Genomic DNA, 132,078 nt, shown 5'->3' on the forward strand with positions numbered 1-132,078 from the left:
AACAATGAAGAGGAACCAGACAGGGAGGGTAGGGGTGCTGGCAAAAGGGAAGCAGGGCTTGTCAGGTCACAGAGGACAAAGTCACAGCACAATACTGGGTTCTCCCCCACTTTAATAATAGTAATCTAAGAAATTGGGGTGGTGCTGGCTCCCCACCTTCCTTAAGGGGAGGATTTTTTTAGTTTTATTTTGATGAAAAGCTCTTTTGATTTAAACACAACATACAAAGCAATAGGAATTAAATAAATAATATAGATGGCCAATAGTTGAAAACATGTCTCCTCCCACTGTGTACCAGAGCTCCAGAACAGTTGATGGGGTCCTTTTGCATCTCAGAGACTGTCTTGACAAAGTCTAAAACATACCAGGTTACTTGTGTGTTCCATTGTAAGGCAGGGTTTTTTTAATTAAAAAAAAATATTTTTTATTTATTTATTTTTTTGTACCAGGAATTGAACCCAGGGGCATTTAACCACTGAGCCACATCCCTAACCCTTTTTAATTTAAAAAAAAATTTTAAAAACATATAGTTTTTAGGGGCTGGGGTTGTGGTTCAGTGGTAGAAAGTGCTTGCCTCACATGTGTGAGGCCCTGGGTTCAATTCTCAGCACCGCATATAAATAAATGAATAAAATAATGGTCTGTCAACACTAAAAAATATTTAAAAAAACATATATTTTTTAGTTGTAAGTAGACAAAATACCTTTATTTTATTTTTATATGGTGCTGAGGATTGAACCTAGTGCCTCAGGCATGCTAGACAGGCACTCTACCTCTGAGCCACAACCTCAGCACCCCCCCTTTTTTTTAAATTTTGAGACAGGGTTTTGCTAAGTTACTTAGGGCCTCACTAAATTACCGAGTCTGGCTTTGAACTTGCAATCCTCCTGCCTCAGCTTCCTGAGCTCTGGGATTACAGGCTTACACTACTGTGCCTGGCATTAAGCAGGGTTTTAAAAATGCAGTCTGAAGGCTAGTTTCAGGACTCATAAAACCTGGAAATCTGGGGCTGGGGTTGTGGCTCAGTGGTAGAGTGTTTGCCTAGCACATGTGAGGCCCTGGGTTCAATCCTCAGCACCATGTAAAAATAAAATAAAGGAATTGTATCCATCTACAACTAAAAAATGTATTTAAGAAAACCTGGAATTTTTTTTTTTTAAAAACTGTGTGTACATAAATAGTTTTGGCGGGGGAGAGTTGGGGATTTCTAGCAAGGCTGGTATGACCCACAGTATCATGCTCAGTACATGGTACCCATTATTGAAGTTATCTTATGATTCCAGGTGACTGCTAGAGTCTTAGCTGAGATACATTCTGGGTAAGAAGCAGGAAAATATGGGGAATGGAAGAAGGGAAATAAGTCTCCCTATAATGAGTTTCCCCAGAAACTCATTTCCTTCTTTTTGTCCATAACTACCTGCAAGAGAGACTGGGAAATATGATATTTTAGCTGACTATGTTGTAGATCCATATAAACCATTGTTTTTGTCAATTAGAAAAATGAGAAAAGAATGGTAGAGACTAGGAACTTCTGTTGTAATCTTTGTCTCAAGACAAAGAATCTCTGATATGAGGGAGGGAGATCTTGGGAGGGTTCCTAGCCCACCTCCCAGAAAAAGCTGACAGCAGGAAGAAGACTAGCATTGGAAAGCCTGCTTTGGGTTTGGGTTGCATCAGTCACTCCTAAGCTGATAGTTGATCTTCAGAAGTTGGTCATCCTAAGTGAGGTTGGGAGGGTTAGCCTCACACTAAGGACTGGCTGTTTGAAAGGAGGCTAAAAAGAGGTGACAGTTGTATTGAGGAATGAGGCCCTGTAGGGGGCTTTGCAGTATGTGTCTAGGAACAGCTTTGGTCTCTGATCATCTTCCTAGAAGCATTTTGCTTCCTATAGCCTCCTAGAAGAAGTGGCTAAGGAAAGGGCAGACATTTTTTTTCCTTTTTCAGGAACAATGCAAATAGGGAAGGGCATGGGTGTAGGTATGGAGGGGTGAACTAGCCAGTTTTCCTGGTTAGGGCTCCAGGTGTGTATGTTGAAGGATGTATTCAATTCAGTCCGTTCTTAGGTCTTTGTGCTTGAGACAAACTGTTATATCTAATTGGAGTGAACATCCCATGGTAGACTCTCAGTTCTTCTTCAAGAGTACATTCCATGAAACTATTCCTGATTTCTCTTGTACATCCTCTCTATTCCTTGACACTACCCCAGGAACCTTTTTGTGATTCTGTGATCCTTTGTATCTTCATTGCAACACTTACCACATGGTTTAAAACTATCTGTGTCTTCTTCCACAGGGCTGAGAGCTCTCTAGTGATAGAGTAGGTTTTATGACCACCTATGGCCTACAACTCTTAGTTGGGCTTAATATGTGTTTGATGGAAATGTACAAATTTTAAAGTGGTAATGAGCATCTATGTTGAGCAAGAGTAGATATATAGGGAGTTAACACTAGAGGTGACCTAGACACTGGCTTCTAGGAATTCACTGTCTAGTGGAGGAGACAGAAGATTAGATTACTGATTTGACAAAAAGGTAAATGTGAGAAGGTTGAGGGATTGTTAGAGCAGGGGAGGGATAGATTAATACAACACAGAAGGGAATCTAGGAAGGCAACACCGATTGTACGAGGCCTTTGTAGAAAAGTTACCCATTTGTTTTTAGGGAAGTGCCTGGAGAGAAGGAAAAAGGAAAAAGAAGAAAGTAGGAATCATCTTTGGACATCAGGTGTTTTGGGATTGGACCATCCACATGGGATCTGAAGTATTTTTTTTTTTTAAAACGGGAAAACCTGTGCCGTGTATGCATTAGATTGATTTTAAGCGTGATCTTTGCTTTTTCCTGGAAGAAGACTGCTGTTGTGCTCCTGTGTGGCTTGGGAGTGATTGTGAATGTGCCAGGAGTGTCAGTACCAGGAGATGGTGCTGCTCATGGAAGCAGAGGTGAGAGGCCTGGGTGGGGATAGGGTCTGGGATGATTGTCACTTCAGCCTGAGTGTTAAGGATGCCCACAGGGAAGGAGGACCCATGTTAGGTTCTTCCCTCACCCTTTCCCTTTCTGTCTCTCTTAAAATACCCTGTGTTCCTGCAGCAGTGCGGCTGCTAATCTAAAATAAAAACAGCAGGAAATGCAAATGGTCAGGTTCTCCTAGCAACAGGAGCCAACCCACGCAGGGCGTGTGGAGCAGAGCAGAACTGTCCCGAGGCTGAACATGGGTGGCTAGGGTGAGATACCAGTCTCCTCTTCCAGCTGGGCCTCTACAGCTTCTGAGAAGGACTGGCTGGTGAGCAGCCTCTTGCTGTGCAGAAGAAACCCTCTGTGAGCTGGACTGGGCAGAGGACCCCATGCCAGGAAAAGGTGTAGCAGCGAGAGGGAGAGGAGAGAGCAGTTTGAGATAACCTGATGCAGAAACTGGGTTGTACCTTTCAGAGAACCAATAGGGTGTCTTGCTGACTTGGTGTGAGGCTGGAAAGGGATTGCATCTGTATGAATGTTTCTGTGAGTCCACTTCAGTAATAAAGCTTTGTCATCCTAAGGTTATGAAATGAAAGGAGGTAGAAGATGGCTCAGATTCCTAGGTGAGGGAGACAAAATCCGGAGACTATAAAGACTCTCTGAGACTTCTGGTTCAATTCCCTTGTTACAAATGAAGAAACTGAGGTCAAGAGAGGTAAGTGAATTTCCAAGGACACAAACCTAATTAGTGGTGGAGGTGGAATTGGAAAACAGGTATCCAGGCAGAGACACTTCATTTTAAGTAGAAGCTGCTGACATTCCTCCTCTGCTCACAGCTAGATAATTAGAAGCCATGATAACCTTGCTGGGCCTGGGCAGGGAGGCGGGGGAACAGTCATCTTAGCACTTCCAGTAAAACTGAAGACATTTGAGAGACAAATGGGAACCACAGCCCGCATAGAGTGTGATGCAAAATTAAGCACCTAAAAGTGACAGGAGCATTGGCTATGGGTAGAAATAATTGCCGCATGGCCCCTGCCTGTTATTATGCACAGGCATTCCTTGGGGGTCTTTTCATGGGAAAGGGGAAGAATATCACAATATCAAGGTTAGCAGGGAACTGGAGAAGGTGGCAGGACTTGCTCAAGATGACAGAGCCAAGTGTGGTTGAACTTGGAAGAGTATTTGGAAAAGATCCGATTCCTTGGATCCCAGTGAAGTCCCTGCACCCTCCATGGTGTGGATCCCTATTACATAAGCAACTCTTTCATTACTCACACTCTGGCTTCCTCCTGCAAGACTCCTACATCTCCCTAGAAAACACAGTGAAGAGAAGGGTTCTTAGTTCCAACTGAGTACTGGGGACTTGAGTACATGGCTGCTCCTGAGGATTCCAGGGTAGTAAGGAGGGTGGATGATAGCAACGGATCATGTCAGGAAAACTGATGGACTCAGAGTCTGATTTCAGAATGATTGGCCTGTGTGTAATCTATATACATATATCTGCATGCTTCACTTCCCCATGGCCACGTGATTCCCCAGAGCACTTAAGAATGTCCTAACTCTCAGTCTTTCCATGCTGTCCCACCCTTCCTGGACAAAGTCCCAACAGAGGCAGTCAGTTGATGAATAGCCGGAAGGAATATGGGCTTTGGTATTTGCTGCCTGGGTTCAGTTTCTGGCTTAGGAACTATACGACCTTAGAAAACTTTGCTGCTGAGTACTGGATTCTTTATCTGTAAAATGAGAGCAATTATGTCTATTGCCTAAATGTATGTGAATTGCTAGCACAGCCAGACATACAGTAGGCACTAAACAAATATTGGTTTCTACACTTTTTACTTGTGGTTGCAGTTGCTCAAGGACCAGGTGGGAATTTTCACTGTTATTGCCAAGTTAGGGAATGCTATTTTCCAGGTAGCCCAAGATGGAGTGCAGAATGCAATTCTCCCACACTCAAAAATTACTTTACCTTTATTATTGATTAAATAGTTTTCATGGGTTGATATGGGAATGTCACCTCCGTGTCTGTTTTTTACTGTCACCTCCCTAGCACCTGGTATGGTTAGAACTCAATAGACAATTGTCGAGTGTTGTTTATATGAGAAAAGGCATTTTAAATTATAAATAACCAGTGGAAAAAAAGAGTATCTGAAATATATAATGAGTTCCTAAGTCCAGTTCACTTATAAGATCTCTTTGGTCAGGAGGGCCAGGATAGGTTCCTGATGTGCTAGTGAGTTTACCAACCCATGACCTGTAGCACAGACCCTGGACAGCTCCTTGGATCAGTCAAGACAATAAGGCTGCAGGAATTTCTGTGAATGGATTGTGTGTGTGCATGTGTGTGTGTGTGTGTGTGTGTGTGTGTGTATGTGTTATTTTCAAAAGATCTCTGAGGGGCTGTTGGGGCCAGTAAAGTGGGTAATCAGTCTTGGCCTTGGCAACTCCACTCTCTATCCCAATCTTCCAGCAGCACAGATAAAGGGCGTGTTCAATTCAAGTCTCTTCCAAGGCATTTGTTTTTTCCTCTTAGTTGTGAACATCCACCCACATCTCTGTTTGTCTCTCTTGAACATGTGCGCACACGCGTGAGTTTGGGAATTGATTCTGCCGTTTTAACTTCAAATTCTGTTTCTCAAATGTGGATAGGGCCAGTTCATTTTTTTGCTGTAAATATCAATGTTCCACTGCTGAAACGGTAGCTCCTTGTGTGTTTAGGGGCTCAGCAGGAGTGATGGCCTCCACATTGGACTGCTGGGAAATCCCAGAGGCCTCATAGCTGTGCGCTCAGCAGGTGAGGTCCCAAGGAGATCATAGCTCACTCTTCAGAAGAGTTCACCTGCAGAACTCATTTGCCATCTCCTGGAGCCCCAGACTCTCCAGTGTTTAGATCGTTTTCTTTTTTTTCTCACCTTGAACACATTATAAACTCGCAAAAGGGATCAAAATTTTTGACTTCTTAATGAGAAATTGAGTGTTTGACTTTACCATTTTCCTTTCTAAAATAAGGGTCTTTTGCTCCCTGGAATCAGGCTATCTGGTATCATTCTCTGTAAAACTGGTGGAGAGTAAGAAAATCGTATTTTTCTTCATGGGTGGGAAATCAGGTCAAGCTCTGCAAAGGTATAGAAAACTCCCCTGGGATGTGGGGAGTGTATGTTCTGGTTTCTACCCAGAAAAACTATAGAGGAAAACTGTGGCTGCCTACTACTGAGTATCAGGGGGGAAAGCAGAGATATTTTTAACATACGGAATATCAGTGAACAGAATGCTAAGGAACTAGAAAACTTATTCCAATAAATATGAAGCATATGCTGTGCCCAAAGCAAACCCAGCTTTTGCTATATACAAATTTCACAAAGGAAAAAAAATGTCGGAAATTGCAAAAATATCTGACCGTAAATGGGCTACTACCGCCGGCTGTAGGACACCTGGAAAGCTGCACAGATGGACTGGGAAGAGTGACTGGTGGCCCAGAGTGTGTGGGATCCTTGGCCATCTTATGTGGCATGTCCAGGGCTCCCTAGCATCTTAGGGGCCACAGGTTCCAGATCGATGTACCCCCCACACCCCCAATTTGTTATGTTGGTGTGTGTGTGTCACTGACGATCAGAACATCATCTCTAGTTTCACTACCCTGAATCCTCAAACACATGAAATGCCTGTTTCAGTGGCACAGATTCCTGGGCTTAGCGAAAAATGGCACTTTGGGTTTTATGCGACAGGTTCTTCCTCTTCCAACTAGGAAAGGCAATTTGTATTCGTCTCATTAGCAAGACTCTAGTAATTGGGAATATTAATTTTATTGCTAAACCTGACAAATATTTGACTCTCTCCTGTAGTGGGTAATTGCATCCCCAACAGCCTCTGCTTTTGTGCAGCCAGATGGAAAGGATGTGTGTTTGCCATTTTCATTAATACAATTAGTACCTTAGCATCTCGCCTGCCCCCTCCCTAGCTGCCGCACTCCCTGGGACAGGGAGGAGGGAGGGGAGACGCATCAGGAGGCCTGCCGGGCCAGGAGCTGGGGAGGCTGTGCAGAAGGGCGGTGGGAGAGCTGCCGGGAACCTCTGCAGAGAGCCAGTGAGCACAGCGCAGGAGGCGCAGCGCTGCCAAACGCTAAGCCACAACAACAACAGCGCTGTCACTGACAACTGTGGGGTTCGAGGTTCGGGAGCAACAAATCATTATGCTGCCTAAAACTCCCCCTGCATCATCTCGGTCCCAGAACCGCTCCCCACACAAAGGGCACCACGCGCGCGTGGGCGCGACTGCCACCCTGCCTCTCCTGCAACCTGACTGCTGCCACCCTGCTGTCGCGGCCACTCCCACCCAGCTGTCCCCACCCTCTGACTCTTTTCGGCTCTGGCTCTGCGGCTCCGCTGGGAGGTGCTGGAAGCCTCCTCAGGCTTGTTCCCTTTTACTTGGGAATAGGCACAAAAATCATGTGCTGGCTGCTCGGTCTCCATATTGCTCTGGAATCACTCCCTTCCCCATTCCCACTCTGAAGGCTGCTAACTTTGCCCAGTATTTACTATGCTCTTCACCCAGGTTCCTCAGCCATCACAGGACTCCCATGGCAGATGCTCATTTCTGATACCATTCCTCTCTTGGAGAGAGGGAGGCAGTGGCAGAAGCCATGTGGTAGATGGGCTTCACTTCAACCTGTGTCTCAAGATTCCTTTCTGAAAGTCTGAGAAGGGATGTCCACCTCTCACTGGCTGTTTGTTGAGACTTCCCTGGCTCCTGTCTTACCCAGCTCTGGCTCTGGTAATAAATATACTACAGACTGGTTGCCTTAAATGATAAACATTTATTTCTTGTAGTTCTGGAGGCTGGGAGGTCCAAGAGCCAGGTGCTGGCCGATTCTGTGCCTGATTAGAGGACCCTCTCTTGATTTGCAGACAACAATCTTTTGGTTGTATCCTCCCATGGTAAGCGGTGTGTGTGTGGGAGAGTGAAAGCAAGCTGTACTTCATCTTCTTAAAAGGGCACCAACCTCATCATGAGGGCCCCACCTTTATGACCTAATCATTTCCAAAGGCCTTATTTTGAAATACCATTCCATTGGGGATTAGGGGTTAATATGAAATGTTGGGGGACAAAATCATTTGGTCCATAGGAGCTCCCATCTTTTCATAGCTGTCAGGAAGAGGGGTATATGGTACCACTTGTATTCAACCTTGCCATAGCCTGAGGTAAGGCAAAAGTAGACAGGACACCTTTTCCCACTCTTTGCCTTCCTCCGGCTCTCAGTGCTGCTTTGGGGACTGTTAGGGAGGAGTCCCAGAGACAAGCTACCTCTAGGACAGCCACAGCCTGCGCCAAAGCAGGAGTTTGTGCTTCAAAGAACTGTGATTGTTTTGGAATAAAACCAGTTTTTTAAAAATCATCCTTGGTTCTGGATGTTTTCACTATAAAGAAATGATAAATGTTTTGAGGAGATGGATATGATCACCTTGATTTAAACATTTAAAATGTTTACACGTATCAAAACAATACATGGGCTGGGAACAGTGGGGCATGCCTTTATGTAATCCCAGTGGCTCTGGAGGCTGAGGCAGGAGAATTGAAAGTTCAAAGCCAGATTCAACGAAAGTTCAAAGCCAGATTCAACAACTTAGCAAGGCCCTAAACAACTTTGGGAGATCCTGTCTCAAAATTAAAATAAAAATACAAAGGGGGATGTAGTTCAGTGGTTAAGCGCCTTTGAGTTCAATCCCTGGTACCAAACAAAACAACACAACAACAAAAAAAAAAACCAACACATGGTACCCAATAAATAAGTATTAGTTTACATTCCTATGTGGAACTTAAAAAATAAAATCAAACCAAAAAATCATTCTTGGATATCCAGGGAAGAGTGGCAATATCCATTATGCTGTGTAGACATTTGACATATGATATGTTCTTTTTCAGGGGGGTCACTTCTCAATATTATCTCAGCCATGGATGACATTGGCAGTAAAGACTTACTTTAAGGCAGTTAGACTCTCTGGGCATGGTAGCGCACGCCTATAATCCCAGTGACTCGGAGGCTGAGTCAGGACTGCAAGTTTAAGACCAACCTCAGCAACTTAGTGAGGATCTAAGGACTTAGTGGAGACTTTGCCTCAAAATAGAACATTTTTAAAAAGGTCTGGGGATGTGGCTCAGTGGTTAAGCAACCTTGGGTTCTAGCCTCAGTACCAAACAAACAACAACAACAACAACAAAAATATTCAGACTATTGAGTTTGGAGGGATGTTGTAGAAAAGCAAGTCCGTGTTACATTAGAAAACTGTCCTTTGGGTGATTTTTCTAATTTAGGAATGGTACTTCTGAGACCAGGATTTCTGAAATAAGGTTATATGGAAATCTGTGAGCTGCTTATCTGATTTTGCTGACTGGATGCACTCACCTTTCTTTCTAGCATCCATCTTGTACCTCTTCTTTCAGCAAGATGCTTTCCTTGACCATAGCTGATCAAAATAATCCTTGTAGAGAATCTTGACTTGTCCCAGTCACTTTCTATTTAGTCAGTGCTGTCTGGTACAGTTAAAGGTGGCAGGAGAACTTGCCAGGAGCTGTGGGAAAGTCTTTTTCTGTTCTGCACACCCCTCAAAAATGACAGTGTTATTATAAGTTTCCTCATCAATGGGTAGAAGCAACGCATTACCATGTGGTATGTGTTGCTTCTAAAATCCAAATAGGCTGGCCAAGAATTATAGCTTTGTTTTTCTTTTTGTGGGTAGATGCAACTAATTGTCTTTTACTTTAAAAACATATTATGACATGAGCTAGACCACTAGACCCTTAGGACCTTCTCCGTGGTGGTAAGCCTTTGAACTTTCTATCATGTTACCGATGAATGAACTAGTGTGAAGTTCCAAAGAATAACAACAATCAAGGTCTCTCTGGACTATGTTAGGACAAAGATCAGGAACATCGAGATAGGTTGAGGTATGAGAGTGAAGATATATTGTTGTCCCTCCCACAAGTAGTCAATTTACTTTTGATTATCTTCACAGATAGGAATGGGACTAGTGGGGAATTCCTTTTTTCAAATATCTATGCACCACCTTTCAAGGGCTACATTGTACATCTGGTATCAACGATGAATAGCACCCATGATTAAGTGTGTGATAATTTTCAGCTATTCTCCAAGACCATTCAGATTTTTCTGAAGTCAAGAAGGAATCCAAATGGGGATGTGGATAGAATTATACCTCTGCCTCTATCAAGTCATTCATAGTAGCAATGAGTCTGCAGTTCCTCTGGGGCTGTGGGTTTGCTTTTGGGTTACTGGCTTGGCAAGAGAAAGTGGGTTGGAATGGGTGGTTCTAGGGGCTTCTACTTGCTACTTAGTATTCCCTTCTGGCCACAGACCTCACTGTGTGGGTCAGGGAACCAACATAAGGATTCTCCCAGTTACTAAGTATATATATTCCAAATTTATACCTTCTGAAGCTGGGAATCACAAAATGGATCTATCATTCTATGGGACTCAGACCTAAACTTAATTATTTGCCTGAGTTTCATATGCATACTCTAATTAGTGAACCTAAGTGGCATTTTGGGTTTTATCATTAGGGCCAGTTCAATTCATTTCTTAATGCTTGAAGAAGGGAGTATCCTCCTACCCTCCAAAAAGATATGTCTAGAGAATTCTTGTTTAAGGTGCATATTTTAGATCCATCCTTATGTCCTTTAGCATTTAGACTTCTTTGTCATATGCCAGGAAAGTTCTGGCATCGCAACTTTACTGACTTGTAGCTTAGTGCTGAGGTTGACTGTTAATGCCAATTGTCAAGTATCCAAACCATGACAGCAAACCCTGATTCCCCATTGTGCATCCATTTCACTAAATTTAGTTTAACTAAGTCTTAAGTTATATTCTTCTTAGTCTAACAACCTTAGAAACCATATAAGTAATGCTCCCCAGATGACTGCTATAAGTTAAATGAAATTTTGCAACTCTTTTGTCATAAAGTCTATCTCTTCTATCTAGCCTAGGTCTTGTACTTTACAATTTGGACTATGCTGACATTTAGTTCTCACGGGTCTGGAAGCAATGAGGGGTAGTGGAGGTAGTCCAGAAGAAAATCACAGCTCCTTGTAAGGCAAATTCCCAAAGTGCCATCACAAAAACTTTTTATTCAGTGGAGATGGGATTGTAGGATATAAACCTTCCCCTGGAGGTTTAGGAGGACTTATGCATACAAATTCTTAGTCTCATCAATGTCTGCACAACTGTCTCCATATCTCAGTGATCTGCTACTTTCCCATCAGTACCCTTACGTTATTGTAGGAGACAGAAACTAAAAGTTTGGTTTTTTAATTGAATTTGCAGTCCTGCAACCGTTATAAGAATTCTTTAGACTTGGTCCTCATTGATGTGAGTTCAGTGAATAAAGGAGGACTCCTTTAGAGCTACCAGAGGGACTTTCTGTTTTCACATCAGATTTTGAGTTGGGTATTCAAGGCATTAAATATCTCCTTTTCCCTGTTTATTCTTTTTAGAGCCATCAAAGATAGTCAGCTGACTCTGCAATCTTTATAATCACTATTGTCACCATGGTGACTAAGTACCACCCTCACTTTATTTCTCTTGCCCTCCACCTGAATTTGTTTCTTGCTACCACCAATGATAAGTTGAGTTACTGTTATTACACTGAATGCAATGAATTACCAATATTCCATTTTGTTCTGGTAAGGAGATTAATTGCATGCTTCTTAAATATATGAGAGCAGGATATATTTTGGGGGTCTGTTTTCTTGGGTTCCTCCTGGTATCTATTTTTGCATCTATCTGCAGTATGGAATGCAATCTGTGGCACACTCAAATAGGGTAATTGGGGTGGATTTAATAAAGGAAATTTTTAAAAACAATTTCTTTTTAAAAATTTTTTTTTTAGTTTTAGGTGGATACAATATCTTTATTTTTATGTGGTGTTGAGGATAGAACCCAGTGCCCCACGCATGCCAGGCGAGCACACTACCACTTGAGCCACATCTCCAGCCCCTAATAAAGGAAATTTGTATAAAGATGTAATCAGGGCCAGAAGGCTGAATAATTGTCTTCAGTCCTTCATCCTTATACGTGTCCATCACCTTTTCATGCCCACATTATGGTGGTGTGTACTTCCTGACTCATGTCTCTCTCTGGGCATGAGTGTAGGACTTGTTTAGGCCCCTGGGTTATGGAGAGAAGTGAATGCATCAGTTCCAAACTTAGCTCTTAAGAGACATCTCATACAGATCCTGACTTGTGATAGGTTGACTTAGGATTTTTAAACTTTATGGTGGTGCATAAGTGATGCACCTTTGGTAGAAATCATACTTTCATACTTCAAAATTTGAACTTTGATCTTTTTTTCATATTTATGTTTTTGGTTCTAGACAGACTCAATAACTTTATTTTATTTGTCTTTATGTGGTGCTGAACTTTGATCTTTTCCCAGGCTAGCACAATGTGGTATAAAACTGTCTTGTGATGCTGAGCAGTGGCAATGAGCTGCAGTCCCCAGTTGGCCACATGATCATGTTGGTTGACAACTGATACTCTATATCAATACTGTGTTGCCAGCATTTTTAAAATACAGGTTTTCAAAAAGTTACATGAGATATTCAACGCTTATTTAAAATTGGCTTTGTGTTAGATGGTTCTGCCCAACCATAGGCCACTGTATGTATTCTGTGTATATTTAAGGCAGAATACATACAGTGTATATACATTCTGTGTATATTTATTGGGCAGTGACATCTGCTAAGTTTATTAAATGCACTTTCAACTTATGAACATTTCAACTTATGAAGTTGGATGTATAGAGTGTAATTTCATTGCAAGATAAGGAGTGTTTTTATTTGCTCTTACAGGTTCTACCACTCCAGGACAGAAACACACTTGCCAGTCTAAGGAGGTTGAGAGATAGGAAGAGAGTTGCTCCAACCACTTGGAGGCTCTTCAGTGGGAAGCATAGCTGTTTGAGCTACTAAAGCATGAAGTAAAGATGTCCAACTGAGTCTAACCTAAGCCAGCCAAGCTCTAGCTGAACCATACTTCTATGAGAAAAAGATGGTTGCTCTTCAACATTGATGTTTCCATAGTTAACCAATTATGTTGGAACAGATAAAAACTCCAAGGAAATGTTGATGAGAGGCCTAAAGGATCAAGGGGAGGAAGAAGTCAATGGAACGTGAAGAGAGTAGATGAATTTAGACATTTCATATAAATGTTATCATATTATATGTGGCCTTTTATGTCTTCTTCCACTTAGCAGAATGTATTTAAGGTTCATCCATATGCTTGCAGGTAATGATACTTCATTACTTTTTATGATTGAATAATATTCCATTATATACATATTCTACATTTGTTTATTCATCAATTGATGAAAATTGGATTCCTTCCACTTCTTGGCTATTTTAAATAATGCTAGTATATTGTCCAGACTTGCCTTGAGCTCCAGACTCAAGTGATCCTTCTGCCTCAGCCTCACAAGTAGCTGGGATTATAGGGGTGTATCTCCACACCCATCTTCTCCTGTTTTCTATATCATTTTACTTTTTTTTTCTGGGGATTTTTTCAATATTTTCCTAAAATCCTTTTATTGAGTTTTATTTTAATGGCATATTTAAATTGAGACATGCTTCACATAATATAAAATTCACCAGTGGTATTCAGTATATTTATTTTCAAACTTTAATTTTTATTAATACATTATTTATCTGTTTTAAAGCACTTTTCATACTCTTTTAATAGCATATCATTAGAAAATCATTTTTCTACTATATCTAGATGAATAAGCAATTCTAGGCAAAAATTCTATCCATTGACTTTTTAAAAAAATTTGTTTTTTTTTTTTAGATATACATGACAGTAGAGGGTATTTGACATATTGCACATACATGGAGTATAACTTATTCTAATTAGGGTTTTTCAGTATATTTATTTATTTATTTTGGAGGCCCTGCTGGGATTTCAGCATATTTATAATCAACATTCATATACAGTGTTTTTATGTCAGCATTATGTTTTCAGTTCTTTTGGGGTATACCTTGAAATGGAATTGCTGGGTCATATGGTAATTCCTTGTTTAACTGTGTGAAGACTGCCAAACTCTAGTTTTGTTTTTTATTTTTTTGTACTGGGGATTGAATTCAGGGTGCTTTAACCACTGACTATATCCCCAGCACTTTTTATTTTTAATTTTGAGTCAAGGTCTTACTAAGTTGTTTAGGGGGGACTTGAACTCATCCTCCTGAGTTGCTGGGATTACATGCATGTGTCACTATACCTGGACAAACTCTAGTTTTAAAATTCTGTTGGCAGGTTTTTCTATTTCTGAGAAGTCTTTAAAAATATTTTCTGCAGTTATATGAAAAAAACTGAATATAATATCTCTCCTCTGATAATATTAACAATACTTTTTTTTGGGGGGGGAGTACTAGGGATTGAACTCAGGAGGACTTGACCACTGAGCCACATCCCCAGCCCTAGTTTGTATTTTATTTAGAGAGAGGATCTCACTGAGTTGATCAGTGCCTCACTTTTGCTGAGGCTGGCTTTGAGCTCATGATCCTCCTGCCTCAGCCTCCTGAGCTCCTGAAGTATGTGCCACCATGCCCAGCCTAGCAATACTTTTTGTTAAAATTTTTTTCTTCTTTGTATAGTCTGTCTCACAGAGTTAACTTATCAAAACAATTCTGTTGCTGTTTTTGTCAGTTTTTTCCCCCTGCGGTGACGAAAAGACCTGACAAGAACAATTTTAGAGGAGGAAAAGATTATTTGGAGGTTCATGGCCTCAGAGTTCTCAGTCCATAGATGGCTGTTTCCATTATTCTGGGCTTGAGGCAAGACACAACATCATGGCTCCGTTAATTTCTGTCAGGGGATTAACCCATTGATTAGGTTAAGACTTTCATAACCCAGTCATTTCATCACCAAATCTTCTGGCATTGTCTCACACATGAGTTTTGAGGGGACACCTAATATCTAGACCATAATACTTGCCTTTTGGCCAGAAATAGCATCTTCCATAATTTGCCAAAATATGAACACAGGGCTGAAGATATGGCTCAATGATGGAACACTTGCCTAGCATGCCGGGGGGCTCTGGGTTCAATCCCCAGTAACCCCTCCTGCCCCATGCACAATGAAGAACACAAAGGGAAAGAAGAGAGACACTATGTTCTCCGGGCCTTTTAGAAAACATGGAGTTGTTCCTTTGGCCACATGCATGTGAATCTACAAGGAAAATGATATTGTAGACATCAAAAGAGTGTGTGCTGTTCAAAAAGGGATTCCCATTCTGTTCAAAGAGGGATTCCCCATGAGAGTTACTAGGGCAAAACTAGAGGAGCAAGACTGGGGTGTGGCTCAGTGGTAAAGAGCATGCATGAAGCACTGGGTTCGATCCTTAGCACCACATAAAAATAAAGATATTATGTCCACCTAAAACTAAAAAATAATTATTTAAGAACAACAACAACGACAACAACAAAACAAAACAAAACAAACTCCCCCCCCCAAAACTGGAAACCCCTGCAATGTTACCAAACATCTGTTGGCACCATTGTAACAAAGTAAGGACAAGATTCTTGTCAATATTGTGTGCATTTTGAGAGAAGTGCACTATATGAGCTCAGCAGCCTGAACTGCTGGACCCTATTCCCTGTGAATTTAGGGCATAATAGGTGCTAACAACAACAACAACAACAACAACAACATAACTCAGGGCTGTAAGAAAACAAAACAACCAACAAAAAAACCAAGAATCAGACACCTTCCCTACCCCTGGGTTTTCTGTTGGTTTAGGCTTTCTGTTGGATTAGGTTTAGAGGATTAGGCTTTCCCCTAATCCTCTCCCTATCAAGAGTGATTTTATGCCAGGTGTGCTGCTGCACACCTGTAATCCCAACACCTCAGGAGGCTGAGACAGGAGGATCATGAGTTTAAAGCCAGCCTCAGCAACAGTGAGGTGCTAAGCAACTCAGTGAGATCCTGTCTCTAAATAAAATACAGGAAAAGGGCTGCGGATGTGGCTCAGTGGTTGAGTGGCCTGGATTTCAATCCCCGGTACCAAACAAACAAACAAACAAACAAACAAACAAAAAATAGTGAGGAACAGAAAGCCAGTCAGATCATGGTCTTGACCCTGTGTGTGGTCTCTATGGCTCTGAGTTTCAAAGTGAATTGCTGGAATATTTGTTGAGAACTCCTAATGTCAATTATTATCTTTAGTAAAGAACAGAATTTCAGAGGTGGACTTTCCAGTCTCTCATCTGGAAAGTGAGGATCTTTCTACCAGTGCTCTGGGCATGTCTGAGAAAGGGTTGGGAGTCTCCTATGATTCAGTATGTACTTGGGTCACTCTATCCTCTTCTTTGTGCATGGTATTTCTGTCTCCATCAGGGCCTGATATTACCTGGTGTAGAGATTATTCTATTCCCTCTGGACTATAGCCCTCCAGATTTCTGCTAGGGTGAAAGAGTGACATGGGGGCTGGGGATGTGGCTCAAGCGGTAGCGCGCTCGCCTGGCATGCGTGCGGCCCAGGTTCAATCCTCAGCACCACATACCAACAAAGATGTTGTGTCCGCCGAGAACTAAAAAATAAATATTAAAAATTCTCTCTCTCTCTCTCTCCTCTCTCACTCTCTCTTAAAAAAAAAAAAAAAAGTCAGCAATGCTATTCTTCTTTAAAAAAAAAAAAAAAAAAGAGTGACATGGAGTGGGAAAAGGAATCTAGGAATCTTACTGCTTCCCAGACAGCTTTTACTGTTTTATCCCCACCCCTCTTTTATGTCTAGTTCTGGTGGTACCTGGTACTTTCGAATTCTGCAAGTACCAGGTACCACCATATATTTTGTGAATTTTGTGGTGCAGTTGTGTCAATTTCCAACCTTCCCTACTGTGGTTTTGGAAACTGCCTCTCTTTGTTCTGCTAGATAAATCTGTTTTCCAGCTTCACAATGTGTTGATGTTGTCTCATTTCCTGTTGCCCTAACCACATTGATTTTTTTAAAAAATAAAATCATTTGCTGTTGTTTTAATGGGGCTTAGTTTTCCATATTAATCTAGAAGTTTCTAAGTAAAAAATATAATTTTTTGACTCTCATTTAAATCAATCACAGTCTAATAAGGACTCAGAAACTTATTTAATATAAATACTTATTTTAATATAGAGAACTGTTAATCAGGTAAAAAGAATTTTTAACATAGTGACTGAAAATGCTGAGAGAGAAAACTTAGCTATTATTGACATATAAACACCGGAAGCAACAACTACTCTGAGTCTGAAGAGACAAAGGAAAGTTGGAATTACTAAAACTTGGTCTGCTGGAGCTGAAACTCAGACCTCTGAGTACAAGCACTGACGGGCCCTGTGTGGCTGCCTTGGATGGAGTCTAATGGGGCTGGCTTTGAGTGTTAGAAAACTGGAAGGACAGCAGAATAAAAAAGACATTATTATTGCTGTGGGTATATACGTGACTGCACGACCAATGTAATTCTGTAACCTGTACACTCAGAAAAATGAGAAATTATATCCCATCTGATTCAAATGTATGATATGTCAAGATCATTGTACTGTCATGTGTAACTAATTAAAACAAATTAAAAAAAAAAGAGAAAAAAGAAAGCTGGATTCAAACTTGAATGTTTGGGGCTGGATCAATCCTGTGGGGTGAGGAAAAAGCAATGTTGGGTGACACTGATAGGCCTAAGGAGCTAACAGAAAGGAAACAGAAAGGAACATGTGCCTCCTGCCCCCTCCTTACTCCCTGAGGTCTTTTCTAAGGGGATCTATTGCCAGAGCCTAGAAGGGATTCAGCTAGCAAAGGAGAAATGTGTTTTTCAGAGCCCAGCATCACAAAGCTGACTAGAAGGTGTCCTCGAATCTGAGAGATAATAGTTTACTACCTGGAAGGGTCCACCCTTTTGGCTATTCAGGATCCATAGGCAACCTACACATGTATTTGAATTTCCACAAAAATCACAACATTAGCTCTGATTCTATGAACAGAGTTATTCTCACTCTCTCTTCAAAATGAGAATACCCAAATCCCAAGCCCAATTGTGGGCAGGCAATGTCACTATTTCTGGGCTGTGTTAATTACCTGTCAAATTCCATCATAGCCCCATTTCCAAAGATAACGTTTAAGAAACAGAATATTTTTTTCCATCTTAGTTTTCCTCATCTGGTTCAGAATTTGGGTTGGATGGAAAAGGGTGTTATATATCAACTCTCCTGTGCCCCCCAAATATGCTTATGGTTAGATTTATTAACTATTGTGCCCATTTATATTCCTAAGAGGAATATGAATAGGTTCCACTTGTTTCACATCATCTACTTAGTTTTTGGCAGACTTTTTAATTTTGCCAGTATATGAATGAGAAATCATATCTCACTGTTGTGAATTTATCTTTTCTTTATCAATGAGACTGAACATCATTTTTCCATATGTTTATTGGACTCAGGTTTTCTCTTCTGCTCGTGTTTTTGTCCAATTTTCCATTTTTTTCTTATTGATCTTCAAGAATTCTTATTTTTTTCTGAAACATACAAATAAGAATAGAGAATAATATGAAAACTGTCATGTTCCCACCACCTGATTTCCTTAAATCCCAACATTGTTTTATTTGCCTCATTCTTTTTTTTTTTTTTTTTTTTTTTTTGGTAATACTGGACATCAACCCAGGGCTGTATCATGCTAGGCAATTGACCAAAACTTAACTACATCTTTTTTAAAGAAACAAAACATATATATATATATATATATATATATATATATATATATATATATATACAACACACAAATTTTTTGTCCTCCTTCCAACATTTTAGTCTTCTCTAGTGTTCCATAATAATCACTATTGTGAATTTAGTATTTACAATTTCTATGAAAAGTTTTTATACTGAGGGACCTGGGGTTGTGGCTCAGTGGTAGAGTGCTTGCCTAGCATGCACAAGACACTGGGTTTGATCCTCAGCACCACATAAATGTAAAATAAAGATGTTGTATCCACCTAAAAAGAATAAATATTTTTTAAAAAGTTTTTATACTGAGTGGGAGTTTATATTTTGGATAGTAATCATTTGTTAATTTTATGCATTTTGAATCACAATATCTCCTCTGATACTGTGCTGTGTTTGTTACTTTGCTTCTGGTGTTTTTAATATACGAAAATTTTAAATTTTAATGTAATCAGATGTTTCTTTTGTGGTTTGTACTTTTTGTGGTGTATTTTAGAAACCCCTTTTTCTATCTTTTCTGTGTACCTTTTTTGAACATGTGTCTTCTCTCCTAGGGAAAGTCTGAGCTCTTCCAGCAGGCCCACATGCGGGCAGTATTTGCTGTGATTCTCTGCATATCCATTCTAGATGCTGCTCCTTCTAGCTGATGTCTTGTATCTTTTCTTCCTTTTCCTTTTTCTTCATATCTGATTTCCCTTTTTATTCTTTTGCTCAGGATTTGCAGATTTAGAAGAAAATGAATTATCACATTTTCCTTCAGGTTAAACTATTAAAAATAAAAAGGATTAATTGGCTCATACAAGTGAAAGTCCAAGGACATCAGCTTTGATTCAGTGGATCACTAATGTAATCACTACAGAAACAGATGCGGTGTATTTCTTTTTGCCCTACTTCTGGCTAAGTCAGCCCTCTCCAGAAACTTGCTGTCCCTTGGAGATAAATAAAAATTTTATCGCTAATTCAGATTTTTTAATCTTGGTACTAGAGGCATTTGGGATAGGTAGTTCCTTGTGGTGGTGGTAGTGGTATGTCCTGAGCACTGTAGGATGTTAAGTAGCATTCTGAGTCTATCCGTAGTAGATATAGAACTACCCCTCCCCACCCTGAGCTGTGACAATCAAAAATATCCCCAGACATTGCCAAATGTCTCCTGAGGTGTGAAACTCCCCTGGTTGAGAGTTTCTATCTTAGTTCATTTTCTGTTGCTATAACAGAATACACGAGACTAGGTAATTTTCAAAGAAAAGAGGTTTATTTAGTTTTGGACATCTTCTTAACTTCTAGTAAGGGCTTTCTGTCATGCATGACAGAAAAGCAGAGAAGCAAATGGGCAACATGTGTGGAAGAGACAAAATACAAGGGTAAGCTTGCTTTATAACAACCCTCTTTTGAGGTAACTAATCCAGAGCTGCAACATCAATCTGTTCATGAGGGGTCCATTGCATGACCCAAGAACCTCCCACTGGGCCCACCTCTCAATACTGCCACACTGAGGAATTAAGCTTAAACTTGAGCTTTGGTGGGGACAAATGATATTCAAACTATAGCAGTTATTATCCTAATTAGATGGACCTAAATTACACATCTAGTTCTGAAATCACGAGAGCCTGCTGCAGGATGGAAAGTGCTGATTGGCTTAAACCAATCTGGATTGATGTCCAGATTTGTCTAACTTTTGTTCTATGTCCCTGAAGGGTAAAAACCAAAGAGAAAAGCTAGGTACTGTAGAAAGGAGGATGGCTTAAACCAATCTGGATTGATGTCCAGATTTGTCTAACTTTTGTTCTATGTCCCTGAAGGGTAAAAACCAAAGAGAAAAGCTAGGTACTGTAGAAAGGAGGATGGTGGAATTTATGCTGGATCTCTTGGTCACCCTGGAGAAGTCTAATCTGAGGCTCAAAGTGGCAGCTAATGGAATATTGTCACCCTTCTCTCATATTAATACCCAATAATCAACTGTAAGCCTTAACTATAAGCTCTTTAAACAATAAGAGAACAAATAACCCAATTAACAAATGGGCCAAGGACCTGAACAGACACTTCTCAGAGGAGGACATACAATCAATCAACAAGTACATGAAAAAATGCTCACCATCTCTAGCAATCAGAGAAATGCAAATCAAAACCACCCTAAGATACCATCTCACTCCAGTAAGATTGGCAGCCATTATGAAGTCAAACAACAATAAGTGTTGGCGGGGATGTGGGGAAAAGGGTACACTTGTACACTGCTGGTGGGGCTGCAAAATGGTGAGGCCAATTTGGAAAGCAGTATTGAGATTCCTGGGAAAGCTGGGAATGGATCCACCATTTGACCCAGCTATCGCACTTCTAGGACTATTCCCTGAGGACCTTAAAAAAGCGCTCTATAGGGATACGGCACATCAATGATTATAGCGGCACAATTCACAATAGCTAGACTGTGGAACCAATCTAGATGCCCCTCAATAGATGAATGGATAAAAAAAATGTGGCATCTATACACAATGGAGTATTATGCAGCACTAAGAAATGACAAAATCATAGAATTTGCAGGGAAATGGATGGCATTAGAGCAGATTATGCTAAGCGAAGCTAGCCAAGCCCTAAAAAACAAATGCCAAATGTCTGCTTTGATATAAAGAGAACAACTAAGAACAGAACAGGAAGGAAGAGCATGAGGAAAAGACTACAGTAAACAAAGACGAATGGGGGGAGAGAAACGGAGAGAGAAGGGAAAGCATATGGAAATGGTAGGAGACCTTCAATGATACATAAAATTATAAGAGGTTATGAGGGGCAAGGGGGAGGGAAAAAAAGGGAGAGAATTGAACAACAGCAGGGGAGGTAGAGAGGGAAGATGGGAGGGGAGGGGAGGGGAGGGGGGATAGTAGGGGATAGGAAAGGTAGCAGAATACAACAGTCACTAATATGGCAGTATGTAAAAATGTGAATATGTAACAGATGTGATTCTGCAATCTGTATTTGGGGTGAAAATGGGAGTTCAAAACACAATTTGAGTCAAATGTATGAAAGATGATATATCATGAGCTATGTAATGCTTTAAATAATCAATAAAAAAAAAGAAAAAAAAACTATAAGCTCTTAACATTCTCAAGCTGGGAGCTGGGATGAGTCTGCCCCGTTGTTTCAATCTGAGGCAAATCAAGCCCTTGTAAGTAGCACTGAGTAGATGAGGCTACCCATAAGAAAGGTGCAACTTAAGGTACAGGAGCCCCTCCCGTTGAGAGCAGTTTCTAGAAAGGAAGCCATCTTCAGGCTCAAAAGAGGAGAGTGACGAAGGCAGAGCTGGGTAGCACAACATAGCATTCTCTATATTGCACAAACAATCTGGAAGTCAGTGATTCTAAACTCATTACCTGGGAGTCACCACAGTGACCTTGCTTTTCTACCAGTGGTTTGTTAGTCTTTAGGCAAGCATATTTTCTATTGTCTCAAACAGTTCAAAAACAAGCTTTTCGGATAGTTTCCAAAACTAGGTTTAATGTCTGATTTATCAAACAAGGCTCTACTTCTTAGTAATCTAATTTCAACATAACAAGATGCTTTAGTTCTTGGTTGGAAGGCTTCTGAGACAGGAGTATATCTTTAGGGGGAGAATGATGACAGATTATCATACTTCACCATTACATCTTGACTCCCTTGGCATAGTGTATTTGTACCCTTCCTGAGGTGATGTGCTGTTCTTGGGGTATTGATAATCTTTCTTAAGGTGTATGGTAATGAGTGGTGGCTCTGGAGATTTTAGTTAGAATAACGTTATTGCCCAGCAGTCTTTAATTTTTTGGCTCTACATAACAGAGGCTGTTTGCTTCCAAGCATATTTCATTAACAAACACAATTTCACATTCTGAAATATTGTATTCTGAATGTACAGTCTTCTTCTAAGAGCCTCACAGACATCAGTAATTGCCAATCCCAGCAGCTATAGTTGTACAAAGCACTTCAGCACTTGGAAATGAGTTTATCAACATCATGAAACGACACAAAATGGGTAACCATTATATGTTCATCACAAATATATAGGAGAGAAAAATTAGGACTAAAAATGAAGTGATAAAAATCAGTCTATATTTATAATCTACTCTATAGAAATAGTCTCAAGCCAAAAGAAGGGTATATAGGCAATTAGTACCTGGTTTCTATACATTCTTGAACCCACAAAACAAAAAACAAAAGACAAGGACATGGGAAAATTTCATGGGAGAAAAACAAAATTTACATGAAATATGGAAACTGCTAAAATGTTTCCAGATGTTAAGAAGCTCAAGTTATTTTAAAGTATAAAGAGAAACTGCTGGGTTAATTTTGAGACATTAGACAAATCACTGTTTAGTTTGCTTTAGAACAATAGTGCATGATATCACATGTTTAAGAGGCAGAATGACAGTGACAATTTAGGACCTTAACCTGGGTTCACTCCTGAATCACAGATACTGATTGAGTTCTATATCACAGAGCAATAAAGCAGGTCCTTTCAGGTTATTCTGTATTAAAATGGACTGATTATAATCATGACAGAAGACTCCATTTTTATAGGTACAGTGTTCATAATGTTTTACAAAAAAATTCATGTTTACAAACTCTCACACTTAGCTTCCCACAGAACAAATTTTGCATGTATTTCTAAAACAGTTTAAATCACATGATTTTTAATTTTCTCCTAATTGGCAAAGCTGTTCTTTTGGGATTTTCTCGTTTGCATTGCCCAACTCCAAAAAACACCCTTTAGCAATGCAATTTATATGAAAGGCTACCCAAATTTTCATATTGCCATGGCTTGTTAACCCCTCGTATAGTATTTTACATTTTTCCTTTCTTAAAAAATATTTTATAATTGTAGATGGACACAATACCTTTATGTTATTTATTTATTTTTACATGGTGCTGAGGATCAAACCCAATGCCTCACACATGCCAGACAAGTACACGACCACTGAGCCACAATCCCAGCCCCTTTCCTTTCATTCCTGTCACTAATCTTTGGTTTCAATGACCATTTAATAAACCATGTGGTATAGCAGGAAGCCATGTGGTGGTTACTGTGGGGTGTGTTTGTTTTAGGCCTGCCCAGCATCTGCTATCCCTTCTTCCTAAAAACACAACTCTATTTTCTTTAGAAGCTTTTAAACTTGTTACACTTTAGCTAGGTTTTGGGGGCAGAACTGACCTCCTATTGGCAGGGGCGTGTTCTGGTGGTGACAGGCATAAGACAACTTGCATATTCCTTTCTCAGAAGCTCAGCGATTGATTCAGAGATACATGTATAACTCAATAGAAGCCAATTAGATGAAAGGAGATACTTTGGCTCTTCCCATTTCTATAGATGGGGCATGAATTCTACTAGGGGAAGTAGGCAGTAAATAAGATACATTACATGGTGTTCAGAATTAAGAAGAAAAATTAAGAAGGGAAGGGGAAAGAGGAGCGCTTTTTTTGCATGGGTGCTGTTTTAGATAGGGTGTCCTAGGCAAGATCTCACTGACTTTTGTTCATTGGGTTAAGAGCAGAAGAATGAGACAATGTCTGTTAAGAACCCTTCCAGGCAGGGACGCAGGGAATGACACATACAGAATCTCACCTGAAAGCTTGGTGGGAATGAATAAGGAAGAACTTCAAGATCAGTGTGCTTGGAGCCCTTGAACAAGCAAGATTAGGTCAGAGATAATAGGATAAAGATCTGCAGAGAGCTGTGTAGACCATTCCGAAGACTTTAGCTCTTACTCTTAGAGAAATGAGATGATATTGGGGGATGATAGGGATGATTATAATGGCATCCTTTGTCTGCTATATTGAAAGGGGGAAAGTGTGTGTGCTGGTTAATTTTATGTGATAATCTGACTGGGTTAAGGAATGCCCAGAGAGCCACAAAAACATATTTATGGGTATTTCTGCAAGAGATTAGCATTTGAATCAGTATGCTGAGTAAAGATCATACTGGGTGGGCAGAACTGAGGGTCTCAATAGAACAAAAAGGCAGAGGAAGGGTGAGTTCTCTCTTTTGGAACCTGGACAAGTCATCTTCTCCTGACTTCAGACATGAGAGACTTCTGAGATGCTAGGACTTACATCAAAGAATCTCATCTAGCCTTGGCCTGAGCTATAGTTTTGGCTCCCCTCATTCCTAGACCTTCAGACTTGAATCAAATTATGTCACTAGTTCTTGGTTCTTTTACTCACTGATGACCTATTGTGGACTTCTCAGTCTCTGTAATTGCATAAGCCAATTCCCTTGTTTTATATCTCTGTAGCCCATTGGCTTGTTCCTTTAAAGAACCCCGACTAAGACAGGGTAGAAGCAGGGATACTAGTTATGACTGTTAGTATATTGAAATAGTGATTTAAATTTTTCACTGCTCTTAATTGGGGGGTGGATAGAGATCTTGAAAGAAATTGTAGGTACAGCTCCAGCTCTTGTCACATGGAGTTGACTAAAGCCAAACACATAGAAAATCCATAGTTTTAAAAAGAACTTTATTAGGAGAAGCACTGCCATCAACCAAGAGGGACTTAGGCTGTGGAAGATATAGACACTTGGATTCTCAATTTTCCACAGATAGGAAATAGTCTGAGAAACCCATTTATCCACCCAAAAGGGTATATCTCTAATGTCCATTGCAAAGGACTAAGAAAGATGATGGAAAAATAATGACCTCCTAGAGTATAGAACCAAAAGTTTTATGGATGATAGACTCAAAACTCTTTTTTTTTTCAGTGCTAGAAACTGAAGGATCAAACCCAGGACTTATTATGGAACATTATTCCTCACCCCAGCATATAAAGGAACCTGACACCCTTCACTCGGTGGGATTTCATTATTATTTCAGATCAGTAACTGCTATTTGCTTCCATTATTTTTTGAATCAGATAACTTTTTAATGATTATATTATCTGTATTCCATTATTTGTTGTATGTTGGGTATATGAGAAGAAGACATTTGTTCTTTTGATTCATAGGTTTTATAATATAGGAGCTATATTTGGACCTGAGGTAAATCATGAGATAATATACTTCAAATATTTGATGCAACTTTTAGGAGTTTTGAGATATGAGTATATTTTACATGTGGGAAGGATATGAATAATTATAACCAGGAGAGCACAATATGGTAGATTATTGGTCCCAATTCTTCACTACCCTGTAGTAGTATTAAGCATACAAGAGGTCTTTCCTATGGTTGCTTGAGGAGCAGTCAATTTCCTCACCTTCTTGACTTTGGGCTTAGTCAGACAACTTTCTTTGGTCAATGGGATGAAAGAGTAAGTGATAAGAGCAAAAGCTTGAAATATTCTTGCATGTTGGGTTTTCCTGTTTTTACTTCTGTGAGCACCATGAAAAGAGTTTGTCCTGGGCTTCAGCATGGGCTTTAAATAGGACACATGAAGCACAGGCACTATTAGTTGACTACTAGTTGACCCTTGGGCCCATAGCCTGAAGCATAACTCCCCTAGTCAACCCACAAACCCTCAGTTTAGAGGCAGATCTGAACCTAAGTCTTGGATCCAGCTTAGCGCAGCTAAATTGTTGCTTTCACAATTATCCATGGGAAAAGACAACTTTGGGATGGATTATGCAACAGTAATGTGGCAATGATGGCCAATGTAAACGTTCATGAGAGAGTTGATGGGAACTAGGACCAAGGTGGTAGCAACAGAAGTGATGAGAGGTGTTTGGTTTCTGGTGTATAGGTAGACCCCATAGGCTTTGCTAACATTGTATATTGGTTGGGGAGAAACAGAGAAGTTAAGGATGAATCCAAGGTTTTTGGTTTGGACAATGGAAAAATGGAGTGGCTATTTTCTGAGATGGGAAATACTCCAGAGAATTGGGATTTGGGAGGCAATATCAGGAGGTGTTTTGGACATTTTTCTTTTGAGGGGGAATAAATATCCAAATAGGGATTTTAAGTAGGCAGATGAACATTCAAACTTGGAGGAGGAGGGAGAAAGGTCTGGGAGTGATGAGTATGGAGATGGCTTATAAAGTCATGAGATTGGATGAAATCAACTGGTAAATGTAGTGGTTAGTGGATGGGGAACTGAAGAGTTATGCAAAGGATTGAGAAGGAACAGCAGTTAGATAAGTGCTAACAAAATGTTATTGATATGTGTTGTTATTAAGACTACATCCATTGCTCCCCATCTTTTTCTTTTCCTCCTTCATAAATATAACTCCCACTAAATGTGCGTCTGTGTATGTGTGTGAACTGACTAGATGGAAAACTCAGTATTAATTTTTTTCATATATAATAACAGAGAATTATTAAAAAAAACTAAATGGTATCTTTTCCTCACCTGTTATATATTCACTAAAGAAAATCTTTTCTCTTTTGATCTCCTCTCTAGAACAGGGAAGCTAAGTCTTTGCATTAATTCTGGGTTCCCTTGATAATTCTTTGAGCAGGATGACTTTGTTCAAGAAGGAAAGGTGTTGCAGGTTGATGTCAAAAACAAAAAGTGCATAGTGGAATGAATAGCTGAAACCCTGGGGAACTAATTTTTTCCCCCATCTCTAAGCCTGGAGGAGAGGGGGGTAGGAATGGGAGGAAGGGTACAGTGGATATTAGGAGGTTAGCTCGCAGGAAGCTCTCCAGTGGCAGAAGGGAACTGAACTCTTTCATCTCATTCATGAATCCCAAGTTTTTTGGATATTCAAGAAAAGGGAGCCCTCAAAAAGGAGAAACTGAACTTTCTAAAAATAAGGTACTTGGGACTTGAATGGTTCACTGAAAAAATAACAGATAAAAAGGATTCTTAGACTGTGAAACAAGTATCATCATTTATACATTAAAGATACTTGGGAAGTTTTACTTGAAGAAGGGAGTATGACAAAATGATAGCTTTTGTCTTTTCAAATATGATACTATTAGTCTTATTCTGTTTGGTTTTAGAGAGCAAACAATAATAAGTTGTAAGATGCATGAAGGAAAGAACATTTCACTGTGAAGTCTCAATGCATAAATAGGGCTCAATACATTTTGATAAATGATTGAAAGCATGTATGACAAATGAAAACCAATGTAACACTTACAAGTAGGCAGATTTTTTAACTTTTCTAATAATTCAAGCTATTCAAAAATTAGAGGCTTGGGCCCAATAGTAAGTAGAGCACTTGTCTGGCAAAATCAAGGTCCTGGGTTTGATTCTCATTTTCTCTCTCTCTCTCTCTCTCTCTCTCTCTCTCTCTCTCTCTCTCTCTCTCACACACACACACACACACTCTGAAGAGGATTTGAAGGGCAGTAGTATTCTTCATTGCTAGAAGTGAAGCAGGGGATAAAGAACCTTTTTTTTTTTTTATCAGCGATGTGATAGAGATGATTTATTCAGTAGGTAATGGTTAGACCACACAACTTCTGACATCTCTGAAAACTCAGATATTCCAGTATTATAGCTGAATCCAAAGGGATCTATGTGTAGACTTAGGGCAAGTATAAACAGTTCCCATGATCTTGGAGAAGTCTTCAAGTGGTATGTTTCAATGGCGTGTTTATTAAACAAATGCTCATGACAGATTTTTCACAACAGCAACAAATGTTATTTCACAACATCAAATTTCCCTTACTAAGGGGAAAAAAAACCCGACAATCCCAACAAGGTTGATGGATTTGGATTATTTTTTCAAGTGTTCTGGGGGGAAACCAGTGTCCTTACTCCTTTTCCTCTTCTGTCTCATCTTTAACTTTATCTGATTTCATTTTCTTTACCTCTTCTCTGGCTACATGTCCCCGGAAGGCTGCCTGGATTTTGACAGCAGCAGATTCCTCTTTTTCTTTTTCTTCTTCCTCCAACTCCTTCATGGAAAGAAAAAGAGATTTTTAAAACATCCAATGTGTTTCTGATGCCATAGAAATAAGGGTATAAATTTAATCAATTTAAGAATATACTTTCAGAGATCTGCTGCTTCCTGAGAAAATTTTTATATATTGTCACATTGTAGATGTACTAAACAGCAAATGCCAAAATAGCAGGCATTTTGTTTTGTCGCTCTTTAATATGCTTCTGCAATAAAAGATCATTGCCAACTTTTCGTTTTCTTTTTTTTCCAAAATAGCTCCTATTTAACAGTTTTCCTGAGCAATAACATTTTTTTTGGGGGGTGGGGAATAAGTAGGAATTCTTGAAACATGGTAAAAATGTTAAGAAGATTAGTAAAAGAACTTTTAAAAAATAATCATGATTACATAAGATGATTAAAATGTTAACTTTAAAATTTCTAAATAATTAGATATTAAAATCAGATACTTTTTTTTTTGGGTACTGGGGATTGAACTCAGGGGCACTCGACTACTGAGCCATGTCCCCAGCCCTTTTTTATATTTTACTTAGAGACAGGGTCTCACTGAGTTGCCTAGTGCCTCACCTGTTGCTGAAGTTGGCTTTGAACTTGCGATCCTCCTGCCTCAGCCTCCTGAGCCACTAGGATTACATGCATGTGTCACTGTGCCTGGCTAAAATCAGATACTTAAGAGTGGAGTACCAAAGATAAATTAATTTACTCCAGTAATGTTAGTTCTATCATTGTTGGTTGCACTTTGACATATTAAAAAAAATTAGGTATAATTTACAGACAGCAAAATGCATGGGATCCTAAGTGTAAGTTGAATAGCCCTTAATATACTTTTATTTTTTAAAATATTTTTTTAGTTGTAGTTGGACATAATATCTTTATTCATTATTTATGTGGTGCTGAGGATTAAACCCAGTGCCTCACATGTGTGAGGTGGGTGCTGTATCACTGAGCTACAGTCCCAGCCCTACATTTTTAAATCATAAAAATTACATATGCATATTTAAAAAAATCTAAATATCACTTTCAGTGAAAAGTTTTCTCCATTTTCCCAAACTCTTTCCTAATAGGTTAAGCATTATAATGGATTAAGTGTGTGTCTCCTTCCAAAATTTCTCCGTTTGCAAAAATGTTTATATGAAGATGTGTGTATGTGTGTGTGTGTGTGTGTATATACCCACCTTTTTATTTTAAAAATGTATACATACATTTTTATTTTAAAAATGAGATCATGCTAATCATGGTATTCTGCATCTAGTTTTTCCATGTAACAATATACCTTAGTTCTCTTTTTCTATGGTATAATTTATTATATAACTCTGATCATTCTCCTATTGATGGACCTATGGGTTGTTCATCCTTCCCTGACTACCTCCATGGTCAAACAATGAGACAAATAGCAATTAAATACAAAAAAAGGTATAAAATCCTCTGAGATGCCCAATATATGCAAACAAATTACTCTCAAGTTGGAAATCAATGAAATTCTAACTTAAAATCCATGAAAACCTATTTATAAGGGCATCTGTGAAAGATATAAGGAAAGAATAGTCCCTCCTTTCCTTCTTCCCTGAATTCCCACTACACTGCTACCAATATTAGGCTTATTGGATTGTACTAATATAATTCTGGAATAATTTTGTAAATATTATAGGGAAAATCTGCTCCTCATTGCGTGAGAAACAAGGGGCACGTCCATTTTTAGGTGTCAATTACTGGATAACTAACTGGGACATTTGGACATGAAAAACAACTCAGAGGTTTGGCCTTTGACATTATATAGAGTGCACTCTTTCTCATGAGGCTTGGTCCTCCTGATTCTGAACTATAAAGAATATAGACAGTGATATGCTGGTAAATGTTTAACAACTGCCTGCCACCCCCACTCCAACCCCTGATCCCAGGCAAAAAAAAAAAGAGCCCTGATTTCTAGTTTTTTTCCATAGCCTTAGTATGCTCAAGTGGCTATTAAAATGATATTACTACTGGGCATGGTGAAGCATACCTGTAATTCCAGCAACTCCGGAGGCTGAGAGAGGAGGATTGCAAGTTGGAGGCCAGTCTTAGCAATTTAGTAAGACCCTAAGCAACTTAATGAGACCCTGTCTCAAAATAAAAATTGAAAAAAGGGGCTGGGGCTGTAGCTGAGTGGTAAAGTACCTCTGGGTTAAATCTCCAGTACCACAAAAAAAAAACAAAAAACATATTACTGAACTTGAAGTGAGTAGAGATGTGTATAATTGTCTCTTGAGTGCTGGCTTTATCATATAACTGAGTTATAGATTGGTATCCAGGGCAAACTTCCTTTTGTCTCTGCTCCTTGGATGTAGGCTGTCAGGAGGAAGGCATTATTGTAGAGGTCTATGCATGGAAGATGAGTCAGTCACATTGTGTGAAGTCATTTTATTTCCCTGTATGTAATTCTCTATGATTTTTCCTTTTGTAATCTCTGAACCTCTGCCATTGTGACGTGGTGACAGTAACAATTAGTGAAAAATTCCCAGAGTGGAAGATGAATCTGAGAGATTGAGACTGGGGCTCTAAGTTCTGTTAGCATTTCCTCAAGGGAAGATTTTCTGTCACTGACAATCTTGGAAAATAAGATTATATTTTTAATAGGTAGAATGAGTTTTCCTTTATAAAAGGCATGGGTGAAAATAACACACCAATTTATCACTGACATTAATTATCTATAAAGCAAAATTATAATTTTAACAATATAGATAATAGACTGATTCATATTTGGAGCATAATTTTAAAGTGAGCAATATCATTCTTTGTAGAAATCTGATAATAAATGGAAAAATTACATACTTCTGCGTTGCCTGGTATGTCTTCTATGTCTTCCCCTTTCACAGATGTCTGTGACTTTTCTTGAGCAGATTGTTCTTGCTCCTAGAGAGATGGGAAAGGGAAACGGTCAATATATATCTTTTATTAAGTAAAACATGTTGGAACAAGAAGAAATAAATGAAAGCTCTCAAGGGAATATGTATAAACACATTTCAAAGACCAAGGATTTGGCAAAAATGCTTGCTGTTCTGCTTTTGAAATGAATTCGTCACTGATTTACATTAAAAACAAACCATTGTCTCATAGTAAAAGTCAATAATGTGAGGTAATGAATCCTGAGGAAAGCCCAAAAAAGGGGTATCAATAATTTCTAAAATAGTCATAAAATAAATGCCATTGTGATGCATAGTGTGAGGTCAAATTGACTTAATGAAATTCATAGATTAAAAACAAGTCAAGGAAATATGTTTCCCTGTAGAGAGTGATTTAAATATAAAAAGAGAAGCCAGCTCCACCAATTTTGATATGGTTATTGAGTGTTCCTTCAAAATATAGGTTTAAGGGCTGGGGTTGTGGCTCATCTGTAGAGCACTTGCCTAGTACATGCGAGGCCCTGGGTTTGATCTTCAGCACCACATAAAAATAAATAAAGATATTGTGTCCAACTAGAATAATTAAAACTATCTCAAAGTGTTTAAAAAATACAGGTTTTAAAAAAATAAACAAAACAAAAAAATATAGGTTTTGCTAATTCACCATCTGTAGGAAGGGCCTCTTTCATTTTAACCATAAAACAGAAAATTGAGAATATACAAGGAAATCAAATAAAGCCTTAAGAATTCAAAAGGAAAGGAAAAAAAACCAACCTGAAATTACTGTTTGACCCAAGGAAAAATATTTTTCAAAATTATCCCTTTTATTTCACAAAAGAGAATTTAGTAAAATAGAAATAAATAGATCATCTCCATATATGTAGGCACAAATGAATGGAACTTCACTTTTGAACTCACTGGAATAAATGACAGCTACTGCTGCAGGACCTTCCCCAAATCTACTGAAGAACATCATCAAAACCTGAACTTTGTTAATTCCTTTTAATTCTAATTACTCAAAAGATGGTATTATCTCAGTTGTACAAAGTAGTGTTCCCAAATCATTATTGTTATTGTTGTTATTATTATTATTTTAATCTTCCACATCATTTATTATCCTATGATAATGTGTGTGTGTTTTAAATGATTATGGAGTTTTGACTAGAGCAATGTATCATGAATTTATCTAGGCTGTTGTTGGACGTTTTGGTTGTTTTTTTTTTTTTAATTAGTTGCTCAAGACAATACAATGATCTTGACATATCATACATTTGATTCAAATGGGATATGAATTCTTATTTTTCCACATGTACAGATTGCAGGATCACATTGGTTATACAGCCACGTTTATACATACAGCAATACTAGTGTCTGTTGTATTCTGCTGCCCTTCCTATCCCCCACTCCCCTCCCCTCCCCTCCCATCCCATCACCTCTCTCTACCCAATCTTCTGTGACACATTTCTCTCTCTCTCTCTCTCTCTTTTTTCTCTTCTCCCTCACACCATCATATATGTAATTTTGTATAACAATGAGGGTCTCCTTCCATTATTTTGAGGCAGGGTCTTCACTATGTTGTCCAGGGCTGGCTCTGAACTTCTGGATTCATGTGATCCTCCTGCTTTGACTTCCTGAGTGGCTAGGACAATAAGCATGCAATACCATACCCAGCTAGTATTCTCAAATTTTAATATATCTACAAATTACTTTGGGGATCACGTTAAAATATAACTTCTGATTTGTAGAACTGGGGTAGAAACTGAGACTATAAATTTCTGTTAAATTCCCAGTTGATCCCAATGATGATGATCCCAATAATCTTTCTCAACCATCCTTCCTTATCTGAACCACAGAACACAGAGAATGTTTTGAGTGGTGGTTTTTTTCTTAGTTTTCCCAAGGATGCTACAAAACTAGAATTATATTAGCTAAAAAGGCAAGACATGTAATGGGTGCTTTAATTTAGGGCCTAAGTTTTTTGAGGAACCTTGTTAAGAAAAGCTATCTTTGAGAATACTACTGAGATAGATAGGTTCAGATTCTGAAGAGATTACCTTTATAGAGAAAACTTTATATGATTACCATCTTTAATTCTAATTAGTCTTTTGTAACATAAGTGACAATGAAATATTTGAACTAATGTTGTTTTATTTTATGAAATGTCATCCATTCATTTAACAATGTCATCCATTTATTTGTTGAGTATCTGCTCTTTCTAAGCATTGTAATGTTCAATGAAATTTGAAGAATTTCAGGCAGGATAATTTTTCTATAACTTTCAAGCAACTTCTGTCTATTGATAATCTTTAAATTTAACCTAAAAATCTATACTTGATTCAAATACTTCAGAAAAGAATTTTATTAGAAAAAACAGTGTAATTAAAAAGTTTTCATGTTAATTCTCACAATTCTGGGGAGAATCTAATAATATTTGTTTTCTAGATAGAAGAAATAGCCAAATTCAATGGTTTCATAGAACTATACCTTGAATGCATGGTTGTTATAGAAGCGGTCCTCTACCTTAGCTCCCCATTCTGCTGGATCAAAGTTGGTTTCTAAATAATAAAAAAGAATAATTTCACTTATTTTGAGTTCATTAAAGTAAATCCTGAATAGCAGCACACAAAAATTTCTTGTTCCAAGTTACAGTTTCTTTATTGACAGTCAAAAATCTTATTGACAATTCATATGGTCTAGTACTATAGACACAACCAGTGATCATTAAATATAAGATGATCAATTAAACATTAGATGAGCCCTTGGGGATATTTACATTAGCACTAAAAAACATTCCTTCTGCTTTCACAGAATTTATAACAAAATGAGAGAACAAATGTCAATATTTAAATATGAATATAGGCACATATAAATATGTATTAGTAAATACAGAAAAGTATTTAAAAATAAATGCTAAATAGTCAAGAAGTTTGGAAAAGTGAAGTATGGGAGTTTTTTTTTTTAAATATAAGGCATGTTATAGAGATAGTTGATGTGATAGGATGAGGTATTTAAACAGAAATTTTCTTTAACATTTCACTATTTAAAATTTCAAACTTACAAAGTAGAGAGAATAATATAACAAAGTCCCATATGTGTATGACCTAGATTCAACAATTATCAACTCATGATTTATTTAACCTATAATCTTTTCTTCTGATTATTTTCAAGCCAACTCTAAGAACCTTATTATTTTATTTACAAACATTTGAATGTGTTATCTCTAAAAGATAAAGGATCTTTATCTTTAAAATATAACCATAACATTATCATACCTAAATAGGAACAGTAATTTATTAATATAATCAACTATCCAAATTTCTCTCATTGTCTAGTATATTTTGTTGTTGATCAAATTAACACCACCCCATCCCCGCCAAAATGGGCATGTACAGCCTTTTGTTGTTATATCTTTTAAATTGCTTTAATGGAACCCCACCCACCCATTATTTTCCTTGCAGCAATTTATTTGTTGATGGAATTGGGTCATTTTTCCTCTGGAATTTTCCACAGTTTGGATATTTATGACTATCTCCATGGTGGCTTTTAACAATTTCCTTTGCTTTTGAATGTCCTGCAGACCTATAGACTGTATCTGATTGAGGTTTGACTTTTTGGGGTAAGAATACTTGATCAGTAGAGTTGTGTAATTAGGAGATAAATAATATCTATTTGTCTCTTTTTTTATAATATTTGTGGGTCCCATGTTGATAAATCACTTAAGATCATTTCTTTAGGGGTTGAAAAATGGTAATGCTCTAATTTGATCATTACCTCTTTATTTTTTGAAGAAACTCAACAACAACAACAAAAAAAAGTGGTTGTTTTCTTCAACTATTTGGTTACCCTGAAATACAGCTCTTACAGAAAAGAAAATTTTTCTTCCCCTCTGCCAGTTTTCAAAATAATCAGTTGGTTTCCTAAGATCCTCTCAAGATGTCCAATGAATGGTGGTTTTGTTTTAATTATGAAGTCATGAATATTTAACCAACTGGATGAATTCCAGTACTAATGTTGTAATTGTTAAAAATTTGGCCAGAGGGAGCTTAATTCAGGTGCTCAGATTCTCCTAAGTCCTTTGCAAACTACTTTAGTAATCCTTGAGAGAGTTTTTTTTTTCTTGGTATGACAAGATGGTCAGCCTCATCTTCTGTATTTGTGACCAGTGCATAGAATTAGCTAGTTTCCCAAGAAGCCAGGGGTCGTCGGAAACGATATTCAGAGATGAAAATCTAGGGGCTAGGTGCCCACTGGTACTGAATTGGTCATTGTTCTAAGGTTTTTTGGAGTATAAAGCTGAAAACTACTTCCATTTCTCAAAAGAGAAAACGTATCATGAAATCACATTGATATTTTTCAATTACAATTTAGGATTATATGGGGCCCTTCATGCCTATAATCCCAGTGACTTGGGAGGCTGAGGCAGGAGGATCATAAGTTTGAGGTCAGCCTCAGTATCTTAGGAAGACACTCAGCAACTTAGTGAGAACTTTTTCAATATAAAAAATAAAAAATAAAGGACTGGGGATGTAGCTAAGTAGCAACACACTCCAGGGTTCAATCCCTAGTACCAACAAATATATAAAATAAGTAAAATAAAATTTAGAACTACAAAATTTTATAAACTTTTCATTTTTAAAATTTTATGTCAATATTCCTACAATAATACTGATTCCTCATAGCACTAGCATAGTTGCTTACCTGCTTTATTCTATACTATATAAATAAATAGTGTTCAGAATAACCCTCTGTTAGTCACTTTTCCATTATTGTAACAAATATCCAAGATAAATAAACTTAAAAAGAGGAAAAGGTTTATTTTGGCTCATGGTTTTGGAGGTTTCAGTCCATGAATGATTGGCTCCAGTGTTTGGGCCTATGGCCATTATCAAAGCAGGAGTATGGAGAAAGCTTATTTACCTCTTGACCAAGTAAGAGAGACAGAGTGCCCACAATTCCCTTTAAGGCCACGCTCCCAGTGATCTAAAGTCTCCCTCTAAGCCCCATCTCCTAAAGGTTCCACCACCTCTTAACAGTGCCACAAACTGGGGGACAGCCTTTAACACATGAACCTGTGGGGGACATTCTGATTCAATTATAACATTCTACTACAATATTATTAGCAATGATTACTGAAAACATTTTAAGGTTTTTATGTTGTTGTTTATTTTGATTTTAGGCTATACCTACCAGGTTTGTACAGTAAAATTACTGTGTGATGTACTTACTTGAAATAATTCTCTTCCTTGTGTTTGTGTCAGCTACTTACTATTAGTTCATTTGTTTAACTTCATTTTTAAATGTTAGGAATTGCTTAATTTTTAAATTTAATCTTATTATATGCTAAATATTAATAAACCCAAACAAACTATATTTTATCTTGTTACCTCTATCCTGTTTTCTTTTGCTAGAGGAAAATGTTAATTTTAAAAGATTTATTCTTACATTAAAATAAAGTTATATATTCGTGTAAATCTTTTGTTAGGTAATAGGATACTAAGCACACCTTCTCTCATCTTGTTTTTTTTCCCACTGATTCCTAAAGATCATTCAATATCTAGAGATCTTCCTTATTCTTTTTTAAGTTATATATTATTACATTGAGTAGACATACTCTTACTATTATGGGGGTTGAGTGTGCAGTTCAGTGGTACAAAATTTGTCTAGTGTGCATGAGGTCCTGGAGATTGATTCCCAGTACCTAAAGAAAAAAAAATCTCCACTATGGATATTTAAGTTGTTTCCATAAATGTTGAGGTAGAACTTCTGGGCCAACGATTAAATACATATATAATGTTGGTAGGTACTACTGAGTTTCTGTCCTTCGTGTTGTACCATTTTGCTTCTCCACTGTGTGAGTGTATGTTCCCTTAGCCTTGCTTAGAGTGTACTGGCAAACAGCATTTTGCAAGTTTGATGGAGGGGTGATTGTTGGTAACAGTGTAGTTTTGATTTGGACTTCTGTTACTTGCAGCATTTAAAAAAATATTTTTTAGGTGTAGTTGGACACAATGCCTTTATTTAATCAATTAATTAATTAATTTTCATGTGGTGCTGAGGATTGAACCCAGGGCTTTGCACATGCTAGGTGAGCACTCTACCACTGAGCTACAATCCCAACCTCTACTTGCAGCATTTGAGTAGATTTTCAAGTTAAGGGCCATTTGCATTTATTTTTGTCTGAATTATTCGTATCTATTTCTTTTTTCAATATGGTTGTCATTAGAAGTGGGTCATAAGACACTGTTTTTACAAGCTCTTTATTAGGATTATTAACCCACTGGGATAATAATTACAAGTATTTTTTTTTCCTGTCACTTGTAGTTTTATTTTCTTTTTGGTACTTTTTGTTATGTAAAAGTTTACTTTTATGACATCAATTTTATCAATCTGTTCATAATTGTATCTGGAATTTGAAGCCATTAAAGCAACTTAGTTAGCAATTTTTTTATGTTATTAAGAAACTCATTCATATTTTTTTCTTAGTATTTGTATGGTTTCTTTTTTTAAAAAAATATTTTAATACCTTTATTTCACTTATTTATTTTTATGTGGTGCTGAGGATTGAACCCAAGGTCTCGCATGTGCGAGGTGAGCGCTCTACCAGTGAGACATAGACCCAGACCCTGGTTTCTTTTTTTAATATTTAAATTTCCAACCAATTTAGAATTTATTCTGAATCGGTCTACTTTTATTCTTAACTTCTTTAATTCATTATCAATTCATAAAAAGCCCACTGTTTCTCTAGTGATTTGAGATACCACTTATATACTGATATGTTTTTTGTCACAAAAACAAACATTAAAACAAAATCACCTGTGATGAATGATAGTAAGGGAATTCTTGCATTGTATGGGATACTGAGAAGAAATTCCATGATTTCTTTTGCCTTTTTCGAGATACTAAATTCTGATACTTATGTCAGTTGGATAAGTCACCTTTGGTTAACATGGATGGAAGTGGGTATGGTGCTTAAAATTTTTTCAAATGGTTTTACTGGTTGTTTATTACTGAGCTAGTATTCCCAGGCCATTAATCTGAATAATGAAATTGCTTTTGTTACTGGGATCTGGTAATGATGACTCAAACGTTTCTGTAATGTTATGTTTCTGAGTTTTAAAATTAAACAAATGACTAAAGGCATTTTACTGTGTGAATTTGTAAAATTAATGTTATGATAACAAAATTAGTGTTCATAATAATTTACCTCTTTCCCCAAAGCATTTTTCTTACTAACCTTTTCTCCCTAAATATAGTTTGTCAGATATTTTTAGTGCAACTTAAAAGTATAAATAAGATTGTGCAACAGGGCTGGGGATGTGGCTCAAGCGGTAATGCGCTCGGCTGGCATGCGCGGGGTGCTGGGTTCCATCTTCAGCACCACATAAAATAAAGATGTTGTATCCTCTGAAAACTGAAAAAAAAATATTAAAAAAGATTGTGCAACAAATATTCATCTTGACTGGACATGGAAAAGACTAGCAATGGCCAGGAAATTGGCAGAGATTCTGAGCTTTATAAGGGCAGAATAAAGAGGACAAGGGGTGGAGCTGTGCCATGCATGTGAGTTGTTTGAATTCGAGCCTTGGGCTAAGATTCTTCCCTCTGTAAAATGATTTGCAATGGAATATCTGTCTTCTTGTGGCAATTTCTAGTCACCTTTACCATTCTGTTGGAATACTATCATTGAAAGTAACAATAACAACAGTTTATACAAAATGAATTTTATAGTCAAGAATAGGTTTTTAGTATAAACTTATGTAACTACTAGTTCCCAATTTTGATTCTGGGTCAGGTCATGATAGTCACAAACCTTTAAGACTGGGGATTTGGAAGTTTTATTCATGGTAGTGAAGGAGCTTTGCTTTGGTTCTCAATCAGAGAGTTACCTTTAGATCTTTGTCTCTGAGCAGGATGAGAGTTTTAGAGTATAAAGAATATAAATTACCTTCCCATGTTGGCAGTTCACTTTTCAAAATAGTTTATTTCTGTGCCTTTATTGAAGAATGGTTTCATACCCCAGTGAAGACCGTTTTATTTAATCTAAGGCAAGTTGAATTATTTTTGTATTACTTATAATACCTTCAAATGAGAAGAATCAAAAATTAAAGAAAATTGCAAATTACCCTCTCAGGAAGAACAGAAAGTCAACTATTGGGGATGCACAAGAGCAGTCTCTTAGATAGTGGAGAGGAACACTTGTCTGATCTTTAGAGGTCCCCTTCCACACTGTGTGTCCATGAGAAACACAGTGAAGAAAGTCTGGAGAATAAACAGGTAATCTTGAATAAGAGAATCAAGAGAAGCTGTCAAAGAGGCATATATTGTTTCCAATAGCAAGAAACTGTTATGTGAAGTCACCTGCTTAAAGGCTTGTTGTAGAATAAAGATGGTCTTAAATAAGTTTTACCATAACCCAAATGCTTAAGTCTTTTATTTTAAAAATGTCTATTTAAAAAAAAGCTTACTCTCTCTTTTCTCTAGAAGGTTCTCAAAATATGCTGCTGCAAAAGCTGGTATGTTTTCTGGTTGTTCCCTCAGAATCTCACGTGTCAGGCCTTCAAGAAGATTCCCAAATCCTTGTGGAATTCGATAATGGGTGTTGGAGAATGGAATCGACATCTCCTTGGGAAGAATTGCCTAGAGTACCTAGAGATTCATTAAAGAGCACTTATCTTTAAATTTTTCTGATGTTAATTATTAATTACATAATCACAATTATGACAACAAAATATTTCTGAGACCCAAATTTCCTGGACTTCAACTTTTGTTTCTCTAAAGATACCCCAAATCCATATATTTCCACTCCCGCAGAGAATTTCAAATTCTGAGCTTTATAAGGGCAGAATAAAGAGGACAAATTCTTCATTTTGAATTAGAATATTACAAATATAGACTCATTCAATTGACTAAATAATTTTGTAAAAATTAAACCCCACAGTATTTACTATGCCACTAAGTACTTTCTTCTGCCTCTGTCTTCCTGTATTAAAAGATGTGGGTAATTTTTGCTATTCCACAGTATTTAGACAGAACGATTATTAAGAAAGGTAGTTTAACTGAATTCATTATTGATCGCTGAGAAGACAGTTTAAGGTCTAAAAAAAAATTACTTCAACTTGTTAAATTAAATTTCACACTTATTTTTTTTTTCTTAGCTGCCACTTCTGAAGCCTGATCTATATGTCTTGAAACACCTTTGCACTCTTGAATGGCATTGAAGAGAGGAAAAAAGAAGGTCATGGTTTTGAAATCCTAGGTTGCGAAGTTTTGGGATTCTTTTATTGTCTGGTTTTGTTTCGACCAGGCCTTCTCTTTCTGTCCTAGAATACAAGGCTAGATTAAGGTAGCTGCCAAGCAATGGGCTGTACTACTGAGTATGCAAAGAATACCCAGGGACCTGGCCTGTTTTGTGAGTCAGCGCTGAATAGGGGTCCAGGTTGGGAGACAAGAGGGTTTAACGACGCCCAAGTCCTCCCCGCGCCCACCCTTTGTAGAGGAAACAGGAGATGAGACCTTCCTCCAGACGTTGTGAAAGGACAGGTGAGACCCTGAACCAGGCTGGGGAGGGAGGGCGGATGGTGTGATTCCGTCGAGGACCTGGGATTTCAGACTCTCGAAGGATGGGCTGCCTTGGCTCCCAATCTGCTCCCGGATCCCCAGAGTGTGTAGGGGATGCTGAGAGAATACGAGAGACGAAGGTAAAAGGCGAGGTCTTTGTGTTGGAGAGCGAGTGGGGGAAACCGCCTCACCTCTGCTTTCTCTCCGAGCTGGTGCTGGTGGTTCCGGTTGTTTTTTTCTCGTTGCTGGGTAACCGTTTTTCCTCCCTCCCCCTAAACTACGGCGGCCCGGAGGGAGAGAGAAGCTCCTCGCTCCGAGGCCGCGTCGGTTTCGCGGACTGAAGGTCCCGGGGAGGGTGGAGTCGGCCTCACAAGCCCCGCCCCGCCCCTGCCCCCGCCCCGCCCCCGCTGTGGTGCACTTCCCAAGTCCAGCGGGTTGCAGACAGACCGTCGCAAGCATGGTGGCCCCAGGGTCTGCACTCCAGATGGTTCTGCCATTAATCCTTTTGGCCGACAGAAGTGCAGGTGAGGCGGCCCGGCTCGTTCGGACCCCTCAGGGGCCTCAGGCTCCGAGGTCCCGATCCTCTTCGGGATCCGGATCCGCGCCGGCCTTCTAGGTCTGGGACCAAGCCCATAGCCTGGGGCGGTTTTCTGCGACCCTGGCTGGCTTGCAGACGTTTGCTGCGCCGGAGACCAAGCCCTTTCGCTTTCTCCGCTCCCACCCGCTGTCCTTAACTTGTGTGGAGGAGGGGAAAGAGTTAGGTTTATCAGAGTGAGGAAGCTCAAATGTGCCCAGACGGAGGCCCTCAGGGGAGCTAGGAGGAAAGGGGGCGAAGCTAGTTAAAAACTATTGGGAAACAGGTGACTGAGTCATCCAAAACATTTCAGCAGCTTCCCCCTCAGTGGTGCCTTTGGGGAGGCTGTGCATCAGCCTGGGTTCCTTGGGGGAATTAAATTTTACTCGTTTAAGTGGTTATTAGGGCTAAGAAATACAACCCCCTCACTAGCTCAGAATAATTTAAGGCTCAGCTTTGATTTCTGGTGCAGCTTAGAAACATGGATGGTGAGATGATATGCGTTGGGAAGGGGAGTAACTCAAATTGGCCACTGTGCAGGTCAGAGCCTGCTGTTTGAATACCTTGGGCTGAACCCTGGGTCACAGCATGGAGATACCGGAAAAGGGGGTTCTGTCTGCTAATACAAAGTAAAGTGATAGTGCTGAATTATTTTTCCTTCTTCAAACCACTCAAAGACCGAGTCCCAGAGATCTCTGTTAAATGTAAGTTGAGATGGGAGAATGATATGACTGCTGCTCTACTGAAGCACCTACAAAATACCCACATTCACACAGGCAGCATAGTGAATAGTTTTTAGAGTTCAATTAGTAGCACTCTGCCTGTCATTCCCTGACTCATCACCACTCAGTGACCATTGGGAACCATCATACAAGTTGAGCAGAAGGTAAAGAGAATAGAGCCATTATTTTATTAATTTTTCTATTAAGGGTTATCTTTAATATCAGTATCAACTCCTTTGGGTCATATCATTACATAACCTTCACTAATAAGGACTATATTTTTCATTCATTCATTCATGTTATAAATTTCCCATCTTTCTTACTTGGTTTCATATCCTGAGGTCTTTCCTTTAAACCACTCAACCCCCTTTGCCAGTGTTTATCATGTGATATTTGAGGTGTAACAATGAAGTGACCCATGAACTCACCACCCAATTTGAGAACTAAAATTCTGAGTTTTATTGAGCCAATGTTTTCCTCCATAGTGCATCTGCCAGGTCCCCCATGAGAGGTAATCACTATCCTAATTTTGTTAGTCTACTTGTAATGATGGTCTGTCTGTTCCCTGAAGCACTCATTCCTTTTTTTTTTCCTTCAATTCTGCTCCTAAATAAAGGGAGAAATTAAAGAAAAAATCAAATGTTAAATGTGTATTGTGTTTGACTCAAAAGCAATTGCCAGTCTTGTTCTCTTAATCTTCCTTAGTCCACTGCTCAATTCCTTGGTCTTCATGTTCCACTGTGTAATCAGGTTGGAATTTAAACCTTATAAGCACAGGGAATTTGCTTTTTCCATGATGAACCATCATTACCTGACAGTGGCAGAGTAATAATAACTTTGGACTCAGGTAACTCAGTTTCTAGTAGTCCTCTCATAAACTACCTTGTGATTTAAGTCCATTGTCAAAGTTTAATATTTAGTGTCTTTAGCATTGTGCTTGCCACAGTAAGCTCCCTACTAGAATGTCAGCTGCTTGCTGATAAGGATTTTTATCTATTGTTTTCTTCACTGTTCTATCCCTGATACTTAAAATGGTGCCTGGCACATGGTAAGCATCAATCAATAAGTATTGTTGAATTAACAAATATGCAAAAGTTATTTTAAAAATTGCTTAATTTATTTAGGTCTTAGTCTCTTGGTCAGTACCTTTTGATCAGTAACAAACATGATTCTAAGAGGCTTTCACCTCTAAAATTCTTTAGCTCAGCATAATATAGCCATGAACAAAGATATTCAGTACGTATGTATTGGCCAACACAGACTGCCTTGAAAAGGTACTTCCCCAGTCTATGGGCTATTGGCTGCACATTCAGATATGCAAATAGCAGCCAGTTTTCTTCACTCCATTCCTCCACTCCTACCCTCTCTCTACTTAGCTCTTATTTATGCTTTTGATTTTTGGTTTTTGTTCCATGTGAAGTACCTACTCAAGACAGGGCCCTCCCACACTTGTGCCTCCCCCTTCCCTCAGCAGGCTGCCAACCTGCTTATGCAATTCTGGGGTGTTGTGGTCTCTTAGAGTGTTTTGTTCATGGCTGCTGTTATTTGCAGCCTGTTAGGCCTTCTGGGTGATCTCTGATTGTCACTGTAGGTATCATGATCAAACTAGCTCATGAGGGTAGGGGTGAGGTACATGAGCACTAGCTAAGGACTTTTAGGGACTGGGCTTCCAAGAGCAGTATAGGCCACCAAGTTTGTGTAGGAGACCCATTAGCTGTACTGCTGTTAAGTGTAGCCTAAGGGGCCTGTCATCATTTATAGCTTCCAGGGAGGAAAATGTCAGCTTTGTTAATTCTGATTCTTTCTCTGCCTATTATTTTTGGTTAAAACCCTTAAACTTAATTTTGTAAATTATTTTAGGGACTTTTTTTTGGTCCGTTTTGTTCAGACAAGTTGGGGCATAGTTTTATTATTTTCCGTGCTAAAATTTTGATGAGGAACTCAATGAGATCATTTGGATTTTATTAAAAAAATACTTCGATATAGGCTGGAAGTTAAAAATAGGAGTGATCTTGTTAAAGTGAATTCTTATTCAGTCTTGTTATCGACTATAGAATAGAATCCAGTTTCAGTTGTGCTTTCTCTTTTCTTTTTGTAGAATTAAGGTTGTGAAATAGGCAAAATTGTAACAAAAGACCTTTCTTTAGACACTTTGACCTTTTGTCTCTTACTGACCATATTTTTGTGTCTTGATTTATCTGAATTTACCTGAGAAAGAAGCAGACTTTTCAAAAATATTCATAAATGCAGTACTGGGGGTGGTCAAAAAACCATAATAAGGGGGATTTATTTGAAGGAAATTAACATTGGTAAGAGATAAAGGGTGGGGGATATTAGAGAAGCTGTGATGGAGACAGGATGGCTTCGTTATTCCCAGCTACTGTGGATAGGTGTAGTAATGGAAAGTCAGGGAAGGAAATGGTTTAGTTTTCTTATAAACACCATTTGTGGCGTGCATGAAAGGAACATTTTAGGGATTTGTGGGGAGAAGTATTAGGGCCTAGTCTGAGAGCAAAGGAAGATCAAGAACTCTGAAGGGGAGAGAAGGAAAAGAGGCACTGGTTTCCTTAGAGGTCATATTGTACTATGATATGTATTGTTTGGAATTGTTCTTGTTATATTGCTTACTTAATTAGGAGGAATAAGATCTAGTTTTAAAAGATTAAAAGGTTTGAATTTACTTGAATTCCTTGGTATAGACTGTATTTTTCTATTTCATTTGATCCAGTTGGTGCTGAAACTCCTTGATAATGTACCAGTTTGCTGAATTTTTTAGGTGTTGGTTTTCGCTTTGCTTCGTACATCGATAATTACATGGTGCTGCAGAAGGAGCCTGCAGGAGCAGTGATCTGGGGCTTTGGTATACCTGGAGCCATAGTGACAGTGACTTTGTACCAAGGTCAAGAAATCAATATGAAGAAAGTGACCCATGTGAAAGGTAAGGCAGCCCATCCTCTGTTCAGCTTTTGTCTTCTTCTGCCACCTGCTGGATTATCTGAAAATGAATGCTTATGCTCCAGCCCAGGTCATCCATCCATCCATCCATCCATCCATCCATCCATCCATCCTTTCATCAGTGTTATTTGAGTACTTACTAAGTGGTAGAAACCTAGAATATAGAGAAAAATAAGGCTCAAAGTCCCTGATATCACAGAGCTCGTGGAACAATACAAATTGATAGCAAGTCATATAGTGCTGTGATGAATGTTTTGATGAAGATGTATATAGGGCTGTCATGGAATAGAGAAGAGAAACATTTAACTCTGGCACTATAGAGGTATGGTTAAGAAGCTTGGCTCTGGAATTCCTGTCTGGGATTGGGTCTGACTCTTGTCATTTAATGACTTTATAGTCCTCAGACATGCTATTAAAAATCTGTGTCATAGTTTCTATGTGAAATGGAGATAGTCATAATACTTATTGGATTATTTTAAGGATGAAATGAATTAACACATGTACCAGATACTGTGCTGAGTACTGGTGATATAGTGATGAGCAAAAAAGATATGCCTTCTCCCTTAATGAAGCCCCCTGTAATGTATTTAGGGGAGGAGACAGGAAAAGAATGTGTGATAAGTGCCACAATGAGGAAGGACATAATGTATGGAAATGCTTAGGGAAGCAGGGATAAAGAACTTGTTATGAGGCTGGTCTTGAAAGATGAGTAGGGCAGACCAGAGAGAGGGAGCAGCTGGGGCAAAGGCATGGAGGTATGAGTGGAGGTGAGTCACTGAAGAAGTGCCAGGCAGGTGGGTAAGTGAGAGGTGGAGGATAAGAGGAGCTGAGATTGGGAAGGTGAGGTGGGGAGGCAGGGAGGCTTGTCTGTCTTTGCTAATTTGTAGATTCTCTACTTTGGATCAATTGATTTTAAGTGCAAAATAACCTGATCAAATTGGTATTTTAGAAAGATCCCTTTGGCAATACTGTGGAAGGTGGATTGGCTATCAAATAATGCTCCAGTTGCTTCAATTCAAGCATTGGTGGGACTTGTTAGCATGTTATTATGTTATCCAGCCAATACAAAATGAGGGCTTGACCCAAAAGAGTAGCCATGAGGATTGATGGTCAAAAAGATGAGAATTAGCAGCTTTCATGAGCAGGGAGATATTATAAATGGGTCTCTTTCTAGAAGAGATACGAGATATAAAAGACAGTATGGATGAGGCAAAGCTAGAAGTTGCTGGATGCAGGATGGTGTGCTCAGGGCTGGGTCTTAGGAGCTTTAGAATGTGGAAGTGACAGCGAGGTAGGTAAGAGACTACTGGGGAAGGGGGTGTTGGAGTTAACATATGAATTGGTGGTTTGAGCAATTAAAATAGACATGTGACAGGGAAGCTGGTGGAAACTTTCCTGGCCCTTATAAACAAGGATGGCCTTGTTAGTTTTATCAGTTATCAGAACTGATGATCTAATCTAGAGTATTCCAGACCCAGTGCTGTTGTCTTCATCTTCCAGAAAATTTTCATTCAGCACACATTTGAAAATGCATACCAGGCATAGATGCAAGGTAAGAACTTCTAGCAGATTTTTAAGATGTTTTAAGGTAAAACTGTTGTTGGGTGAAACTAAGAGACCTGAAAGGGAAACTTCAGCTGATTGAGACATGGTTGTCTCTTGAGCTAAACGCTACTGGTAACACAGGATATGCTGAAAATGAAGAATTCCAGAACTAGTGCTTTCTGTTTGTGCTGTGTTCCTCTTAGAAATGAGCAGCATTGTGTGCAAATAGTGGCCATCTCAGTAAATGACATTGATTTTGGTTTAAAAATAAGATATGGGGTTTCTTTGGTGCTAATAATGTTACCAGTAAATAGGAGACAGAGACTACATAATACTGTAGAGATAGATATACAGAATACATTATATTATATAGCATTTCAGTTTTAAAGATTGTTCTTCTGTGTTATTTTTAGAGGTTTTACCCCCTTCATGCCTGTTTCAGGACTAATATCTGAGGTGGGCACAGATAAAGCTGGCGGGTAGGTGGTGATGGGAAGGCATCAGATGTAATCATTCAGAGATGAACTTCCTTTTTTCTTTACAGTGATTGCAAACCTGCTAATTTATCTTAATTTCAATTCTATAATCATCTATCAAGGGCGTAGTGCATATAGAACACTGTCATAGAAACCATAGGAAAATACAAAGAAGGATGCAAACAGTGCCCATCCCTCTGAAGCTCATTCTCTCATGTTTTCCTTTCATATTTTAGTGATTTAGGCTCAAATACTGCTCCAGTTGCTTCACTGTAAAGTGATATATATTTTTTTGGAGTTAAAATAACCAGCAGTACTTAAGGGAATCAAGTGATTCATGGACTCTTGATGATAATTTCACAGGAAAAGGGGTTGGTAATATTGGTGATGATAATGGTAGATCAATTTATCAGCATTCCCACATTTACTTGTAGAGAATAAAGGTATTTTAATTTATAGATGTCAGAAAACCTACTTCAATGGGCATCTTGCTCTTTTCTGCCCACGAAGCAAAATGCATAAAGTGTTATTTGGAATAAGGAAGGCAGACATGAAAGAAGATTTATAGTGCAGACAAAAAAACTGCTCAAAAGAGACACTACAGGGGATATTAAACAGCTAGATTCTATTTAAAAAAACTATTTTTTTAAACTATGGCTTGAACTCAGGGGCACTCAACCACTGAGCCACATCCCAACCCTATTTTTTGTATTTTATTTAGAGACAGGGTCTCACTGAGTTGCTTAGTGCACCTTGCTTTTGCTGAGGCTGGCATTGAACTCACAATCCTCCTGCCTCAGCCTCTTGAGCCACTGGGATTACAGGCATGCGCCACTGTGCCTGGCTTTTATTTAAAATTCTGATGAGGACTCTGGGATTTTCTGTCAGACTACTTCAATTTCCCACTTGGTCTGCCTCTTAAATTTTACCTGTCCTTATTACCTGCTATTCCTTAGGGACCCAGAACAAAGTGGAGTTTTAACAACGTGTAGGTTTTTGTCTAGCACACTGACACTTTAAGCATTGGGATAATAAAAACCTAAAGGATGATCCAAATATGGTCACTTACTGGGTCTGTTCAAATCATGTTGTCAAGTAATGCAGACACAAGGAATAAAGCCAGGGAGAATAGGTATATCATCTCACTTTAACAAACATAGCAGGGTGTGTGTGTGTGTGTGTGTGTGTGTGTGTGTGTGTGTGTATGCAGGTGATAAAATGAGGGTGTTTCTGTATTTGTCATCACGATTGAGGAAAACAGATTAATTTTGTCTTAGAAAAACACACAAAAAAAGCCAACACCCTTCCCCACTCCTGCTTGCAGTGGTGACATGCATACTAATTTTTTTATATTGCATAATAAATTACCACAAACTTAGGTGCTTAAAATAATACACCTTCACTATCTCACAATCTCTGTATGTCTATGATCTGGCCATGGTCTAACTATGTTTTCAGCTCAGGTTTCACTAGGCTGAAGTCAAGACCAGGCTGTGTTCTCAGCTGGAGGGGTGACTATTGAGTGATCCAGGTCCAAGCTCCTCTAGGTTTTTGGAAGAATTAATTTCTTGAGGGGCAGACTTCATGGCAGCATCCTTGTTGCTTCAAATCTCTGACCTCTGAACCCTTTAGTAATGGCCTTGGTGAGTCAGGCCTACCCAGGACAATTTACCCTTTTATTCATTGAAAGTCAGCTGATTAGGGACTTATAATCACATCTGCAAAATCCCTTCACCTTTTCTATATAACATAATCACAATAGTGACATCTCATCTTTGCTGTTTTCTGTTGATTGAAAGTAAATCACAGGCTCTCTTTTCTCTTGAAGGGAGGGGATGATATAAGTCTGTGACTTTGGAGGTCACCCTAAGGGGTGTCTGCCATGGCATGTGTAGTCTAAGTAACTTGCATGAGCAGTTTTATTGAAAGAAAAGTATTTAAATTTGGCTTATTTTGTATTCATATTTGGTTGTATTGGATTTGAAATTCAGGTTGTAGAGTAAATGTAGGTAAATAAGGGATGGTTTAGGCAGTAAACCACTTTCTCCTTCAAGCCACTTCCAAAAACCACTGAACCACTTTTCAGTTGGTGAAGATCCAGGGTTCCATGAGGAGCAGTGAATAGGGCTGCTTCTTTCAGCTCTAGGTTTTTCTCTCTTGGGAAGGCAAAGGTCATGGATAATTTTTCCTTTTCTCTTTCTTGGCTTCTAAGATTTTGGCACAATAACCTTCAAAACAACATCTGATGTGAATAGCAAAAAGAAAAAGCAAGAAAGCACTTTTATGACTAATCATGTCTCTGGGCAAATTATGATCATTTTTTCCCTTTGATTGTTTGCTCTTCTCATTTTGAAGTTGCAATTAATTGGAGAGATGGAGAGAAAGTGCAGATTACATAGTTCTTTACTTATGTCTTTGGCTGGAATATGAAGAGCAACTATAAGAAATAGGCCACCAAATATGCTGTTATGCATGAAGCATAAAGCCCTAGTCAAATTGCTTGGCTTTCTCATCAGTGTAACCTGGGACTGGGGTTTATTTTCTGACATTTACTTGATGGAGTGCCAGGCTCATGGTAAGCACTCTTAAGTAGCTATATAATGAAGAAAGGAAATTAGTCTTCCTAGATGGTAGAAGAAAAAATGCAAAGGAACAGAGATTTAAGTGCAACAAAAATGAGAATTTATAGATATCTGGGCCAGGATTGGTAAATTCACCTAAACCAGTGATTTTTCTGGTTTAGGTGAATTATACATTTAATATGTTGGAGTCTGGCTATTGGTGAGAGAAAAACAAGATAGCAAGTTTTCAGAAGTTGTGGTAAGGGTAGTTTTAGGATCCTGAAGGAGGAACTAAAGCTCAAAAAGCCTATCAGGATCAGCAGAAAACCAGCTGGATGGTGAACTTGGCATTTGGTAATGGTGAGCCCTTTGTGGTCAGTGGATCAATTTTATTATTTGTACTCAACCTGGTGGGCTTGATGGTGAATGCAGCTTCTAAAACCTCTTAACTGGACTTTACTGGCCTACGGTAAGTTCCTCTTTAGCCAAACTGAACTGAACTGACAATCCAAGGACCAGCCAGCTCTCCTCGTGAAACATGGTGGCTTTTGAACAGAAGGAAATTCCTTGGGGTCTTTGAAGAAGTCAAAAGCAGATTTCTCTGGGCTCAAGTCTTAATGCCAGTTTCCCTTCAGGCTCTAGCCCAACAGGAAGCCTACCCTCCAGCTATATTAGGTTGATGTTGCCATGTTTTACTCAAATTGTTCATACTCCCACTCCCTTACGGTCTTTTTATTCTTGGGCAGTAAAAGTTTTCAGAAGTTGGTGTAAGGGTAGTTTTCTTCACCTGCCATGTGGCCTGCATTGAAGTTAAGGATAAATCTCTAATTAATAGCAGTGATTAGGAATATGTTGTATAGTAGTGGAAGGCTAAGAAATAGTCCTATCCTGGGTTTTCTGGGGGTTTGCCACATCACCTTATATGAGTAATGTTGGTGGCAGAAGGACAGAGCTTTAGTGAGATATGTCAGTACAGGAAGCCTGGAAAGACCTTGGCAAGATTATTAGGACAGATTGGAGCGTCTGCCTGCTCAGAAGTGTAAGCCATACGGAGCATATCACACCTGTGCGACACAATCTGTACTAGCTGCCCACTGTTTCCAAAACAGTGATTTTTCTGCTTTAGGTGAATTATACATTTAATATGTTGGTGTCTGGCTATTGGTGAGAGAAAAACAATTGTGAACATTTGGTCCTGGGCTTAATTGACCTCCTAGAGATGGGAGTTGCAAGCTTAGTGAATTATGCTTTCCAGAGGAGCAAACATGCACCCTTTCACCGATACCTTGGGGTTTTTTTGGACATTTACTCCAGGAAAATAATCCTTTATGGTTTAGACTTTTACTTATCTCCTTATATATATGTATGTGGGATTCTCGTGTTTCTGCGTAGTTCTTACTGATTAGAAAGAACCACACAGTATGTGGCACATAGTAGGCACTTGGATGGTATTTTTATAATTATTATTTCTCATGGGTTGGGTACAATAACTTCAGAATGCTTTTTCCAGTTTTTACCATTCTTTTCCTTCACATTAACATTGATTGGATGGGTATTATAAATTAGTTCATATTCTTTGAAAAAAATTTTATTTTAAATTGTTCATTTCTCTATTTTTCTACTCTTATTTCTTCAACTTTGCTTATTGTTTCATTCTTTTAGGAATAATTTTGTTATTTTGAAGGTATTTTCCTAAATCCCTGAGTATGATGTTGGCAGTGGTGACCCCTGCAGTGTGTTTGAGAAGTTAGGAAGATGGTGGTGGTGGTGGGGGTGTTTCTAAGGAAAGAGCTATGAATGTCTGAAATAGGGTTTTGGATAGCTTCTCAGCTCCTTAATTGAGTTGAAACATCTTAAATTTTGTAAATGTCTCTGAAAATATTTAATTAGACAAATCAAAATAATTTTTTCACAGAGAGATTTATTTGTATGTCTTCTGCTTTCTTTCTTATTGGTGTACTGTATTATACATAATATTGGCTTCATCATGTCATTCATACTTGCATGCAACATGACTTGATCAATCTCATTTCAGTGTCTTCCCTTTCCCTCCCTTGATCTGCCTGCTTTATTCTATGGATCTCCCTTATATTATTATCATTGTTGTTTTAATGCATTATAATTATATATATATCAATTGTTTATATGTATTGATTTATTATATATTTACTATGTATTACATATGCATATATAATATATACATATATTATATATTATACTACACACATATATAATTCATTGCAGTAAATTCATATCTGGACATAGCATAGTTTGATAGATTTCATTTCATGTCCTTCCCTCCTCCCATCATGTCAATTTCCCTTCCACTACACTACTAGTTTCTTATTTTCATCCCACTAATTTTTGATGAATCAGTTTCTTCATGCACCTGTTTGTAGGAGAACCCAGCACCACTGGTGGTATTAATTCTTGTTAGGAACATGAGAGGAGGAGGGGGTTGATAAGAGGGGTGATTGTACTATAAGGGAGAGTTTCAGATTATAAGTGATTTTTTTCTATAATCTGTGCTCACATTTGATTGGATAATTACAAATTAGTTTGGGGTGCAGAGAAAAGATTAGATTATGTTAGTATTGACAGTTGGATAGTGTAACAAGAATTTCTGTTTTATGTTTTTTTAATACTAAATTCCCTTGAATTTTAATCTATGTGTATTTTTGTCTGTCCTCATTTAGGATTATAACTGGGCAACTTATTTCAGTTAAAAATAAGAAGGGATTGGTACAGATTACAGATAAAAATGCTACTGCTCTTGTCAGTTCTATTTTTTCTGAAATATGGCCAATCTTTATAACTTTGAATACAGTTTATCACAGAGTCTGGAAATAGCTATAAATGAGTATAACTGGGCTTTAATTTCATTTGAAGTGATTGACTGATTAACCCCTTGGAGACCTGTTGTTATTTTAGCACCCTCTAATACCTGGATGGTGATACTGGATCCTATGAAGCCTGGTGGACCTTTTGAAATGATGGCACAACAGACTTTTGGGACAAGAAATATTACCTTGAAAGTCCATGATATCTTATTTGGAGATGTCTGGCTTTGCAGTGGGCAGAGTAACATGCAGATGACTGTATTACAGGTAATGTTCCAGAGTAGTAACAATAAATAATATTGATGATAAAGAAGGAAGAAAAGGGTGCAATAAGGAGAAGGAAGGCTGTTTCTATTTATTAAGTATTTACCATGTGTCAAGATCTGTTCTAAGTGCCTTCATGTGTAAATTAAATTTAACAACCTTAATAAGTAAGTTTGATTAAATTGGCAGTAATTGATTGGCACTAATATGTTTCTATACTTTGTTTTTTTAACAGGTTAAGAACTTGGAAATGTTTCTGTTTTCCCTTACTCTTTCTACCAATCTGAGTTTCTTTTCTAGTTTATTTTTATTTATTTATTTTTTCCTTCCTTCATTATACACTTTCCCATCTTTGAGAAATATTTAAATTTGAGGTTTAAAATCTCTATAATTAGATCATGATCTCAATTCAGCTCTCTTGAAATTTTTTTTTATTTTAGTCCTTTCAGATTAGAGTCTCTTTTTTCTTCTCTAGCTTCTATTCTTATAATTTCTTCTTAGTGGCTTAAAAAAAAAAACCCTATTACTAAATAATGCTATTTGAAAAGATCTCACTCTGGACATATCTACTTCATTTCATCATTAGTTTTCTAATTCAGAATCTAATTTTTTTTTTAATATTTACTTTTTAGTTATAGGTGGACACATATCTTTATTTTATTTTTATGTGGTGCTGAGGATCAAGCCCAGTGCCTCATGTGTGCTAGCGAGAGCTCTACCTCTGAGCCTCAATCCCAGCCCCAAGAATCTCAATTCTTATATTTAGGTTTTCCTAACCAATATTTTATCTTTTATAGTTCTTGCCTTACTTAAATATATGAAAAACTTTTGAATTGAAATGCTTATTAAACTGAATTTTGACTAGACTCTTTAATTTAGGTGAATGAACATAAAATTGAAGCTTTATCTCTTGATAGAAAGCATGATTTTGTATAGAGGAATTGCTGTTAACTCAATGAGGAAAACAGTAATTTCCTTAATGCTCTAATTACAGCTCCATGTTTGCACAGAAAGGCATGGACCAGATCTGTTTGTATCTATATAGTCACTTTCTCAATAGCAGTCTATGCCAAGGAATCCTATCCCATTTTCTGTCAAGCTAAATCAGATCTTGATTGTTACGAGTAAACACACTCTTACTGCCTAGAATTTACTCTTAAGCATCTTCTGTACTAAGCTAGTGCTGTGAGCTCTGAGATGTAGGGGAACAAAAAAAAATTCCATCTGAAATATCCAAGTGTTAATTTTTTATTTTAAACCATGCACTTGGTTTGCAAGACAGAATTTTAGGTGCTGATGGTACTGAAAGCCAAGTTTTCTAGTCTCTTAACAGTCAGTAGAATCTTATTTTTTTGATCAGAAGGATCTATGACTCCCCTTTTATTCTTTTGCTTCTTTTCCCCCTACAGGTTCCCCCCCAACCTCCCCCCAAAACATGCATGCACTCAAGCTTGCATCAAACACTGTCTTTCTTTCCCTCCCTCCCATGTGACTTTTCTGAGGAGGTAAAATTCTCACTATAACCTACCACTTTTCACATTCAAAGAAGGAAATGGCAGATTGTATGCCCATCTTGTTGTTAGGGTAAAGTGGAATTTTAAAATTGAATGTTATTTATAACACTGAGTGAGATGTTTATAAATGGAGAAAAATCTAAATGTTCATCTGTTGCCTCCTAAGTCAGGGTAGGTCTTAAGACTTGGATATTTCTTGTTAGGCTTAGAAAAAGATGGCCAATATCAGACAGGAAACCCATTTCTCCATAGGTTGTCACTCCCCATATTCTTAGTTTACCAGTAGAGAAATTAAAATCTAGAAAGGAAGGACTGGTACCATATCTCAGTAAAAGATTCACAGGAGTCTTGATGACTGGCTTCTTTATAGTTATTATGTCAACTTTAGGATAACTGTATTATGCTATAGTAGAATATAAAGTAACTTACAGAATATCCAAATTCTTTTAAGTCAGTAATTTTCTCTGTGTCCTTCACATGCATGCATGTGCATGCACACACACATTCATATATGCATGCTCTCACATGCATGCCTTGTTCTCCCATGCAGACCCCATGCCAAGATCCTCTGAGGAAATAGATTCTTGATGCGTCTTCATTAATTCAAGAATGTGGTATAAAGGTTACAAAATGAACACCGGTGAGCAGCTGCTTTGATGGCTAACGGTCTGGTCCCTGGAGAGGCAGCAGTGCTCTCCCTCAGCCTCAGCAGTGTTAATGACTTCAAATACCTTGGTCTTCATTTACATCCTCATTTAAATACTTGGTAGAAAAATAATTACACTGAGGTGTTTGATGAGATGAAATCTGATCTCAGCAGATGGAGTAAGGCTTCCCTTTCATCAGCAGGGAAACCAAGTGTCATTTAAATGAAAATCTTCCTGAAATCTCTTTATTCCTGAGTTTGCTGCCAATATCCCCGAGGAAATGCTTCCATCAAAAAGGCCTAGTAATATTGGGAAAGGCTACCAGTTTCAGAAGTAATTGTCATCAGGTACAGCAGAAAAATTTTCCCCATCGCCATTTTTGTTAACACTTTCTGTGATTTTCAAGTTCTGGCTTGAAATAACACACAAGTGTGAGTTTGAAAATGGAAGTTTTCCAGGCAATGTTTTGGATCCAGTTCCATGTGCTGGTAACAATACAGGAGAATGCCAGCCACTCTGACTCCATTGGCCTGGCAGTACACTAATTGTTAGCAACGAGTCTAAAAGACAAGTAGCATGTTCTCCCATGCTCCCTCCCCAAGCTGGCATCTCATTGCCATGAGGCGCTTGAGTTCCCAGTCAGTGCGGAAGCTAGTGTGGGTGGAGAGGATGAAAGCAGTTTCATCCACTGTTTCCATGGAAGCAACATATGATCCTTCGTGCTTAGTGCAGAACTGAATTCCAAGGGAGGAGACTTTTTTACAGGTACTTGCTTCTGAAAAATAATTTCCCTGCCAGAATATACTGTGAGTGCATTAGCCTGTTTTTACTTTTGAATGTTTATTTCACATTAACCTTGCCAGGCAAGATCCTGAAGAAACAGGCCTGGATTTCCTGTGGAATTTTACTGAGACTGTATAATCTGTCCTGAAAGTAGGAAGACCAGTTACCTGGACAGGCTGGAGCTGCTGCTACCCAGAAGGCATTTCAGACCAGAGTTCCCATTGTGACCAAAAGAGCCATTTCATTTGCATCTGGCCATATCATTGGCCAGAGTAGGCTCAGTGACAAGTCAAAAGATGATTCCAGGGGCAGCATATTTCAATGAAATTCTCTATGGGGGCACTCTGGCTGCTCCATCATTTCTTTTCTACTGTGGGCTGGAGGGCCAGCTGTATTCTCCATGGTGAGTGGGAGGGAGAGCAAGCCAGCTGCACACTCTGTGGCTGGAGGCCAATGGAAAGTATCCCAGCCTTCTGTGCTGCTTGTTGTGGCGGTCCAGACTCAGCTGGAGCGCCTGTTCCCTGGGGCTAATGGTAACTGGGCTTCCTCAAGCTCCTTTGGCCCTTTGTTTTGGGAGAAGCAGGACTAGTTCAGGGGGTTAAGGAAGAGTCAAGAGAAAATACATAACTGAAAAGGTAAAGCAAGATATTGTCTATCTGTTCTTTTTAAAATAAAGGAAAACCTTAACTAAAAAATTAGGATTTAAGGAAATGGCAGTGTATACCTCATAGAGGAATGAGGTTTAATAGGACTAATGAATAAACTACTCAGTATAGTACACATATTCTTATCCAGAAAAGCCCTTAGCCACTCCTGTCATATTCTTGGTAACTGATGAGGATTCATAAATGATTTAGTATAATGTGATATATCTTCTATGTTTAAATTCTTGGGACTGTTCTGAGCTGTTATCCTGAACACCACCTTTCAGGTTGCCATGCACCCATGCTCTTCTCTAGTGATTTTTTTTTTAGCATGACAAGATGAGAATGTATGCACTGTGAGATTGATTCCAGTATGTTTCAACTATCACTTTCCAGGTGTGTTTCTTTTGAATACACTTTTCTTGGATGATATGGATTATATTACATAAATCTACCTCCCCATTGCCTTTTTGGCTCCATATAGGCTCTCTAAGCATTATTTTTTAAAAAGAAGTTACTTGCCATGGCTTTCCATTATCAGATAATTTTTCAGAGCAGAAGTATTTTAGTTTTAAGATACCAGTGGTCTCTACTTACTAGTCAATATTTAGCCTAAAGTACTGCAACCCCCTCTTGTCTATCATAGACCTGCTTCCTAAGATCATTGGGTTCATTACATTCAAATCCTCCTTGGAACATGATTCATCATGGTCTCTTTTAATCAAAGTGGATCAAGGTGGTTCAGTCCAGCTCATTACCAGTTCGGGTTATTTCACTTAATTTCAGTATATTGAAGGCTCAGAAGGAACTCAGTGGGTAGGAAGTATTTCCTAAGAGGTGGCAGCGAGTTCACCACCCATTAGGTTAAATAACATTTCAATTTCTCTTCTAGATATTTAATGCTACAAGGGAGCTGTCCAGTGCTGCTGCCTATCAGTCTGTTCGCATCTTCTCTGTCTCGCTCATTCAGGCAGAGCAGGAGCTGGAGGACCTTGATGCGGTTGACTTGCCATGGTCTAAACCTACCTCTGGTATGTGAGCACTTTAGCATGTACTGTATGTTAAAGATGGGTCAGTGCTTTAAGTGGAATCTGTAAGCCCCAATGTGGTTCTCAGCTATTATTACTGAATTATCTTTTTTCTTATTTGTTATTGATTCTTCATTCCATTCCTGATAGTCATGTTTCACTTGTTTTTTTTTCCCCCAAGACTCCAAAAGACCTTTTCCTTGAGGAAAAGACTCTTCCTTCAGTTTTGGTGAATATATTGAGGCTATTCAGCATGAGCTGTGCTAGTATCTCTCTCTATTGCCTTAACCCTCTGTTTTTTCTTTCTTCTTTTCTGTGTTTAAGGACAATTGACTGGTATCCTTTCAGGGCTAATTCTGATGGCTCTTACTTCTAGGGCCTTCTCTTATCCCTTAGGCTCAGTTCTCTCCCCCACTGTCTATTCAGCATAGAATCTTTTATTTCATGCCTTCTCAGTGTCAAGCTCTGTGCTAGTCCCCAAGGACACAGCAGTGACTAAGATGGACACATAATCCCGACACAGAGTGTAGCCTTTTATTCTAACAAAGAAAGTTGAACATAACACCCTTCTCATGAAGCCTCATCTCTCTCCTTTACTTTGTTATAGTTTTCTAGAACATCTTTTGTTTTCATTCTTTTCATGACTTTGCCATGGTTCTTTTATAATCTGGTTTCTGCTTCCATCTCAACAATTTGTTCAACTCAAGGCTACTACTCTTCTCATTTTGAACTCCATAGACCTCTGTGGCATTCAACTCTGTGGATCACCCCTGCTAGAAATTGCATGTTCCTCCTAGCTTGCATGGTACTTCCTTTTTCTATTTCTCCTGTTATCTTCTTCCCTGTTCTTTGCTTTTCTAATACCTTTCTTCAAATGTGGTTCCTGTGTTCTTTCTAGGTCCTTTTCTTTTCTGTCCATATATGCTTTACCTTGGTGACCTCAGTTTCTCCTACATTTTCAAGAGCTAATATATTCAGCAAATATCTAAGTGCCCACTATGGTCGAGGAACTGTTCTAATTGCTGTGGGTGTAGTGGTCAATAAAATAGACAAGAATACCCGATCTTATGGTACTTACAGTCTAGTGTGAAGGAATATGGAAAATTGAATAATTAGTAAATCACATATGTAGTATCTGATGGTATTCTGCCTCACACTGTCTGAACTCTCCCCCTATAAGAGCTCTGGAACAGAACGGATTCAGGTTAATTTTTGGATAATTTTTTTTTTGCTTTATGAACTCTTATTATGTGTTATTATGTGTTATCTGAAACTCAGGAATCATTTCCTTTTGCTCTCTGAACTCAGACTGAATAAATTTGGACATTATAGGACAGGTTAGATGATTATGTGTGCTAGTGAGACAAAAGTAAAACAAAATACAGCAGGGAAAGGAAGCCATATGGAAGGATTGGTAGGGAAGGATAGGTTGGGATGGGGTAGTGCTTGCAATTTAGAGTGGCCAGGGGAGTCCCAATTGAAAAAGGTGACATTTCAGTAATAACCTGAAAGAGGCAATGTGGATCTCAGCAGAAAAGCATAGTGGGTCACATCTCTCCCACAGTTAAAATCTCTTCTTACTCTTCTATTGGCACATTGCTCTGACTTAAGGACTCATATAATTAGATTTGACCCAACTGGTTGATCCGGAACACTCTCCCTGTCTCAATCCCTTAACCCTAATCACATCTACAAAGCCCTTCAGCCGTGGGAGAATATACATTTGCAGGTTCCAGGGATTAGGCTGTGCACATATTTGTGTTTTTTTCTGTTTGCCATGCATTCTCATTTTCCAGTTGCTTTCCATTTTCATTACTTCAAGATGTAGCTCCAACCTCCCCTCCAGATTTACCTTCACTATTCTCCTTTTTAAATCTCTGCTTCAGCCAAATACTTTCAGATATTTCCTATTTCACATGCTTTTAACACGTTTTTTCCTCCTGCCTAGAATCATAGTTCTGCTTATTAAATTTCTGTCTATCCTTCAAGGTCTCTCCACTCCTTTCAGCCCTCCTAGTTACTGTTATCTTCTACCTACCCATCAGTGATCCACTTTAAACCAGCTACCACAGCTACTGAACAACAGCCAATATACAGTTACTGACACTTTATTATGTCCTAGACATTGGTGATACAGATGTGAGGAAGATGAAGACCTACTTTCAGGTGGCTAGTGGTGTTGTGGGTGAGGGAAACACTGAGTGGGTTATTGTAGTGAAATATAGTGATAGAGCTAGGTATTGGGATTATGGAAGCACAGGGGAGGGGAGGTCAGTCTTTATCAGGCTTTTCATGATCTGACTTTCATTTGACATTTTTTATTTGGTATTAAAATTCCTTAATAACTATTTGTATCTTCTGAGGCACTTAATGTATTTTGCTTTGTATTTTATTCAGCAGAATATTCATCTTATTCTGTAAACTGCAAACCTAAGAAGAGAAGTCTTTTCAGATCTCTTTCTTTCCTATATTTCAACCATCTAGTAGTTCCTGACACATAGTAGGTGCTCAATCAATTTTAACTGATTTGAAATTGATTTGAATTTCTACTATTCTATTATCAACTTTTGGGGTTCCAGCATTATACTGTGTTGAATTTGGATCTTCACAGGGCTAAGCCAGGAGGTCTTATGTTGGGTTGACTTGATTCTATCAGTTGTGTGTACATGCATGTTCCCCTCTTTGTCAACTTTCCTATAACATGGAAATTGTTCACTCTAGCCTGTGTTGGTTACTGGGAAATATGGACAAACAGTTTAGATTCCTGAAAATTTAAGCACTGGTTTTCATTTCTGTTGCTTTCCCTTTTGGTCAGACTTCTTATCACTATGTGTCCATGTCTTAATTACCATAGCTATAAAATTGACTATAAAACCACTCATAAAAAATACACATTTCTTTTCTACCTATTGTATCCTTGCTTTTCCCTTCCACGGAGAAAAGAAGAAATGAGTGGCCAGGTAAGAACAAAGGCAGAAAAAAGGATAATATAGGAACCCAGGGGCCTTTGTGCCACTTTTACCCACTAGGAGGAGTATTAACATTCTTAGATTCTAAGGAACCTGAGGAGATGGGGGAAAAAATGGGGAGACCTGTTTGCCTGGCTGGAGAGTCTTGGCTCCCTGATTATGTAAGAATATTATTTATACTCAGATTGAGAGTAAAATTGTTATTCGCCTCTGTGCCAGGCTGAGAGCATTATTTCCTAATTATGGGAAGCATTTTAAGCATCTGAAAAAAATTGAAGACAGATAAAAGAAAACCATCACTAAGGCTATAGTATTCCCTTTGGATAAGATTCTCCTTAGGGAAGGTTTGAGAGATGCTTGGTCTTGGTGCTATATTTTCTCATTGCCTCTCAATCTTATCTTACTTTTCCATGTCTCAGAAAGGTACAGAAGGGATGATCCAAACTCACTCTTTTCACCTAGACCCATCTAGTAGCTGTAGCTCATATTGTATCCACTTCTTTCCCCTTTTCTACTGTTTATTTGGACAGAAAACTTAGGCCAGGGAAATTTCACGTACATGTCAGCAGTGTGCTGGCTCTTTGGGCGTTACCTATATGACACTCTGCAATATCCCATTGGACTGATCTCCTCCAGCTGGGGTGGGACACCCATTGAAGCCTGGTCATCTGGAAGGTCCCTGAAAGCCTGTGGAATTCTTAATCAAGGGTAAGAAAGAATTTCTCCTGGAAGAAAGCCTACCAGAGAAGTATGTAAGAGAGAAGGTCATGGTCTTTGTTGGGGGGTTAAGTATATGTTGAATGCCCACATATGTGTTGAATGTATGGAATTTCTTCACACACAGGTGAAGTGTGGTGTCATCACCACCACAATCATCTGAGAACATGCCAAGAAGGAGTTATGGTCCTTTTCCTTAGTAATAGCCATACCTGATGCTTACAGAAAGCTTCCTATATGCCAGGCACTGTTCTAAGTACTTTATATATATATTAATTCACTTAGTACTCAGAGCAACTCCTTGAAGTATAGAATACTATTAACATCCTATGGATAAAGATGAAGTCTCAGAGAGGTTTAGGAACTTGCTTATGGACATGATTAGTAAGTGGCACATTCTGGCTCCAGTGTGTGCTTCTAACCATTAGGCTGTATTTCCTGGAGAATAAAATAGTGTAGGAACAAATGAATGAAGATGTACTAAAAACTATGTTAATATACTTACTTTGAAAGCCCATGTAGGAAAATCTGGATCAGACAGAATGTATAGGGGAGAAAGGGCTAGTTAATAAAAATCCTGATACTAATGCCCACATGGAAATGAGCAGGATGTGACATGTTGTCCTGGACACTGGCTGAGTCACTCTGGGAGGAGGATGGACTTTGTTCTTGATAGGGTTTGAGTAAAAGCTTGCCTGAGGGAGAGTGAAGACATTAGCTTTGGGCAGAAAGAATGACCTCTAGTAGAATAGGAGGAAGGATCAGATCTAGCACATGGTGGGGGGTGGTGGTCTGAAGTCTAGGCCTTATAGACCTCTGGGGATGCGAAGGATAAGGGTGTGGAGAAGTGGGTATATTCAGCTACTTGAAGATAAATTCACATACATTTTTTATAAGGAAATTTGAGACTGTTCAAAGTTTTTTTTAAAAAATGTTTTTTGACCCAGCAATTTCATTTCTGGAAATTTATCTTAAGGAAATAATTAAGCATGCATGCAATGATTAAGCTAAAAGGAAGATGATCATAGCATTGCTTATAAAAACAAAAAGTTTAAATCAATCTAAGTCTTCATCCATTGAGTAGTAGATAAACTTGTTGCTTGTGTGAGAATCTCACAGGGAATCACTTCTCCCTTCTGGTTTCACTCATCTCATCTGGAAATTGGTATGGCCACTCTGAACTCATAGAAAGACACCCTTAACCTAGGAAGAACCTGGAGGTGAAATTCAAAGACTAATTACATGTTTTCAAGTGAAACTGAGTAACCAATTTACTTGTATGTTGCTTTCATCAGAAGTTTGTCCCATGTGGAAGTGGATAGATGCCTAGCTTAGGGATCATCATGTGATTAATCACTAGCTTTCTGGTGACATATGTATTTCTTATTGATTATAGGCCCATTCCACAGGATTCTGTAACTGGTCCCAGTGAGCACTCTGTTCTCTGGAATGCCATGATCCATCCGCTACAAAATATGACTCTGAAAGGGGTGATATGGTACCAGGGTGAGTGCTCTGTTTGTTGATTGTCCATCATATAACTAGCTTTTGCTGTGTAACAAACCATCCTAGAATTTAGTGGCTTAAAACAATAATTTTGCAATTCTATTTAGTTCACAATTCTCTGGGTTAGCAGTGTAATTCTTTTGTCTGGGTTGCTTCAGCTAATTCCCCCTGAGCTTTCTTACATATCTTTGGCCACCTGGCAAGCCTCTTTCTCAGATCTCTTGACTGGGGCTATCTGCTGGGCACCAGGTTCTCAGGTGGCCTTTCTTCCTTCACAAGCCGGTTCATTTATTATTTGCATAGTAGTTTCAGGGGTCCAGTTGCTTCAAGAGAGTGAAGCCCAAAGCTGAAGCACTTTTCAAGTTTTTGCCCACATCACTTTTGCTGAGGCCTCATTGGCTAGAGAAGGTCACAAGGCCACTCCTAAGCACTGTGGGAAGGCTACTTTCTCAAGGCAAGGAAGGATAGGGGAAGGGCGGTAATGTAAGCCATTCTTAATTCTACTCCAGACTCCTTTCACGATTTTGGCTGCTTTTTTAGGGGAGTCCAATATGAATTATAACAGGGACCTATACAATTGCACGTTCCCTGCACTCATTGAAGACTGGCGCCAAACCTTCCATCATGGCTCCCAGGGGCAGACAGAACGTTTCTTCCCATTTGGATTTGTCCAGGTATGTATCGAGAGGAAGAGGGTTTATGAGCATTGGTGTAGGATGTGCTATTTAGCTCTCTTCCTGGAATTCATATTCCTTTTTCCCCCTTCATAGTGTGCCAGTACTAGAACTGAATTAAGGCTTAATTCATGAGTTCATTGATGAGACAATCTTTTTGAAAAAATCAATAAGCAACTGATATATTTTTATTATTAAAAAAAGTTCTCTGAAAAACTATTAAAGAGATAAGCAAAAAAAGAAAAAAGAAAAGCTAAAACCAGTGAGAATTCTATAATATAAAGATAAGATGACTTTCTGCTCATAGTTTTGAAAGAGGATCCATTCCACAATACTATATCCTATCTTGCTTTTTATCTTAATGTGCTGTGACCATTTTTAATGTCAACAAATATTAATCTTTCACACAATTTATAACGATTGCAGAATATTCTGATATATGGTTGTATTATAATGTATTTACTGAGTTCTTTTTAAAATTTTTTATACTTTAGTGGTATTGAACCCAGGGGTGCTCTACCACTAAGCTACATCCCCAGCCCTTTTTATTTTATTTTGGGACAGGGTCTCAGTAAATTGCCCAGGTTAGTCTTGAACTTATGATCCTCCTGCCTTAGTCTCCTGAGTAGCTGGGATTTTACAGGCATGGGACACTGGACCTGGGTTTGATGAGTTCTTTTTTTTTTTCCCTTTGTAAAAACTTTTTATTTGTTCTTTTTATTTACAGATGACAGTAGAATTAATTCTGATATATTTGATAAGTTCTTAATAGATAGGTTCTTACTTAGGTTGTTTTCAATGTTTTGCTTTTTATAAGTAGTGGCATATTTGTTTTCTTTGTAGCTGATTCCTTATAGCTTAATTATTTCCATAAGATAAATTCCCAGAAATGAAACTCCTGGGTCAAAAGCTACACCTTTATAAGGTTTTGAAAATATCCCCATTTTTCTGTAGAAATTTATGAATATAAATTTTTACGTTTAGCATCTTACATGGGATCTTTATATCCTCCCTTACTTGCTATTGTGTATTCTACCCTCCAGAATGTGCCACTGTCTCTACTCATAGACACTGTCCATGTTTCTTGCCTGGAACAGCATTTCTTTCCCATGTTTTCCTTGCTAATTTTAACCATTCTTTCGGCCTTAGCCTAGATATTAGTTAGTAAACCTTCTGTGACTCTCCAAAGTCTGGTGTTGGATTTCCTCCCCCATATAATGTGTTCTCTTAGCACCCTTTACTTCTCCTTTTTATTTTTACTTGCATATAAGTTGTGCACATAGCCATATTTTCCTGGATCACATTTATTATATTCCTAGTATCTAGTTGGTTGGCACTCATTTAATAATGTCTTAATACACGAAATGAGAAAATCAAGATAAACCATATTTTTGATTAGAGGTAACTAGTTTAGAAATATTTGCTTTCAGCCTTGGAAAAGGAATAAATATACTTGACCAAATTCATAATTAACTTGTATTAACTGTTCACATGTCCCAAGATCTGATGTTTTAGAAGGGTGGTAGTTCTGGCTTTTTTGGAACATAGGAAATTAAACACATAAAGTGTTATGAAAACAAGCTCTAACTTACAGTGCAGTAGCAGAGATAGATTTACAATATGAATGGGACATATATAGTTTAGACATTTGTCTCCCTGAATCCCACAAACACTTTTCTTCTTACCATTCTCCCATTTCCTCCACCTTGTCCTGATTTATTATATCTCCATCTATTTTGTTGTGGTTATGGGGATTGAACTTTGAGGTACTCTACCACTGAGCTACAATCCTAGTCCCTTTTTATTTTTTGAGAAAGGGTCTCACTAATTTGCTGAGGCTGGCCTTAAACCTGTATTCCTCCTGCTTCAGCCTCCTGAGTTGCTAGGATTACAAGTGTGTGCCACTGAGGCCTGCCCTCCTTTGTTTTTGAGTAAAGACTTTTTATAGACCTTCTTTCCACTTAAAATGCTTTTGTGATTATTTCTTTTTTCTTACATTTTGACTTTGAAACAAGATTCTCATTTTCCAAACAGCAGCTCCTGCTACCAGTTCTGTATTACTGTATTTTTTTCTCTCTTAGCCTATGTATGTGGTAATTTGAACATGATTTGAGTAATTCAAACCAAAAGTATGTATTGAATACTAATTAAATAACTGTGAGGTGCTAGAAATATGTCACTGAGATCCCCTTTATGTTTTTTAGTTTACAAGTTCTTAACCTCCAGGCTTTAATTTTATCATCACTAATACAAATATGTTGGTTACTCGTGGAAAACTGGAAATATAAAAATATATATTTCTTTAAAAAATATGTATATATGTGTGTATATATATATACATGTATATATACACACACACATATCTACACACACACACACACACACACACATATATTCAAAAGGAAATATCCAATATGACAAAAATAATGGTTTAGAGCCTGGGTCTGGAGCTAGACGGCCTGGATTAAAATTCTAGCTCTAATACCTTAAGTTTTGTGATTTTGAATAAGATATTGAACCTCTTTGTTATTTTAGGTATTAAATAACTTAATTCATGTAACCTGACATAGGCCAGATAATTTTAGTGTTTATTATTATTTGAAGAAATCAGAATGGGGGGGGGCAGTTGTTCTGTTAGGAGGGATTAATTGGCTTTATAGAAATATTTAGTTTGAAATGATGGTTCCAATAATGAGAGCACAGTTAAAAGATACAGACCTTTGGCTCTATGGAGAGACCAGGGCTACATGTGTATTGAAGAGTTATTGGTAGAGAGGTTACCAGAACATGAGAGAAAGATGAGCAGAAGGCTAGGACCTGGATCCTTAGGGGTATGCTTTTTAAAAGGGGGTTTGGAGGAACAGACTACAAACTGCGGTGTTATTTGTAAAATCTTTTTTTTTTTTATAATTTTTTAATATTTATTTTTCAGTACTTGGCGGACACAACATCTTTGTTTGTATGTGGTGCTGAGGATCGAACCTGGGCCGCACGCATGCCAGGCGAGCGCGCTACCGCTTGAGCCACATCCCCAGCCCCTATTTGTAAAATCTTAATGTGGCCAGTTTCATATTCTTTGGCTGGCATATGCATTCATTAGTGGCACAATATTTCTACTAATCATAGTGGGAGACTGAACAGCAGATTAGGAAAAACACAAGAATTCATCTGGGTGTGGAGTATGCTGGTGCCCCCAGGTGGCCAGTGCCGAGTAATGCAGTCAATTAAATAATAAACAATTGCTGCAGAAATTCTCTGCAAACTGCCATTTTGGGAAAAGACTTTTGGGTCTCATTGAGCTTCAGGCTACTACTTACTGCAGACTGTTTCTGGTGGCTTTGCTGCTGTGATTCTCATGGCAGTAGCTGGTGAACATGGCTCTGTTTTCAGTCTTTGGGTGTTTTGTGGAAGAAGTAGGGTGACTCACTGGATCTTTTCTCCCTTTTCTAGTTTTCATGAGATTCCACTGTGAAGCTCCAGTGTCCTTTATCATTTGACATGGAAAGGCAGATTTGCTTAGGAGAATTTTAATAAGAGCTGAAATATCCCCTTAGTTCCATGTCATAGCCAAGACTCCTTCCTGCTACTGTTGCAACTTGTCCAGGTTTTCCAGTCTTTCTGGATCCACTTGGAAAGTAAAAACTTCTTTTCTTCAAAGCTTCATTGGGCCAAGTTTATACAGATGATGGCAGGTATTTCCTGGGCTATGTGAGCAAAATGACGGTGGAAGAGTCTGTTTATAATGCAGTGCCTCTGATGGGGTCAGAGATTTTGAAATGGAGTCAAAAGACAATGTGGGTACTAGCCCAAACTAAACTGTTCCCCAATTTGGGGTCTGATTTATCATTAGAGTATGGTTGGTGAGAGAGAGACAGAGAGAGGGTAGGTTGATGCCTTTCGTTGGCTGGAACTAGGGCTAAATCTCATCTGAGATTTGAGGTTCTCTTCCAAGCTCACATGACTGTTGGTGTAAAGAAACAAAAGGAGACAAAGGCAAGATGCAGAGGCAAAAATGGCTGCTTGTCTAAGAGGCTGGTTTTATTCACAACACTAGATTACATTAGGTCACTGGCACCATTAGTACATTATTGTTTATTATATCATTAAGTAGGTTTACAGTAGGTCACAATGTAAGATGTTTTTGCTTATGATTAGATATGTGCTCTGGCCAGGCATGCATTGGTTATCTCAGTGGTTCCTGGGAAAAACAGCAGAATGGTAGAATTCATTTCTTTGAAGTTACACAACTCATGGTAGCTTACTTCTTGGAGGTCAGCAGGAGAGAGTCTCTTGACTTCTAGACCCTCTTTTAAAGGGCTTCCCTGACTAACTTAGGCTTACCATGATACTTTCCCTTTTGATGATCTTGAAGTCAACTGATTAGGGAACTTACTTACATTTATAGAATCCCATTATCTTTGCCATGTAACATAACATAATCATGGGAGTAAACTCCTAGTGCTTTTGCCATGGTTGTCTGTTGGTTAAAAGCAAGGTATTATATAAGGATGGGTCATTACATGTCATCTTTGGATTCTGCCTAACACACCCAGATATCTTCATATTGTCCTCTCTTACCTCTTCCTAGTCTTTGTTCAACTCGTGCACTCTCCTCTTTTCCTTATTTTTTTCCAGTGCACTTATCACTTTTTCATATGATATACAATTTTCTTATAATGTCTATTGGTTTTCCCTCCCCACTAGAATGCAAGCATGGGAAGTGATTCTTATGTATTGTTCGACACTCTGTCTCCTGGGCCATTATTAATGCTTGACACTGAGTAGGGGCTCAGTAAACTTTTGTTAAGAAAATTAATGAATAAATGAGATGACTGATGTTACATGAACTGTTGATCTTTCACAGGCTTCTTTTGGAACAATGTCATTCCACAGGTATTCTGGTACTGCTTGCCTTAGATCCCAAGCAGATGTCAAAGATTCCAAGTGATGGATTTAATCTTTTCTCTGGTGCCTCATATTCAGTTGGCTGTATGGCTGTCAGTTTGTCTCATTTTTAATCCCATTCCTACTAGAATCCCTTTATGTTAGACCTTTGTCTTTTGTGCCTAGAATGTTGTAGTAAGTCAGCTTTCTGTCACTGTAAAAAATACCTGAGATAAGTTAAATGGAAGAAAGGATGGTTTTAGCTTACTGTTTCAGACACTTCAGTACATGGCCACTTGGTTTTGTTTGGGCCTATAGTAGCACAGTACATCAAGCAGGAAGCACGAGGTGGAGGAAGCCTGTTCACCTCATGGTGGCTAGGAAGAGAGAGGAAGGTCTGTTGTCCCAATATCTCCTCAAGGGCATGCCTCCAGTAACTTCCTCCTACTACCCCCACCTCCTACAGGTTCTATCACTTCCCAATAGTGCCACAGGCGAGGGACCAAGTCTTTCCCACATGGGCCTTTAAGGGATATTCAGGATATAAACTATAATAAATATTATGGTAGCTACTTGACTAATCAGTCTGTTAAAATCATTATATTAATCTTTTAAAATGGTCCTTTAATTACCTTAATAATTTCAGTGGTGAACTATTGAAATCCATGTAACTTTAACCATTTCAAAGTGTTCAATTCAGTGGAATAAAGTACATTTACAATGTTGTACAACTCTTATCTCTACAGTAGTTCCCAATAGCTTACAGAATAAAGTAGGGCTTTCTACACACTTGCCTGGTTATCCTTCCAATTTTGTCTTTCCGTCACCAATATCTCAGTACTGCTAGATTGTACACTCTCAAACATCTCCTTATAAGGTTCTAACATTTGATGTATGAGCAGCACTACTTGGAGGGACTTCTCATATTTTTCTTACATATTCTGAGGCCATGTTTTCCTATAATAATAATCTTGGTCTACTCAAAATGTATAGCTCTTGCTGTCTGGGCCATCACTGTTATTATTTATTCCATAGTATTTTATGCTATTGTTCATTAACATTTCTTACATTTATTTCTTATGTAATATGTCTTCCCAACAGAGCTTTAGTTTTTATATTAGCTAGTTATTGTCCTGTAGCAAATTACCTTAGAACTTCATGGCATGGGATGATCTTTACTATTATAGCTTGTGTGTTTGGGAGCTGGGGTGGGCGCGATATTGGCTAAGCTCCACTGAGTTCTTTCTGATCCCTGTGGCTCTGCTCCAGTTGGCTGGAGTGGATTAGATGGGCAGCTCTGTTGCATAGCTCTCATCCTTCTTCACAGAGCAGTAGGCTAACTCAGCCATGTCCTTTTCTTGATGATGGTAGAAGTGTAGAGACATAAGTGGATCCATGCAAGGTCTGTTGGAGAGAGCAGGAATCATCACACCTTAACCAGTGCTTCTGTCTATTGGTCAAAGCAAACCACACAGCTGAGCTCAGATTCAAGGGGTGGGGAAATATATTCTTCTTCTTAAGGGAGGAACTGCAAAGCCACATGGCAACATGGAGTGGGTATAAGGTTTTTCATGGAAGGTACCATACACTAAAGAGCACATGCTTTTCTTTTTCTCCAGAAGGCCTAGCCCTATATTATATACAGATGTATCAATTGCCTATTGCTTTGCAATAAACTACCACAAAACTTTAAAATATCCATTTTATTTCCAGGATTACTCTTTGTTCCATGTTTTGTCAGTGATATCAGCTGGATTCACTCAATATGGCCGAGTTTGACTGGAGGATCTAGAATTAACATAATGAGTTGCTTAGCTGAGATTGAAGGAACACTAGAGTCTTTCTATTTCTATGTTCATGGTCTTTCATGAAGATCATAATATTTTCTGCATAATCTGTCTTACAGGGTAGCTGGACTATTTTTCCATGGCCAGTGGATGGTTCCAAGAGAATCAATCAGAAGCTAGGTCTCTTAGGGCAAAGACTCAGAAGGTGTATATCAATTCTGCAGCATTCTGTGGTCAGAGCAAATCACAGGGCTGGCCAAAATTCAATGAGAGGAGAAATAAGACTCTTGAGAGAGGTGTGGCAAGTTGCATTGTAAAAGGATATGTGAGATGAGAGGAATCATTGCTTCCATCTCTGGAAAGACTCTACTACAACAGAAACTAGTAAACACTGTTGAATGAGATTTTGGATAAACAAATGAAGTAAAAGCACAGTGTGCCAGTGAAAAAAACTCCATTGAAAATTCAGATGCAATAAAAGTTAACAAAATCTTTACTTTCCAGTTATCTTCATATTTATCTAATGACAACTCAGATGATGGATTTCCTCAGATCCGCTGGCATCAAACGGCGGATTTTGGTTCTGTCCCTAACCTAAAGATGCCCAACACTTTCATGGCTGTAGCTATGGACCTTTGTGACAGGAACTCACCTTTTGGCAGGTATGGGTGCTTCTTGGTTTTGTTTGGTGAAAGTTCTTTGCCTATAGTCCTTCACTCTGGTGTTCACTTGTGAGGGGATGGATTGGACTAGGATTGGAGCTTACATGTCTTATATATAACTTATTTATGGTAGGTTGTGTTGCAATAACAAAATCCCCCTGAACATCTCAATACCTTGATGCAAGAAAAATTTATTTCATGCTTACACTTCATGTCCAAAGAAGGTCAACAGAGACTTTGCTCATTGTAGTTACTCACAAACCCAGAGAAACAGAGGTTCCAAATTGATCTGTGCTTCCATAGTCACCTTAAGTTTCACAGTGGCATTTAAGTACTTCCATCTAAAAGCAACATAAGTCATTTCTGCTCACAGTGTACTGGCCAAACCAACCCAAACCAAATAATATGGTCACAACTAGCTTCAGTGAGAGCAGGCCATGGAATTCTAACATGAACAGTTCCAATGAATACTACACACCAGCTGTAGGATGCAGAGATATTTCAAATATAAAATGAAGTCCAGCACATAAAGTCTAGATTGTTGCAGGAACTTGATATTTACTGAAAGAACAAACAAAAGCTAGAGAGGACCAAATATAATGAACAGTTGATTCAGATGAAACACTTTTTTTTTTAATTTTATTAGTTATTGATGGACCTTTATTTATTTATTTGTTTATATGTAGTGCTGAGAATCGAGCCTAGTGCCTTACACATGCTAGGCCAGCGCTCTACCAGTGAGCCACAACCCCAGTCCCAAAATACTACTTTTAGTGACTGGAAATAGCCTTATAATAGCTGTTCTGGGTTAGTTCCAATGCCTTTGCTCTCTCCATTTATTCCTTCCTTCTAAGCCATCTATTGCTTCAAGGATTCTGAACCTGCCGCAGTCTGGCTGGGCACAAAATCACGAGCCACTCACAATCTTGTAGATTCAAACAGCAATTCTTTATTCCCGAACTCACACCGGCACTCTACACGCACGTTCTGGGGAAATCCACACTTCCACTGGGCTCTGCATCCCAAAATACTCTGAATCCTGGGAGAACTCAACGGGGAACTCAAGGAGCAGGCCGGCGCCTGAGGCAGCAGGATACGCCCTATTCCCAGCAGGGTCCACCTTAAACCTGGAACAGCCCTAAACCCAAGGAGGGGGGGGGATACTCCCTATTCCCAGCAGGATACACCTAAACCTGGACCCACCCTAATCCAGCAGGATCCTCCCTAAACCCGGATCCACCCTGGTCCTTGAGCAGGGTCACCTTTCATGCAATGTCACTGCAAATGACCTGGGTCCAAGGCAAGCCCATTTCCACAATGGAGAGTCCTCCCTCTAAGCAACATGGGGTAGGCTGACAAGGAAATTGCCATGCATCATTCTTACTTAGCTATGGCTCTCAGCATGAACCCATAGGAAGCCCAGAGCCTCATCTATAGTTTCCATTTAACATTTCTCTTAAGGTGACTAGCTGGTGAGCACTGAGTTTAGGCAACTCATTCTTACCTTCTTAAAGGGTGCTCTGTATAATCTCTTTTGAAAAACAATGTGGTTATTGTTAAGAACCCAAAGGTCTCTACTTTCCTTTATCCTATAGCATCCACCCTCGAGATAAAGAGACTGTGGCCTATAGGTTGCACTTGGGGGCTCGTGTTGTGGCTTACGGTGAGAAGAATTTGATCTTTCAAGGACCACTGCCTGAGAATATAGAACTCTTGGCTCACAAGGGACTGCTCAACCTCACTTATTACCAGCAAGTCCAGGTGCAGAGGCAGGATGACAAAATATTTGAGGTGAGAATAGCAGGAAAAACAAAGGGGGTGGGATTCATTTTGTCAGGAGTCAAGAGCTCTTTACATGCATGTTTCATTACAATGTAACCACGTGGCAGGTCTTGGATAGTTATGGGTGGGGGTTGGCCTTATCTGAGAGAAAAGTAAGCAGCTATTAATTCATTAATTTAGAGGCAATTTTGATGATATAATCAAGGAAGGGAAAACAAGGCCCCTATTAAATGATATATTTTTTTCTTATTTTCCCTCACAGAGCAACCCTTTTTTCTCAGGGTAGGGTTTTATTTTTAGGTTACCTATTGAGATTCTGGCTCCAGTAAATTCCTCTCACCCTTGGGTGTCTTTTTTGTTTTATTATGCTAATTTCAGACATTCTTTAAATCTGGTGTCTCCCTTGAAAGGCTTAAGCTTGATAAATTGTAACTTAGTATGAATTAATGTAACAAGACTATTTTTTTTCTCATACCTAGCAAGGATCATTCTGCAGTGGAATTGGGCTATTGATTAAAGAGGGTAATTAGGAGTCTTAAGTAGTTGAGGGTACAGGGTAGAGGCATTCCTTGGAGGAATGTTTAAATGATTGTCTTGGGGAATTTTGAGGTCATTAGGCTAGGAGAGGGTGTATGAAAATATGGCAACAGAGGAGGTGAGACACTGTTAGACTTCACACATGGGTTTATCTAGAGCTACAGCTTCTCCAGAGTCCTAACTATATTATCTGTCTCACTTTGCTTCTTGCTATGCTAGGTTTAGTTGGAGTTAGACTCAAGAAAGCTATAGATTCTGAGTTCTCCTCTTTGTCAGTTGTTGGCTGTCTGCCTATTATCTGGCTCTGGAACCACACAGTAAGGTCAGGGAAGAATTTAACTGTGGGTCCTGGATAATTTATGTTCCCTTTTCTGGATTGCCTTTGGACTTAAGAAAGGCACAGTGTCCAAAGTTCCTTTGTGCCCTTCCTCAGTGTGCATCTCCTCTGGGAATGCTAGGGAACAGCTGGGCTGCTTTGAAATCTCGCAAGAGGGACCACCAGAAGGATGTTCAGGGGTGTCTTTCATAAATGCTTTATGTGATTATGCTTCTTTGCCTTCCTAAGTTGATATTTTATTTATTGATTTAAATTATTCAATCACATGAACATTTATTTATTTTAGGCCTCATGCATGCCAAGCAGGTGCTCTTCAAGCCAGGACTACATTATCAACTTGTGGTTTTGTTAACCACACTCAACCTGGACTAGGTTCTGGTTATTGTAGGAAATGGGTTTTAGCTAAGCCGTGCTCCTTCCCTCCCTACTAAGTCTGTCTGAAAGAGTAATTCCCAGTTTCTTCAAACACTCTAATTGATCTATTCCTATTTTCTAACTCTTATTAGATCTCATGTTGCAGTGACCATCAATGCAAGTGGCTTCCGGTTCCTATGAGCACTTTCTCCACCCAGACCCTGACCTTGGATATCAATTCTTGTTATGGCACTGTGGATGCTCTTCGCTATGCCTGGACCTTATGGCCCTGTGAATATAAGCAGTGTCCACTATATCACCCCAGCAGTACCTTACCAGCTCCTCCCTTCATTGCCTTCATCTTAGACCAGGTCCCTGGACATTAGAACAAGATTGCCAAATGACAATTAGATGCAAGAGTGACTTTTAGAATTTGGCGTTTGGAAGTTTAAATGACAACTGTTACTTTTAAATGAGGACATTGATAGAAAGCCTTGTTGAACAATTCTCAGCTATCATGTGGCTATTTTTATATTCTTAGAAGTGCCATGGCTGGTGGGCAACTTCAAATGCTTGTGTTTGTCTCCTGGTTAGTCTGAGCCTCTGTCTTGGGCAAATTCTGAACTACAACCAAATTGAACCTCAGTGTCATTCACTTTCTTCACTTTTTTGGGAGTGAAATGTTTTGATACTTTTCCTCCCAAACTGTCTAATCTCAGGGTTGGAAGAAAATTTTAAAGGCCATTTAAGGCTAGGTTTCGTGTTTTTTACAAAACCTCCGACAAGTGATTATTGACTCTTTCTGTGAGAAATTTTGTTTTCCAAAAGTTTTTCCTTATGTGATAGAAAAAAACAAACCAACCAGACACTTGGGCAGTCATATTGGAAAGTGCCAAGGGTATGCCTTAAAGAATGGAGAGAAACAGCTATGGTAGGAGCTCAGTGCAGGCACATGGTGACAGTTACAGCAGGGATAGAGGAATCAGGACTAAGACAAATAGAAGTAGAGCTAACTGAGCCAAATAGGTCATAAGAATTAAAACTGAGTCTCAGGCTTTTTAAAGGTAAGAGTTTAACTAAGGATAATCCACCTGGAAGGAAAAAGTTAGCTTGAAAGAAAGCTACATGATAATCCTACAGAAAAATAATGTGGATGAGACAAATATGTAAGAGGGCTTTTGTGTGTATATACTATTAAGAATCAGGGGGTTGGGGTTGTGGCTCAGAGGTAGAGTGTTTGCCTAGCATGGGCAGGGCCCTGGGTTCAATCCTCAGCACCACCTAAAAATAAATAAAAAGAATCATAATGCAGCTTACTGGTTGGTTAAAAACAGATATATGGCTCTTGAAAACTATATTGATTACAAGTTGGGAATAAAAGTATTGTGATTAGTGATGTATATCTTTTTATAATCAGTCAAAATTGTGTTAAGAATGGACTTAAAAGAATTACCATTTAATGTGAAAAATGAATACTACTAATGCAATAAGCACTATTTTCTCCACATCAGCCTTTCAAGGGATTCTAGTGCTATCCCAAAGAGTAGGAATAGCTTTATCAACGTCAAGATTTTATTTGGTAAAAGATCTAAAAAAAAAAAAAAATTGCACTCTGCTAGGAAGTTTGGCTCCTTTTGAGGATTTCCTAGTGTAAATTAACTCTTAATGCTTATACTTTGACCTCTTATGCATCTGGCCCCATGGGAACCACAATCCTAGTAACAGAGAGGCTCAAAAGAAAAAGTCAGGTTACTATCTACTCCTCACCCAGCCCAGTGTGTAGGGCATGATGTAACATGGGGCATGTTGCATTAGAACAGAGGAAACTTAACTTGCTGGCTGCTACCGGCTTCCCAGTCCTGGGGCCACATGGGGCTAAGAGCGCCTGGCGATTAGCCAGAAGGCATTGCCATGGGTTGTGATGAAAAATTGTGAAAAATTGGACCACCTCTAGGATAGGCTCAGAACCCTTTTGCCCTCACGGACAGCTCAGGTCTCCCATTACTGCCTGTAGGATGGGTGTACATGTGAACTCTCCCCACCCTGCTGACCTTTACCCTGATTGGCTCTTGTACATTATATTAGCTGTGTGTGTTTTCTCAATAAACGAGATCCTGCTTTGACTGTTCTCCCTAGCACGTCTGATTGTCCTCCGCGTCTGGGCATGCTCCCCCAATCTCTCCTGCAGGTCAGGAGGGAAGGAGGGAAGGAGGGAAAGGAGGGAGGGGGGAGGGCTAAAAACCCCAACACAGTGCACTGATACTCACGGCCTCACGGCTATTCTAATTTGAAAGTAGCCTGCAGCTGTGAACTGATCAAGATAATCAATAAGTCATAGATATAGGTTATAGGTATAAAGCAAGATAGAATAGATAATCAGTAAGCAACAGACATAGATTAAAGACTATAGGAATAAGGTAAGATAACAGATAAGCAATAGTAAGACATAAGTTCATCAGGAATAAACCTAAGTAATAGTAGAAAAATCATGTTTCTGTAAAACAAAGGATTTAAGTCATAGGATAAGTCAGTGTGTCAGTATAGTTATAAATAAATATAAGCAAGTAGGTTAATATAGATAACATTAGATCAAGTTGCTATGTTAATCTAATCTTGTAGCCAGAGTTTATAGATATTAGTAAAATGACAGATGAAAATGTGTATGTAGGCCATAAGATAACTGTAGTTGTAAGTAGGCATCAAATAAGTTACTAGTACTGAGTGTGTAAAGCAATTGCTCTGGTAGAGACTCATTAGTCATTTGCAACAATTCCCGCCTTTCTGGGATTACGGGAATAGGGTCATTGTAGTCATTTGAGTAAAAAGATGTGACTATAGAAACTCCATCTTAGTTTCTTTGTAAACTGTCCCTGTGAAGAGAGAACTGCATGACCCATTTCTAGGAAATAGAAACTAAAGCTCTTTTCTTATAAAAAATTGCCGCACTTTGTACCCCACAAATTATACCCTGCTCAGGATGCAGCGGTAGTGAGCTACATCCTGGATTTGAATGCCCTTGTGGTGGGTCTACATGACTTTGAAGTAGATTCTTCCCCGCCAACCCCCACTCAAGTTCAGTGTATGACTGTCTAGCACCTGCTTGAACCTGGGACTGTGGTCAAGTGAACCGTAAAGCTAATGCTTTTTTAGCTTCTGTTTATCGCTTGCTTGCTGACTGGAAAAGTCCAATCCTGCCTAGAGCCCACAAATCCCACTTATTAATGTTTTAATTTCTGTGATTGGCTAGCTTACATGACAATAAGCAAGTCCCTGAGTTGTGGTTTTTGTGCTTATATTCTCCTTGGTTGGGCCAGGAAGCTGCTGTCCTCCCACAGAGCTTGAGTCTCTACGGTGGGTGGTAGTCCCTGGCCAGGTAAATAAAGCTCTATTTGATTTGAAATTCAGATTTAGAGTGGTTTCTGAAGTGGCTCCTCATAACACAGGCAGGAACTCTAAGCCAAAGTTGCTTAACACCCAGTCACCTGGTATACACAGGGTAAAAAATTTGGTTTAGGTAATTTATATTAATGAAGCCACATGTAAATGAATTTTAGTGGTTGAATAATTTAAAACATTCTGTAGGAATTCAGTATATTTCCCCCAATGAAAAGAACTTTTTACTGTTTGAAAATGAAGTAATCACTGTAGAAGATTTGGACTACTGAAGAAAAGCACACAGAAAAATCATCCCCAGATCATCAAGAGGGAAACACAATTTTGGTAAACATGCACTTGATTTGTTTGGCTTAAATATTGTACACTATGTAGTATATTCTTTTGTAATCTGTTTTTAATTTATTCTACCAAAATTTTCTGATGCAAATAAAAATTTACAGTATTGCAGCTGTGGATCCCTATACTTTATTTAACCAATTTCCTAAAATAGGCATATGGATATTTTAGAAATCTGCATTGTTAAACTAATATTATGAAGAATGTTACATACAAACATCATACCTCACTCGTTCAGTTATTTCTTAGGGTTCTTAACATGAGTAACAGGTTAAAATGTATGTTTAAAATTGTGATACTTACAAGCTTAACGCTCCCAAAGGATGAAACAATTTACATTCCCACCAAGGTATTTTTTCCCACCCCTTATTGACATTGGATGTTGTCAAATTAAAAATATTTTAACAATTTGGTAGATGAAAAGATACTTTAAATACATTTTGGCAGTGTTTTCTAAGTTTTTAAAAAACCTTGGTACATAGCAAAAACATTTAATATTATTTCACATATCCCCATACATATTTGTAAATATTTATATAAATACATATATACAATTATAATTGAAATCAAAATTACAATCTTTTCCCATGTGATGTGTTTCAATATGTTCTATTTTATTTTTTAAAAAAGTAGGTGTTGACTCTTTAAATTTATGAAAAACTAATGGGTTGATTGTAATTTGAAAAACAGTTCTGGTAAACTTGTACTAATTTATTAAAATAATTTAAATGTCTAAGATGAGATTCTCTTTTAGGATGTGTTTTACTCAGGCTGAAATACCATAGAAAAACATTTGCTATTTGATAAAAGCAGCATCTATTATTTTGGTGTAAGTGCAAATATGCTCCAGCAATTTATGCAGAGAAATAAGATAAAACACTAAAACATCTCAACAGCTTTGATCCCCTCCCAACTGGATTTGCTACTATTCAAGTTTTACACTGTTTATTTTGCATTTTAAAAGTTATAGAACTTCAGTCACACAGTTGCTGTTCATTTGTAGTGGCCAGTTTGCTGTGCTCTCAACACTGCTCCTTCTGATCCCTCCCCCTGCTGGTCACATTTATTACTACAAAATGCCAATCCCATTCATGTGTCTTCAGTTGGTAGTCAGGCAGTAGAGCATGTGAACAATTCATTCTCACCACTGTTTCCCCATTCTACTTCTGATCCTTTCATTTCCAGACATCCCTGGGCACCTGATGGATGGGGAGCTAAGGAATTCCATAGATAGTGTGGAGTTGTAGCCATTAGAGATAGTTAAGCCTCCAAGTAAGGCTATATAAGCAATGTCCAAAGAATTCAGTTGTATAGAATGCAGAGTTACATAATTAGATGGCTAAAACAAAATGATGGGTTAAGTGAAATGAGGATAGAACTAATCCCTGATTATATCTGAATGTGTGTAATCATGTGGTTTCAACTGAGTTAAAAGCACATTCTCCTAGCCTCAGTAACTTAGTGAAACCCTGTCTCAACAAACAAAAAGGGCTGGGAACGTAGCTCAGTGCTTAAAAGATGTTCAAAATATGAATGTATCCTGGACTGGACTTTGCAACTTGAGTACAAGCAGACGATCCGTTTGTCAATACTGCCATGAGCAGCAAGCAGGAGCCTGGGTTGTAGGGGCTAGGGGATTTGGGACTCCTCAACTGGGATCAAAATCAAGAGTGGAAGGTTGCTAGAATCTTATCTCCTTCACAAATTAGTAGCTGCTAAAGACTCAAAATCTGTATTAAATCATAAATTAAATCCTAATCTCTCCAATGAGATAATATTAGGAATTAGGGTGTCCAGGAGAGGATTAAGTCACGAGGATTCTGTATAGTGTCCTTATAAAAGGGTCCCGAGATAGTTGCCTTGCCCCTTCCATGATGTGAGGCTATAGCAAGTCTATGAACCAGGGAGCTAGCCCTCACCACTGACTCTGCCAGCACCTTGAACTTAAAGACTTTCCAGCCTCCACAACTAAGAGAAATAAATTTCTGATTATAAACTACCCAGCCAATGGTATTTTGTAATAGCAGCTGAACAGTCTTTCACTCTGATTTTTAAGGAACTGAAGTTTATATCAGGAAGAGCTAAACAAAAAAGATTATGTCCTGATTACAAGAAGAGAAATATGAGCAAAATTGTCAAGAGAAATTTATTACTAAAAATAAATCAACACAGTTTTTCCAGGGTAACCTGTCACCATAGAAACTTCTATGACAAGATAATGTCTTCTTTACTCCTGAACTGCTGCCTTCTTCCATATATTCTAAATTTTAGTTTAAGTTAAAAATCCATCCTGATGAAAATGATGTGGACTCCGATCCCTCTTTGTTTAATCTGAAGATTGAACTGGATTGCACTGTGATGGAGACTTCAGGTGCTGCAGGTGAGTATCCACCAAGGGTCCCTGTGTCAGGAACCCCGGCTGGTAGGATGACACAAAGGCTGCAGGTTGAAGCTCAGGGAGCTCCAAGGATCCTGGAGAAAGCAATTTCTTAAATTCTACTACTGCTTGGGAATCTTAGGAGAGTGTTTAGGCACATAAATAGCCTTTTAATTCCTTAACACCCTTGCATCTATCAGTCCAATTTTTCCCTTGGTTGTAAAATAGGACAGATGTTTACTTTTATCATGAAGAAAACTGAAATAGATGAAGTCGTTTGCCTATATACATATAACTCTATTATGATCTGAATGCCTGAATACCTGACTGATCTTCCCATTTGTGGGAAGCAATCCAAGTAACATCAGTAGGACCAAGGCCATGAGGTGAATTCTTTAACTTCATTTGAAATGTTACTCCCTGTACAGAAGCCTTCCCCTGGTGTTCCACTTAGGTCTTACTTAGGTTATAGAATGAGACACTGTAGTGGTCCACAAAGGGTCACTCAGAATGTCCTGCCTTTTGCAATGACCACAGGTGCTTCCTGTGACTTCTGTGAGTAATTTGGGAATCCAAGCAGGCCTCATGTTCCCCTCTGACTCAGTACCTTTCATGGTTAGATCAGTGAAAGCTTACATCACTTACTGCCTAGATATATGGAATACTCAATAATGGGTGCAGAGGGGATAGTATGTTCAAACCAGAAAGGAGAAGTTAAAAGATACCTGGTAGGTGCTGGTATTGTGGCTCAGTGGTAGAGTGCTTACCTAGCACATGTGAGGCACTAGGTTTGATCCTTAGCACCACATATAAATAAATAAAAAGCTACTTTATCCCACCTGAAACTAAAAAAAAGAAAAAAAAATACCTGGTACAATGGGATCATTATGCTCTTCATCAAAGGTCTGTCTCTGAAAGGCTTCAAAACTCACAGCTACATCATTCTCTGGCAGTCCCTGGGGTAGCTGCCCCTCTCCAGGTTTGCACACATCAAATTTCACCCACTGGTAACTGTAAGATCAAAGGGAAATCAAAGTTGTCTGCTTCTAATAATCCATTCCTACCTCCAAGGCCTCTCCTATGTATATCTAAAAATATATTAGCCAAAGGGGGAAAAAAGTAAAATAGGCAGGCTTCTTTAGTGATACATTATTCTGCTAGTCTTCTCATCCTTTTTGCTGTTATAGTACACAAAAAATGATGCAAGTTAAGCATCCCAAATCCCAAAATATGAAATACAAAATGCTCCAAAATTTGAAACTTTCTGAGTACCCAGATAAGACAAGAGTGAAAAATTCCACTCCTATTATGTGATAGTTCACACAGGTGCACAAAACATACTGTATAAAACTGCATTCAGACTATGTGTGTAAGGTGCATGTGAAATATAAATGACTTCTATGATTAGGCTTGTGTTCCATCCCCCAAATATCTTATTGTGTATATGCAGATACTCGAAAACACCTCTGGTCCCAAGCACTTTGGATAAAGGATATTGAACCTGTAATAATTAAGTCCAGGGGTTTCTGGCTCTGCTCTGCTACCTAGAGGCTAAAAGGGTCAGTGATGAAGCACTCTTGTTGAGAAGCAAGTATGCCTTGGACATAGTAGATCAATGTAACTGCTGCTCTAGGTCCTTGGTCAGCTGATTACTGAGGTTCTCTCAACAGAATGAGTTTGACCACACTTACTTGACACATTTTCGAGCTCCTGGACAACTCTGAATCAGGTTGTGAATAGTTGGATGAGAAAATCCAAAAAATTCAGCTCCAGATGGAAGCAGGTTAGGCATTAATTCCCCCCTAAACAGGAGAGGGAGAAATTTAGCTTCAAAGCTTAGAAGGAGATGGAGATAGGTTTGAGAATGGAAAAGTGGTATAAATACACAGGATGATAAAAGATACTCTGGAAACTCTAGCTATTAGGATGTCTGAAGGATGCAGGTTAGTTTTGTATATTAAAAAGGGATCTCTACACACTGAAAGAAAAGCTCTATAGGGATCTTTTAAAGCTGTTGGTCAACTTACTTAGTAGCACTTATGGTCCTGAGCAATTCTGCATGACAAGCATCTGCAGAAGAGCCAACAACAGCATTCTGGGGGTCATCTTCAGGAACGATTTCAAACTGAGAATGACAAAGGAATAATTAATCTGTAAGAAGGAAGTAGAGTCATACCTCCTACAAACATTTCTTCACTTGAAGCTGCTGTATCCATACTAGAATATAGGTTACACACAATTCCCTATAGTGCTGTTAAAAATTCAAACAAGGGGATGGGGATATAGCTCAGTTGGTAGAGTGCTTACCTTGCATGCACAAGGCCCTGGGTTTAATCCCTAGCTCTACCACACACACACACACACACACACACACAAAAAAAAAAAAAAAAAAATTCAAGTATACAGAAGTCTTCTGTTTCAATTCTACACTTCTTGGGTGACAGCTTTCCAGCAGTCAAAATTTAATTAATTCCATACCTTTTTGGACCCTTTCCTATCCAGCTACTTATATCCTTAAGTACAAATAAAAATGATATTTTAAAAACACTTGGGATCAGTCTCCATGTACACTGCTACATGTTATTCTTTATTCTCATTTGCACATTTCTCTAGGAAACATGAGATTACCTAGAAGTATTCTGGGTCAAAGGACATATGCATTAAAATTGTTGATATTGCCAAGTTACCCTCCAAAAAGATTACCAGTTTTCATTCTGACTAATGTATACATACTTATTTTCGTATACCCTGGCCAAGACTGGATATTACTAAAGTCTGATATGTACCTAAAGGCAAAAATAAGGTGTGACTTCCTCCTTACTTGATTGTTTATTTTTATATTACTCTATAGGAGTACTGTATCTGGACATCAATCCCATGGTGTACATGTTCTTCCTGTTTGTTGCTTAACTCTGTGGTATCTTTTTTTCCAAAGCACTTAATTTTTTTTTTTTTTTTTTTGTGGTACTGGGGATCAAACCCAGGGCCCTGTGCATGCCAAAGCATTTAAATTTTTAAAAGTTGACTGTTATTGTTTTCCTTTATAGCTTCTGTGTTTCCATATCTTGCTAAAGGAACATTTTGACCTTACTTTAAGACTAAAAATGTTCTTTTACACTTTCCTTTAACATATTTACAGCATAAAACATACTCAAGTAACTGAAAATCTTATTGGGGCTAGCCATGGTGGTGTATGTCTGTAATCACAGCTATTTGGAGGCTGAGGCAGGAGGACCACAAATTTCAGGCCTGCCTCAGCAACTTAGCAAGCTCCTGTCTCAAACAGAAAGGGCTAGGAATTTAGGTCAGATGTCAAGTACCCCTGCGTTCAATCTTCAATGCCAAACACAAACACACATATACCTCTAGTCATACTGGCATGTATTGACAAACAAATCAATGAAATAACATCATCTGCAAACAATCAAGTATTTTATGTATTTAATTTGTATCCTGAAGTAACTTTTTTTTTTTGGGGGGGTAGGGGGTATTGAACTCAGGGGGACTCGACCACTGAGACACATTCCCAGCCCTATTTTGTATTTTATTTAGAGACAGGGTCTCACTGAGTTACTTAGTGCCTCACTTTTTTTTTTTTCTGAAATCCTCTTGCCTTACCCTGAGCTGCTGGGATTGCAGATTGGTGCCACCGCACCTGGCCTGAAGTCAATGTTAGTTGGGCAGAAAAAATTAAAGCTAGATTTAGTTCACAATAACCTAAAAATAATGTCCAATTGAGTTTAGTGATCTTAAAAACTAAAAATCTCACATTTTTAGAAAATGTTTTAGCGTTTTATCTTTTGGTGGAAGACTTTTTTTTACTAAAAATTCAATTAGAATTTTGATTAAGATTTGCATTGCACTTACAGATTTGTTATAAACAGGATACATTGTTATAACAGTGGATCTCTGTGCTACTTTCTGAAGAGAATTGCTGCATGACCAAGGTACTTGAACTCTTCTACTTCACCTACCAGAGTCAGATGACAGGAGCGAATACAATATTACTCACGTGAATCAGGCAGGCTCAGGATTCTAGCACCTTTTGCTCATATTAGAGGTAGGGTGCCTCTAACCTCCTTCCATACAATTTTCTAGTGATGTATAACCTCATCTGACAGTGAAGCCTGGAACTCTGAAAATGGTCTATTCTTCCCAAATATGAAGAGGTAACAGATGGGGAAAGTGAGCTGCATTACATTTTAGCACTAAGAAGGATGAAGAATGGCATGAGGGGTCAGGAGTCCCAGGTCCTTAAGAGTATATGCAGCCATATGCTATGTCCACTTTGGTTCAATCTGAAATGGTGGTGTATCAAATTAATCTTCCCTGTATCTGAGCCTGTACTTAATATAAGCAGGCTTGATCAAACCTCACGTGGTGACAAAGTAGTGTGGTTCAATGGAAAAGCATTAATCGAGAATCAGACAGATACAGATTCATATTCCAGTTTAACCACTTATTAGTAGAGATATGACTTAGGGCCAGTTACTTCTCTGGTATCTTGGGGCTATCCAAATGGTGATTATATAGCACCCACTTTGTAAAGTGTCAGAATTAGGATACTTATTAAGTGCCTGGAACACAGAAAGGTCTTAAAAAAAGAAAAGAAAAATAGAGGTTATATTTGATGGAGTACCTGAGGCTGCACACCACCATCCTTGATCTGACAGGTATACAGACACTTCTGGTCTGGGCACTTCATGCTGGCATACACCCGAGTACTGCAATAGCCCACAGGGTAGATGGCATTCTCATCATGGAAGCCAGGTCGGTCGGTGATGATCTATAAAAAAGATTTCCCCAACCTGGGATTGAGGTCACTGAGGATTTAGAAGTTGTGTTTATGGAGGTAGTCTTTAGAACCACTTTGGGTTGTAAAGAATGACTGAAATCACATAGAGAATAGAGAAAGTGTTGGCTGTGTAGCAGACAAATCTGACCTGGTTTCATAGGGACTGGAGATTTTCTGGGGTTGGTATGGATCAGCAAGGGGCTGCTAATGGGAACCGGGAGGGAAGGCTCAACCCCATTCCCAGATTTTTCTGATTCTCCTCTCTATATGTTGCTGGTCTCACTCACCTCCCCCAGGCTATATACTGTTAGACCCCCTAGTCCGATGGGGAACACAGGCCGTCCCGAGGGATCCAGGGCAATGGGCTGAACCAGCTTGCGAGCACCTCCCTCCATTTTCTTTTTCTTGATTGTTTTCTTCAGAACTGAAACGCAAATCTGGGGTCACCCACTTTAGGCCCCTCCCAAAAGCTGAGGGAAAGGGAAAAATTTATACATGGAACGCTAAGGGTAATAAGTCAGCCTTGGTATTATATAAGATGCTCCTTGACTCAGGATGGGGTTATGTACTGATAAACCCATCATAAGCTGAACAAAGGATAAACTGAAAATGCATAAAATTAACCTAACTTACCAAATATCATGGCTTAGCAATACAGCACAGTGTGGTATATCAGTTGTTTCCTTTTATGATTGTGTAGCTGACTGGAGCTGTGGCTTGCTGCCACTGCCTAGCATGGAACTAGAGCATCATACTATACATACTGTTATTCTCGGAAAAGATCAAAATTCAAAGTATAGTTTCTACTAAATGCATATTGCCTTCACATCCTGTAAAATTGAAAAATCATTAAGCTGAACCACTGTAAGTCTGGGACCATCTATATTCGCTGAATTCACTATTTTTCCTCTTTCCCAAAGCCTTGAATATCTTTCTAATGTGCCCCTAGATGGTAACCAATTTTAATATTAGTGCTTAGGAGCCAAAGCTAGTAAGTCTTCTTCATTTGTAAAATCAGAAATTTCCCAAGCTAGTAGTGTGCTCAAAAGGCCACCGAGCCCACTTCCCTGCCTCTCGGAAAGACTGAAGCAAATGTAACCCTGAGAGTTGGCGGAAGAGGGAAAGTGGGGGTCTCAGTCTGCTCCCTTAGACATTTAACCAGGTCTAACAAGAATCTATTCATCCAAGGTGGCTCTAATAAGGTACTTACTTCTCAAGAGACTTTAAAAAGTGTTTATGTGGCCATATGTCTACCAGTCAGTAACAGGTCTGTCATCAGTAGCTAAGCCACGGGAGCAACTGATAACACAATGTACCTTCCAGTTTGCTGTTCTCTTTGCCTTTTTCTTTTTTCTCCTTCTTGGATTTCTTCCCAAATGGTTCCTCTGCCCCAGTGCTGGGCCCAGAAATGGGTCCAGCTCCCTGTATAGTTCCCACAGAGCTGGCCACACCATAAGTCAGGGGCAAACTGGAGCCGTGGGAAGGAGCTGCAGCCTGTATTTCTCCTTCAGTTAGAGCCTGAAGTTGAAGGAGCTTCTTTAGCAAGTACCTGAGGTTGGGAAGGAAAGGGAGCAGAGGTATGAACTGCCACTTTGTCTCAATTCAATACTTCACTCAAACACCAGAAAAAGCCAGAATTATATACAAAGATTATCACACTCATAAAAATAAGATTCATATTGAACTCTCAAAATAACAAAGTCCCAGAAGATAATCACTACTTCAAGAAACAAGGATAAGGATTGTAGCTTTTCTCTCTTGTACCTGGAGGACTCCTCTACCTTAAAGTTGGAAAGTGTCAGGTGACTGAAGGGCATATACCATCAGTTGGTTGTATATATATTCATTGTGCTTTGTATAGAGAAGTAAAGATTGAACAAATATTTGTAGAATATTATCCCTTGGCTATTTGGGAGGTATAATAAGATTACTTATTAGATGGCAAGAAGACTCAGAAAGATGAGTAGAGGAGTTGTCTCATCATCATGGTCCAACATGACTTCAAGGTTTGGGAACCAGTTCCACAGATTTTTTTTCTCTATACTTGATCAAGCAGTCAAGGGGTTGTGCAGTACATAAAAATCCAATGGGAGAAAATTCCCAAGAGCAATTACACTATGTTAATCACAAAAAATGTGATTCTGAACACAAAATGAAGTCGGCTCACCTTCTTTCTTCTTTTGCTTTAAGAAATTTTTCCTCAAGACGAGCAATTTCATCGCAAATAGCAGCATTTTCCTTTAAGAAAAAAATTTAAACACAATAAAATAAAATAAATAAAAGGTTAAATCATTGTTCTGGGAACATTATCCATATTTCAAACCAAGGACTGTTGTTGCTGGATAAGAAGAGCTATTCTATGTTTTCCAGACAAGCTATAAATAAATCTCTAGGGAAAGTCAGGTTCTATTATAGGTAGGGTAATTATATATTACCCACACAGAGACACCTTTGAGTGAAAAGGGGACACTATTAATAATACAAGAACAATATGGTAAAGTAGGACTGTCCCTGGTAAACCAAGATAGATGGCCACTTTAATTAGAATAACCATTAGCAGAGAAAATGGCATACTAATTAAATTCATACTATTACGTAATTATGAGAACTATGTCTGGGAGCTTTGGTTTTTGAGAGACAAAGAAAATCTAACTCAAAGCATCCCATAATTATACCCTAAAGTGACAAACTGGAATGAAGTCAAATCTAGTGTTTAAAATTCCTAAACTTTATAATTCATTTGTATATATTCCAGTGCCATCTTTCCAATGACTCAATCTCTTAAGCACCAATTGTGAAGGAAATGTTCCATTCCAGATGTCCCACAGATGGAACCTCTAAGTTTGAAAGTTCAAAGCAGTATCCTTTTTCTTCACACAACCTCCTTCATGACTTTGGCATATGGGGGATAAAAGAAACAATCAGATGTCAAGTTCTCTTAACTTTAATTTTCTTATTTTTATCCAATGCACAGAGAAAATGCTGAATGAATATTTTTGGAAGGAGTATTCTAATTTACAAACTCTTATGCTTCCAAGAATGCCGAGTTGTTTAAGCTTTTGGTAGAATGAAGGGATAAACTATTGATTCAGATATGAGGGAACATTCGAGGACTCCACCCCTATTTCCATTCCAGGCATAAAGGCAAATCAGAATGTTGTAACAAAGTTATCTTAGACAAACCAGTTTATTCATTTAATGAACTTGATGTCCAGACGATAAAAAAGGCAGGAGCAGAAGGCATAATGTATGAGTGGGAGTTAAGAAACACCTAGGAGACTCAAAGTGGGTTACAAGACAGAAATTATTGAAAGGTTCATGTGCCTGTTTAGTTAAGGGATCAGTTATGGGACAGTGGGATACCTGGGAAATATGCTGTGTAGTGGAATTTATAAAGCGGAATTGATTTAAGTTGGAGTGAAGGCTCTGACACAGTGCCCTTGGGCAAATCGTCCCTGAGCTTCAGGGTTCAACAGTGCCTAATTCTCAGGCATTTCTGAGAGTTCTGCAGTAATAACGATAATGATTAAATAAAATTTATTGGCAGACCTTCTGAGTATCAAGCAATTTTTCATTTAATCTTCAGTAGGGTAACTAGTTACTAGCTTTCAATTACAGACGAGAAAACAGGATGAGGAAAATTATGTATTTTATCCAAATAGTAACGTATACTGAAAAGCTAACACTGTCACTCTGGGAGGGGAATCAGCCTGGGGAAAGATTTCACGAGGAAGCAAAGTTTCGAGGCGGAGGCGGGCTGAACGACCGTCAGACTCACAAACACCGTAGCCTTGGCCGCTTTTCGCAGCCGCAGGTACTTCAGCCGGTACTTCTCGTTCTGGCTCTTCTTCGGGAGCTTTTTCATCCTGGCCTTGCTGGAGTGCAGCGGGGCCAGCGGCGACGAGGCCAGGCAGACCAGAGGCTCATGGTCTGGCCCCACTACGGGGACTCCAGGATGAGGCCGACATCAGCTCCGAGGCCTACTGGCGGGGAAGAGCGCGGGCTTTGTCTGCTCTAGTCTGGCGAAATCGGGCCTGCACGATTCTAGCTCTACAGGATGTCCTCAACGAGGACTACAGGGTCAGAAACTTTGCAGCGGAACCGGCAGCCGGCGCTTTCTAACACTTCCGCGTCTGTCTCGGAAGTAAGCCCCGCCGGAAGTTGCGTAATGACGCCGGCTGCGTGTAATTTCCTGGGCGGGAGCTCAAGGTGATCCCGTGAGGCAGATTCTGGGACTGTGAGGAGCGGCGCGCAGTTTTGTGTAGGGTGTGGGACGTGGAGCGCTGGAAGGGGCGGCGGCGGGAAAGGACAGTCAGTGACGCTGTGTCTTAGCGCGTAGCGGAGGAAAACTATTGCTGAGTTACGGCGCGAGTAAATAAAAACCTATCATCGTGACTAGGTCGCGCTTTCCCAGGCCACTGCCTTTCAACACCTGTTTTTCACATTTCATTTTGACCCGCCTTCTTCGGTTGTAGGAAATAACCTTGACGCAAGTGCTGGGACTGCTTCTTTATGCAGTTCTCAAACATGTTTCCTATGTTCTGATTTTCCTAGAGTTAAGACCACGGTAAATAGAAAGACTTGGCTCTTTCATAGTTTTTTTAAAGAGAGAGTGATAGAGGGAGAGAGAGAGACAGAGAGAATTTTTCAATATTTATTTTTTAGTTATCGGCGGACACAACATCGTTGTTTGTATGTGGTGCTGAGGATCGAACGCATGCCAGACGAGCGCGCTACCGCTTGAGCCACATCCCCAGCCCGCTCTTTCATAGTTTTGAATCTAGTGGGGAAGGTGAAAGATTTTTCTTTTTGTTTTTTTCAGGGTTTGCCAGTTCGTTATTTTTATTTATGGAAGATTTAACTTAGCAGTTTTAATACTGGCACAAAGTAGGCACTTATTAGATCTTTTCTTAATGAAAGTGTGTTTCTGAACATATCCTTTCATAGTTCTAACTTGACAACCACGCTCTATGTGAAATTACCAAATAAGGAAGATACAGTGTACAAAACCATCAAGCGCCTAAGGCCAAATGGCAGGATTACATTCTTTTAGCAGTGCCGCTAATTGAGTGAGTCACTGGTTCATAGTTGTTTTTGTCTTATAACAATATATTTAAAATTATGAGGTGATTGGGATTTCTAATCTGTACTGATAAAAAGTATAATTACCGTTCAACATTTGAAATGTATATTTCTAGAATCAAATATGGAAATTCAGGAAAATATGTTACATAGTTAATAAGTTAGCTGAAATTACTAGAGAAAAATGTTATAACACTAATATGAATAACAACCAGAAGTCAATAAAAGGTATAGAATTGATTCATTTCCGAAAATTGTAAAAATGGTGACAGAATCTTGCTTGCACAATGGTTTAGTATAAAGCTTATGTAAGTTTTTTTTTTTTTTTTTTCATCCATGTTGTAAGTTGCCCTTGTTGGACTTAACTGGGTGTTAACAAGACAGCTCAAAAGTACCTAACAAGGCCATGTACATTCAGTTTTGGCAACTTCCAGGACCATTTCCAGTTCATAAAATACCCAAATTATGCCTTTTAATAATACATATAGGAATTTTACCTTGGAACCTGAAAATGGCCTCAGTAATAGGAAAAGACTTTCTTTTTTTTCTTTTAAAAATTCATATTTGCTAACTCTGTAGTTTATTTGCTGTCCTGCTGTGTTTGTCCCTGTAGGCTTTCGGATCTGAGTTTATTTGTATCATTCATTCATCTACAGGTATCTTACTTATCCTGTAGGAAGGGAAGTGCCTTCCTTTTCTTAGTTTGCAGGCTTCTCTGACCAATGGTCTTCAATGGAATTAGTTTAAAAATGTTTATTGTTTCTTCTTCATTACAACTTTATTTTTTTTTACAATTCTAAAACACTTCTTGCAAATTTTAGAAATTTAAAGTAGAAATGTAGAAATTTAAAAATTAAAAACAAGGAGGATTAAAAACAAAATTGATGGGACTGGGAATGTAGCTCAATAGTAGTTCTCTTGCCTAGCATTCAGGGGCCCTGGAGTTGATCCCCAGCTCTTCAAAGGAAAAAAAAATCATTCTGGAGGCTTGATCACATAATTCAAGTTAAAATTTTGATTCGCAGCACTGCAAAACAACAAACACAAACATACACAAACTAAATTTATAATGCTGCAACTTATGGAAAACTACTCCTAACATGTTAATTTTTTTTCATGAATTTTTATTATACTAAATGCTAGGTTTTCTTTTTGCTCATTTACTGTGATTATCATTATTCTACAGTGTTATGACTTCTTCATAAATATAATTTGATTTTTTTCCTAGTTCTGGGGATTGAACCTAGGGCCTTGCACATATAGGTAAGTGCTTTAGCACTGAGCTACATCCTTAGCCCTGTAAGCATAATTTTAAGTGGCTAGTCAATATTACAGTGTGTCTGTATTCTATTTTCCATAAGTATTTTGCTGTTCTTTGACTCTTTGGTTAATTGCTGTGTATTGCATCTTTGTGCACAGGGTTTTTTCCATTCAAAGGCTGGATTTGCATGCTGCAAAGAATGTGGTGCTACTGAGCATTCTTTTACTAATTTGTGTAGAATAATTTTTATTTTATGACCCAACCTTTAGCAAACTTACGACAAATGAATTGGCGATATTAATACAATGTAGTAAATTTATTTCAGAGGTAGGTTTTGTTTGATATGGCAGCACCCAGTAAGGAAAGAAGGGAGTAAACAGGAAGGTTTTTTGAAGGAAATGTGTCCGGGTACACTCTGAAGGAGAAGTAGTGGCTGGCTTAGTGAAGAACAGAGGAAGGTCTCCCAGGCAGTGGAGACAATATATTAAAAAACTGAGCATCAGGAAAAACCCAGGAACTGCAAGTGGCTGATACAAGTGAAAGCTGTATGGGAAGCAAGAGGAGAGACTGAAGTAGTGGGCAAGTTTTAGATCATGAAAGGCTTTGTGTAGCAACTGAAGAGGTGGATTTCTTAATGACAATAGAAAGTCATTAATGAATGTCTGTACATCATCAGTGTTTGCTTTTTAAAGGTAACTTAAGTTAGAAGCAACATAGCTTTTTTACTTATATGAAGAAAGGAGGGTCCATGCAATGATTTTTCTGAAGAAGTGATAATATGCAGCTTTAAAAAGAAATATAAAATGTGAGACATCATTGTATTGTGGGCTGAATACCATGGAACTGGATCAAGGATCCATTAAATCCAGACATAGGATTTGGAGTTAAGTATAAGGATGGATTGATGAATAAGAGAAGGAAAGGAGGGGCTCAATAGTACTTTACTGTTTATCCTGTGTAGTTATAAATGGTTGCTATTTAGTGGCTGTATGTGAAGGTATAGTAGCCCATAATCCCAGTCCTTGGTGAAACGAGTCCTTGATTTCGATGATGAAAAGTGTATCTAGACATTTCAAGACTTTTCTCATGGCTATGCATGGTCCTGCCTCTCTTGTCTTAAACTCTAAGACCAGATTATAAATTGAAGCCATCATTATCTCTTGGATTATTTTACAGACCACAAAGGGCCTGGTAAGGCTGATGAATTCCCCAAAGCAGTCTGGGCAAATTCCTAGGATTTTAGGCCACACCAAAGAGTTTCACATCTTTATTAATCTCTTACCAGATTGCTGTACTTTCTCTCTTGGGGGAAGTCCATGTATGCATCCTAGAAGGTCTATGGAGTGAATATAGTAAGGAGAACTAGTCTTTATAAATAGCCTTTAGAATCTAATTTTTTAGTTCTTTGACTCTTCAATTCCAGCCTTCACATTTGTTTCTGTATATTGATTTTATCTTCTTAACAGATAAAGGTTATGTAAGTCAGGTGAATCCAAGCTTGGCAATGCTAAAGTAGATATTTTTTTGTGTGTGTATTGCTGTATGTGACTTTTAAAGATGGTGAAAGACTTTTGCTTTCCACAGAATTTCTCATTGCGTGGTTTCTTTATAAACTAACTATGGATGTTCATCACACATCTGTTGGGTGAGATGTTTGGGTTTTGAGGGTTCTAAGCCAGCCAGTAACGTCATGAAATCCACCACTGTGTCAATGTTATGCTTCTGGATGGTTGTGTCCTTCAACACACATAAGACACTCAACCAGCTAAAAGAGATGAGCTCAGAGATGTTGGCTCGGAGGAAAAGAAGAATTACATTGAGGTCATTGATTGGGCATCCCAGCATCTTTCTGCTAAGGAGATCAAAAGCTGGGAGCATCTCATATACAGATAGGAGTCGTTTGTCCCACTGACACAGCCGTGTGAAGTTGTATATTATCACGGGAACCAATAAGGTGTATATTGCTGCACTGGAGAGGCTGACAATCTGAAAAATGGATAGGGAGGTCAGCCTGCATGTAATCAGGTCAGGGACATGGGTTTCATCATGTAGTAACCCTGCCTTGATGGAGCAGCTGAATTCTTCTTGGAAGAAGACATCCAGATGAAAGTGGCCAAGGTACAGGTATGTGGCTGAGGTAAAGAGGAGCAAAAGGGAGTTCCTCAGGAGGTAGGTGGCCACTAGTGAATGTGAGCGCTGCTTACATGCCAGGTACCGCTCTAGTAGGGGAAATTCAAAGTATCGTTCTTTTCGGGCCCTGCACAGGGAAAGAAAGGAGGAAAGTTAGGAAGCACCATATGTAGAACCATATCCCAAGAGTCATGTGGGAAACTAACAAATATGTGCATTCATTATGGAATTCTTGGTTAATTGAAGATCTGCCTTCCCCAAGCATAACCATGATTCTTCTCCCAAAAGACGTAAGTATAACTCATTTCTCCAAGTACTGAGTACAATGTGATAAACCTGGGGGATGATTGATGAATAATGAACGATCACTTTGGATTTTTGCCCAGCAAGTCACACACTAAAACTAAGCAGAAATAGGACCCTTTGGAAGCAATAGGCTAATAAAATTAGCACTGGATTGGGAGTCTAAATGTGTTCTAGTTCTTGGCTGTGTACTCTCTGTATGGTTTTTGGACCAGTTCATTTATTTTATACAAACGAGTGTGATGACAAGTATTTGTTGAGAATTGTGGTGTTCAGGTAGGTAAACCAGTCTCTGTTCCAAAGAAGCTTAGAGTCTTGTTGTGAGGGAAGGAGTAGACAAAACGTGCAAATATTCAATGAAATTAATACTTGATATGTTGCTAAATTGATTGATACAAACCATAGTCATTACAAAAGTTAGGAGATGGAGTAACAGTGCAGGTTGGAATGTGCAGAAAACTTTACAAGAGAATATTGGCTTAAAGCTGGGCTTCAAAAGGTAGAGGGGAACTTTTTAGAGAGTATATAGTGTGTGCATAAATGTGAAACAATATGATTTCAAATCATGGCTCAATTATGGTCACTCTATTTAAAGCTACTGTTAATTGTTCAGCTTTCCAGAACCCCTTCCCCTGTTTTACTTTTTCTTCATACTAGTTATCATCCCCTTATATATTTTACTGGTGTGTTCTACTTTTTGTCTGTTTTCCCTCTAGTAAATATAAGCTCCACATGAATAAAGATAGCTTTGTTGCCCCCCCCCCCCATGTATCCAAAGCACCCAGTATAGTCTCTGATACTCAGAGGTATGAATAATGCACTAAATAAATGATTTTTTTTCAGTGGAAAAGAGGGAGACTGCTTAGGTAGAGTGAAAGGTTTCTGTCATCTGGTTGAGTATCCCTTATTTAAAATGCTTGGGACCCCAGAAGTGTTTCAGATTTTGAAGTTTTTCAGGTTTGAGAATATTTGCATAAATTTTACTAAAAATGCTCAAAAATTTTTGGATTTTGACCATTATGAATATTGGATTTTTGGGTTTGAAATACTCAATGTATAGTTAGTTAGATGCTTGAAAAAGTAGTTGGATATGTTGAAGCAAATATTTAGGAGATTTTGGGTAGTTTTGGTAGATCTGGGAGGAGCTATTTAAGGTTTATGAGAAGAGGAATAGTGTATAGAAGTGGTATTTTAGAGAGATTAATCCCTTTGTGGCTCAGAGTGTTCATCTGTAAACTGCAGGTAGCAGGCCTTTCTCTTCTCTCTTTACAGTAATGACAGTTCATGAGATAATGGTAACTTTGCTCCCTTAAGAAAGATAACATAGAGGACATTTTAAAGATTATGGTGCATGGGTACCATTTTATGCTTAACTGCATCCTTCAAGAAAAGACTGAAAAAACAACTCACTTTTCCAGTTCATCCCAGAAGACAAGCGGGTCAGAGCTCTTCTGCCGGATCTTCAACATGTGCTGCACCAGGCGGATGGAACGATTATAGGATTTGTCTAGTTCGCTGATGATGAACAGCAGATCTGAGCTGAGGGCTGGAACAGCTGCATACTGCCACAGCAGTACTGGCAGGTACATGGCCATGGCCAGGGCCAGAAGGGAGTAGGGGAGGGCCTGTAGGACAAAAGTTGGCTGAGCAGGTGGCTCAGGGTGTTGAGCCTTGAGTGACCATAGTAAGTGAAGGCTTTTTTCTCCCCAGTTCCTATTTCAGAAGGGGAAGACAGCATGGGAAGTGGGCCACCTAAGGCTCTCTATCAATATGAAAGAATATAATGAGGTCCAGTAGGAAAGGGACAGCATATCTTCCTGTTCCCCACATTCATATAGTTTTTCTGATCTGTGGTCTATCTAGGGCCCCAGGGGAAGAGAAAGAGTGAGAATGAGAGGGCATGGGATATGTGTGTGTATGTGTATCTCTATCTCTCTTCTTGTTCCCTCGCAAATGTGTTGGGGTGAGTAGATGGCCTGAGGTTACAGCCAACAGTGCCATGTCATCCTAGGCCATGTCAACAATGTCCATAGCCGTGTCATTTCTTCCGTGTAGCCTTCCCTGACTTCTGTAATGTACACTTGTATTTTCGCATCTTTGCAATTTTTGGTAATGCCAAATTACACCATCAGAAACCATCTTGGAATTCTTTTGGGGTTCTTTCATGTATATAGATCTGTGAACTGACTTTCAGAAATGCATAAGCCTTGTCTCTTTAACTATACTATTAGCTACATGGGATAGGGGACTGAGGTGGATTGAATTGTATTTATGTCTCCCTCCCCAATATGTGGGCATCTCAATCCTTAGAACCTCCGCATGAAATCATATTTGGAAATATGGTTGTTGTAGATATAAGTAGATAATTTAAAATAAGATTAAACTGGAATAGGGTAGGCTCCTCGTCCATTATGACTGATGTTTTTTACATATACACATACATCATGTGAAGAGGTGCACACAGGGAGAACACCCAAGGTGATGAATCTATAAGCCAAAGAGAAGGGCCTTGAAGATCCATTCTTCACAACCCTCAGAGGATCCAATCCTACTGACTACTAAAACTATGAGACAGTACATTTCTGTCCTGTAAGCCAAAGTTTGTGGTACTTTATTATAGCAGCCTTAACAAACTATAATAAGAACTTTTCCTTAGATTTCCTCATCATACTTAAACCCGAAACTGGGTTGGGCCTACTATTTTGCTCACAGAAAAATCTCTACTTGTAAAGGTTTCTAAGGTCATGTTTTTGGTAGGCATTTAGCATTCATTATTTTATTTGCTTTTCACAAAGATGCTATCAGGTAGGTATGATTAGTATCTTTTTTTTTTTTTTAACAGATAAAGGAACTGAAGTATGAGAAGATTAAGTGCTTGTACAGGGTTACACACCCAGGAGGGGTGACAGGATTTATAGCCGGGCTGGTGATTTAGGAGCATATTCCCTTAATGACTACTTGACCAATACCTTCTCCTAATCTAGGGATGTTTTCTCCTTTTAGAAGAGAGTTTGGAGAGAAAAAAGGAGGGTATGGATTTTATTGCATCTGTGTGTGTGTGCCTTGCTTTTTGAACTAAGGAAGGAAGGTTAGGAATATGAGGATACAAGAGAAAGAATCTTTTCACTCCTGTCCAAGAAATAACTTTCCTTGAAACTAAGCTTTTTACCTTTGTGGAGTGTTTCTATAGGTTTGAGGTGGAGTTGGAGGATCTGGGTTTAGAGAATTTCCCATTGACTTTGATGATCAGGTATCTAATTTTTTCTTGACTTGTAAATCCCCTCTGTGACATCTTGAACTTGTTACCATCTAATTTCTGCTTGAACTGCCAGTGGCAGAGGCCTTCTGGTCTCTCTCCATTGTCTCTATCCTTCTATCCTAGAAGTATGGTATTTGGAAGCCTTGTTAGTGATCATCATTAAGAAATCACTACCCTTGAATGACTTCTGATGAAACATGGTGAACTGAACAGACATGTTACCATTGTTCCCTCATAAAACTCTTTAAAGCTGGAAATGGAAGCACACGCCTATAATCCCAGTGGCTCTAGAGGCTGAGGCAAGAGGATCGCAAGTTCAAGGCCAGCCTCAGCAATTTAGTGAGGCCCTAGCAATTTAGTGAGACCCTGCCTTAAAATAAAACACAAAAAGGACTGGGGATGTCAGTCAGTGATAAAGTACCTCTAGGTTCAATCCCTAGTACAATAAATAAATAAATAAATCCCACTAGCATGACAATAAAATATTAAAAAGAAAGACAAGATTTTAAAGGACAAAGAGAATTGGAGAGGCTGGACGCATGGCTGTAATCCCAATGACTCAGGAGGTTGAGGTGGGAGGATCACAAGTTTGAGGCCAGCCTGGGCAAGTTAGCAAAATCCTGTCTCAAAATAAAAAATAAAATGGACCAGGGATGTGAGTGGTAGAACTCCCCTAGGTGCAGTCCTTAGTACCAGGAGAGGAAACAAACAAACAAACAAATAAGCAAACAAAAACAAAACAGGAGAGGAGATGAGGAACAGAATATTGGAAAGCTAGAAATCAGAAGACACCAACCAGCATGTGGGGAGAGTGGGGAGTTGAGGCAGGGACAAGAGAGCTATTTGTACCTCAGAGCCAGAAAGGAATTGGAGATATGGAAGAACTTGAGCAATGAGCATGTAGGAGGGCTAACAGCAGAAAATTGAAAAATCTATGTTGAGAAATAGAACGGAAGTTCTTTTCTGTAATGTTATGCATTCCGGCAACCAACCTGGCCCTTCCTGACAGGATAGAAGTTTACTGTGTAGAGATTAAACCAGATTAAACTCTGTATTTGAGCTTACTGAGGGCAGAGGAACCATACTGAGAATGGGGGATCAGCTGAATGAATACTGAGTGGTGAGTTCCCAGAGTGCTGACAACCAGGCTTAAAACCAATTGCGCCCTGCCCATCCCCACAGGTTAAGAACTGAATGACTCTTCTCAGAGAGTAGTGATCAGCCCAAGAAAAGGATAAAAGATAAATTTGAGTTTTTTTTTCTCCCTCAATGGAATAGACCCAAGGGATCACCTTCAGCTAAAGGCTGCTTGTCGACAAGCTTCACCCACTGGTACAAGGCATCCAGTCAGATAAAAGTGGGCAGCTGAAGATCAGCAGAATTTGAAGAATGCGTGGAACATGAAAGTCAGCCACTGGGGCAAGATGGGGGAAGGAGGTGAGAAGGAATATAATGATACACCTCTCTCTCCTGCCACCCTGCTCTGAAGCCAGGATGACAGTCTCTGTCTGCTTTACCTTGTGCGGCCAGAGAGATTTTATCTTGTACCCAGCCTCATCCTGTTCATGGTGAACCAAGGAGTCCCAACAGGAGCTGTCCACATATGCAGCCTGCCGGACACTGAAGTTACTTGGAGAAAAGCAGCTGATTGGAGACCCTGGAATAAGAATACAACTTTGAGGCAGCATTGAGTTGGAAATGGGAATGCGAATTTGAAGGGGCCACTGTCTAAGGGTTTTGTAGAGGTCACCTTCACAACTCTGAATTTATGTGTGTGGCAGATACTATCTTCCCATGCTCTAGTTTTTTGGGGTTGGCACTGCTGTGTCTTGGGAGGACAGGGCATGACAGGATAGCACCCTATTGTTTGGCTTTTGCCTGTCAGTGTACTGTCTCAGCCTGGTCTGATTATTCTTTTCTCTCAAATTTCCCCCCCTGGATTCCCAGGGGATGGGGTATCCCTACACACCTGCAGTTTCTCACCAGACTTGCAGTGTGATGGTGGTATCTCCTTCCTGAAAAAGCTGACATCATTTATATTGTAAAATAGAGGATTAATTACCTGAACTTCTGAACCCAAAAGAGAAAGGACAGCAATTGGTACTAGAAGGAAAGTAGGCTTGGGGGAGAGTCTCTTATTTTTTGTTTTTCCATCATTCTGTAGAAAGAGGCAGAGCTGTGAGCCAATAAATACCTTTCCCCTTCTTCTGGATGAATGAAGGGGCAGTAGGAGGTAGGCACATGTCACTGGGAAATGTAATAAGCAAATGGAATGGCCAAAAAAGAAAGCCAGAAGTCCCAGTTCTCAGGAAATCCATATGCTTTTTAATAGAGGTAGTGGATTTGTGGGTAAATTCAGTACCTAAAACACCATGAACATGTGTATATTAGTTTCTCTGTGTGTGACTGGGGTTTTTGGAGAAAGCAGTAGGTTTTTTTTAGCACCTCTGAATGTGGCTGTGTCCGGCCCTTAATATATATTCTCAAATCAGTAACATTGGAGGTGGGTGTGCGGAGAAGGCTCAGAGGAAATAAGATACTTGTCAACAACATGGCTGATTAGGTCCTGAAAAGATTATGAGGCCCCAACCTCTATTATCTATATGCAAACTAAAGTAAAATATTAATTATGAAAGTGATATAAAACATAAGAATACTGAAATCATGACTAATTATTTCTTACTGTAAAATGTCAGAGGTGACTTTTAAAATTTTTGGTGCCTCTGCTTTGCTCGTGTCCTAAACTCATGCATGGTCTGTCCTTTAGGTAATTTGGCCCAGCCCAAAGTCATGAAACCTAGTCAATGTGGGAGCCATTTATCTTCAGAGCTCATGCAAAGAATACATTGAAGTGGGGTCTCTCACTGGCTCTTGGAAACAACTTACCGGAGGAGAACTCTTGGGCAAAAGCCAGAGACATCAGCAATAAGGGGAAGCCCACAGCAACAAACTTGATCATCTGGTCCATGGGCAGTTCCAGGCGCAGTCCTTTCAGGCGGGAGCCCTTTCGGTCAGGCAGCAAGGCATCAGAGAGCATATACTCTGCAGCTGTGTGTGCCAGAGACATGATGCTACCAGATAAGGTGTTCAGGTAGGCCAAGGTGTCCCAGGTTAGTAGAATGAGGAGGTAACAGCTTTAGGCAGCTGGCTTTGAGCAGACAGTGCTGCAGCCCCAGCCTCGTGGATATCTGTGCTTGGAGCAGGCGATGTTTCTCTAAATAACTGCCTAAGCCCTGAGCCAGGCACCCTGGTAATTAGAGGGGGGCGTAGCCTCAGTAGGTCCTTGCTGGAGGAGGGTCGGGTATCACTTGTGGTTGGTGCCAGGCTGCTGTCTTTGGATTGTTTCTGAGTAGATCAAGCCTAGTGGCTTTATGCTGCTCTTTCATTAATAAAGTATTTTCAGCGGGGTGGTGAAGAGAGGAGAGCTATGGAGCTGGGTCCCCATGTAATTGGTGTGGAATTTGGGTGGGGATTGCTTAAATCTGTTAAAGGCCATAATTTTGTGGTTTGGGTGGGAATGGAGCCCCCAGGACTCAGTTATGATTTCTATCTCTATAAAGCAGTCTTTGTCCCAGTGATGAATTTTGCTCAGGGCCCAGGCTCTTTCCTAGAAGCTGCTCTGTATTTGGTGTTAAATTTCCTTCCCTACTCTGGGCTTCTTCCAAAACATTTCAGCCATGTATTTAAAATTTCCAATTCCATTTTAGCCCTATAAGTTCTCTAGACAATTGGGGGATACATGGCAGTGATGAATAACAGAAAGAGTATGACCTTTGAAGATTGGAAGGAAAAGTCCTTCTGTGGAGACTAGCAGTGCTCACTTTTTAATTTAATCTTAATTTTGGGCAAGTCACTTTGTCTCAGTTTTCTCATTTCTCAAGTGGAAGTATGTTAGAATCTTACAAGATTGTGGGGGAACTGATTAAGATCATTATATGTGAAGGTTCACAATAGATTGTAAAGTATAGGGCAAGTGCTGTGGTTTGGATAGGTGACCCTCAAAGTCCCATGTGTTAAAGGTTTGTTCACTAGCCTGTGGTGCTACTGGGAGGTAGTGGAACCTTTTTAGAAATAAAGCCTAGTGGAAGGAGGTTAGGTCACTGGAGTATGTCCTTGAAGGGAATATTGGGACCCCAGCCACTTCCTGTTTCTCCCTTTTGCTTCCTGGCTGCCATGAGGTGAGCAACTTCTTCCCTACACTCCTGTCATGATGAACTGTGTTGCCACAGGCAAAAAGCAGCAGGGCCAAATGACAATAGACTAAAACCTCAGAAACCATGAACTGAAATAAACTTTTCCCCTTATTAAGATGCTTATCTTAGGTATTTTGTCACAGTGATGGAAAGCAGAGTAATATAGCAAATGTCAACTTCCAATTTGGTGAGTTTGGGTGGGAGAATAGGGCACTCTTGTCTCTACTATTGCTCTTCAGCTTGGGCCTTTGGCTATGTCCTTCCTATGAGGCAAGGAGTTCATGAGCTTATGCAGAACCTATGCAATATCTAAACCTTTCTTCTAGTACAGTTGACTCTGTAATTCATGCCCATATGGCTTCAGCCTAGTTTCAGCACCTGTGTGAACCTTTTCCTCTCATGCAGCCTTTTCAAGGGAATATTGTACTGCTGGTGTATACCCTCAGGCCTAAGGATTAGATGAATACAGAAGTTTGGATGGAATTTAGAAGTACTGAGGTGTCCATATGTGCACTTGTGAGGTTTTCTGCAAAATGAGACTTAGCCAGGATGAGAAGAGAAGAGGATTGGGCCAGGGATCTGGAAGAGTGTGAGGATTCTAAATTTGAACCTGGAATTCCTGATCATTATGGTATGTGTGTGTGTGTTTGTGTGTGTGTGTGTGTGTGTGTGTGTGTGTGTGTGTGTGTGTGTGTTTGAGTATGTATGTATGTAGGTAGGTAGGTAGGCAGGCAGGCAGGTGGAACATACTTTACTCAACAGCTTGGTTTAAAACTTCTCATTTTTTAGATATATGGTATATGGGTCTCTATTTGAATTTTTTTCCTGGTCCCACAAATGAGTAGGCTGGGCCTGCCTCTCTTCCCATTCCACAGGATAGAGGCCAACTCTGATTCAGAGTTGCTGCATGTGTACTAAATGAAATGATCCAGGTATGGGAATAGCAGAAGAAATCCTTTATTTCTATTCTCCATTACCCTCTCTACATTCTCATTTCTATATCTTTTTATTATGTGTTTTTGTCTAATGCTTATTGTTAGTTTATATGCATGTATATTTTTTTGCTTTTAAAAATACTTATGTATTTTTGAAGTGCAATATAGAATCATTAAAATGCACATATAATAAATGTGAAGTTCAATCTATTTTCATCTGATCAAGAAACAGAATATTATTAGCATCCCAGAATCCCCCTCTGTGCTCCTTCCTAATAATTACCATTTCCCAAAAGGTAATCATTATCTTAACTTTAAATAGCATAGATTTTTGCCTTTTAAAAATAGAATTATCTATGTATACTCTTTGGTACCTGGCTTGTTTTGCTATATACATTGTATTTATGAGAATCATCCATTTTGTTGCCTGTTTTTGAACTTTATGTGCAAGGATTTATGTACATGTATTTTTTGTGTTTGAATTTTCTGTCTAAATTATTTTTGAGATACATCTGTGCCACTGTATGAATCAGAAATGCATTCGTTTTTTTTATTGGTTGTTCAAAACATTACAAAGCTCTTGACATATCATATTTCATACATTCGATTCAAGTGGGTTATGAACTCCCATTTTTACCCCAAATACAGATTGCAGAATCACATCGGTTATACATCCACATTTTTATATAATGCCATATTAGTGACTGTTGTATTCTGCTACCTTTCCTATCTTCTACTATCCCCCCTCCCCTTCCCTACCCTCCCATCTTCTCTCTCTACCCCATCTACTGTAATTCATTTCTCTCCTTGTTTATTTTCCCATTCCCCTCACAACCTCTTATATGTAATTTTGTATAACAATGAGGGTCTCCTTCCATTTCCATGCAATTTCCCTTTTCTCTCCCTTTCCCTCCCACCTCATGTCTCTGTTTAATGTTAATCTTTTCCTCCTGCTCTTCCTCCCTGCTCTGTTCTTCGTTGCTCTCATTATATCAAAGAAGACATTTGGCATTTGTTTTTTAGGGATTGGCTAGCTTCACTTAGCATAATCTGCTCTAGTGCCATCCATTTCCCTGCAAATTCCATGATTTTGTCATTTTTTAGTGCTGCATAATACTCCATGGTATATAGATGCCACTTTTTTTAATCCATTCATCTATTGAAGGGCATCTGGGTTGGTTACACAGTCTAGCTATTGTGAATTGTGCTGCTATGAACATCGATGTGGCAGTATCCCTGTAGTACGCTCTTTTAAGGTCTTCAGGGAATAGTCCGAGAAGGGCAATAGCTGGGTCAAATGGTGGTTCCATTCCCAGCTTTCCCAGGAATCTCCATACTGCTTTCCAAATTGGCTGCACCAATTTGCAGTCACACCAGCAATGTACAAGTGTACCCTTTTCCCCACATCCTCACCAGCACTTGTTGTTTGACTTCGTAGTGGCTGCCAATCTTACTGGAGTGAGATGGTATCTTAGGGTGGTTTTGATTTGCATTTTCTGACTGCTAGAGATGGTGAGCATTTTTTCATGTACTTATTGATTGATTGTATGTCCTCCTCTGAGAAGTGTCTGTTCAGGTCCTTGGCCCATTTGTTGATTGGGTTATTTGTTAACTTATTGTCTAATTTTTTGAGTTCTTTGTATACTCTGGATATTAGGGCTATATATTCACCAATTGATGGATATTTGGGTTTCTGGATTCTCGATATTATAAAGTAATATTGCTTTGTGAACATTATCAGGTGTTTTATGGTGAATACATGTATGTCTCTATGTAGGGTACATACTGAGGAGGATTGCTGGGTCATAACACAATGCATATGTTTATAGTTTTCCAAGTGGTTACATCATTGTACACTTTCACCAACAGTTTATGAGGGTTCCAGTTACTCCACATCCTTGGCATTACTTTTTTTAATTAAAAAAAAATTTTTAGTCATTTTTTTGAGCTGGGGTTGTGGCTCAAGCAGTAGCGCTCACCTGGCTTGCGTGCAGCCCGGGTTCGATCCTCAGCACCACATACAAACAAAGATGTTGTGTCCGTGGAAAACTAAAAAATAAATATTAAAAAATTCTCTCTCTCTCTCTCTCTCAAAATAATTTTTTTAGTCATTTTAGAAGGTGTGTTAGTCAACTTTCATTGCTCTGACCAAATACCTGAGAAAAGCAGCTTAAGGGAGGAAAAATTTATTTTGACTTATGCTTTCAGAGATTCATAGTCAGGTGGCTCCATTGCTTTGGATGACAGAAGGGAGGAGGGATAGAAAGGGAGGTAGGGGAGAGGGGGCAGAACAAGGGGGAAGGAGAAGAGAGGAAGCTGGTATAACATATACTCTTCTGTATATGCCCCCAGTGACCTACATTCTCCAACTTGACAATCATCATCTATAATTTTCACCACCTCCTAATAGTCCATTAAATTATGAACTCATTAATGGAATAATCCATTTATAAGATTAGAGCCCTTGTGAGACATTCATTTCCAAAAGCCCTACCTCTAAACATTGCTGGAGTGGGGACCAAGCCTTCTATACATGAGCCTTTGGGGGGCATTCCAGATCTAAACTATAACAAAAAGTGTGTATAAGCAGTGTATTGTGGCTTTAATTTGAATTTCTCTGATGACTAATGAAATTGGCTATTTGGACTTTTGAATATCTTTTATTTTTCAATCTTACATATTTAAAACAATATATACTTTATATATTTTTTAATTGTTGATGGACCTTTATTTTATTCATTTATTTAAATGTGGTGCTAAGAATCGAATCCACTGCCTCACACATATGAGGCAAGCTATAACACTGAGCTACAACCCCAGCCCTAAAAATAAATGATATTTTTACATACCATATTAAAATGTGTATGGTATGGCCAGACAATGGAATTAAACAGATTAATGGAAATGATTAGACTAGAGGTATGGTAACATGGATAATTCTAAAAAATATATTGAGCAAAACAAAAAAAAAAAAAAAGAAAGTTGCAGGGTATTTCTAGTAGAGTCATTTTTATAAACTTTTAAACATGCTAAAAACCAATGATATATATGTCTATATATCTCCATATCCTATATATGGATATCATCTTTTATTAAGTATATGTTCAGTCTTTTATCTATTTTTCTTTTGCTTATTGATTTGTGGGAATCCTTTTAATATTGTGGCTATGAGGCTCCCTCTCATTGGTTACATTTTGTCCCTCTGCATTGGTTACCTTTCATCCGCTTCATGGTGTTTATTGTGTTTCTAGAAGTTAGTGCATTATTTGTTTTTATTTATGAATAGTGCTTTAAGTATTGTACTTAAGAAATCTTTATTCCAATATTCAGTAAGCTTCTTTTAAAATATTTTGTTTTATATTTCTCACTTAGGCCTGAATTCATCTAGAATTGTTTTTTTTTTTTTTTTAACGAATGAGATGGAGGTGAAAGCACAGTATTTTCCGTGTGTGACTCAGCTCAATTTATTGAAAAGATGATCCGTTGCTTGTGGTAATGTACTTTTATTATTGCCATAAATCAGAATACTACCTTCTAGTTAACAGTTTGTCTTTTGGTGCTACTATTACTACATAGCTTTAACTACTGTAGCTTTATAAAAGGTCTGCAATGTAAATCTCTCAGTTTTGTTTTTTCAAGATTGCTGTGGATATTCTTGACCTTTTGCATTTCTATATGAACTCATCAATTTCAGGGGGAAAACCTGCCAGAATTTTTTATTAGAACTTTTAAATCTATAGTTTAATTTGGGAAAATTGAGATCCTTACACCTCAAAGCTTTCAAATCCATGAATGTAACATATCCCTCCCTTTGTTGAGTTCTTAAATTTTTGTTCATTGAAATTTTTAGTTTTCAGTGGATTTCTACACATCTTCTGTTGAATTTATATTGCTAGATATTTAATATTTCTTGATATATTTGCTAACTGAATCTTTAAAACTATTTGATTTTCTAATTGTCTATAGTATATGGAGATAAAACTGACTTTTATATAATGATTTTGTTTTTGACAAACCTGTTACATTTATTTATTGATTCTAATGTATATTCATTTGGATTTTCTATCTATATAATTATATCATCTATTAAAAATCAGTTTTTCTCTTTCTAATCCTTATGCCTTTATTTTACTTGCCTTATTGCATTGATTAGGATCTCTAATACCATACTGAATGTAAATGTGACAGTGGGTATCTTGACTTTTTCCTTAGGAAGAAAGTTTATAACATTTCACTATGGAGTTAGGATGTTTATTGTAGGCTTGACTGGGCTGCAGTATGTATTTTGAAACTCAATCAGTGGTTATTGGCTTAGAGTCTCTTCATAGGGTGCCATGGCAACTGATTTTTCCAGTGCAGGTAATCTGTCAAAAGAGAGAGAGACAAACACACACACACACAACAGCTAGCCATAATGCCTCTTGTGACCTAATCTCTGAAATTACAATCGCTACTTCTGTTTTTTTCTTTTTCACTAGGAGGAAATCATTAAATCTGGCCTACTTGTAAGGGAAAGTAAATGTGCTCTATATTTTGAAGAAGTATCAAATAATTTGGGTACTATTTTAAACCACTATGTTATATAAGTGAGATTTTTTTTGGAAGAAGTTGTCTACTTTTAAATGCAAATGTCAAATTTATTGAAATACCATCATTCATAATATCCCCTTATATCAACATTTTAGTTTGTGATTTAAATAAACAACAAAGTTGAAAATTTACAGTGAACACCTGTAATTTGTAGTTCTATCATTAGCATTGTACTTGGCTTGCTTTGTTATTCGTTTGTCCACCCCTTCATCTACTCATCAATCCATCTCTTTTTTAAAAAAAAAATTATTTGTTCTGCTTAAATAAACATGACAGTAGAGTATATTTCACATGTTATACATACATGGAGTGTAATTTAGGATACCGTTCTTGTGGTTGTACATGAAGGGGAGTTACACTTGTAGACGTAAATGCTCTTTTCCCTAAATATTTCTGCGTGTATACAATTAACTATATTTCTGCATTCTTACAGTCTATGTTGTTAGAGGTAAAATTTATATATAGTAAAATGCACAAAGTTTAAGTATGCATGCATGGAGTTTGAAAAATGTATACACCTGTGTAATCTGTACTCCATTAAGGTTAGTGCATTATTATCATTCAAGAAAATTTCATTTGATTCTTTTGTGGAGATCCCATACTTCAAATTCACCCACCTTTTATTTTCTTGATTTTACTAATCAGAGTTATTTAAAAATATCTATCATAGACTCCAAATCTGGAAAATTCTGTTTGCTTTTACTGTTTACTTCATGTCTTCATTATTGGTCATTACTGTAGTCTGGATCTGGGAAATTTCCCAAGACCCATGTGTTAAAGTCTTAGTCCTCAGCCTGCTACTATTAGGAAGTAGCAGAAGCTAACAGGTGGTACTTAGTGAGAGGTCTTAAGTCATTTGGGGTGTGCCCCTTCAAGGAGATTGTGGGACCCTAGACTTTTCCTCTTTCTCTCTCTCTTTTGCTTTCCAGCCACGAGGTAGGCAATTTTCCTTGCTACACACTCCCACCATGATGTGTTGCCACAGGCCCACAGTAGTGGGGCAGGGGGGTGTCAATTGATCATGGACTGAAACCTTTAAAACTGTGAGCCAAGGCAAACTTTTCTCTTCATAAATTATTTCAGGTATTTCTTACAGTAACAGAAGGTTGATTAATATAATCATATACTCTTAACTCTTTATACATGGAGTAATTATGTGTTATATACCAAATATTGTGTATGAAACATATGGTTCTTTGGTTTTTAGATAATGCTATCTTTCACCAAAGGTGGTTCTCCTTCCTTCTGTTAGGCATCAGGAATGAGAACTGATCACAATTCAATCAGGAACTGAACATGATTAGACTTGTATTGGAGTTCTAGTAAGATTCAGTCTATATTAGTTTTTATCATTTCTAAACTTGACCTTTCCAGATATTTTATTGAGTTAGTTAAACTGTTGGGGTCTTTGTCTCTTACCTTTCAAAAGACTTAGAAGTTTTATTATCTTCTCTAGAGGATTTCCATTTAGCTCTTTATTTTTCTACCTCAGGTAGCTTCAAAATATGGCAAATGTTTTGAAGGGGAGACTAGGTCAGAAAGTATATATCACTGATATTAATGCAAGTCCCTCAAAAAATATCTTTGTTTCCTAAGCACCACAGGGTATAGGTATAGGAGATTTCACTTAGCATTTTTAGAAGCTTTTGTTCTAGTCCTCAGTCCATACAACTCCAGCATTCAGCAAATGTCCTCTGGGTAAAACTGGCCATGTGTTTGAAGTCCCTCAAGTTTCCAAATGTCACACCACTCCTTTAACAACCTTTGAAAGCTTTGATGGCACATTTATCCCCAACAGAGGCTCTGTGCTTGGACCAAGGCCCATGACAAGTTGGTGGTCAGATGCAGAAGATTCCTGTAGGTTAAAAGTTCCTGGAGATTGTCATTTTGCCTCAGCATGGTTCTGTCCTCTCAGAAATTTCCCTTTATCTCACTCTTATTTCTTCCATAGCTTCCTGATAGCCACAAAATTCAATTTTTATAAGTAATATATTTTTTTCTATTTGTTACTTCAGGAGTATTCACCTGCCCTACTGTACTGCACTTTACTCAAAAGTCTGTGCTTTATAATTTTAATATACATAGGTGCTGTTCTGTTTTATATATCATTTTTTTCCTTAGTTTTGAAACCTTAGCATTGTCCCTCTAAAGTCAATCCCTGTTGCTATGTCCATAGCTAATTTGTTGTTTCCACTACTGTATTACACTTCATTTTACCTACTCAGTCATATATTGACAGACACTCATTTTGCTCCTACTCCTTGTATCACAATCAATGTAAATTTCCTCTTATGGTCTCATAAGAGAATTTAGTTGATATACGCCTCTAGGAATAGAATATCTAGGGATACTGATCTAAAATAGTATTATTTTAATTTAAATTTCTGTTAATTAATTGAATATCTCTTATATGTGCCTTAACCATTTATTTCTACTAACTATTTAACATACTTTAAAACTTGACAACTTCAAACAGTGAACATTTATGATTTTCGAGTTTCTGTGGATCAGGAGTTTGATAGCAACTTGGCTAGGTTGCTCAGAATTGCTCACAGAGTTGTGTTCAAGAGATTGGCTTTGTTCATTGAAGGCTTGGCTAGGTTTGCAAGATTCAAATCCCAGATAGTTCACTCACATGATTTTTGGCAGAAGGGTTCAGTGTGGCAGGAGGCCTTTCTTTCTTGCTTCATGCCCCTTTCCATAGTTGTGATTGAGAGTTCTCACTACAAGGCATATGGCTTTTTCTGAAGTGAGCAATCCAAGAGAAAACAAGGCAGAAGCATTAAAAATCTCAGTCTATAAAAGAATCACAGAGATGCTGTTGAAGACTTTGGATTTGCCCTTTGTGAAACTGATGAGGAAGATGCTGAAGAAAAAAGGTATAGGAAATAAGTACTTTAATCTAGTGACTACAATATTCAATTGAGCCATGAAGAACTTTGTCATATTAATATCATATATGCTAGTGCATGAGAAAAGGAATGGCTGATGAGTTGATGAGTAACTCAGAAAAGTATATTTTTTTAAAAGAATTAATTTTTTTAGTTATAGATGGACAAAATACCTTTATTTATTTTTTTTATGTGGTGCTGAGTATCGAACCCAGTGCCTCACACATGCTAGGCGAGCGCTGTACCACTGAGCCACAACCCCAGCACCAGAAAAGTATAGTTTTAATACAAGTTGTTGAACTACTCAATCCCATTATAAATTCCACAACAATTGGCAGGGAGCTGACTTGATGAAATGACAGCAGCTCTTGGTCAGCATGTAATGAACAGCCATGACAAATATAAGGATATAGAGTTGTGATATGTAGTCTTCAACACAAAGTTGTGTTCTCTAACATAAAGTTCATCAGTATTTTAGGAGTAATAATAAAACAGTTAACAGAGGTCCACAAATAATCAATTTCTGATGAAGTAGTACATAGAGGTATGGAGCTGATAAGAAAAATAAAATGATCAAGGTTTCCCACTATGATGCTCAAATAGATTGTTCCTCAAAAAAGAGGAGCTTGGAAGCCTGCTTGCCTTGTTCCTGGGAATGCAGTCTGTAGAGTAATATTCTGCTTCCATTCTCCTTTAGGTTAGAGACCTCTGCTAAGGCCAGGTACAAGCATATCCCCCTTGGGACTGTTTTCTGTGTGTTACTTATTTTATTTACTACTAACATTTTCTAGAAGTCAGGCTTGCTAGGGAGTATTTCGGAGATGAGGATGATTAGAGGAAGTGGGCAGCAACAGGAGTTTATACTACCTATAACCAGCTCACATATTTAGAGATAATTTTTTGTGTGTTTCTTGGTTTTGTGTACATATATTTTGCTTTAGTGATCTTCCTTCTCATATAGGTAATCTTACAATATTTATCAGAATGTAATAATGTAAAATAAACATTATCGCAAATCGGTGTAGCGTGATTATAGTTATTCTACTTACTGTTCTACTTATAGTTATTCTACTTGCTTACTTCTTTTATCAAAAGAAGACTAAAAATACCTTAAAGTGTTAGCTGTGCATGAACATATTTTTTCCCCTCCAATGCTCAGTTGCTATAGAAATGTAAGTTGTCCTTAGCATCTGTAAATCACCTTTGGTTTTTCTCTCTATATAAAGTTCTGTGACCTAATGCAGCAAGTGTCCTTTCACTTCTAGGGGGTTAGTTAGCACCTGTATCAGAGGGAAGTAGTTAGAGTGAGAACATGATGTGCTGGTTCCTGAGAAAGCATTTCAAAAAGGAGCACAAGGCTGTGGGTGTACCTTAGTGATAGAATGAGTGCTTAGCATGTACTGGGTTTGATCCCTAACACCAAGAAAAAATGAGTATACAATTTTGCACCCAGATAGGTCATATGTGTTAGTATTGATGAAACTTGGATAATTTAATTTTGATGCACATAGGTATAAATGTTAAAAGACCATGGAGGAATTGTTGTAGGTGCTTCTAGGCTATGTTTGCACAATATCATCAAAGAAAAAGGAAAAGAATAAAGAACAAAGGATCATACACACCCACAAAAACATTAATGTTATTTCAGTTATGTATTTATGAAAGATTGTGTATGTGTTTTGGGTGTAGAAAATGAAAGAAAATACAAAAAGAAGCAAGAGATCACATTGTATATTCATGCCAATAACTAGGTTTGCTTTGCATATGAAATTGGATATAATAAATTGGTAGTTGGGCTCAAGTCCTAGGATTGCTGAAAAGCCAATCATTGTGATTCTAGATAGGAAACAGTGTTCTGCTAGAGAAGAATCAGATTATATCAACTGAGAATTTTGTAGCTTAAAAATGTGGGCATATTATACTTGGAATATAGTTTGTTTTTAGTAAAATAAGGGAGCAGAGGAAAACAAGATGAGATCTGTTGCTGCTCCTTCCTGTGTTCAGAGAAGCTCAGGAAAATTCACATTAGGTCAGGGTTAAAGGTAGGCAAAACTGGAAATAGAATAGAGCACTCTCACAGATCAAAAGTAAAATGACTTACTTGATTTGGGGATTGGATCTCTCTCCTATATGTTTCCTTTATGCTGGAGTTCAAAAAGTTTGTTCTTGACTTCTTACATGTTGTTAGTTTTCCACTAAAAGTTTCAATCACTCTTTTTTTTTTTTTTAGAGAGAGAGAGAGAGAGAGAGAGAGAGAGAGAGAGAATGAGAATTTTTAATATTTATTTATTTATTTTTTTAGTTTTTGGCGGACAAAGCATTTTTGTTTGTATGTAGTGCTGAGGATCGAACCCGGGCCGCACACATGCCAGGCGAGTGTGCTACCGCTTGAGCCACATCCCCAGCCCTCAATCACTCTTATTGCTTCATAATTTTATATTTTATGCTTTGATTCCCAAATCACTATTTACTTGGTTTCATTTTTAGTGTGAACCTATGGTCAAGGCAAAAAGTCTTGCAATTGATGGTAATTATCTTGATACCCAAGAGGATTGTTGGGAAGTCTTGGGACATTTCAAACAAAAAGGCAGAGTAAAATCTGATCTTAAAAAGCAATTGCTTTTAAAGCTACAAAACTTTTGGAAGAAAACACTGGGAGAACTTTTCATGACCTTGGATTTGGCAATGGATTTTTAGATTTGACTCTAAATATGTAATCAACAAATGTGAAAATGGATGTTAGACATTTCTCCAAAGAAAAAAATATGAAAAGAGGCTCAATATTATTAGCTATCAGGGAATTACAAAATTAACTCACAATGAGACACCACTTCACATCCAGTAGGAAGGTTGTAAAAAAGATGGACAATAAGTGTTGGTTAGGATGTGGGGAAATTGAAACCCTTATACTTCAATATTGAAGTGTAATTCCCATATCTTTACATTTATCAATTTATAAACTATATAATTCAATGGTTTTAAGTATGTTCTCTGAGTTTTTTGTAGCCGTCACCACAATCAATTTTACCCAAGAAAGAAACTCTATAACCATCAGCTGTCATTCCCAATTTCTCCCCTAATAAACAACTATCTGCCTCCTTCACCCTGCCCCCAAACCCCAGATCCAGGCCTTCTTCCTTCTTATCAAACTGTTATTATATATCCTTTGGCTGACATCTTCCAATTCTCTCTGCCTTAACCACCAAGCATTTAATAACTGCCATTCTATTTTGCCTTTTTATGAGATAAGCTTTTTAGGGTTCCATGTATGAATGAGATCATGTGGTATTTGTCTTTCTGTTTCTAGCTTATTTCACTTAATATAATGTCCTCCAGTTTCATCCATGTTGTAAATGCCAGGATTTTGTTCTTTTTAATGTTGAATAATATTCCATTACACACACACACACACACACACACGCACACACACACGCACACCCACACACACACAATTTTGTTTATGCAGTTATCCATTGATGGACTCCTAGGTTGATCCCATGTCTTGGCTATAGTGAATAGTGCTGCAATAAATGTGGGAGTGTGGATATTCCTTCCAACACATCGATTTTATTTTATTTGGATATATACCCAGTGATGGGATTGAAATTCTATTTTTAGTATTTTGAGCAACTGCCATGATGTTTTCTCTCTCTAGTGACTTCGAATCTATATTTCTGCCAACAGTGTATAAGTGTATAAGGACGTATAAGGATGGAACTCGTACACATGGTACAGCCATAGAGAAGTTTGGCAGTTACTCAACAAGTTAAATTTAGTGATTTCATGTGACCTAAAATAAAATACAGTAATATTACTGTATGTTAGAAGTACTCTAAAATATACAAAATCAGTATATATTCATGTAAAATGATAATATGCAGATAAGAAAAAAATGAGAAACTAAAAACACCATACTTCCTTAACCAATGATTATCATTCCTTACTACTTAATGTCTATCTTTCTATAGATATTTTTCTATGGATTCATATGCCTTTTTTTATCCAAAAGTGAGAGCATACTATATATACTTCTGGTATTTTTTTAGTGTTGCATTTTAAAATACATGGTTTCATTTGATTTCATCGAACTCCCTCATATCCAAGCCATTAACTATATCTGCCCTGTGTTCCTTTTTCTTAGGAATAGGAAAGTCTCCAAACTTTAGGTTGTAGTAGTAAAGACAAGGAAATCTACATTGCATCATAAATTTATACCTTTAATCATGGTGCCAGTAATGGAATCATTAATAACCCCAATTCTTTGGGTTGTAATATTATTATCCTTATGTTAAGATAAGAGATTTGAAGTTCAGAGGTTAAATTAATCATCTAGGGCTGAGCTAGAATTTGTACCAGGATCAATCTGATTCCAGTTTTTTGTCTGAGTACTTAGTGGGACCTTATAACTTGTCATTCAGCTGAGATATAGATGGGGAAAAAGTCATGGGAGAATGCTTTTAGAGTGATGTCAGCGAAAATGGCAGAGTAGGGGACTCTAAAAGCTCGCCTCTCCTCCATCCATAGAAGCAACAAATAAACTGGAAAAAAAATGTTTGTAATTACCTTTCTTAGAACTTTGGGACTAAAAACTTTGCAGCAACTAGGGGAACACATATTTAAGGAGAACAAACTGCATCTCAGTAAGAGCTTTGTATCCTGGATGCTCTTCTCTTCCTAACCAGTTGGCAGAAGCCTTGAAGACAGAAACCCACATTCCTGGCACAAGTGCTCAGTATGGAGGAAGCATAATGAATCTCATTATCAAAAAAAAAAGTAGGAAGGTTTTTAATTGTAGAAGCTTAAGGTGAACAACATGATTATATTTTTTCACTCAAGTTTTTAGCTTTATTTTGTTGTGTTTATATTTTCCTCATCTAATTTATGGACATGAGAGTATCACTTTTATTTCTTCATATATTTTAATGAAAATCTTTTAAAAATATATATTTATTTGATGTATAGTAATTACATATATTTATGAAGTACTGTGTGGTATTTCAATAATTGTGTACAATATATATTGACTAGATCAGAGTAATTGGCATTTTTTATCACCTCAGACATGTATCATTTCTTTGTGCTGTGAACATCAAATTACCTATTTTAAAACATTCAATTAATTGTGTGAATCATAGTTATCCTACTCTGTTACAGAACATTAGGAGTTATGTTCTATAACATCTCTTAGCTAACTGTGCCCTGTACCCATCAGCATAATGATTTTTGATACATCTATGCATGGTAAAATGTTTACTACAATAAAGAATTTAACAGATTCATAATCTCAGTTATTTTGTTTTGTGAGAACACCTAAAATCTTTCCAAAATAGCCTCCATATAATACACCATTAGTAGTTGTAGTCTTTATGCTGTATATTAGTTCTCTAGATTTATTCATCCTCAATCACTGAAATTTGTACCCATTGAATTACCTGTCTCTATTGCAGGTTCCTCCCATCTCCAGTAGCCTCTGTTCTGTGTATTCAGCTTTTCCACTTAGATTCCACATATAAGAGTGATTACATGGATTTTTCCTTTCTTCATCTGACTTATTTTACTTATCATAATGTCATGCTCATCCATGTTGCTTCAGACAATAGGATATCCATTTTAAAAGCTGAATAATAAATATTCCTCTGTGTGTGTGTCTCTCTCTGTGTGTGTGTGTGTGTGTGTATTCTAGAAAGTCACATGCATGCCCAGGGCTGGATACTACTGAGAGGAGACTTGAAAAGTCCCTAAACTCTTACCTTTGGTTGACCTTCAGGTAATGTTATGTATAATAGCCTAAAAGAGGAGACAGCCCAAATGGCCATCAACAGATGAATAAATAAAATCTGGTATATTCACACAATGAAATATTACACAGTAATAAAAAGGAATAAAGTTTTGATATATGTTACAACATGGATGATTCCTGAAAACATTACCTAAGTGAAAGAAACCAGATTCAAAAGGCCACACACATTTAAATCCTTTAAAATGAAACATTCAAAATAGGGATGTCCCATAAGAGACAGAAAGCAGGTTAGTGGTTGCCAGGGATTGAAGGTAGGAGGAAATAGTGAATGACTGCTTGATATATATAGGGTTTCTTTGTGGATGTGGTTGAATGCCCTGGAAGTCAGTAGCACTGATGGTTGTATAGTATTATGAATGTACTAAAAGCTTCTGTATATAATCTTTAAAACGGTCAAATGGTTAATTTTATGTGAAGTTTATCTTAATAAGAATAAAAATAAAAACAAAGAAAAAATTGCTCTAATAATTCTGAAACACATTTGAAATGAAGCCTCCATGGCAACTATCTGTAGTTACATCACTTCACAGGAAATTTCCTAGGTGTTGCATCATCCAGACAAGAATTCTCCAAGGTTTTTAGAGAAAAGTTAACTTTTAATTAATCCCTAAGGTGTATCTTTTGCTCTTGAGTTTCAAGGAGAGTCTTCCTTATGGGACTTATTTGAAGTTTTTCATAATGAATTGTTTTTTACATTTGTAACTTTTATGCAATGAGAGAGAGAGAGAGAGCAGGGATTAGGATTTATTAATTGCTCTGAAGGATATGTCAACATTCTGAGTTAAAAATTCTGTAAATGAGACAGTGTTACCACTGAGCCTTGGGTTGCATATGAGCCACAGAAAAAGATAATCAATCCTAATAAGTGTGTGTATATACTAATAAGCATAAACACTTTCTGAAAAGGACATGGGCTTTGCCTTTTGTATTATGATTCCATTTTTCTGCAAGAAGAGAAGCTACAGCTCAACTCTATTAAAAAATATATAGCCCATGTGCTGAGATTTGAATTTCCCCAAGGAGAGATTAATTGCTTTGGCTAAAATACTGCTCATTTTTTCTTGTTTTTCTGAAATAAGTAAATAAACTCTTTTCTATTTAAAGTGTTCTATTACCTATAACTGCATGGAATCAGAAGGGATAACAAAAATTGTGGATAAGAACAGTGCTTTCTCAGCATTCTTTTGGTGGTGATGTTTTCTATTCTTGGATTTTTCTCCTTACAACTATAATGGATCTGTGTATTAGACTAAGGTTCTATTCTTATGGTGTGTGAGGCTGGATGAGACACACCACTATGTTTTCCTTTCTTGTAATCTAGTCATAATGAGAATATATTGCTTGACTGATATTTATTCATGAGTAGAGATGAAATTATCAGCTATTTTCTTTTTTTTTTATCTGTGGACTGTGTCTTTGATTTTGTTTGAATATTGCTTAATGATAGAGACAGAAGATGTTGGAGTAGAGGGAAGCTGCATCCCAATCTGTGCCATGGCATGGGAACAAAGCAGCAGGCATACAGCTTCTCAATTAGGTGAATGAAAAAGGGATTTCAGTAAAATTTAATATTGGATATTCAAAGTGGCTTAGGGACTCAGAAATTTGTGTAAAAGAAAGAAGAAAGAATACATTGGACCTGACCTGGTGGCTCCACGGGTATTGCTGGTATGGATTCACCACAGACAGAGGGAGGGGGCACATAGTGTTGGTAAGAAGAAACCTGAGATAAAAAAATGCAACTAATCTTAGCTGATCCAGAGGCTGCACTGAGTGCTGGTGCTTGAAAAGTGCACTCTGTATCTCTACTGACCATGGAGAGCTGAAGGGGGGAGCCATTTTGAGGTGAGTGTGCAGCTGCAGCAACTGAAGATTGAACTGAATGAACTAGGAGATCAGAATACCAAACCAAGCCACACACTCAGTCACATATCCTGGGCAGGTGCCTATTGAGTGACCTAGGCTGGGCCCAACAAAGTGTGAGTGAAACAGCAATGGAGTAGATTATACGCAAGGAAGTTTGAGTTGGAAGGGTGAAGGGGGGCCTGTCTCACTTCTCCTTTACATCTGGTGGCTCACATGATCAGCTAAGCAGGGCCAGGAACCTGAGGAGTGGGGGATACACTTAGCAACTAAGCCCAGGAAGTCTGTGCTCCTGGGCAGCAGTGAGTGGAGAATCTGCCAACCTACCCCACAACTGGATTTCCTTGGAGGGTCCTGAGAACCAGAGGTGCAGAAGAGCTGCTGTCTATCCCTAGGGGCAGGTCATCTAGTTTCTCCAAAGAAGGTACCACCCAACAAAGCCCTTAAGGCCTGATTAGACCTCAACTCTGACTGTAAGAGCTCCCCTCAGAATGCTGCAGAATGCTGCAGTTTTGTCCATTTGGACCAGATCAGTGTACCCTAGCAGTGTACAAAATGCCAACTGACATATGTCCTAACCCATCTCGTCTCATACTGATGAGAAGGGAAGCTGAGTCTTATAACAAACAGCTTTAGCTGCTCCATATGGCAGCTCAGAGAGCAACACAAAACCAGAAAGTGGTTAAAAACCCCACCCCTTGCTCTATCAGTACATAGCTCAAGAGGAAATGGAAAGACTATTGGAGATACAGTAACCACCCAATCTGCTCAATTATTTTGACCTCATTGGAGGTCAAGATTTTGGATTTAGAGGATCCAACATGGCCGCTGGCGAGGAAGCAGCGATTCCAATGTCTCCACATTAACGGGATCAGAAAGACCCATTGGAACAGCTGCAGTCTACCTACTGAGGAACTTCTAGCAAAATTCCATTAAGAGGGGACCTGCCGGGAATTGGTAGGTTTATTAGAAGTGTCAATTTGTCCCAGACAAGTGGATCGTGGCCGGCCACGCGGGCGCAGAGTTCCAGTCCCGCAGCCACCAGCTGCTTCTGCAAGCGGCCGGCGGCCCAGAGCAGCGCGGCCCGCCCGAACCCGCAGACAGCACCCGCCATCCCGCCGTCCCAGGTCTCCCGGGAGGCCCTGCTCTCGCTCTGCGAACGGCCACCCCGCCTGTCAGGCTCTTAGCCATGCGGCCGCAGCTGCCCGGCTCTACAGGCGGCCCCCTGGCAGGTGCAGGTCCAATCCCGCGGCCACCAGCCGCTTCTGCAAGCGGCTGGCAGCCCAGAGCGGCGCGGCCCGCCCGAACCGGCAGACGGCACCCGCCATCCTGGCTCTCCCGGGAGGCCCCGCTCTCGCTCAGCGAACGGCCACCCCGCCCCGCCCGGATCTTAGCCACGCGGCCGCAGCTGCCCGGCTCTACAGACGCTCCCCGGTGGCCTGGCTCAGCAAAAGGGGTCCTTGCCTGGCTGGCAGAGGGCCCCTGCCATCCCGGCTCTCCTGGCGGCCCTGCCCACTCTGCGAATGGCCACCCTGGCCACCCGGCACTTGGCCATGCCGCAGCAGCTGCCCGGCTCTACAGGAGGCCCCCGGCGGCCCGGCGCAGCGAGAAGTGTCCCCGCCTGGCCCAGCAGACAGCCCATGCCCTCCCGGCTCTACTAACAGCCCCGCCCACCCGGCGAATGGCTCCCCCCCCCCCCCCAGACAGCGTGAAGGGAATCTAACCAACCCTTTACGAAATAGCGAACTGGGAACTAAAACCAGAGATTGTGTCAGACCAGAGACAAGCCAGTTCCACCCCTCCCTTCGGACACTCCAGCAAGGAGCCAGGGGCCCGCCATAGCAGAGAGGGGAAGTCACCAAAGTTCGGCCAAAGAGATTCCTTCCCAGTGGAATCTACTTTAGCAGGTGTGTGACTCCCACCCACATCAGATACAAACAACCGGGAAACTTCAAAATCTCTCCATGGGCGTGACCGTAAGGGCCAAAGGACTCTCGACCCCCAACTCCCCCTACTGCCAGTGACGTGGGCGTGACTGTAGGGGCAGAGGGAAGCAGAGAAGACTCCCCACCCCCAACTCCCCCAACCGCGAACTGAGAGGGTGTGACGGTAGGGGCGGAGGGAAACAGAGGACACTCCAGACCCCCAACTCCTCCTACCGCCAACAGAGTGGTTGTGACTGTAGGGGCTGAGGGAAGTAGAGGGGATCCTCGACCCCCAACTCCTATTACCACCAGCAGCGACACCAATGGTCTTAGCTGCCAGATTCCGAAGGTGTACCCACCAAAGGGGTCCGGAAAAATTAAACAATTGACTCCCAGACCACAGCTCCACAGCACTGGGGCTTAGATGAATGACAGAGAGAGTGCTCAGTAGTTAGGGAAATAGAGCACTTGGTGGGGCTGAAAGTGTAACCAAATCCTTGGGGAACTGCCTCCGGTGAGCAGGACCTGGCTGGCTGGCAGGAGGAAGGGGAGGAGGGGCCGTAGAAGTGAAAAGGCTCTGGACCAACAGGATTGAGAGACTCCCAGGAACTGCCTTACAGGGATTGCTGTCGACACATTGAGGGCAAAACTCAGCCCGGAGGGCACAGCTTTGCCTATGGGAAGAGAAGAAAATGGATCTCTAAGACCTAATTTTATTTCCTATTTCATTTTATTTTTTTCTCTCCCTTTTCCCTCTCTCTCTCCCCTTCCAAGTTTTACTGCTCTTTCCATTCTCCTCTATGCTATCTATCTCCCTCTCCTTCTTTCTTTTCAAGAGCACCTACCTTCCCCTTCCCCCCAACTTTCATCCCAAGTATTACGTCCTCCATTTCGCGTAACTGTCTAAATGCAAATAGGTGTGCGCCCTCCCCCCGCGCCTGCAAGGTAGGCGGACCTGCAACCCACCGGCAGGTCAGGCCCAGCAACCTGGGAGTGGCAGAGCCGCCCCACGCGCCTGCAAGGTAGGCGGACCTGTGACCCACCAGCAGACCAGGCCCAGCGGCCTGCTGAGGGGCAGAGCTGCCCCCTCCCCCCGCGCCAGCAAGGTAGGCGGAACTGTGACCACCAACAGAACAGACTCAGTGGCCTGCGGAGGGGCAGAGCCACCAACCACGCCTGTAAAGTAGGCAGACCTGCGACCCACCAGCAGAGTAGGCCCAGCAACCCGCGGAGGGACAGAGCTGCCCCACGCGCCTGCAAGGTAGGCGGACCTGTGACCCACCAGCAGATCAGGCCGAGCAACCCGCGGAGGGACAGAGCTGCCCCACGTGCCTGCAAGGTAGGCGGACCTGTGACCCACCAGCAGATCAGGCCCAGCGGCCTGCTGAGGGGCAGAGCCGCGCCCTCCCCCCGCGCCTGCAAGGTAGGCGGAACTGTGACCATCAACAGAACAGGCCCAGTGGCCCACGGAGGGGCAGAGCTACCAACCACGCCTGCAAGGTCGGTGGACCTGTGACCCACCAGCAGAATAGGCCCAGGAACCCGCAGAGGGGCAGAGCCATCCCACTTGCCTGCAAGGTAGGCGGACCTGCGACCCACCAACAGAACAGTCCCAGTGGCCTGCAGAAGGGCAGAGCCGCCTCCCGCGCCTGCAAGGTAGGCGGACCTGTGACCCACCAGCAGAACAGGCCCAGCGGCCTGAGGAGGGGCAGAGCTGCCTCCCTGCCCCCCGTGCCTGCAAGGTAGGCGGAACTGTGACCACTGACAGAACAGCCCAGCAACCCGCAGAGGGGCAGAGCTGCCTCCCGCGCCTGCAAGATAGGTGGACCTGCGACCCACCGGCAGAACAGGCCCAGTGGCCTTCAGAGGGGCAGAGCCGCTGCCTGCGACTGCAAAGGAGGCGGAACTGCGACCACCGACAGGACAGGCCTAGCGGCCCACAGAGGGGGAGAGCCGCCGCCCGCGCCTGCAAGGTAGGCGCACCTGCTACCAACCAGCAGAACAGGCCCAGCGGCCTGCCGATGTGGTAGGCACATTGCCCCAATTGGAGGAGGAGCAGAGCCCCTGCCCGCGCCTGCGCAGGAGACTTTGCAACTATACAAGAGTAATACAAATATATAGGGGGAAAATTCAATAACACAACAGTTTCAGTAAGCAGAAAGAAACGCGAACAGTATGAAGAGACAAGGAAAGAAAGGACCACAAGCAATGCAGGTCAACTCAACGTTAGAAGAGGTAATATCTGCAGCAGATGGAATGTCAGATAAAGAATTCAGGAGATACATGCTTCAGATGATCTGGAGTCTCAAGGAAGACATTAGACAGCAAAATCACAATGAAAGATCTCTTCAACAATGAATTACATAAACAAATCCAGAAGCAAAAGATCAACTATACAGGGAGATAGAGGTTATAAAAAACAAACAGAAATCCTAGAAATGCAGGAAGCAATAAACCAACTTAAAAACTCAATTAAGAATACTACCAGCATATGGAAATCAATAAATGTAATTCATCACATCAATAGACTTAAAGATAAAAATAATATGATCATCTCATCTCAACATGCCGAAAAAGCATTTGACAAAATACAACACCCTTTCATGTTTAAAACACCATAAAAACTAGGGATAGTAGGAACATAACTCAACATTGTAAAACTTAAGTCCAAGGCCAACATAATTCTAAATGGAGAAAAATTGGAAGCATTTCCTCTCAGAACTGGAAAAAGGCACGGGATCCCTCTCTCACCACTTCTATTCAATATAGTCCTTGAAACTCTAGTCAGAGCAATTAGGCAGGTGAAAGAAATTAAAGGTATATAAATAGGAAAAGAAGAACTAAAATTATCACTATTTGTGGATGACATGATTCTATACTTAGAGGATCTAAAAAAACTCCACAGGAGAACTTCTAGAATTAATAAATGAATTCAGCAAAGTAACAGGATATAAAATCAGTACCCATAAATCAATTATATTTCTCTACATTAGTGATGAACTCTCTGAAAGAGAAATTAGGAAAACAACCCCATTCACAATAGTCTAAAAAATATTTGGAAATCAATCTAACAAAAGAGGTAAAAGGCCTCTACAATTAAAATTACAGAACATTAAAGAAAGGCACTGAAGAATCTCTTAGAAAATGGAAAGATAGGGGCTGGGGATGTGGCTCAAGCGGTAGCGCGCTCGCCTGGCATGCGTGCGGCCCGGGTTCGATCCTCAGCACCACATACAAACAAAGATGTTGTGTCCACTGAAAACCAAAAAATAAATATTAAAAAATTCTCTCTCTCCTCTCTCTCTTTTTAAAAAAATGGAAAGATATATCCCATGTTCTTGGATAAGCAGAATCAATATTGTCAAAATGGCCATACTACCAAAAAGCGTTATTCAGATTTAATGCATTTTTAATTAAAATCCCAACAACATTCCTCTTAGAAATAGAAAAAGCAATCATGAATTCCATTCGGAAAAATAAGAGACCCAGAATAGCTAAAGCAATCCTTTGCAAGAAGAGTGAAGCAGGAGGCAGCACATTACCAGAGCTTAAACTTTACTACAAAACTATAGTAACAAAAATGGCATGGTATTGGCACCAAAATAGACATGTAGATCAATGGTACAGAAGTCATAGAGACAAACCCAAACAAATACAGTTATCTCATATTTGACAAATGCACCAAAAACATACTTTGGAGAAAAGATAGCCTCTTCTTCAACATATGGTACTGGGAAAACTGGAAATCCATATGCAGTAAATTGAAATTAAACCACTATCTCTCAGCTTGCACAAAACTCAACTCAAAGTGGATCAAGGAGCTATGAATTAGACCAGAGACCTTATGCCTAACAGAAGAGGGCCCACATCTCCATCATGTTGGATTAGGTCCTGAATTCCTTAACAAGACTCCTAAATCTCAAGAAATAAATCAAGAATTAATAAATGGGATGGACTCAAACTAAAAAGCTTCTTTTCAGCAAAGGAAACAATCAACAATGTGAAGAGAGAGTCCACAGAGTGGGAGAACATGTTTACCACATGCACATCAGGTAGAGCACTAGTTTCCAGGCTATATGAAGAACTAAAAAAACTCAACAGCAAAAGAATAAATAACCCAATCAATAAAGGGCTAAGTAAATGAACAGACATTCCACAAAAGAAGAGATACAATTGATCAATAAATATATTTAAAAAATTCAACTTCACTAGTAATTAGAGAAATGCAAATTAAAACTACTCTGATTCCATTTCACTCCAGTCATAATGGCAATTATCAAGAATACAAGCAACAATAAGTGTTGGAAAGGATGTGGGGAAAAGGTACACTCATATATTGCTGGTGGGACTGCAAATTGGTACAACCAATCTGGAAAGCAGTATGGAGATTCCTTAAAAAACTTGGAATAGAACTACCATTTGACCCAACTATCCCACTCCTTGGTCTATACTCAAAGGATTTAAAATCATCATACTATTGATGTGACCCAGCCACATTAATGTTTATAGCAGTTCAATTCACAATAGCTAATCTGTGGAACCAACCTAGATGCCCTTCAATAGAAGAATGGATAAAGAAATGGTGGTATATTACACAATGGAGTATTACTCAATAAAAGAGAATAAAATTATGGCATTTGCAGGTAAATGGATGGAGTTGGAGAATATCATGCTAAGCAACGTAAGCCAATCCCCCCAAATCAAAGGCCAAATGTTCTCTCTGATATGTGGATGCTGATCGATAATGAAGGTGGGGGCAGCATGGGAAGAATGGAGGAAATTTGATTGGGCAAATGGAGGGAGGAGAGGGGACCTGGAGGTAGGAAAGATGGTGAAATGAGATGGATATCATTACCTTAGGTACATGTATAACTGCACATATGTTGCAACTCTACATCTATACTACCAGAGAAATGAAAAACTGTGCTCCATTTATGTACAATAAACCAAAATCTATTCTGCTGTCATGTAAAACTAATTAGAACAAAAAAATGTGTTTTCTATGGAAATGTTAACAACTCTCAATTATGTGATTCAAGAACATGAAATGTTCCCAGGAAATTTGCATTTTAGCAAATCATGATGCCAGATTTTTATGTATGGTTCTAAACTGGAGTTTAGGATGAAGGTCATTCTTTCACCTTAAAACCACCAGTGTGAATATGAACAAACCTGGAGTGAATATAGAGATATTTGGACCTTGTTCTGCATTGCAAAACTCTCTCTTCCCTTTCATTCTTCTGTTTGCATAACAGTCACATTATACTTACACATTACTTATCAAATAGTCATTCTTTCTCTGAGATGTGCCTCATTTTGCTCATTCCTGACTCTTTTTTTCCATTTTTTGTTTGTGAATTATAGTTGTACATAATGGTGGGATTTTGTTGTGACATTATTTGTATATGCACAAAATATAATATTACAATTTGGCTAATATCCCAAATATTTCCCTTTTCCTCCCCTTCCCCCACTCCTTGGTCCATTCCTCTATCTTACCAGTATCCCAATTTTCCCAAAGACCCCCCACACCCCCACACCTTTCTTTTCCTTTTTCCTCTCTATATTTCACATATGAGAGAAAAAATACAACTCTTGACTTTCTGAGCTTAGTATATTTTGTTAACATAAAGATTTCAAGTTTCATATATATATATAATATATATACATATATATGTATGTATATATATATACATATATATATATATACACACACATATATATATATATATATATATATATATATATATATATATATATTTTTTTTTTTTTTTTGTAGCAGGGATACAAACTCAGAGGCCCTTGTGATTCAAGGGTGATGTAAACTCAGAGGCCCTTGACCGTTGGGCCACAACCCCAGGCCTATTTTTTTTTCTTTTTAAACTTTTTATTATTTATTTATTTATTTTTATTTTATTTTATTTTTTTTATTGGTTGTTCAAAACATTACAAAGCTCATGATATATCATCTTTCATACATTTGACTCAATTGGGTTATGAACTCCCATTTTTACCCCAAATACAAATTGCAGAATCACATCGGTTACACACTCACGTTTTTACCTAATAGCATATAAGTGACTGTTTTATTCTGCTACCTTTCCTATCCCCTACTATCCCCCCTCCCCTCCCCTCCCATATTCCCTCTCTACCTCATCTGCTGTTGTTCAATTCTCTCCCTTGTTTCCCCCCCTTTCCCCTCACAACCTCTTATATGTAATTTTGTGTAACAATGAGGGTCTCCTACCATTTCCATATGCTTTCCCTTCTCTCTCCCTTTCTCTCCCCCCACTCGTCTCTGTTTAATGTTAATCTTTTCCTCATGCTCTTCCTCCCTATTCTGTTCTTAGTTGCTCTCTTTATATCAAAGAAGACATTTGGCATTTGTTTTTTAAGAATTGGCTAGCTTCGCTTAGCATAATCTGTTCTAATGCCATCCATTTCCCTGCAAATTCTATGATTTTGTCATTTTTTAGTGCTGCGTAATACTCCATTGTGTATAGATGCCACATTTTTTTTATCCATTCATCTATTGAAGGGCATCTAGGTTGGTTCCACAGTCTAGCTATTGTGAATTGTGCCGCTATGATCATTGATGTGGTGGTATCCCTATAGTACGCTCTTTTAAGATCCTCAGGGAATAGTCCGAGAAGGGCGATAGCTGGGTCAAATGGTGGATCCATTCCCAGCTTTCCCAGGAATCTCCATACTGCTTTCCAAATTGGCCTCACCAATTTGCAGTCCCACCAGCAGTGTACAAGTGTACCCTTTCCCCCACATCCTCGCCAACACTTATTGTTGTTTGACTTCCTAATGGCTGCCACTCTTACTGGAGTGAGATGGTATCTTAGGGTGGTTTTGATTTGCATTTCTCTGACTGCTAGAGATGGTGAGCATTTTTTCATGTACTTGTTGATTGATTGTATGTCCTCCTCTGAGAAGTGTCTGTTCAGGTCCTTGGCCCATTTGTTGATTGGGTTATTTGTTATCTTATTGTTTAATTTTTTGAGTTCTTTGTATATTCTGGATATTAGGGCTCTATCTGAAGTGTGAGGGGTAAAAATTTGTTCCCAGGATGTAGGCTCTCTATTTACCTCTCTTATTGTTTCTCTTGCTGAGAAAAAACTTTTTAGTTTGAGTAAGTCCCATTTGTTGATTCTAGTTATTAACTCTTGGGCTATGGGCGTCGTATTAAGGAATTTGGAGCCCGACCCCACAGTATGTAGATCATAGCGAACTTTTTCTTCTATCAGATGCAGTGTCTCTGATTTGATATCTAGGTCCTTGATCCATTTTGAGTTAACTTTTGTGCATGGCAAGAGAAAGGGATTCAGTTTCATTTTGTTGCATATGGATTTCCAGTTTTCCCAGCACCATTTGTTGAAGATGCTATCCTTCCTCCATTGCATGCTTTTAGCCCCTTTTATCAAATATAAGAAAGTTGTAGTTTTGTGGATTGGTTTCTGTGTCCTCTATTCTGTACCATTGGTCCACCTGCCTGTTTTGGTACCAGTACCACGCTGTTTTTGTTACTATTGCTTTGTAGTACAGTTTGGACTCTGGTATCGCTATACCTCCAGATTCACACTTCCGGCTTAGAATTGCTTTTGCTATTCTGGGTCTTTTGTTTTTCCATATGAATTTCATGATTGCTTTATCTATTTATACAAGAAATGCTGTTGGGATTTTGATTGGCATCGAATTAAACCTGTAGAGAACTTTGGGTAATATCGCTATTTTGATGATGTTAGTTCTGCCTATCCATGAACAGGGTACATTTTTCCATCTTTTAAGATCTTCCATCTCTCTCTTTAGGGTTCTGTAGTTTTCATTGTATAAATCTTTCACCTCTTTTGTTAGGTTGATTCCCAAGTATCTTATTTTCTTTGAGGATATTGTGAATGGAGTGGTTTTCCTCATTTCCATTTCAGAAGTTTTTTTGCTGATATACAGGATTTATGCGTGTTGATTTTATATCCTGCCACTTTGCTGAATTCATTTATTAACTCTAGCAGTTTCTTTGTAGACCCTTTTGGGTCTGTTAAATATATTATCATGTCATCTGCAAATAGCGATAATTTAAGTTCTTCTTTTCCTATTTTTATGCCTTTAATTTCTTTTGTCTGTCTAATTGCTCTGGCTAGTATTTCAAGAACTAAATTGAATAGAAGTGGTGATAGAGGGCATCCCTGTCTTGTTCCTGATTTTAGAGGGAATGCCTTCAGTTTTTCTCCATTTAGGATGATGCTAGCCTGAAGTTTAGCATATATAGCTTTTACAATGTTGAGGTAAGTTCCTGTTATCCCTAGTTTTTCTAGTGTTTTGAACATAAAGGGATGCTGTACTTTGTCAAATGCTTTTTCTGCATCTGTCGAGATGATCATGTGGTTCTTATGGTTAAGTCTATTGATGTGGTGAATAACATTTATTGATTTCCGTATATTGAACCAGCCTTGCATCCCAGGGATGAATCCTACTTGATCATGGTGCACAGTTTTTTTGATATGCTTTTGTATTCAATTCACCAGGATTTTATTGAGAAGTTTTGCATCCAAGTTCATTAGAGATATTGGTCTGTAGTTTTCTTTCTTTGAAGTGTCTTTGTCTGGTTTTGGGATCAGGGTGATGTTGGCCTCATAGAATGAATTTGGAAGAACTCCTTCTTTTTCTATTTCTTGAAATAGCTTGAAAAGTATTGGTATTAATTCTTCTTTGAAGGTTTTGTAGAACTCCGCTGTATACCCATTCGGTCCAGGGCTTTTTTTGGTTGGTAGTCTTTTGATGGCTTCTTCTGTTTCTTCCTTTGTTATTGGTCTGTTTAAATTGTGTGTGTCTTCCTGACTCAATCTGGGCAGATCGTATGACTTAAGAAATTTATCGATATCTTCACTATCTTCTATTTTATTGGAATATAGGGTTTCAAAATACTTTCTAATTATCTTCTGTATTTCTGTAGTGTCTGTTGTGATATTGCCTTTTTCATCCCGTATGTTAGTAATTTGAGTTCTCTCTTCTTCTCTTTGTTAGCATGGCTAAGGGCCTGTCGATCTTAACTATTTTTTCAAAGAACCAACTTTTAGTTTTTTCATTTTTTTCAATGTTTTTTTTTGTTTCAATTTTGTTGATTTCTGCTCTAATTTTAATTATTTCTTGTCTTCTACTACATTTGCTGTTGTTTTGTTCTTCCTTTTCTAGGTTTTTGAGGTGTAGTGTGAGTTCATTTATTTGTTGTTTTTTTCTTTTTTTTTGAGGAAAGAACTCCAAGAAATGAATTTCCCTCTTAAAACTGCTTTCATTGTGTCCCATAGATTCTGGTATGTTGTGTCTGTATTGTCATTTGCCTCTAAGAATTTTTTTTATCTCCTCCTTTATGTCTTCTGTAACTCATTGATTATTCAATAACATATTGTTCATTTTCCATGTGATGTAGGATTTTTCCTTCTTTCTTTTATCATTGATTTCCAGTTTCATTCCATTATGATCAGATATGGTGCATGGTATTATCTCCATGCCTTTATATGTACTAAGAGTTGCCCTATGGCATAATATATGGTCTATCTTTGAGTAGGATCCATGTGCTGCTGAGAAGAACGTGTATCCACTTGATGATGGTTGATTTATTCTATATATGTCGGTTAAGTCTAGGTTATTGATTGTGCTATTGAGTTCTATAGTTTCTTTATTCAGCTTTTGTCTAGAGGATCTGTTTAATGGTGAGAGCGGTGTGTTGAAGTCACCCATAAATATTGTGTTGTAGTCTATTTGACTCTTGAACTTGAGGAGAGTTTGTTTTATGAACGTTGCAGCACCATTGTTTGGTGCATACAAATTGATAATTGTTATGTCTTGTTGGTGGATGGTTCCTTTTAACAGTATATAGTGTCCTTCTTTATCCCTTTTGATTAACTTAGGTTTGAAGTTTATTTTATTCGATATGAGTATGGCCACTTCTGCTTGCTTCCGAGGGCCATGTGAGTGGTATGATTTTTCCCAACCTTTTATCTTCAGCCTGTGTATGTCTTTTCCTATCATACAAGTCTCCTGAAGGCAGCATATTGTTGGATTTGTTTTTTTTTTTTTTTTTTGATCCAGTTTACTAGCCTATGTCTCTTGATTGGTGAGTTTAGGCCATTAACATTTAAGGTTACAATTGAAATATGATTTGTACTTCCAGTCATGTTTATTTATTTATTTATTTTCGTTTGGCTAGTTTTTACTTTTTGGTTATTTTCCTCCCCCTTTACTGAGATACCTCCCGCTGTTAATTTTGGGCACTATTTTTCAATTCCTCTTCTTGTAGTATTTTGCTCAAAATGCTTTCAGTGCTGGTTTTCTGGCTGCAAATTCTTTTAGCTTTTGTTTATTGTGGAAGATTTTAATTTCATTGTCAAATCTGAAGCTTAATTTTGCTGGATACAGTATTCTTGGTTGGAATCTATTATTTTTCAGCGTTTGAAATACATTGTTCCAGGATCTTCTTGCTTTCAAAATCTGTGATGAGAAATCAGTCGTTAACCTAATTGGTTTACCCCTGAATGTAATCTGCCTCCTTTCTCTCGTAGCTTTTAATATTCTCTCCTTGTTCTGTATGTTGGCTATCTTCATAATTATGTCTTGGAGTTGGTCTATTACGGTTTTGAATGTTTGGGGTCCTGTAGGCTTCCAGGATTTGGCAATGCATTCTATCTTTCATCTCTGGGAAGTTTTCTAGAATTATTTCATTTAATAGGTTGTCCATTCCTTTGGTTTGATTCTCTATGCCTTCTTCTATCCCGATGACTCTCAAATTTGTTTTTTTTATGACATCCCATATCTCTTGAATAGATTGCTTGTGGGATTTAAGCATCTTTTCTGTGTTGACTATATTCTTTTCAAGTTGATAAACTTTGTGTTCATTATCTGATGTTCTGACTTCTACTTGATCTAGTCTATTTGTAATAGTCTCGTTTGAGTTTTTAATTTGGTTTATAGTTTCCTGCATTTCCAGGATTACTGTTTGATGTTTTTTAAGATCTCTATCTCCTGGTAAAGCTCATTATTTGCCATTTGAATTTGTTTGTTTAATTCATTTTCAAAATATACTTTTATTGCTTGGACTTGCTGTCTCATGTCTTCTCTAATATTCCTTTCCTCTGAGTTAGGTATGCCTTGAGTTCTTTCCCTATCCATGTTTCTGATGCTTCTAGGTCCTCCTGTAGATTTAAGTTGTCCTGCATTGTTTGTACTCCTTTTTTCCCTTGTTTTTTCATGATGTTCACGTTACTTTCCAGCTCTATTTGATTGCTGTGTTTCTGCTCTCTTCTATAGATTTGTTTTGGTTTTGTATATCTCTGTTGTCTCTCCTTTGTGTTGGTAGACTATGCCTGCTAAAGTGGATTCCGCTGGGAAGGAATTCCAACGGCCGAGCTCTAGTGACGTCACCTCTCTGCTGTGGCGGGCCCCAGGCTCCTGGCTGGGGTGTCCGAATCGGGGGGTGGGACTGGACTGTCTCTGGTTGGTTTTAGCTCCCGGTCGCCAGCGGGCGGGTGGTCTCCAGCTGCCCAGTCTCGAGGGCCTGGCCTCTAGTCCCCTGGTTTATCCTGTTAGTCTGGTTTCTCCTGCTAGACCAGATTTGCCCTGAGTGATGCCTCTCGGCAGTTCAAACTGTACTCTGGGCCTGCCGTTTTTTGGGTGTGGAGGGCCGCTATTGGGAACCCCGGCACTCTATTGTTTTGATTTTTTCCGCTTGCCCCTCCCCCAGCGCTGGCAAGACAGGTTTCGTTTTCGACGCTGATGTGAGGGGGAGTTGAAGGTCAGGTGTCTCTAGTTTTCCCCGAGTCTTTATGCAGGCTCGCTATGATAATCCCTCCCCCGGAAAGTCTAGGAGAGATTTTATGCGAATTCCCCCATGTATGGGAGATGAGCTGAGTAACACACACCTGTTTTATTGTTGCAATCTGTTGGAGAGTGGTGGTGGTTACTTCAGCTCTCCAAGATGGTGGCCGCTGGTTTCCTTGGTGGAGTTTCCATTGTGGGGGATAGAACTGTACCGCTTCCTTCCCTGTCTGAAATCCCGAACTCAGTCTGGGGCTCAGTGAGGGCTCAGCTGGCAGGATTCCACAGAATCCACAGCAACGTTTCTCTCTGCTTGCTGGCCGCTTCTCGGTGGCGCCCCGCTGTCTGTAGCCGCCGGCCTATTTTTTTTTAAAGCATTTTTTAAAAATTTATTTTTTAGTTGTACTTGGACACAATACCTTTATTTTATTTATTTATTTATATGTGGTGGTGAGGATCGAACCCAGGGCCTCGCACGTGCTAGATGAGCGCTCTACTGCTGAGCCACAACCCCAGCGTCCCCCAGACCTATTTTGTATTTTATTTAGAGACAGGGCCTCACTGAGTTGCTTAGCACCTTATTTCTGCTGAGGCTGGCTTTGAACTCATTATCCTCTTGCCTCAGCCTCTGGAGCCACTGGGATTATAGGTTTTCTGAGCAATCTCCATATTTTTTTCCAGTATGGTTGCACCAATTTGCAGTCCTACCAGCAATGTATGAGTGTACCTTTCTCCCCACATCGTTGCCAACATTTATTGCTACTTGTATTCTTGAAATTGTAATTCTAACTGGGGAGAGAGGGAATCTCGGTGTGGTTTTAATTTGCATTTCTCTAATTGCTGAACATTTTTAAATATATTTGTTGACCATTAGTATTACTTCTTCTGTGAAGTGCCTGTTCAGTTAATTCATTCACTTTTATTATTACCTCACATTATCTTCATCTCTCTAACACTGGTCATTCCTACCAATGCCACCATACAATTCTTCTAAGTCAGCACTGTGGTTATTTCAATCCTGTGACTAAAATAAATAAAAATAAAAATAAAAACTTTGAGTGGCTCCCAATGCCCTCATAGAGGGAGTGGGTTCTGATTTAGGAAACTGAGAGTTTCCTATGCTACACTTACTCAAATTTGCTTCTGATATATTGGGACCTTATAGACAGCCTGTGGAAGTCCTCAGGGTGACATTCAGGGAGGATACTTCATGTTATTATCATGAACGGAACTGTAAATGTAGGATAGATAAGATTTTTTCAACTGCAATCTTTCTTTGAGTTCATCATCTTGGACCTGGAGGGCTCCTAGATGACCTTTTACAAGTCCAGTAGTGGCTTTTACTTGTCTTAGTGATGTTTTTCCTGCCCTGCATTCTTGTTTACAAATGAAAGCATTTATAGTACATAAGCCTTTGCCTGTGGAGCAAAAAGTCTGCATG

The 132,078-nt window shown here is 38.9% G+C and overlaps 4 protein-coding genes across 7 annotated transcripts; 1 reads left to right on the plus strand and 3 right to left on the minus strand.

Annotated features, from left to right (window-relative positions):
* Positions 1 to 27,841: 27,841 nt before the first annotated feature.
* Positions 27,842 to 41,243, minus strand: SPA17 (sperm autoantigenic protein 17). 2 transcript variants are annotated; one of them, XM_081281117.1, is made up of 5 exons: positions 41,117 to 41,243; positions 39,833 to 40,013; positions 33,852 to 33,922; positions 31,297 to 31,377; positions 27,842 to 28,486 (listed from the first exon to the last, which is right to left on the minus strand). In XM_081281117.1, exons 2-5 carry the CDS (start codon positions 39,984 to 39,986, stop codon positions 28,343 to 28,345), a joined length of 450 nt encoding a protein of 149 aa, XP_081137243.1. In that variant the 5' UTR covers positions 39,987 to 40,013; positions 41,117 to 41,243; the 3' UTR covers positions 27,842 to 28,342. The 2 variants fall into 2 exon arrangements, with proteins under 2 accessions (XP_081137243.1, XP_081137244.1); XM_081281118.1 differs by lacking the exon at positions 41,117 to 41,243 and adding an exon at positions 40,881 to 41,110.
* An 82-nt stretch (positions 41,244 to 41,325) lies between these two features.
* Positions 41,326 to 77,087, plus strand: SIAE (sialic acid acetylesterase). Of its 3 annotated transcripts, none has more exons than XM_081278983.1 (10): positions 41,326 to 41,449; positions 44,998 to 45,159; positions 52,690 to 52,865; positions 57,343 to 57,481; positions 60,978 to 61,155; positions 62,561 to 62,670; positions 63,211 to 63,344; positions 70,520 to 70,677; positions 72,273 to 72,468; positions 73,840 to 77,087. In XM_081278983.1, exons 1-10 carry the CDS (start codon positions 41,383 to 41,385, stop codon positions 74,071 to 74,073), a joined length of 1,554 nt encoding a protein of 517 aa, XP_081135109.1. In that variant the 5' UTR covers positions 41,326 to 41,382; the 3' UTR covers positions 74,074 to 77,087. The 3 variants fall into 3 exon arrangements, with proteins under 3 accessions (XP_081135109.1, XP_081135111.1, XP_081135110.1); XM_081278984.1 differs by lacking the exon at positions 41,326 to 41,449 and adding an exon at positions 42,221 to 42,385; XM_081278985.1 differs by lacking the exon at positions 44,998 to 45,159 and having other exon boundaries at positions 41,342 to 41,449.
* Positions 77,088 to 79,551: 2,464 nt separating this feature from the next.
* On the minus strand, positions 79,552 to 88,518 carry TBRG1 (transforming growth factor beta regulator 1; the record flags this gene model as incomplete). The annotated part of the gene is given in 10 exon segments (XM_081278986.1): positions 79,552 to 79,891; positions 80,665 to 80,807; positions 81,488 to 81,598; positions 81,824 to 81,921; positions 84,436 to 84,582; positions 84,879 to 85,015; positions 85,908 to 86,140; positions 86,759 to 86,829; positions 88,370 to 88,503; positions 88,506 to 88,518. Coding segments are annotated over 10 exon segments (1,233 nt in total). The 3' UTR covers positions 79,552 to 79,745.
* Positions 88,519 to 92,551: 4,033 nt separating this feature from the next.
* PANX3 (pannexin 3) lies at positions 92,552 to 99,693 on the minus strand (the record flags this gene model as incomplete). Its single annotated transcript, XM_081279820.1, has 4 exons — positions 92,552 to 93,191; positions 94,778 to 94,992; positions 98,144 to 98,283; positions 99,513 to 99,693. The coding sequence occupies 4 exons, from the start codon at positions 99,691 to 99,693 to the stop codon at positions 92,552 to 92,554; spliced, it is 1,176 nt and encodes a 391-aa protein (XP_081135946.1).
* Positions 99,694 to 132,078: the final 32,385 nt, after the last annotated feature.

The sequence above is a fragment of the Spermophilus citellus genome (assembly GCF_964194105.1).
Source record: "Spermophilus citellus genome assembly, chromosome: 2".
Lineage (NCBI taxonomy): Eukaryota > Metazoa > Chordata > Mammalia > Rodentia > Sciuridae > Spermophilus > Spermophilus citellus.

Bases quoted from the DNA above. Each gene is read 5' to 3' on its own strand.
- SPA17 (XM_081281117.1), bottom strand. From the start codon at position 39,986: ATGTCGATTCCATTCTCCAACACCCATTATCGAATTCCACAAGGATTT. The intron at 31,378-33,851 runs GTATAGTTCTAT...CCATCTCTCTAG, and splicing joins ATAACAACCATGCATTCAAG to GAGCAAGAACAATCTGCTCA. The intron at 28,487-31,296 runs GTATGTAATTTT...CTTTCCATGAAG, and splicing joins ACATACCAGGCAACGCAGAA to GAGTTGGAGGAAGAAGAAAA.
- SIAE (XM_081278983.1), top strand. From the start codon at position 41,383: ATGGTGGCCCCAGGGTCTGCACTCCAGATGGTTCTGCCATTAATCCTT. The intron at 41,450-44,997 runs GTGAGGCGGCCC...TGAATTTTTTAG, and splicing joins TTTGGCCGACAGAAGTGCAG to GTGTTGGTTTTCGCTTTGCT. The intron at 45,160-52,689 runs GTAAGGCAGCCC...TTGTTATTTTAG, and splicing joins GAAAGTGACCCATGTGAAAG to CACCCTCTAATACCTGGATG.